Genomic DNA, 102,505 nt, shown 5'->3' on the forward strand with positions numbered 1-102,505 from the left:
CTCCGTTCTACATTTACCCCTTTAATGTAATTACATCTATTTTTTTCAATTTCTGTCAAGACCATGGTTACCACTACAAATTTCCTTATCTCAACAATTGATCTACTAACATTGATTGACGCAGTTTTTGCACTTTAATGCCAATAACTACAAAACAAATTAAAAAGAACCCATTAGATAGCGCTGCTTATCCACAAATACCTCAGAAGCGCCCGTACCTTACCTTGCTCTGTCCACCTTAATTTTAGGAGAACGTACTAGTTTGTATACAGTTTATTGGTGAATAATCTGAAAATTTTCAAGTGTACATTATTTTTTCGGGCACCTCAGAGATCTAGTATCTTTAATCAATGACCAAACAAAATGACAACTATCCAGATAAAGCCTGACTTTACTGCAAATTTCTTTGAAAAGAAATAATTGTTGTCACTTGATTCAAAATCAAATTAGTGGCTCCATTACGCACCACCCATACCGACATTTAATGAAGCAATGAGTGAAATAGATTTGCAATATTTGGTTCTACCGTAAAACTACAAAATTCATAGTTGCGTCAATGTACCATGCACTCATGGACGTATCCTTACGAAAATTGTTAATGACAAATAAAAGCCCTTTCTTTATAAATAATGACATTTATTATAATCTAAAGTAAATCCGATATAAGGATATCTTTCCGAACAGCATTGTTGAACCCTTCCTTATACTTATACCAAATAGGACTCTTCACAATCACGTCTGTACCACCTGGGAATAAAAACCATTCGATTTAACATTGTTCATTTAACCATTTTCTCCAACATACCTTCCTGCACGCTTAGCGTTGTCTCCTTTGTTGTTATTCTTCCGAAAAAGTCCTTCGACACCTAAACGAGGTAGATAAACAAAAGAAGAAACCAATTATTGACATTTATCCCCGAAAAATGGATATTTATTAACTTTCCTTCTCTCTCACTATAAATCAAATAATCTTCTATAAACTCAATCACATCAGGACTATTAATAATAACGAAAATAGGAGAAAAATTGGATGAACGAAAAGTAAGGATCAAGTATGCTTTGCCGGTGGTGGATGTTTTTTATAGTTGGACTATACACAATTTATCTGGTAATCCTCCATTATGGTCGAGTCATTTTTCAGAATCCCATAAGGGATTTTCTCAGATATTTGGTTAGATTGAAAGTGGTTTTACTTCAGCGCAGTCAAGATAAAAGCAAATCTCCATAGGCTTTCGCGTGCATAGCAAGGAATTACGTCGAAAGGTTGATGGTGTAGATGCTGAAGTTATACATGGAAGGAGGCTAAGCTTGTGACTGTCTAATTGATTTATTTGAAATTGGAGAACATTGGGCTGTTCATTTGTTCCAAATTTTGGATTAATTTCGCTACAGGAGGAGGATTGCATGACAATACGCTGATGTTGGACAAAATATGATGTTTGCATAATTTTGAAAATGAGATGTAACACTTTTTGTAACCGTGTGATATAAGCAGTAGGAAATGTTAAAAACTAACAGAATAAGGAATAGGGTAACAAGGACACGAGACTTTTAAAATGTATTTTTCTAAGATTTGGACTGAATCACAATGGAAGTGAAAGGATCCTTTGGAATAGAGAATCCGTTGACCATTACTCCACACAATTTAAGATTCATGCAATGGTAATAGCTAGCGAGTTCTGTGCTAAGTTCGATTGTTTCAAATGCTTGAAATAAGGGAAGAACGGAGGAGTCTCGAACATTTTAAAGCACGATTAAAAGAAAAACTTTTGGGAAAGTTGGCTTATTTGCGCTCCGACAATGTCCACAATGATAGCTGTAAAGAAATTCTAGGAAATGAGGGGCTTTCATAGAGAGCTACAATGCACATCATTAAGAGGACGTGAAAAGAAGAAATGAAAGACTACTACCAATTCAAAAGTTAATGTGTTATGTATACGAAAGAACAAGTGTGGATTTAAAAGTGCCGTTCTTTTTTGAATAATGCATCGCTGTTTGTTTTATACATTGACGCCCTATCCATCATTCCAAAGTCATCCTCCTATGGCTTATTTGTTTTAGTTCAGGGTTCTTGAAGACTTACTAATACCTAAAAAGCGAAATCGCAAATTTAATATATAGCCAAAAGGGAACGCTGAAAACGCACCCTAATAAACTAGCTCAACGGTAGCTTCATCCTAAGCTTCAATAAGAAAATAAAATTTAGATGTTGTTCGAGTTAAGAATCTAAGTAACAGCTCCAGTAGGGAATAAGAATTCACTCACAACATTCTCTGCTTGCCGTAAAAGTCAACCAAAAGGGATAGAAATCTGTGGGTTAGCAACTTGCAAATTTTGAACTTTTGTTATAATTGCGACGGAAACTTTATTCACGCTTCCCATAATAGCGCATTCACCAGTAGCGACATTTGCCTATTATACCAGAACAGGAACTGGTTTGCGCTTGCTCCCCGATAACGATATCGAGAACTCCCGAAATACTCATTTTCTCCAACCTGAGCATGAGTTCTAGCGTTACAGGCTAGACATTGTGAGTGGGAAGCTTTCCTCTTCATCTTGCGGCACTGTCCCATTGTACTCTGGAAAGTCTAGTGAAAGTAATCCAGCGAAAATTTCTGATGCAAAGGACGGGCAATTAATAGCGTCTAAGAGGGATTTATTAAAGGTGACATTGTGATCAGGATGTCAAGGTAGGCTTTGACAACGTCTTACTGTAACATGTGATGGGGAAACACGAATTAGGCGTCCGAAACGAAAGTGGTGGGAGATTTCTGCATTTCTGCAGTTCCTATTGCTTCATGACTGGTGGTACATTGTTCGAACACAGAGCTTGCCGTCAAGTGGGTTTCAACTGACGACAATGTACGAGCAATCAGATTGGCAACTTTGCGATCAGCAGGAGATTTAGCAGTTGTCTTCTGAATGTGCACATCATGAAAGGCGCTGACATCGGTCCCGAAAAGGATCATCTAAATATCGCTTGTGTATTGTGTTGATGCTTCTCACAGGGTTGGATATGCTCCAATGTCTCGGTAGGCCGGATAGTTCCATACCTCCAGAACATCTTCATCATCTTCAGAACAACTTCACGCAAATCATCGACAGAGTAGATTTTCTCCGTGTGGCAAGCGAAGAAAAAACTGTTGGAATATGGACATCAGTTCTGCCATCTTCTCACTGACTTTAAGGTCACTTATGTTAGCATAGCCGGGGTAAAACTGCAGACGGCCATGCGAGAATTCGTTTCTCGACCAAACTGATAAGACTAACTAGGATGATCCTGATCAATGTGCAAGACCAGATAAAAGCAGCAGGATTACTCTCGAGACCATTCAATATCAACAACGGTCTAAAACAAGGAGATGCCCTATCGTTTTATCAGTTCACCACCTTTTCATCGATTTCAAGGACGGCATGATAATATAATGATAATCCTTACCGCGCCAATTCAATTGTGTCAGGGTACTGTCACGCCACTAATGGATTACGATACACTGTGGGAAATAATGTGGTCAGCATTGCGCTCCGTCATCCGGATCAAGCATAGCCAGGGTAACACTTTACACTGTTTATGAGAGAACTCGGTATCCCGACAAAATTGACAAGATTGGCCAAGCTGACTTTGACCAATGTGCGAGACAAGATAAAAGTACCAGCGTCACTCTCGAGAGACCTTTCATCATCAAAAACGATCTAAGGGGACGCATCCTTTTTAACTTGGCTCTGGAAAAAGTGATTCGTGGTGCTGATGTAAGTGGGAGAGGCACCATCTTTTTCAAGTCCATTTAACTAGGAAAGGGAGCGACGGCGCCTAGGTGTAGTTGACGTGCTATACCCCACATAGAAGTTTATAGCAGCTATATAAGTTATAACGCGACTGAAACACCTGCAGGGAAAATGGGGTATGGAAGTTTTGGTAACGGTCACTTTCTAGGTCAGTCGTCTTCTGAGCGACTTAGAACCGTGGGCTGAGTTTCTTTATTACATGAAACTGCCACGAGAAGTCCATCGATCCGCACTCGAATTCCTCTCGATACTGACCTAGAACTTGATCTAAAATCCATACATTAGCCCACTATGGTCTATGCATACACCAAGTGAATTTTAACCCCGATGTTATGGAGCCCTTACCAAGCTTTCCGGATGGGAACTATTCAATGAAGTGCGTGATATTCTGAATTTAATGTGAATTTTCTACTATTTATTAATGAAGATAATATGATATATATAAATGAAACTACTTTTCTTTTATGAAAAAGTGATTTTGATTATATTATACAATCTAATATTGCCAAAGCAAATAAGACCTACACTCTAGTTAATATTTCAGCGAAATTTTATCAATTCTTTACTGTCTAAATTGATTTTTCTTTCACTCTATTCTCAACCAAGGGGGTCAAATGGTAGTATAGGTCCCAGGGCGAAACGTGGATTGGTACCCACGATTGAGCATGAAACCTGGGAAACGCCTGTTGGACCAACGCCAACAGCTCTACTACCAAATCCTATCTCCACCTCCACGTGGTAATCGCTGGCAGTTCTTTCTTCATGAAAAACTGCAGACGGAGAAGGATGAAGACGTGTCTCCCGCGCCTAAAAACGGGACAAAATGTACCAAATGGTCCTCCAAGTTGGGGGTTGGGTGGGGCTGACAACCCTACATGGAAAATCAATGTTACAAAGCTACAGAAGGAGCCTCAGGCCGGATGGACTTTGAAACGACGAACCCGGCATTTTCTCATGTGCTCCCTTTACAGACCGAATGCTGCTGAGCAGCTAGCCGATACCCTGCCTCAATATAAAACTGATGTAACAGCGTTGCAAGAGATGCGATGGACATGGGTGCTTTCCTGGAGAAGAGCCACTACACCACATATTATAGCGACTATCCAGTAAACCATGTGCTTGGAGTAGATTTCTTAATAATAATGATCGTTGGCACAACAATCCATATTGGATCAGGGCCTTGAGCACTTCATTCAAAACCGTAACGGTACACTACAAAACACTGTAGGAGGCAATGTGGTCAGCATTACGCTCGCCCGAGATTATTACCCTGATTTGACTCAGGTACTCATTCACAGCTGAGTCAACTGGTATCCGACGTCAAATCACAATACAAATCCCACTGCCGCCAGCGAGATTTGAACCACGACCTTCCATACGACAGCGTTGTGCTCTAACCACTCAGCTATCCAGACACAGGTAGGTTTCTTAGTCAGCCAAAAAATAAAACCTGCTGTTATCAGCTTTGGAAATATAAGCTAAAGGCTATGCACTCTGCGTTTGCGAGGCAAATTAAGAAATATAAGCCTCATTAACGTTCACGCCCCTACAGAGGAGACTGCAGAGTCGGAGAAGGATACCTTCTACGAGGCAGTTGAGTGGACCCTCGAAGCCTATCCTAGGTATGATATCAAAATCATACTTGGAAATTTCAACAGTCAAGTAGGGACGGGGCCCGTATTAAGGCGATACGTCGGCTCCCATTGCTTACGTAGGGATACCAATGATAACAGACTGCCGATTATTCAGTTAGCAGTATCGACGCCAATATAGACTTGGATCACTATTTCGTTGGCATAGTGCTCCGAGCTCGAATTACGATACCACCTACAATCTCCTCTGATAATCAGGTGAGAGTGAATACTGAAGTCATTTACAACACAGCCCTCCGCAACACCTATAAGTGGGAAACGTTATCATTGATACGGTCACAAACATACTGAGCCTAAGTCGCAAGAAAAGTCGGAACGACTGGTTTAACGATGAATGAAAGCTGGCAACGGAATTGCAGAATGCCGCATACTGAGCAATGTTGCATTCTCAAAAAACGCGAGCACGAGCAGAGACTTATCACGAACTCCGTCAAGCGGAGAAGCGACTTCATAGACGGAAAAGCAAGCCTGGGAGAACCATAAGTCTGTGAACAGGGAGCAATGGCACCAGTTGCGGAAGTTTTACCAACAAGTCAGCATGATGAAGCCTTGCACTTCGATGCTCATCCTGCCGAGACAAAGAGGGAGGGAGCGAGGGTTGAGTATTTTGGTGAATTACTCAACAACCAGAACAGGCGAGTTGGAGGTCCCGCCAACTGAAGCGATGGACAAATGCTCCCACCACCAAGCATAGAAGAAACAGTCCGTGCAATTCATCGACTTAAAAACCATAAGTCGCCAGGAGTCGATGGAATTACAGCCAAATTAGTTAAATATGGAGGCAATCAATTACATCAAGCGGTTCATCAACTGATGCTCAAAGTATGGGACAGCGAATCAATGCCTGACGATTGGCAACGAGGCATTATCTGTCCCTTATATAAAATAAGAGATATCACGCAGTGCAGCAATTATAGAGGTATCACGTTACCGAGAGCCATCTATAAGATATTCTCCGCTATCTTGTTAGGCCGGATAGCCACATACGCCCACAACATCATTGGCCCATACCAAAGAGGCTTCACTCCAGGTAAATCAGCAACAGATCAGATTTTCTCTCTGTGACAAGCGATGGAAAAACTGTTGAAATATGGCCATCAGCTGCACCATATTTTCATCGACTTTAAAGCCACCTATGATAGCACAGCCAGGGTAAAACTGTACAAGGCCATGAGGGAATTTGGTATCCCAACGAAATTAATAAGACTGACTAGGCTGACCCTGACCAATATGCGAGGCCTGGTATAAACAGCAGGATCACTCTCGAGACTATTCAACATCAATAATGGTCTAAGACAAGGAGATGCCCTATCATGCGTCGTTTTTAACCTGGCTCTGGAGAAAGTGATTTGCGATGTCGATGTAAATACGGAAAGACACGATCCACAAAGTGGCCTCTGCAACCCTCGGGGTCACCAAACCGGGTTAGCGGTACATCAACCGGGATACTTGGCTTTGGAATGATGATGTTTAAATGAACGCACACAGGATATCGAACACTTCTGTTGCGTTAATGACAAGAACGGTACTTTGCTTACTGATCGTCGAGCCGCGACGGATAGATGGCGAGAATACTTCGAGCAGATTTCAACTGAAGAATTTGCTCATCCTCCACTTCCACTATCATTGCCGACATTTGGAGCAGTTCCGCCAGTCAGCGCAACTGAAGTCGAGGAGGCAATAAAACAAATAAAATCTGGGAAAGCAACAGGACCTGACGACATCGCATCTGAACTCTGGAAAGCGAAGAGCTGGGACCCAACACTGTGGCTCAGTGAATTCTTTAATCGGGTTATTCAGGAAGGAAGAACACCATCTGACTGGCAAGAAAGTACCACTGTTCCAATATGGAAAAAGAAAGGTAGCCCAGCAGAATGTTCAAATTACCGTCCGATCCGGTTACTTTCCCATACCATGAAGATTTTTGAATGCATTCTTGACAACCGTATTCGCGAAATCGTTGAAATAACCGTGAATCAAGCCGGATTTGTCAAGAACTGCGGAACTACTGACGCAATACACGTTGCGCGGTTACTCATGGAAAAACACCGTGAGAAGCATTGCCCTCTTTACATTGCATTTCTGGATCTAGAGAAAGCGTTTGGCCATGTACCACACGAACTCATCTGGTATGCTTTACGACAACACTTCGTGCCAGAAGAATTCGTGCGTTGGGTTCAATTGCTCTACCATGATCCGAAAAATAAAGTTCGAAGTATGGCGGATGTATCAAAACCGCTTCATGTTTCTGTTGGTGTTCATCAAGGAAGCGCCCTCTCACCACTCCTTTTTGTTCTTGTTATGGACACCGTCACGCGGGATATCCAACGTCTAGCGCCCTATACACTGCTTTATGCAGATGATGTTTTCCTAGCATCTGATAGCAAAAATGATCTCCAGCAACTTGTTCAAAAATGGAATATTGCCGCATGCAACACGGTCTCAGATTGAATTTAAACAAAACTGAATTTTTGACGACCGATCCCCATGAAACAGGCGCAATCACTGTCAGCGGCAGTGATCTGCCCAGAACTGAGCGATTTAAATACCTCGAGTCAACGCTATCAGCCAATGGAGAACTGTGTTATGAAATTGCTTCACGCATTAACGCAACCTGGGTAAAGTGGCGTTCCACAACTGGAATTCTTTGTGATCGACGTATCAACGAACGTCTCAAATCTAAAATTTACCGCAATGTCGCCCGTCCAGTCGCTCTCTATGGTTCTGAGTGTTGGCCGACTATAAAAGACAATGAACGGCGTCTTGCGGTAATGGAGACGAAGATGCTACGTTGGACTAGTGGCGTCACACGTTTAGATCACATCCGATCGTGGAACGAGAGAGGCGTCTTCGATGGTATGGTCACGCAATTCGTGCAAACGAGAATTCACTTGCAAAGATTGGTCTGAACATCGAAGTCGATGGTAAACGACCAAAAGGCAGACCTAAGCAACGGTGGCTTGATACGCTGGATGGGGATTTGAAAGCCTCGAGATTGCACCCAGATCAGGCATTCGATAGAGCCAAATGGCGAAGCCGATCACGACGAGCCGACCCCGCTTGTGAACGGGACAAAGGCTGAAGAAGATGTAAATACGGAAGGCACCATCCTCTTCAAGTCCACCCACCTACTGGCCTACGTTGACGCTATTGGCAATCATCATCATCATGGCAAGAACAACCCGAGATGTACAGTCTACCTTCATCCAGGTCGAGCAGGCGGCGCGAGATCTTGGGCTGCACATTAATGAAGACAAGGCAAAGTACATGGTGGCAACGTCAGTACCAAAGCCGAAAGAACGAACAACATTGAATCGCACTAGTCAAACGGAACGAATGAAGATAGGAGACTACAACTTCGAAACCCTTGAAAATTTCACCTGTCTAGGGTCGACAATCACAACCGTTAACAGGTATGATGATGAAATCCGCGCACGGAACCTATTTCAGCTTACAAAAACTGTTTCGCTTGAAACGTCTCACCATAGGGTCAAAGCTCTTACTGTACAAGACTATGATCTTGCCAGTCCTTATGTATTCCTCGGAACTTGGGTTCTTAAAAAAAACTACGTACTCTTTGCCGCGTTCGAGAGAAGAATCCTCCGAAGAATTTTTGGCCCCCTACATGAGGATGGACGATTCCGTAGCCTCCAAAATGACGAAATCTATGAGCGATACCACGACCGTCTGGTTGTGGATAAAATCCAGCTCAACAAGTTGCGGTGGGCGGATCACTTAATCCGTATGGATGAGGATGATCCAGTCCGGAAAGTCTATAAGGGCAATATCTATGGTAGAAAAAGAATACGAGGCAGACCCTGAGATGAAGAGATGACATAGGTCAGGACGCCAGACAGCATTTAGGGATATCGAACTGGTGGACCTCGGCGCAAAACCAGGGTGTCTGGAGTTTCGTATTAAGGCAGGCCTAGACCAAGATACCAGTTGTTGCGCCGTTGATGATGATGAAGTTATATGTAGTACGAATGAAATTTTCGCCAGCCACCATCTTTTTTTGCGTATTTCGCATCCACATTTGTAGTCGTAAGACCTGGTGGTTAACTACAGCATTTTGGTTGATTTTACTGTGGAACAAGTTGTTCCTATTTAGGCACTTTGTCCTTCAAGGGAGGAGCGGTTTAACCCTTTTGAGCAACCTGGCGTCTGTATCTGGCATTTAATTATTCCTTCTTTGTTAGCATGCGACTTTTCCAGCTAAGTTTAGCATCGAGTGTCATACAAAGTATTTAACCTCATTCCGTTGGGCACATCTTGTCCATTGGCTAGATCCACTTTTTTGTTGAAATTTGATTTTCCATGCACTCCTCCGTTCTATAGTGTGATCAATGAACTTCATTGTTGTTTCCTCAGAATTCTTTCCAGTAGTGAGGGTAGCAGTGGCAACGGCAAACGTCGCTATTTCGTCTTCGTAACTGGAAGTCATATCAACGGTATAGAAAAGAAAAGAGTATGGGACCCAAAGCAGTGCCCTGCGATATGCGAACTGCATTTTTTTCTAATTTAGAGTATTTCACTCTAAATAGCCGCTCAAATATATAAGATTTTAGAATCTCGAAAAATTCTTTCGTGAAGTCCTTATGCAATTTATACAGCATACCCAAAAGGCACATTAGTGGTTCAATACCGTACCGGATAATCCTCTGTACGACATTTATATACAAGGTGGTGATACTAGGTGGAAAAGTGTCACATACTTGGTCGATTCCTATTCCACCGCATAACCAGATTTAGACAGGCTTTAGTTCTAACTAAATTCTTTGTAGTTTATGGTCTCTAGAGATGCTTCCGGAATCACCCATCTTCGTTTTCACATCGAAGGGAATGCTGGCTTCAAAGCGCATCTTAGTTGTTAGACGGAAATACCACTTGGAATAAGCCTTATTTGTTAATCAGCACTTCATTATAAACGCACGATACAACTAATGTTTAGACGGAAATACGAAAAGTGTGCTTGAGGATAACGAACGAAGAGTATTTGTTCAGCGTAGATAGAAAAGATTCAAAATGATTCCTTTAAAATTATGCAATAAAATGGTATATAACTATTATATACGGAGTGATTTCAAAAATTTCTTCATGGCCTGTTCGTGACTAGATCCATCTTATAAACATAGTTGCTTTTACCTCCTTTTCTTCTTTTCATAATAAATAAATCATTGCTGGTTTTGTTTTTGAGTGGTTATTTTTAGGCATCACGGAATTTAATTAGAGTTGAAGGCTTTTCCAAGAAACAGTTCCAAATCTCGTTTATGAGATATCTTTCCATGATTAGATTCATCCGAATTCAGAGGAAGCTAAATTCAAATTTCTCTACCGACAGTAGCATAAATTCCATCAAATACATAAACAATTCAATTCCAATTCAGCAAGGATGCTATGAAATTTATGTGTTAATTTCAATGCAGCATTTACCAGCAATAATTACACGAACTCGATTCCGAATGCGATACAAAGCGAAAATACAAAACTATAAATGGGGAATGAAATCCTCTCCGGATATCCTGGCCAATCTTATAATGTGAAAAACGTACATAAAACTTTTGCTTCTCTGCTCCACGAAATCACTTTACTGAATGTATTATTCGACTAAAAGGGGAAGTGGAAGATAATGGTCTTAAATTGTGCGGTACAAATAAATTGCTTTATGTTATCTTTCTCGTTCTTCCTTTCGCTCGTTATTGTACTTTCACCATTGATAAATTTCGCCATTCGGATGCAGAGGATTGTTGTTCGTGCTTGCGTTCAGGGAGTAATTTGGGAAACGACTCGCTCACTGGTTGGTCGATGGTAATACATTGTTAATGGCTTCCAAATGTGCAATTAGAAGAATTAATTTTTGGTACTTGAAATCTTTTTGAATCGACTCAATGATGAATAAATCTAGAAAGTTTCAAGATCTGTTTCCTTGCAATAATATATAGAGTAAGGAAGCCTTTCAAGGAAGCAATTTCAATTTAAAAATAGTAATTGACACCAAAGGTCAAACGGACAGTTGAAAGGTTCAGTCACAATACACTAGAGGTTGGAAAAGCAAAACTGCAGCTGAAAAAAATTGATTTTTTTTATAAACTTACAAAACATGAGAAACACACAATACCATTTGGTAGATTATATCAAATGAAACAGAAGAAAGAATTTCGGGCAGGGCGCCTCGTCATTGGTGGCATATTGTTCGCATTCATGATGACGAGCAGCTGAAGTGGTGGAAGGGAGATTCCACTACGGTTCTTAATCATATCACATTCGGCTCCTGTGGACGAAATCAAATAGAAGAGAAACCATCTTATCCTTCAACCATTAATGCATTCAAATGGGGTAAAGCGGCTAGAATTGACGCAAGGCTATTCATTGCTGCCCTTGCAGTTTCCGCAGATCTGATATTTACACTGACACGGAAATTCTAGGAATCCAAAGCTTTTATCAGAGTGCAAGAAGGAGAGAACGTTAAGATTCCGAAAAAGGACACCCGTCTTCAGCACGACAATTGGTGGGATATCTGCATGCTTCCTTTAGCAGGCAGGAATAATTCTACAACATATCAAGGAGATGTTCCTTGATATGAAGGGTTGATTGACAGGAGCAGGCTAGATCAATACCCTCAATCACCACTTCACTACTTTTCTTTGATCTTGAGGAGGCTTTCGAGGGCCTAAACAGAGAGTGTATCTAGAGTGCCCTACGCAAGAGGTGTATTCCGGAGAAATATCATATCAGAACGATATAAGATGACGTTAAATATAACGTGCTGCACCGACATAAAATTTAAAGGGAACTTAAAGCCCAAAGCGGAGTCCGCCGGAGAACGTAGCGGGCTTCGATGGGCTTTTCCAGCTTTTCTCAAACACCTCGACTGTGCTGTTAACTCTCTCACCGAGTCATGGACCTTCACCAAATGAGAGGCAAGTAGAGTCAGGCTGAAGAATGGAAATGCAGTTATCAACATCAAGGTCAAGTTGTTCTGTGCTGCTATGTAGAAATCACACGTTAAGGAAAGGAACAACTCAAGTCCTGGCTACGTCATGCAGTGGAATTCACTAACTCAAGGCGGCCAAGGAATGGGAAGTCCTAGAGGGAGATGGAGTGTGCTTCAGCGAATCGCGAACGAAGGGACGTAGGTACGGTACGTGTTTTGCCCCGTTAAGGAGTAAATGTTCACCATACCATACCGTCATTCCTTGTGTGCTATTAAAAAAAATACGTTCAGAGAATACATCGACACTAGGAATCATAGCAAAGATACAGGATGCATTTTTGGAAGATCGTTGATTAACTCAAAGAGATTTAGTAAAAGCCTTAGAGATCTCATTGTGGGCAATATTTTGGCTGAAGTTTTGGGTTTCAGAGTTCTGCCCAATGAGTGTCGCATTTATTAACAATGGAACAAAAAACATCCGAATGCAACGTCATCAGCAATATTTGGAAAATTTAAAAAGGCCAAGGGATTCTACGCTTTGTTTCATCACCGTAGATGATACTAAGGTCTAGCATCTTAAGGGGGTCACTCCGTGTGTCGGATTTGCGGAATCGATTTTTTTGGCATCAATTGTATCTAGATATAGTGTAGAATATATGGCCAAAGTGATTTCTTGATATTCGGAGTCGTTTGGAAATTATAGTGTTAAACACGTGATCAGTCACATGCCAGATTTATGTCGATCGCCGTAATAAAGCTCGTATTTATCGTTCCGAATGACATTCGAATGTCTTCGCTAAAAGGACAAGAATTGAAGCCAAGGCTGTACACCCAAGGTTTATGGACTAAATATAACAGATTAGTGGTCAGTTAAAGTTTTATGGCTAAAAATCGCATTCTACTTTTTAAATGCGTTTTTCTGGAAACTGCATGTTGAAAATCGGCTGCCACCATAGCTCAAAATCTATCCAGCGAAATTCTATGAAATTTCCCAACTTATTCAGAACATATTTATACGGTCCGCAAACTAGGATAATTGCGATTTATTCAGTAGTTTTTTTTATTCATTAAAGAAGCCGTGAAAAAACAGCAAAAATCACAAGAAAAAGTTTAACACGGCACCAAAAATTTAGCTCTTAACATTTTTTAATAATCCTAATTTGCGAACTGTAGTTAAGTCTGCACGTTGAAATGCAGTTTACTTTCTTCTTTAAGATAATCCTCACCTTTTTTGGAGATGGGTGTATAAGTTGCTCCGTATTTCAACAACGAACTATGCGATTGGGCTGGAAAATGACTATGAATACTCAAGATATTAATAAATCTATGGTGAAGAATTCGTATTTGTATCTTTATCCAGTTCTTCACAAAACATTTCTAAAGAAAGCGAAAAAAAACGGCCTTCACATGGGATGACCCCCTTAAATAATCTTAAATCAGAACAAAAGACCAAGGAGTTCCTGAACTCGGTACTTCGGGTCCGAAACGAGTTGGGGTTCAGAAAAAAAGGAAAATTTTGTTCATGGAGTTCCTTCAAACTCGAAAACTTCGGACCAACTGGATGTAAAAATTAGCAAAAAAAATATCTGATTTACAGAAGAAAGAAATTATTTTTCATTAAAGTCCCTATCCTATGAATTGTTTAAAAATTCAACAATCTTCGCCAAAATTTAGTACTCTCTGAATTCATGCTTGGAATTGAAGCATATTTTGATTCCAAATTTCGGATGGATAAGTTACAAGATTACTGGAATGATTATTAAAAGTCAGGAAGAATATATTGAACAAAAAAATGTATTTACAACCATAAGATAGTATTTTTTTATCGAGCGATAAAGCTATTGATAACCATTGCCGCTATGGGATATATTTCAAGATTCTTCCTTCCTTCTAGGCATATATCTTGAGCCCTCACTACCATCTGTTTCAACCGTTACCAGAAATGCTAGTTTCGAAAAGTGCTAACTGAAATTTTCTGCTGTATACATCAACCCTTGCAGAAAAAAATTATATCTTCGTTTGGCATATATGGAACCTCCTTCTCTTAAAGTCAACCAAATTCAGGATTTGCCTTACGAAATATGTTCAAAATGAAGAACAGTAAAACGTGATCATTGGCTCTCGCTTTTCGGCGCTTTTATATACAGTTTTCCGCGTAAGACCGGTTATCCTTACTCAATAGGCTTAATCCAAGACATCAAAGTATTCCCACGAAAGAAATTACGATAATTAAAATCCAAATGCCAATAGAAATAATCTGGTTGTCCCAAAAATTTGAGGAGTAAAGTTCCTTTAAACTCGCATTGGCTACGCATCGTAACAATGCGTAGTATACCATAATACTCTTATTTATTGTTTGGACTGTTGATCTATTTACTACTTTCAAATTTATTAATTGCTTGCGGTGATTTTCATTTTCAATAGGTTTACTTTGAGAAAGACTATCCAACGATTCCAGAGAAAGTGCTGATAATAAATATGAATAACTTCTACTTGATAATCTGTCAACGCGATTTCAACCGAGGACAACGTTTCCCCTTGGCAGTCGTCAATCCAAAAGCAGAAAATAGCAATCTAATGCAAGGACCTACACGAAATTATATCGCGAGAGGATGTTTGTGTTGTGATAAAGGGACAATTTAATCTTAGAAAAATTTAACAAAGTGTCATAAAGGCGCAAGAATTCTGGAGAAGACCATTTGATCAGAGATTGCATTGGAGATCCACAAAGAATGTTGTGCAGAAAGAAAGACAGCGTGGACGACCGGTACGCTGCACTTGGAGGCAGGTGTTCAGCATATAGAAGGGAGCTGAATCGCGTGGCTAAATGATTCATATACCACGGGGCAGTGGTCAAACTATTCGGGAGTGGAATGTAGACATGGCGAAAATCAGCCTGGCTGGCTGAACAAAACGTCGTGATATTAGCACACATATGACAAGTCATACAATACCTCATGGCATTTCCGGAAACCGGCTTTATAAGAGCAAAAAGCAGCGGTGTCCGTAGCTATAACTGCTACGCTCTTCCTGGTGCAACAATAGTACAGTCTCGGAAAATGTTAGACAGTCTCATATTGAATTTCATCGCTTGGGCCTTAGAGTGGGGAAGCCGAGCTACGGAAGCTAGGGCACATGAGAATAAAAACCTTGGCGCACGAGCGTACAATAGATTTTGTCACAACCCACGGCCTTATACATGTCAATATGTGGTTTATTAAACGGATGTCCCACCTTCCTACATTTTATAACGGGAACGGTATGACGCAAATCAACTTTATTCTCATAAGATGCCACTACTTTCTCACCGTCACAGACAGCAAAGACGTTTTCTACGAGACCATCACACGCCAACATCGGCCGCGAATTAAACCAAGATAAGAATACCTACGCAATCCTCGAGGTCACCTGCCCTGATAAGTGGTTCATCAACCGTAATATTTGACTTTGGAATAAAGGTGTCCAAATGAAGGTCCGTGAAAAGACACGACTCTGTCATAAGATCCTCGTCAATAAAACCAATTGGAAAATTTATAAGAAAGCGAACCGTGCAGCAAAGAAAGCGATCTCCAAAAATACCTACTACAGGTTGGGAAACCGGAAGCTGGATGCTTCAGGTATGAAAGGTTTTGTGTTTCTTTAAGTGAGGAACTTTGAGTATATGGAATCTTCGTACGAACACAGCTACAAATTCAATTGGGCTCTGTTTTTTAGCGAACCATTTACACAAATATTTTAATCTGGAAAGCACTGCAGCACAGCAGTATTATTAGCAAAAGTGAAGAAGTTAACCTACAACAGATGCAAACAAATCGAGAAACCGAAGCATTCGCCGATGTTGCAAAAGACATAAAACAAACGCGGAGATTCGCGCAGGCTAAATTTGGAAGTAAAAATAGAAAAGAAGACGACTCCACCGCGCGTGGAGCCGTAAATCTATGGACCAGAGTGTCGGGATCGAAAGGAAGGATCCGCGATGGATCACATTCTCGATCATTGTTTCTCCTGCCTCAGATGTTTAGTGAAGCGCGGTCTCTGAGGTTCTCATTCTTTCTTGACTTTCTCAGACCATTATTTGGGAGAATGTCCCTAGAAAGAGGAATCAAATTGTTCGAAGAACCTCCCCCAATTTCTGGAACTTAGCTAGCACAGAGCCGTACAAACACGTGTCGACGAAACACTTCAATGGAGCTTCAAGATTTCCAGGCGAACATACATGGTCAATTTCACCACCTTTTGTTTTTTTGGTTTTTGAGACAGCTCTCCCCTCTAGATCGTCGTTTAACTACGCAGTCACAAGTAGTCATTACAATAATAATGGCGTAATACGATAGATGATGATTCGTGAGTTTTTCGACCGAGAAACATGGCGAGCCCGACCCAGACGCGCCGAGCCTTCTGCCGAAAGGGTAAAGGATAAAGAGAAAGAAGAAAAGTTGCTTGAAGAGATTTGGGGCCGTTTAAAACGAGGCTCGTTTTCTATTTCTTTAATGAATTAACACAAGAAAATCCGTTCGTAACATAAAAGCTAAAGCAAATTTTTCGTTTTGTGATGCTAAGGTGGACTAATTCAATTAGCCAACAAAACCACGAATTTTCATTAACCCATTCAACACGGCAGCCATTTTGGTGGCTTCATTCTGGAACTGCATTTTTTTTCGGACTTTCTTATCCGACGGTAAATTTTTTACTACGGGACCGGCATTGTTAGGCCAAGTTAGTAGCAGTAAAAATAGTTAAAAAATCATTGATAATTAATTTAACATCAGAAAACGTGGACGCGCTGGCGCGCTCGCCGCCCAGGTTATTGTAAAATAACTTTTTATTTTTGTTTTTATAGACTAGTTAGAAATTTCTAGGATTTAAAAATATAAAAGCAGTAAGGCAAACATAAATGTATTTTCAAATCTAATACTATAAAGTATTAACACACATAAAATAAGAGGCAAAGATTTTACATTAATATAAATTACGAATTAATATTATAGAAAAAAGTAAAATAATAAACAGCCTATTAAAACTTACCACAAACGGAAATTTCTCTAAAAAATATTGTGCTGCACGGATTTCGAAACGGCCAACGGCACAAGATCACTCAAGAACTTCTCTAACCACTGGGATGAAACTGAAAGCTTTCGTCAAACCCTGTTCACTCTACAAACGTTTAAACGAAACTAAAGGAGGACGCGTTTGTGAGCGCTCCGTGGCTGAGAAAGGGAGGGGATCCGCACGAGCGCGCTCTCAGTGTCTCGAAATGGACTCCATGACGCGTCAGTGCGCTCGCCGTGTGGAATGGGTTAAAAAGCATACAAAGATGGCACTCTTTTACTAATATGTTCATTCAAATGCAAATAATCTCATTTAAAGTCAACTAGAGATCAATTACATGAGTCAGAAACTAAATTTCCTTCAATTTTCAAAATCTATTGAAAGTTTCCAACTCCGAAGTAAACACTATCGCCAAGAAAAAATCAATATATATCAATTTATATTCGTAAGTAAACTCCATGGACTTTTTAAATTACCTTTATATCGATATACACACAACTCACCACCCATTTTATTCTTTCTATTCTTCTCTCTTTCCATATTTTTCTATCTATTTTTGGTACGGACAAAGACTTTCACAATGTTCAACGATATTGGTCCGTTTCGTATGATGCGCACAAACTTTTTATTCTATCGCCATCAATTTCATTTATTTTCAATTTTCAACGTAATTTCTACTTTCAATTGAAATTCAAATGTATCGACGAACGCTAGTTGAAACTTTTCAAGGAAAACATGTATGTGTGCTTCAACAGCACCTAATTGAAAGGTTGTGTCTATCAAAAACTGAGTTACAAGTCTACATTCGTGGGGAAGGGGATGATTTGTGTTGTTAACGGAAATAAATAAGCGATATACTACCCCCTATGGATTATCCTCTATACAGCAGGAACGATAGTAAAGTAAGATTTGGAAGTACTTGCTTCAAATTTGAATAATTGAATTGAACACGTAGCATAAATAAAAGACTGATATAAACTCTTCTCTATTACTGTTACTGCAGCATTATTTTACAGTAACTACAGGTCCAACTGGTACCCATCAAGTTCACACCATACAGATATTAAGCACATGCGGAAATAAAGGAAGCAGGGATACTTACCGTTTCTTTCACATTAGCACCACGACGAATTTTCGGCTTAAGTGTTTGTAAGTGATTTGGAAGACCTTGAGGAGAAGTCTCCTCTTTCTTTTTCTTTTCCACGATTTTTTTCGAAGGTTCTGATTTTTTAGCCATTTCCGCTTTCGGTGCGGACCGTCTCATTATTTCAAGTTCTACTTCGCGAGCGATTAGTTGTCTTCCGAAGTAAGACAACGTTATGCCCAAGTAACCTATAAAGAAAAACATGAACAGATAAAATACAAAGATAATGGTTAAAACTAGGTATTTATTTACAACATATTTTGTCAAAAATCTTACCAGGAAATTGACATAGGGCATCCAAATCTGGCTCTAGTTGATATTGATATGTCCCATCCGCAACTTTTGTCTGTGTGAATACCAACCCCAAATCGGCCATCGCTTCTACAGTGTGTGTCAAGTCATAACGTTCTCTGAAATTAGAAACAAACATGGGAAAGTTGATCGAATAGCTGAACAACAGACTTACTTTGGCGTCAGGAGCTGCAAGGAGACAGATCGCAAGTTAGGCGATAACACTCTCTTCATTAAGGACACTGTATCTAATAAAATGGCGTGGCCACTCCCGATGCCCATGACACCTGGTGATATTCCTCGACGAAGTGCGTGGAAAATCATTCTCTGTGTTGTGGTTTTTTGATGAATCTGAAATCAAATGGATAATATACTCGCATTTTAGCTTGATTAAGTCAATATTAAATCGAAACGTACAGTTCATTTTCAATAACATTTCTTGTTAGTTTCTATTAACATTTTCTCTCTTATAATTAAATCTTGCATTCGCAAAAAGCATGCCATTTACTTTATTGTCTATCGACAGGTTTGGACAGTATATTATTCATTTTTCGAAAAACTTTCAGCTGCGGAACGCGTAGCGACTTCAATTTTTGTTTGAAACCAAGAGTACTAAGAAAAAAGTTAAAAATAAAAATTTTGCAGGGAAAAAAGCACCCTTAAAAATATGGTACCATCCCAAGTGTTGGTTCATATTCTATGTAATTTTTTAAAGAATTATACCTTTAAATTTCATAATGATCGATTCATTACTTTTTGAGCTAAAATGCCTGCAAATTTGAAACACGTCATTATGAGAAAAACGCATTTGAAAAAAAGTGCGAGTTCTTAGCAATCGGGTTGTACATAAACTCGGGCTCAATACCACTTAACCCGTAAGGGTGAGAAGGCCGGAAAGTATATAATGGCAATATCTATGATAGAAACTGAAGACGTGACAAGCCCTACTTCAGATGAGAGGCACTCTGAATCTGAATTTGATATCGAATTGGTGTAAAACCGCGACATTTGAAGTTATTACTAAAGCAAGGCTAGATCGTATATAAGTTGTTGCCCCGTTGATGATGATGATGAATATGGAATTACCAAGAAGTGTGTTAACCTCCCAACTTTCGGCAGATTTTTCATATCCCCTGACAAAATTTCGTCTCGTTTATCCTGTTTTCGTTCAATCAACTGCTGTCTACTTTTGGGTCTGACCTCCGTTAACAGACTCTCCTTCAACCTGGACCACATAATTTCTTTGGGGTTCGAGTCGGTAGAGTTGTCAGGCCAATCTGTCCGAACATTTGTGTGGTGCTTGTAATTCGCTTCATTAGTTGTATGGGGTCAAATTCTCTCCTCTTGGTCCGTAAATTGATGCGACACTATTAAGGCATTGTGCAGGCACTGGGAGATATTATCCCTATAATATTCTTCATTAATCAATGTTCTTTCCTTGACAAAGTGTAATCGGCTTTTTCGGCGGCTGTTTACTCGACTATCATGACTTACGTCGAATTTCGGGCACTGCTTTGTGAGAATAGTCGAGGTTCTGCTCTGTTCTTTAACATGCAGTTATATCAACAATCGTACATATACGACCGAAAATTTTATTATTAGCGAAGCGAAAGCTTTCGAGTGTCTCTCAGAACTTCAGGCTATAGCGGATGCTCTCTGCGAAAAATAGATGTTTCACATGTCTGTCGTCCCCGTTTGGTTAATCAATATACGGTTCGTTTCGATACTTATTGACCGAGTCCCGACGATGCGTTCAGCCGTTTCGTCGCTTTCCCCGTGCCTGTTCCTAGCTATTTGGATATTTGGGTTGGGTAGTTTCTGGGAACGGGTCTTTAAGGTAACTGGCCTTTTTCAGACCTCCGAACTAGGGATAGGTTAGAAAAGTACTAACCAAGACCTTTAATATGATATCCCACATGACTATATTCGGTGAAAAAAAATGTATACCACCTTTTGCATGAATGAGGATTCTCCTTAAATGTATACCACATTTTAAACAGGAAGAATAAGGAGCCGATGGAATTACAGCCGAATTGATTACTCTCAAGACCATTCGATATCAACAACGGTCTACGACAAGGGGATGCCCTAACATGCGCCCTCTTTAACCTGGCCCTCGAGAAAGTGATCCGTGATGCTGAGGTAAATCCAAGGGGTACGATCCTCTTTAAGTCCACCCACTAATGGCCTATGCTGACGATATCAACATCACGGGAGGAACAACCCGAGACGTACAAATTGCCTTCATCCAGATCGAGCAGGCGGCGATCGGCGCAAGGTCTTGGGCTGCACATCAATGAAGGCAAGACAAAATATAAGGTGGCAACGTCAGCATCGAAAACCAACCCACCAACAACATCAAACCAGACTAGTCACACCGGAAGAATAAAGATAGGAGAATACAACTTTGAGACCGTTGATAATTTCTCTTATCTAGGGTCGAAAATCACAACCGATAACAGCTACGATGATGAAATCCGCGCACGGTTGTTGTTAGCCAACAGAGCCTATTTCAGCTTACAAAAACTGTTCCGTTCGAAACGTCTCACTATAGGGTCAAAGCTCTTACTGTAGAAGACTATGATCTTGCCAGTCCTCATGCATTCCTCCGATACCTGGGTTCGTAGCAAGAAAAATTGCGAACTCTTGGCCGCGTTCGAGAGAAGAATCCTCTGAAAAATTTTTGGCACCCTACATGAGGATGGACGATTCCGTAACCTACATAACGACGAAATCTTTGACCGATACTTGAGCGTCAAGTAGTGGATAAGATCCGGCTCAATGGGTTACGGTGGGCGGGTCACTTAATCCGTATGGATGATGATAATCCAACCCGAAAAGTCTATAAGGGCAATATCTATGGTAGAAAAAGAAGACGAGGCAGACCCTGCCTGTGATGGCGCGGTGGCGTAGGTCAGGACGCCAGACAGCTTTTAGGGATATCAAATTGGTGGACCTCGGCGCAAAACCGGGATGTTTGCAGTTCCTTATTAAGGCAGGCCTAGACCGGATACCGGTTCTTGCGCCGTTGATGATGATGATGACTAAATTTGGTATCAATAGGAGTAACCGTTTCTGATATAGCGATGTAACGGGCAGAAACCGATTTTAATAAGGTTTTGTTTTACACAAAACGTTAAAAACGCTTTTTATCGCGCTTTGATATTGATTTCCTTTTGAGTTGGAGGTTTAGAATTCACTTAAAGTATTCTCTGTTTTAGGTTTAGGTTAGCAGCCTGATTCTTGTTGCTAATGAAGGTTTATTCATGCTTCTTATACGGAATGACCAATCGGTTACAATCTTTGGCTATCACATTAGAACACAAGTTGGTGTATGGAATGTGGGTACACTTCTCGACAATGGTAACAAAGACAGTCAGAATTTTGGATTTCTGCAACTTAAGAGGGTCATCCCGTGTGTCGGGTTGGAGAAATCGATTTTTTTTTGCATGAATTGTATCTATATATAGTGGAGAATATGTGGGCAAAGGGATTTTCCGATATTCCGAGTCCTTCAGAAATTACAGGGTTAAACAGGCAAGGAGTTTGCAGTCGCGGCTAGAGTACTCGATGAGAAAGAGCATCGAATCTTTTTTTTCCTGTTAGTTTTTTACCTGAGCCTTATAAATTCGAACACAGGTATAAATATAAAAAGATGGAAAACCAATCAATTGTCTAAACTTATTTGCTGTTTGGAATAAAAAGGATAATCCAGTCTAGAGTGAGCAGTGAAAGGCGTTCAAGTTATACTCAGTTACATTTTGTTGTAAGTATTGTGCTGTTTGTGTGTTCAGTGATTTTTTTAAATGGATCGTACGAACGAAGATCACTTTAACGTTCAACGTCATGCTCACACTAAAAAACGAGTATTTCATGGGAATCGATACTTATCAGAGAAGAAAAAGGACTTCGCATCAACATCAGCAAAGAAATTTTTACAAGCATGAACATGGATGTTCCAATTGTGACAAGTTTTGTATATTGTATATTGGATTTTGCTGGAGTTTTCTCCGGTATTTCTGCAAATTTCTGCAAATAATAAAATATACGTAGTAGTAAACAAGTCGGAATACCGGAAGCTCGCGCTTCGGGTATAAAGGTTTTGTGTTCATCTTATGTAAGAGACGCACATTTTTCTGTCCGTATATAGCTACAAATCCAACATAATCCTTCATATTTTTCCAAACTACGAGACATACGTACATATTAGAGCCATAGATATCACGCTCACCCTAAACAAACAAACTGCCTATTACCTACTGTACACATATATGCACGTATCTAAATTTATCGTACCCATATTTCCGATTTACGTCTTATATCTAACTGAATTAGGCACTACCCGCAAACTTCATTAGCACGCATATATTATATACCTACATACACACATGTCTGGTTGACAAATAACTAAAAAACTAAAACAAAATAATTGTCTGCGACCCAATTCATAAGAATTCATTTCGTTGTGGTATTAACGAATTGATATGTGATGATGACGTCATGCGGGTTGTAGAGTGCACGAAATTCACAAAAAATTGTAAAGTTTCACCCCCTATAACTTTGTTAATAATTGTTGGATTTTCTTCAAACTAGACCAAACTGTGCATTATATTCTTCATTACACGCGTGCCAAATTTTGTACTTCTGGGATGAACATAAGGGAGGGTGCCGGGTAAATTTCTAAAGTGTGGAAATATACTATTATTAACTTTATTTGTGCAGATATCGGAACCGGATATATTTTGAGGCCTAGATTTCGTAGAGATGCACCACTGTGATTTTTTCAGATTTTTCGGTTGGATAGGTTCTGAGAACGAGACCTGTTACACTTTTTGTGGGCCATATTTTGAACCCTCACGCCCCTACGTTTCATCTAATATCAAATATTGAACCAGATTCGAAAAGTACTAATTGAGACCTTTCATTTGATACCCTACATGGCTACATTGTGTGAAAAAAAAATTTGCACCCTCCATTCACATGTACGGGGAGCCCCCCTTAAACTTAACACAAGATGGCGCCGCTTACTGCATGTAAAGGGATCACCAGATTACATACTCTCACCAATTTTCGTGACAATCGGTCCAGCCGTTTCCGAATAAATCGGGTGTGACAGACAGACAGACGGACAGACGGACAGACAGACACCGTCTCGATTCTAATAAGGTTTTGTTTCACACAAAACCTTAAAAAGGAATGCGTAGCACATGTCGAGAAAAGAATGGGAACGCGGCTTAGAAATGCAAAGAAGAAGGCATTGGTGGAAAAGGGGCTGGAAAACTTACTGATAAGGACCTCACTACATTTTCTGGGCTGGCTATTCGTCGACACGCAAATTCGATAGAAGGAATGAAGCAAGAAATTTGGGAAACTTTCTTCCATAAATGTTCTACAGACGAAAATCCTCAGCATCAAAATTGTCCACCAGGCGAGGACAGTTGATGCAAATGGCGCAAAGCGGAAGCTAAAGGAGAACTGGATAGTTTTCACCACGAGAAGGCACCTTTGACTGAAGAAGTTCAAACAGTTATCAAACCAATCTACGAAGATTTGCACGAGATGATCTCTTGAACAGATGTTTATTAGCAGAGACCCAGAATAACAATGAGTCGTTAAATGCATTGTTCTGGACTTTCGCTGCTAAACACCTTCATTCTGGGGCCAAGGTCGTAGAAATAGCCACTTTTCTGGCTGTAATTACTTTCAATGAAGGATTCAAGGGCATTCTCAAAATCCTAGTGACAATGGGATGTCAAGTTGGTCACATATGACAAGTTTATGCCGACCGCCGTAATGAAGCGCGAATTTGGCGGTCCGAACGACGATCGAATGACCTCGCTAAAAGAACCACAATTGACACCAGACAGCAACATTCGGCCTTACAAGACTTTTTCGAAGAAACGGAGGGTGCTCTCTATGGACCAGGTATAGCAGATTAATGGTGAGCTAAAATTTTACTGTTGATAATCACATTTAAATTTTCAAATGCGTTTTTCTCGAAACTGCATCTTGAAAATCGGCTGCCACCATAGCTCAAAATCTATCCAACCAAATTCTTTGAAATTTTCACGACTTCTTTAGTACATATTTCTACGGTCCGCAAACTAGGATAATTGCAATCGGAAGGGTAGTTTTTTTTTTATTCATAAAAAAAGCAGTAAAAAAACACCAAAACCCAAAAAATTAAGTTTAAAAGCCCACCAAAAATTTACCTTTTAATATTTTCTAATTATCCTAGTTTGCGGGCCGCGGAATATTGTCCACATTAAAATGCCGTTTAGTTTTTTTTCCTCAGATGAACACAGCGCCCTCCAGCGTGGCAGCAGAAAAACACCTTTTTTTGGAGATGGGTGCATAAATTAACAAGTATTCCGAAAATTAGCTACGAAATCAAGCTGAAAAATTTATCACTTATACTAGAGATATCAATGAACATATGGTGAAAAAATCACGTTTCTATCTTTATCCAGTCCTTCAAAATAATTTTTCAAAAAGAGGCAAAAAAAACGGCCTTCACACGGGATGACCCCCTTAAGCTTTACAGCGTTACAAGCTGGACACTCTGGGATTAAATGAGGTTAGATGGTGGAACTTTGAAGAGCAAGCCTCCCCATGTTGCAGTACTGCGCTGTTGTACTCCGGAAAACTTAATAGAAGCTAGCGTGAATCGAGTATTGAATTAATGCTTACGGCAACCGCTAGATTCGGACAGGATACTGACTGTAAGATTTTGGCCCAGAATAGGATGGAAAACGACAAAAAGGCGGATACAACTCAACTCAATGTCAAACTGCTTTCAAATAGACGAAATAAATATTAGGAATATTTTCTACATCACGTTCAGATTGTGTGAAGCAAGACGGAATATCACGAAGAAAATCCATGTCCATCAGATTGATACCCTTCGTTTTATAAGGCTAAACATTATTTTTAATTGGCATTATTGTGATGATCACCGTTGAGAACTATGCGCCTGATGGGCGGTGTGGTGGATAAAGTTAAAATACTAAGTTAAATTTAATTTATTCATTTACTGAGATACTAAATTATCATAATGCTCATGATCTCTTCACGATTTATCAGCATTAAATGTACGGAAGGTCGCGGGTAAAAAAATTCGCTGGTGGCAGTGGGATTTGTATCGTGATTTGACGTCGGATGCCAGTTGACTCAGCTGTGAATGAGTACCTGAGTCAAATCAGGATAATAATCTCGGGCGAGCGCAATGCTGACCACATTGCCTCCTACAGTGTACTGTAGTGTACCGTAACGGTGTTGAATGAAGTGCTCTAACACACTTCAAGGCCTTGATCCAATATGAACTGCTGCGCCAAAGATTTTTATATTAAATGGAAAGGTCTATTCGTGCAACCACGTATTTACATGCATAGCCATTTAAAAAACATATGTACGGCTCAATAACTTTGTTATCTTTTTAAAATAATTAAGCAAAACCCATACTAATATTTAAGAAGAAACGTTAACGTTTCTTAACAGTAAATAAATATCTATACCGACAACATTATAGTGTTATGTATTTCTGTCCAAGTATAATGTAAGAATTATACTTACAAGATATTTTCAATAACTTTACGATGTTAGCATCGTCGCTGTTGTTTGTCCATTAGGAAGAGTTGATTTGAGTCAGGCCGGATGATCATATCAGGCATTCCAACTTTCAGTGATTATAACGTATTCGCAAAGTTCCGGAAAGCAACATAGCTCTGCCCTTACCACCGCCAAAAATCAACCCGGTATGACCTTCGGACAGCTTCCAATGCATTCAGGTTCATTACACTAGTCAAGGGTCCTTATTTGAGCAAAATCGTGGGGTTATTGTTATATGGTATAGACCTGGTTGTCCACGGATAATCTTACTGACAATGCAAATTTCTATTTCGAAAACGAATATATTATCTATCCACTCAGGTTTGTTAACCATTTAAATACAGAATGATTCCACTTAGCATTGCCCAATTAACATAGTCATATATGTGCATACTTGTGCAATATATCATATCCGTTTTCATCCCCTTGTTTGTCCCCAAATCCAACATTGATATTCTCCTAGGTTCATGGAAATCAAAACTAAAAAGTTGCTCCCAATGGGCTAGCATTCATTAAATCTTCCTTTTTCTAGCCATTCCGTCCTTCTCCATTGAGCCTATTATACATTTAGAAGAGTTTTCATGCAAATGTCTCGCAAAACCCTCAATTCCCCTCATATAATAACGTCGTATATTGAAATTATAAGCGGTGTAAATTATGTTTAAACTGTCTCAACAACCGGTAAAGAACTTTTCCTGAGCGTTTGCTCGTTTCTTTTATGAAATTTATTTAAGAGACTTGTATAAAAAGTTGGGGACATGCACTTAAAATCACCTGCTGTATGGTTTCACCGAGCTCATAGGGTTGCCAGTTTCACTGTTTTTAAGGACGAACGGGGCTGAATGATTCAAAACAAAAAGGATTCAAGAATACCAATCCTGTTTTCACCCTTCTCCTTGGTACTATTAGATATTTTGAATTGTGAGCAGCGAAAGGTAGATCCTTCGCATTTAGAGACGATCGGGAAATATATAGGCGCAAGAAGTGGAGTCCCAATCAAAATTGACAACTCCCTGTAGAATGCACCAATTCGCCCATAAAGGAGGGAGGATAAGATCATAAAACATAAAACACTATTAGCAGCATGTTTGTGTTGCCCGATATGAATTTGAATTAAACTTGTTTGGACTATATTGAGGTACTTCCTTGTTTCATTCATTCATTTTTCTCACACAGCACCCCGTCCGCTGCTCGAGTGCTACTGCACGCCACTATGGCCAGTGTTTTGTTAGAAGAAAAACGAATGAACTGGAAAGTCGATGAAAATAATGTTTTGCATGAAAGGTTAATTGAAATCGCTTTTGTACACTCTCATCTCATGATGGCTCTTTAAGATCCTGCGAGCATTATTCATATTCGTCCTTTGAGCATCCGCTTCCACGTTAAATGGGTTTGAAAAGGAAATTTTGTTATGGCTATGAATGAATGGGGTTGCCACGGCATTTTCCTCAGGTCTTCTCGTTTTCTATAGGCACTTTGTACGTTATTCATCCGGTATAACGTTATTCTTAATTAATAATTACCCAGCCTGGTTTAATTTGCAACATATCCTTTCATTTGTGTATGAAAAACGAAATGCTATGCATTTTCCCGTTAATGACAAATTGTTTTAAGTTTATTTGAACGAGGTTCATACGAATGAAAATGTAGTCTGGGGCAAGACTATATTATTCGAAAAAGAATTCCAAAAGGGAATTTCTATTTCTATTTATTTGGAAAAAACGACTTTCACCCTTTTTTTAATTTTTATATTTGAATATTTCATCTCGGTCTCGAATTTAGCAAAAAATACCGAAATAAGCGGTTTTCAGAAAGAGTGTACCGAGGTAGTGATAGATACGCTAAGTAACTCTATTTATTGAGATAGTGTTTCGAATTTACGAAATGTTTGCTAATTTTTAGATCCCCTATGGGCTGGCCCCTATGTTTTTCAATTTGGTCTTAGAATATGTAGCAAAAAAAAATTCAACAGTTTTTTATGTCCTTCTTAGTAGAAGAAAATACAATACAACATAACAATACAGCGGATTCTATAGTGCTGCGAATGAAGGACCTTAAAACAATTCTATGCCAAACATGAATAGGGACCCTAGCTAGAGAGCATACAATAATTTGTGACTGAATGATTAAAAGACACGTATAAACCTGATGAAATAGGGAGCGGTCTGGCAATAAAAAAGTATTTGCGGCACTTCCTATTATAAAATCAAAATGCATGGAAAGATTCACAATCAGCCCAGCAAATTTCTCAAAATACGACGGACCAATACGTAGAATTAAGGCGGGATCCCACTGTAATCCGAAGGTATACTTGTAACATATGGGCTCAGAAATCACAAAGCAAAAAAAAATCTTGGATGAAGTGCAGTGTTCTTGTTAAGTCAGATTTAATGTAGATGTGTTTGCAATGCTGTTATGTGTCATAACAGATATCCAGCATTTTTCCAAGCCGAGCCGAACCTGTGAACTTTGAAACAATTTTGGCGAAATGTAAAACGTTGCCCATTATTTTCTACCTCACTAAAATTCATCAAGAAAAGAGCAATAAACTTTATAAACTGATTAAAATCGGTTTACTATCTGACCGTCTATCTCTCAGATGCAGTTTCCATACAATTGAAAAGGAGGTGCAAACGTCCAAATATAGCCGTGTGGAATATCAAATGAAAGCTCTCGATTATTACTTTAAGAATCTCAGATCGTACCTGATACTGGTTATAAAACCGAAGAGTGGATGTTAAAATATGCAAGTTCGAATTGAGACGGGACTCATTGCCAGAAGCTACTCATTAAAAAAACCATGTTGGTGCTCAGTGTTGACTTTTTAGTACCAAAGGTACTAAATTTAGTACCTTTTAAAATTCATCGGTACTTTTTCTCGTTTTAGTGCTTTTTGAATTAAATCGTTACTTTCCAGTACTTTTCAAAGGGAAAAGAAAATTAATATTTGGGAATATCACGTTTTGGTGAATGGTATAATGACCGAAAAGTTGAACTGGTAACGTTACGCTGCCTGTCGTCATTTCTTGAAATAGGTCAGTTTTCGTAAAATCGTACAAAAAACACTGAATACTGGCCATCACATTATAAAAAGTATAGTCCACTAAGTTATACATGAAGTAGAACGACCCAATGCGGAAGCTGGCAGTTTGAAAACAACGCGACGTCATCCAAAATTCGCATAAAAGTTGGGTCAAACACGCCATCACGTTTGAAGATATGGCAACATGCTCGGATGAGCAAGGTCACATCTATACGCAGAATATTGTGAAGCTTCATAATCGCCTGCGCAGAAGAAAACCATTCAAAAAGGGTGTTATCAAAGTTTTCAGTTTTAGTTATTCAGTTTTGTGGTTCGGCAAAGGTAAAATCAGGATTTTGTAGGTAAGCCAATACGGAGCACAAAACTTACTACATACATGCAACCCTCAAGCATGGTAGCGGAAATCAGTTGAGGCTTATAAGCGACCAGAGCGAATATATAGTATTCATTCAATAAAACATAAAGAAGAAGTATACTCTGATGTGCTGTGTTTAAATTTTCACGCCACCTTAGGTATCTGGTGTCTTTCAACAGGACAACAACCGCAAGTACATTCCCATCTCGGTGCGAAAGTGTTTACTGCATAATGCCTTAAGGCAACTCTATATGACTCCCCAATCGGTAAACCTTAACCTGGTTGAACATCTGTAGCATCTGCTTGAATTCCAGGTTCTTACACGACACATCTTCTCCAAAAATAATTTCAAGAAAATACTCTAAGAAACTAGGAAATTTTTTCCGATATAATTTAATATCATTTCCAATTTGATGCATTGTTGTTCTACAATAGTAATTGCATACATAACATTAAAATTGAAGTTCGAATTTGGTTGGTTTTTAATTTAATTTGGTTGTTTTTTTATTTTCACTGTATCGTTTCATGTTTAGATGTACGCTCTTCAACCTCGTCTCACCTAGAACAATGTACCAACAATATTGGTAATCACATACAGGGGTATGACACAAAATACAACAGGAGAGGTGACAAATTTTTCTTTTTGCTTGACCGCAGGTACGCTCATATGAAAGTACCATTTAGTACCTTTTTGTCACAGTTTTTTATACCATATTTTCCGGCTTCCAACAACACTGCTGGTGCCTCTATGTCAAATATAATCTTCAAAATACATCTCTCAGATAAATAGAGTATAGTTGGAGTTATTCTACTATGCTAAATCCTACCTGATCTCTCTTGGTGACAGGCCCCGCGACAGGTCGACCAAGAAAATGCATAGAATGTCGTTACAAACATGATGATCGTATTAAGTTACAGGCCTCGGAGAAATGCTAGGGCGTCCACCTCAGTCGACGCGGCAGGTCGGGCCCCGGTCCTGTCGAGAAATGGGCAAGGGTTCTTGACGCATGGACGGCGTCAGGACGTAAGCAAGTTAGTCCGCACACAACGAACAAAACAAATACGTGTCTGCACGCTAAATGTTGGTACCCTAACTGGAAAGACCGAGGAACTCGCAAGAGCATTTCGGAAAAGGTGCATTGACATCTGCGCTATGCAAGAAACCCGATGGTCTCGTTCCAAAAGCTGCGACATTGAACGCGAACGCGGTAAAAATGGCTACAAACTTCTCTATTTTGGTAACCCACACACTCAATATGGTGTTGGCATTGCCATCTCAGAGGGTTTCCGTGATGCCATTAAAGAAGTCGAACGATTTGATGATCGGCTGATGAAGCTCACCATTATATCAGCTGATCGCACTATTCACTTCTTCACCGCGTATGCACCAGAGACAGGTCGACCTGATGCCGAGAAAGATGCCTTCTGGCAACTTCTCGATGAAAAGACTTGTCACGTACCTGCTGACGATTACATAATCATTGCCGGCGACCTTAATGGTCATGTGGGTGAAAAGGCAGACGGTAACAGGTGCCATGGGGGAAAGGGGTTCGGAGCGCGCAATGAAGGTGGCGAGCGTATAATCGATTTTGCGGACACCCATGACCTTGTACTTATGAATACATGGTTCATCAAACGATTGTCACATCTTCCCACATTTTATAGTGGGAACAATAAAACGCAAATCGACTATATTCTCATGAGACGCCAACATCTTACCACTATCACTGATTGCAAAGTCGTTCCCTATGAGACCATCGCACCTCAACATCGGCCGTTGATTGCTGTCCTGCGAATCAAGCCACCGATAAAACGGCGTGAGGAATGCACTGGCCCGCCGCGCATTAAATGGTGGCGATTTGGTGAAAAGAAAGAAGAAGCGGTCTCACTCATACAATTGCCAACCATTACGAATGTGGAAGAATCATGGAACCAAATGAAAGACACGATCCACAAAGCGGCCTCTGCAACCCTCGGGGTCACCAAGCCGGGTAAGCGGTACATCAACCGAGATACTTGGCTTTGGAATGATGATGTTGAAATGAAGGTCCGTGAAAAGAAACGCCTCTACCACAAATTTCTCGACGATAAAACGCCTGCTAATTGGCAAATTTATAAGAATGCCAACCGGGAAGCAAAGAAAGCGGTCGCTGTCACCCGAGCAAACCATTTCAAAAATCTTTACGATAAATTGGACACTCGGGATGGCGAGAGAGATCTGTATCGACTTTCTAAAAGCCGTGATGAACGCACACAGGATATCGAACACTTCTGTTGTGTTAATGACAAGAACGGTACTTTGCTTACCAACCGTCGAGCCGCAACGGATAGATGGCGAGAATACTTCGAGCAGATTTCAACTGAAGAATTTGCTCATCCTCCACTTCCACAATCATTGCCGACATTTAGAGCAGTTCCACCAGTCAGCGCAACTGAAGTCGAGGAGGCAATAAAACAAATGAAATCGGGAAAAGCAACAGGACCTGATGACATCGCATCTGAGCTCTGGATTTGTCAAGAACTACGGAACTACTGACGCAATACACGCTGCGCGGTTACTCATGGAGAAACACCGTGAGAAGCATCGCCCTCTTTACATTGCCTTTCTGGATCTAGAGAAAGCGTTTGACCGTGTACCACACGAACTCATCTGGTATGCTTTACGACAACACTTCGTGCCAGAAGAACTCGTGCGCTGGGTTCAATTGCTCTACCACGATTCGAAAAGTAAAGTTCGAAGTATGGCGGGTGTATCAAAACCGCTTCGTGTCTCTGTTGGAGTTCATCAAGGAAGTGCCCTCTCACCACTCTTCTTTGTCCTTGTTATGGACACCGTCACACGGGATATCCAACGTCCAGCGCCCTACACACTGCTTTATGCAGATGATGTTTTCCTAGCATCTGATAGCAAAAATGATCTCGAGCAACTTGTTCAAAAATGGAATGATCGCCTCATGCAACACGGTCTCAGATTGAATTTAAACAAAACTGAATTTTTGACGACCGATCCCCATGAAACAGGCACAATCACTATCAGCGGCAGTGATCTGCCCAGAACTGAGCGATTTAAATACCTCGGGTCAACGCTATCAGCCAATGGAGAGCTGCGTTATGAAATTGCTTCACGCATTAACGCAACCTGGATGAAGTGACGTTCCACAACTGGTGTCCTTTGTGATCGACGTATCAACGAACGTCTCAAATCTAAAATTTACCGCAATGTCGTCCGTCCAGTCGGTCTCTATGGTTCTGAGTGTTGGCCGACCATAAAAGACAATGAACGGCGTCTTGCGGTAATGGAGACGAAGATGCTACGTTGGACTAGTGGCATCACCCGAAATGAGGATATCCGCGATCGTTATGGGGTTGCACCGATCGTGGAAAAGTTGCGAGAGAGGCGTCTTCGATGGTATGGTCACGCAATTCGTGCAAACGAGAATTCACTTGCAAAGATTGGTCTGAACATCGAAGTCAATGGTAAACGACTAAAAGGCAGACCTAAGCAACGGTGGCGTATCAACGCTGGATGGGGATTTGAAAGCCTCGATATTGCACCCAGATCAGGCATCCAATAGAGCCAAATGGCGAAGCCGATCACGGCGAGCCGACCCCGCTTGTGAACGGGACAAAGGTTGAAGAAAAAGAAGAAGAAAATATCATACATCTCCCATTCTAACTTTATCATAGATCTTTCATCACATATTTGGTTATCCCTTACAGTCTTCGATTTTGAGTAACTGCTGTTCCAATTGTGACGAAATTTGGTGGGAACATGTAGCCTGTGAATCCCTTTCCACATAGCTAGAGGCGCCATTTTGAGTTGAGTTTAAGGGGGGACTTCCCCATACATGCGAAAAGGAAATGCAATATTTTTTCATCATCAATCATGTGAGGTATCAAGTGAAAGGACTCAATTAGCAGTTTTTGAAACTGGTCCATATTAGATCTCGTTCTCAGAATCTATCCATTCGAAAAAATTGATAAAAATTACAGTGATGTATCTAAACAAAATCTAATCCTCAAAATACATCCTATTCCGAAATCTGCACAAATAAAGTTATAAATAGCATATTTCCATATTTCAGACATTTAGCCATTTCAGACATTTAAACCCTCTTTAGATTATGCTAGAAGTACAAAATTTGACACAAGCATACAGGATAGCATAAGGCATAACTTTGGGAAGTTTGAAGGAAATCCAACTATTATTAACAAAGTTTTAGAAAGTGAAACTTTTACATTTTATGTGAGTTTAGTGCATTCCAAAAAGTTATCATAACATATCGATTCGTCAATATTACAGCAAAGTGAGCTCATATGAATGGGAGGTCTCAGGGAAGCATTTCTTTTCAGTTTTTTAATCATTTATATACCAATATCAGTTACTCGACTCAGCCATATATATGTATTTATATATATAAGCTAATGAAGCGTTGGGGTAGTGGCTAATTCATGCCATTTGTATATTAAACTAGCGATATACTATATACGTACTGTATATGACCATATGTATGCTTTTATGCACGAAGTAGTTTGGAAATATGCGTACGATTAATTTATATAGGTGCATGTATGGATATGTATAGTATTTGGTAATAGATAGTGTTTGTTTCTTTTGGATGAGCATAATATCAATGTCTGTAGTATGCACTCATATATTGTAGTTTAAAAAAAAATATGAAGCAATATTTTGGGTCTTCAGGTTTTGAATAGAAAAATGTGCGCAGACAGTTTCTCACATAAGATGAACACAAAACCTTTATACCCGAAGCACCAGCTTCGGTATTCCAAGTTGTTTGTATCCCTAACCTCATCACATTTGCTAATAATATTGAATTCCGAGTGTGAAGCGTATGAGGTTGACTATTATTAATACAGTGCTTTTCATCAAATTATTTGTGTGAATGGCTTTCTAAAAAATAGAAGGCAATGAAATTTTTAATTAAGTACACTCGGAACTATTTAAGTGTGTACTTCAGATACCGAAAAAAAAAAATACCTTTTTAGGTTTAATTAGGCTCTAAATTTAAACAAAACAGAATCTTTTTCCAAGATCAATGAAATATAAAAACAAGTCGGGATAGCGGAAGGTGGGCGCTCCGGATAAAAAAGTTTTGTGTTCAGATTATGTGAGGAACTCCCTATGCATGGTTTTCTATTCGTAAATAGCTAAAAATGCAAAATATTGCTTCATTAATTGCTAGACTCCAGATATACATATGTACATACATATCGAAGTCATAAATATTGTGCTATTCCTAAATAAACAAAAAGTTGCCAATCCAAATTGATCTAACGCATCTTTACGCATTTCCACTTTACTCCGTGCACAACAGCATGCAAATATGTACTTAAAGTAAATACCACTACTTACTAAAGTACATATTCTATTGGACACTACTTACAAACTTAATTAGCACATCCATACATTGTCTCACACAAAACCTTAAAAGCGACAAACTAAACGTAACTTCAAAATATTAGCGAAAACTAAGCGAGTTCCTTAAAATATTCTTACAACTACTTACATTTGACATTTAGAACACATTACCCTCTTTACAAATATATATGCAACATTTTGAACCTTGTAACCTTGTGATGCCCTCTTCTGCATTCAGATTTTTCCATGATGTCCACACTTAGATTTTCACTGCTGGAGAAGTTTCGACATGTTTCATGTGCTCTAAAAAGTTTTCTTTTCTGTTTTTGAAATCATCAAAACATTACCAAGCATTTGATATGTTTTTCGTGAACAAATCGTGTCAGCAAACTATGTGTATATCAATATTGATATATTGATTTCATTTAATTTTTTCAGGTTTTTCTTAATTAGAAGCTTTTTAAGAACTAACCATTTGCTTCAATTCTTGCCTCAAAAACATCTTACGCCCCTTTCACCAGAGCTACTTGCAATGTAAAAGCTATCTATATGGATCATTACACCGTCTTCCGAGCAACTAACATTCTCCGCTTTTTTTTTAGTAATAAGTTCATCGTGACATAATCCCCTTCTATCGAGGACATTATCACTCTGGAAATTGAACTTATCATCCATAAATACATGTACTGCATTACATTACAAAAACATTAAAAAAACATACATAACTGCTGTTGTGGGTCCATTTGGACTCGAAGTAATTTGTATTTCTGCTTCTAGCAAAGACTAACCGTCCTTCATTCGGCAAACGCCGCAGCGCATGACGTAATGAGATTGCTTAGATAAGCGCGCGACCTCAGGGCTCCAGTTAAGGCTTAATTTGAAATATATGTATATATGTCTCACTAGAAATATACAAGTCGAAAACCTGAAGTTCGACGCTTCAAGTATGAAATATTTTGTAGATTTTTTATAAAGAATTTTTGGGTACTAGATGATTCTATTTCTATGAAGCACCTGAAGTATATACATACGTACACTATCGGGCAAAATAAAGTGCAAATATATCCATTGCAAAATCAATACGTAATGTAAAGATGCTAACTTATCAATGCACACAATCTTTTTCTTTTTCTTCAGCCTTTGTCCCGTTCACAAGCGGGGTCGGCTCGTCTTAATCGATTTCGCCATTTGCCTCTATCAAAAGCCTGATCTGGATGCAATTACTGGGCTTTTAAATCCCCATCTAGCGTATCAAGCCACCGTTGTTTCGGCCTGCCTTTTGGTCATTTCCCATCGACTTTGATGTTCAGACCAATCTTGGCAAGTGAATTTCCGTTAGCGCGAATTGCGTGACCATAATCTTCGGTTCAATTACCGGAAGACGCCATTCATTGTCTTTGTCGGCCAACACTCAGAACCATAGAGAGCGACAGGACGGACGACACAATGTCATCTTTTAGTAATAACAAGGTGATTCCCTTCAAACAAAATTGGTATAGAAATTTAAAATTGTCCACGTTTGCATCCGGTCAAAATAAAGTGAAAAAACTCGTTTATTAAGGAGTTATATCTGCTTAGAGGGTTACAGGATATAGAGGGGTTTAGAGGTTTAGAGGATATTTTTAAGATTTTCCTGTGAGCATATTTAACTATAACCTACAAGTAATATACCAATCGATTAAGCGATTTTTCACAAAATGGCGATTGTAGGACTGTACAAACAAAGAAGTCCTCCGCGGCGAGCAGCAAAACTCCCTTGGATCACCAATCGTATTATCGTACTCTCGATAATTGGTAATCCCGATGTTTTGTGGGAAATTGTCAGTCCCTTGACCATACGAATTATCGGGATTCTACTGTATCATGTATTACAGCTTAAATTACTTCAAAATTTTATGATTTTAGGATAAACTTGAGAGGTTTCTAAAAGAATATAGTAATGATAAATATAGTAGTGATAAATATACATGTGATATTATATACTACTTTTATTAACTTTATTTAACCAGATATCGGATGGAGTGTATTTTGGAGTCTAGGCATCATGTTTCTTTTCAGATTTTCGGTTAGTTTAGTTTTTGAGAACTGGTCCGTGAAAGAAATTATCAATTTAAATCCCGTAGACGCCTTTCTTACATCGAATGTCAGACCTGAGGCCTCCAGTTTGGTGTGAGCCTTCTAAGAGATTAAAAGCCAAGAACATTACGCCCACAGCTAAACACGGTGGCGACTCTCTAATGGTATGGGGATGCTTCTTTGCCGTAGGAGCCGGACAGCTGGTGAAAGTTAATTCCAAAATGACAGAAGAGCATTATATAAATACACTATAACAGAATCTCGCGAAAAGTGTCGATTACATATGCTTGAGTGATTATATCTTCTAACAAGATAACGATAAGTAAAGTAGCAAAACAGTCTTTATCCAAAATATCATTGAAGAATTAGATTGCGCGATTGGGCATCTGTGAATAATATTCCATTCGAAGAGACTAATGGAGATGATAAAAAATAAGGGAACACATATAAGATATTCAATATTACATTGTTTGGTAATTATTAAAATTTTTCTTTTCTGCACTTTGTTTATATACTGTTTTGAAATAAAGAAAAGATTTTATTTCCATTTTTAAAAAAATATGCTTGTGTCCTCGTGTTTTCCTGGTGAAAAGATTTCTTACTTTGCTTCGTACCTGTATCTTAGGCTGGTCATTTTAATGTGATACTGAGACTCTATGTAGATATAATGCTTAGGGATCATCAGCACTTGCGGTCAGCCGCCAAGACGTCTAGTCGCGCGGCCAACCGCTTCTTGATTTGAATATGCAACCGCGCATGCTTATTACATATTAGACCACAACAAAATTTCAAACGCGGCGGTTGAATAAATAGCGGTGGCTCGCCCTACGGGCATTCAACCTTAAAAAAATTTTAGCTGATATTCAACAATAGCAATTTGGAATTTGGAGAATGATTTGAATTTCAAAAATAAAATTCATTCCCACAATATTTGCTTGTTGAAGGTGCATGTTTATTCAATATCATTTAAATTTCATTTACTATATATTTGCTATGAATATGCCATGATATTCAATTTTTGCAAATCAACACAACCCAGTGTTTCGTGAGATTGGTTCATTTAGAATTTTTACATAAAGTGAACAAATATCTTGGAAAGTCAAAGAGTGGAACTTGTTAAATAGTGTTTAAGAAACATTATTAAAGGAACATGTTGGGGTAAAGGTTGAATATTGAACGCCATCTCCACAGGGGGTGGAAAGTTTATAAAGGGGGAAGGAAGATCTATGCACTCTTCAAACCCAATGAAAACTCGTGGCGATCACCACCCTTTAAAAAGAGATGGCCCCTCAAATTGGTTTTTTATATCATCATGGTATCGTTGGGTCTGCCAATTGATGGTAAAGAAGATATGTAGGAGAATAGAGGAAACCGCCTGCTTAAAACTCCATGCACGTAACATTTTGCGCCATCATATGTCGCTCTGATAATAGTCATTAATTTCTCCAAAATGCTCCTCCTGCGAAGAGCACGTCAAATGCACTTCCTGTTCATGCTGTCGAAAGCTTTCACAAAATCGATGTAGTGTCGATCAAACTTTCGAAGTGTTTTTTGATGCATTCCAGGATTATTCTGGCTATTATCTTTGCGAATGCAGGGAACACGCAGATACCCGTCCAGTTGTCGCACTCAAGACAGGTGTCTTTCTTTATAATATTAACGACCATCTTGCTTTTCTACTCCTCCTTAAGCGGCAGTAAATTCGCAGGAAATGAAAAATTTTGACTTGCTATAACTTCCTTAGTAATAGTAGGATTTGCATCGAGCCATTATTATGCCCTACCCTTTATGCCCATGCCAAATAACGTACTTCTAGAATGAATTTAATATATCGTTATTAGTTTTAGTTTAGCAGAATGTATTTTGAGGCCTAGATTCTATATAGATGCGTTACTTTGCTTTTTCCAGTTGGATAATAGTAATCGTTGGCGCAACAATCTAATTGTATCATGGCTTTGAAGTACGTTCATTTCTTCATTCAAAACCGTAACGGTACACTACAGGATTATAGTACCCTATAGGACGCAATGTGATCAGCATTGCGCTCGCCCGAGATTATTACCTTGATTTGACTCAGGTACTCATTCACAGCTGAGTCGACCTTTATCCGATGTCAAATCACGATACAAATCCCACTGCCACTAGTGAGATTTGAACCGCAACCTTCCGTACGATAGCCTTGTACTCTAACCACCCAGCTATCCGGAATTTTCAGTTGGATAGGTTCTGAAAATGAGACCTGTTACACTTCCTGGTGGATACATTTATTTATTCTCTTATCTTACAGCTAATATAGGAGGTTGACCTAGATCTGATTATATTCTAATAGGACAACGTTGTACAAACTTCTATCACATGTACGAGGAACACCCTCAAAATTAAGGCAAAACCAAGTTTTCGCTAAATTTCGACAATAGGCTCATCCAATTAAAAATAAATTGGATGGTATACGCAGACAGACAAACAGCCGGCCAAACATACAATGAACCGATTTTAACCAGGTTTTGTATTACATAAATTCTTAATAAAGCGTTATAGAATAAACTAAGTTATCCTAGCCGTTATCTGTTGTCTCTCATCGAGATTTCGTTCGTATTAAAAAAGGAAGATCAGCTGTTTGCTGGCTTCGAAAAGCAACGGAATCTTTTCTCGTCATAGCCAACAAGGTTTTGGAGAAGCCCAGCCGACCGACGATCTACAATCTGGACGATTTGCTAATTTCTTTTGTATTTCAAAATAGCCACTCATCCGGAATAATGATGACAAGAACCGCCCATGGATACACCGTAAGCAATACAAAAGTTTGAAAAAATCCACACCGCGAGAACATTGTTTCCTAATCGGCTAACGAAACGATTCAACTGAAATATGATACCGCCCATAAAAATGCGACGAATGTCTTAATGAAACTCACTGACAAGAGTTTCCATCAAACCTTATAAAGATCACCAACAAGTAAATGATACTTTCAGGAGGACTCTCCCTGCCTCCCTCATTGTTTTCCGAGTTTTTTATATGAAACTGATACGCAAGTGTACGACATAATTTTGCAATTGAAACCAGCGTAATTTAATGAAACGACCTACACATCTAACAAAATCAATAAATTCTTGCATGTCCTCCATACGTAATAGAGGAAATATCACTATTCAAAAGGCAAAACAGTATTGGAATTAAAACATGGGGTCGATTCTCAGTATTGATGGAACCTGTCGTGAGCGTGACGTTTTTATTCGTAGGTATTTCGGCACCTCTTAAAGTGAAAACTCAAATTCGCAGGTTGTTAAATCATGCAGCCTGCTTTTCTCATGTTTTAGCAGCTCTTGAAATAGAGGCTCAGATCCGTTCTATTTCGAGTGGCGAGTCTTGATCTTTAGATATTTCAGCAACTCTACTGGTTAGCAGGTTCTGTACATGTCTGGTTGATCTTCCAGTGTTCAATTATTTGGGTTGCATTTTTAATAATTTTCAGCATTTCAGTCCCATCATTGGAAGGGGTGAAAACTTTATGGTGGGGGTAGTGCTAACACACCAAACATGCTGATATTAGAATGTAAGGGGAGGTGACGGCTGCAATTTTTCAACGGGTTTTCGGAGAGTAGACCTTCCCAATCATACTCTTCTTTCCGCCTGGAGGGATGTGGTTCAAAGTTAAACCCTACCGTGTTGACATGAAAATATTCCCAATTTGGGGCGCCATACATTTTTAAGTGAGAGAATGGGGTTGAAAATTCAACCTTTACTCCAAATTACATGGAACGGACAGGGCAAACAACCAATAACCACAAAAGGCTGTTGGTAGATATAAATATATATCCTATTCACTGCTTTATGTGGTCGCAGTTTCTTCTTTTTTATTGGAATTTTTGCCCTCATTTTATTTTCATTGAGGCCTCATTTTAGTTTCGTTAAATTAGCTTCAAAGCTGTGCAAGTGATAAGCCTACAGCAACGAGACAATCATGAAGACGAACATCAATAATGACCGAAATTCAAACCCGGGGCAACAAGATCAATAGTTTGATATTCAACCAACTCAAGCATTGCACCGTCAAGCTTTATAGATTTTCAAATGATTTCTGAATATGATTTGAATTAGGAGGTAATTAGTTAGCCGAAATTTTAAGTGATAGATTTGCCTTTTTATCGGCTAGAAGTATTTGGTAATGTATACAAACACGTATTTCGGTGACCAACTGTCCCCTTCTTCAGTGCCTTATCCTCTGAAAAATTTCTTTATAATTTGGGTTTTTTACACCGAAGAAAGGGACAGTTGGTCCCCAAAATACGAATTTGTATACATACTTTTAGCCGATGACATATGGTTTCGGAACATTGTACTCATGGCTTTGACATCCCAAAACGTTGAAGTTCTTCAATATGTTCTAGTTGAAAATAAATTTGTATATTGTTGAACTAAACAAATAAGGAATGCTGACGCAGAGTGAATCGACATTATAAACTTAGCCGTGTTATTGACATAACATGCTGGTCCTAAGCCCAGATAAAGGAAGAGGGTTTAAGGCAACATACGTTGTACTATCTTTAGTAAAACAAAAATAAATTGCCGAAACAGAAAAAAAGATAAAGTATAGTGGGGGTTTCTCTACTATGCTAAATCCTACCTGACCTCTCTTGGTGACAGGTCCCGCGATAGGCGGAACAAAAAAAGGCATTCAATGTCGTTAGAAGCAAAAGTGATGGCGTTGAGTAAAAGAGTTCGGAGAATGGCGTTCACCACAATCAACACGGCATCACGGCGGGGGAGAAATGCATTTACTATAAGTTTCTCGTCAATAAAACACTGACCAGTTGGCAAATTTGCAAGTATATTAACCGCAAAGCAAAGAAAATCTGTATCAACTTATTCAAAGCTGACACCAATGCACACAGAATATAAAGCACAACTGTTGCATTAATAACAAGAATGGTCCACCGCTCTCACACCACTCCTCTTTGTTCTTGTTATGGACATTCGTCATTTGGGGCATCCAACGTACAGCGCCCTATACACTGCTCTATGCAGATGATGTCTTCCTCACAGCAAAGCTGATCTCCAGCAACTTATTCAAACGCGGAATGACTGCCTCATGAAATACGATCTGAGATTTTTGATAACGAACCATAAACCGACCAATGAAATAGGCACTACCACTGTCAATGGCAGCGACCTGTCCTAAACTGACCGATTTAAATATCGCATCAATGCTGTTAACCAATGATGGATTGCATTATAAATTACTTTACACATCTGCGCCACTTGGATAAAGTGGTGTTCATTGTGATCGACGCATCAATGAATGTCTCAAATCCAGAATTTACCGCAGTGTTGTTCGCTCTGTCGCCGTCTATGGTTCTGAGTGTTGGCCCCGACTCCCAGTAATAAAGACAAAGATGTTGCGTTTGTCCAGTAACGTAACACCCCACACACAGAAATAAGTATAGCCTCGATCCATGCCAGGTTGCTCTGACCATAGAAGTCGATGGAAACCGTCCAAAAGGTCAGTGGAAACAACGTTGACTTGATAAGCTAGATGGTGATTTGAGAGCCTTTCGACTTCATCAAATCAGACACATGACCGAACAAAATAGCACAACCGATCAAGTCGAGCCGGCCCCGCTTCTGAATCAATAAAGACTAAAGAAGATCTGACAGCCATTATATCTATAGATGATACCGTAAGAGAACATGCGGAAATCAAGCAAATTGGAAAAAATTCATTATCATTTCACGTGAAATACCTAATAAGAAGTGATTGTCATAATTCACAGTTCAAACGCGTGGTTGTTGGACATTGAAATTACTAAATAGACTAAGGTGAATTCACAGCTGCTTCGCACTAATAAATTAGGTTCAATTGTCAAGAATAGAAAAAGTCTATTACTGTGCGCCTATAGATTATATTGTAGCCTATAACTCAATCACGTTTAAATTTTCCATACTCCCTAATCTATTATAATAAAAGTTTAATAAAAATAGACACTCACCTCGAATCCCTTATTAGGAAAATGTATTTTCGGCCAAGCCAAACTAGCGAAGAGCAAGTGCCAAGCAACAAAACCAAACTGTAAGTACATGTACGTTGTATAATCTTGGTGTTGATTGATAGTTCGATGAATCTGATCTGAGAAGCAGAACCATTTCGTCGCCTGGACGATGCCACTTAAGTTAGGGTCGGGCATTTTCTGGCCCAGGTAATTTTCAAATACACCCTGCATTAGCCTATTGAATTGAATTATATTTATATTTTCCCTTTACTACCATTTTAGGATTCGATAATCTCTTTACCTTTCATAATCTCCTCCACTGTGAACTGCCTCTAGAACTGTTTGCACCCTCACTCCAGCCGACATATCAGTCATGGTTATAACTTGTGAACTCTTATCATTGATTTTCATTTCCGTTATTTGTTTTTTCGGTCGCTGAATCTATTAAGGTGATGATGAAATGCAGTTAGAGAGATAAAAGAAAAATAAAAAAATATAAAACAAACCTGAAATATTGCTGACCACACATCGAAGAGACCTCTATGTCGATCCTTTTGTCCCAGATTACTATTCAGGACATCTTGCAAAGTCAGACGTTTTTTTGACGCACTAAAGAATTGCATCATCGACAGACAGGATCGAACATCATTTCCAGACTTTTCAGCTAACGCTAATAACGACGCCATATCAGTTTTGAAACGTTCACAGTTTGCAATTTCGTATAATCTATAACGGGATTAGAAGCCAGTCAATCTCAATAACTACTAGATAAACATGGTACACACGACTTATATTGTAACAAACCTTTCTGCTAAGCGTGAAGATTCCAGAGGGGGGAAATTCACGACGAAAGCTATTTGACGAAGTTGTCGCAAGGCAGGCACGTATAAATCGTTGCAAATGCAAATAATTGGTCTCCTAAGAATTTGTTTTTTAGTTTTTGTTCCCTTCTTTCCTTTCTGGATCACATTGTCGGAACAAAACTTAATGAGAAATTCAATAGATTGCAGCGGTGCTCCGTCTATCTCATCTGTAGACAATGTTTAAAACAAAATTCGATTATACTCCTTAACATGGGGAGTTCACAACGATACCTACCCAGCACTATACAATTCGGACGTTTATCTTGATTCAACACGGATGTCATCTGAGTTCCACTCTCCAGAGCAAGCCGGAAAGCTTCTGGACTTCGATCGTCTGAAGCATTTATTTCGCGGACATTGTAGCCAGCATGTCGAGCAATCGTATGAGCTAGTGTAGTCTTCCCAAGACCAGGTGGGCCACATAGCAAAGCAATTTTTTGAATCGGCCGTCCGAGTTCATCAATGTCGGTATTTAACATATTTTTCGACCGTTTCTTCCAACCACCAGTTGATTCAAACCTGCCGGTCTTCTTGTTGAATGTGTTCAATTTACTCTGATCTGCTTTAATGGTGTTGAACTCTCTAATATCAGAAAATGAAAAACAGAAAAGGAAATTATGTTGTTTGGAGAATCATTTGTTTCAGTTAAATGCGCCCTACTTAATCTTGACAATTAGTTTTTTTTGTTGTATAAATACAAATGTGAAGAAAGTATTTGTATCGTTAGATTGTGTTTTTGAAGTGCGTTAATTGAAAAAAATGGCAAAAACACGTAAAATGAGTGATATCGACCAAGGAGAAATAATTACCTTATTTCATAAAAAATATAGCACATATAGTCAGTTCTCTGTAGTTTATTTTTAAAAAAAACTCCGGGCCACTGGGTGTACTGCCCGGAAACAGGGTTCTGGAAGGCCGAGAAAGACTACATCAGCCGACGAGAGACTGATGCCGAGATTCTGCAGGATCGGTTCAAAAGTTCATTGGGCATTAAAAAAGAACTCAAGGATTCCATTGGGACAGAAATTGACGAATCAATGGTTCGTCGGAGGCTCAGAGAGGGCGGATCTCATGACCGTCGTCCTGCAAAGAACACTTTTTTAAATGGAAGAATGCGGAAGCAACGCTATTTATGGGCAAAGGACCACGAAAATCGACCCTGAAACAGTGGCAAACTGTGATATTTTCCGATGAATTCCAATTTAATATTTTTGGGTCGGATGGGATCCGTGGTGTATGGAGAAGATCAGGCGAGCGATTCAATGGGGAGTGTATTCAGACCACAGTACACCAGCCGGTGAGCAGGATGATCTGGGGCTGCTTTTCGTTTTATGGTGTGAAAGGACTTTCATTAATTGATGGAACAGTCAATGGTGCAGCCTATAAACGAATCTTGGAGGAGCATCTGATACCTTGCATTGAAGAGCAATATCAGCACTTAAGTGGGGTCATCTTTCAGGGCGATTCTGCGACCTTTCCCAGTCCCATATTGTAAGTAATATTCTTATTTTTTCCAGCTGTTTTATAAGAAATATTGAAGGTTTTCCAATTATTTAACCTTTCTGCTTAGGAGGTGCGCAAGTTTCCGTCCGGAAACTCAGTAAAGCAGCTGACTTGGCCCGGGAACAGCACGGATTTAGACGCTATAGAAAACTTGTGGGCACTAATGGAGAAAAAGGTAGCTGTACAGACACCGAAAACCCAACATGAGCTTGATTTAATCCTCTTAAGGACGTGGAATGATGAAGTTGACATGCATATTCTGCAGAATCTTATTTCATCAATACCAGCGAGGATTAGAACCATAATTAAGGAAAAAGAACGTGGAACGAAATACTAATTAAACATTTATGAGTTTATTGTTTAGTTATTAAGTAAACCAAAATAAATTATTGTGATACGACAAGTTTTGTGATTGATATGAAACAGAAACCAAATTTATCTATTTTTCGTAAAGTAGACTAATTTTGAATAAAAGTCCCTCCTGAAAAATTTTACATAGTTTTTTTTTCTCCAACAACTATTTTTAGAGCAAAATATCAATACACAAAAACCCTCAATACACAAAAACCCTCATATTTACTTTTTTTATCAGCTCAATTTTTTTTCTCAAAAATCAGATTTTCTCACTGATCGGAATTCGTTTGCCGAGTACTGTATAAACATGCTGTAAAATAATAAATTCCTCTAGATCAACACAATCTCCGTTGAAAGAACGAAGAAAAAACACAGTAGTTGATATGGCTGCAGAAAATTAGAATGAAAAGTCCCCCAAGATACCAAGGCCAAATCAATCTTCTAGACGACCAACAAAGTGAACCATGCACAAATAAGAAATCGCAATGTCCAAGTTTAACGATTTGATAATAGTTATCGTAACAACATAAGCACTACTGGTTTGACATGGAATTCCGCAATCACAAAAGGGTATAGTACAGTAGCCTTTGCGATGATGTCGTACAGGCTTAATTACAAGGTGCAAAATTTGGTTATACAATAAACTACTAAAATGACCAAGTTTAGAACTCTGCCCAGGATGGCAACTAGAACTTCGAACTTCACTCACCATAAATAAATTTGATGATTTCTTCATACTTTTGAACCTGCTCTATCAGAAAACAAAATTAATCAGCAATTAATCAGTTTAAAGAAAGAATGATGGGTTAGCATGGCAAGGAACATAAAATGAAACACAAACGAAACTAGCAGAGAAAACAATTCACAAGAAGATGCAGTACACTCAACTAAATGCACTTCAGATAAGATTGCCATTCATTTGCAGGAGGCAATTGTGACTGGGCTAGCTGCTAAGAGCAATCTGTCGCTAGACAGAAATGTTTGTATTGTAGAATGTTTGGTAAAAACAGCGTTACTATTATATTTCTGCAACGATCAAAGGGTAGAATAGGTCCCAGAGCGAAGCGTGGATTGGCACACACGATGGGAACCTGGGAAACGCTTGCTGAACCAATATCAAAAGCTCTACTACGGAACCGTATCTCCAGCTCCACGTGGTGATCGCTGAGAGCTCTTTCTTAATGCAGATGGAGAAGTAAGAAGGTGAGTATTCCGCGCCTAAAAACGGGATAAAGTGTACTGACTGGACAAGCCTACACAGAAAACCAAAGTTACGGATCCACGAAAGGTATCTCGGATTGGATTAACTACACAACGACAAACTCGGCCAAGCGCATTTTCCCATGGAACGTGCGCGTCCTGTAAAAGAAAAGTAGGGGCAGGCAAACTTTGGAATATAAGCCTACCAGAAGGCAGTAGAACAAACCCTTTAAGTCTGTCCCAGGCATGATATCAAAATCATACTTGGAGATTTTAACAGTCAAGTAGGGATGGAGCCCATATTTAGGCGATACGTTGGTTCCCATAATTCTATGATAGTAAGGATACCAATGATAACGCACTGCGGATTATTCAATTAGCAGTATCGCACGAAATTGTTGTACATGGGTCTCTGCAGACGAGACTACTTTTAACCAAATCTACCACATACTAATCGAATGTCGCCACTTGTCAGCCTTGATGGATGTCAGAATATAGAGGGGCGAATATAGACTCGGATCACTTTTCGTTTTCATGGTACTCCGGGCTCTAATAACAACACCGCCTAGTATACCTTCTGACAATAACGTGAGGGTGAACACTGAAACCATCCATAGCAGAGTTCTCCGTAACCCCTATAAGGGGGAAATGGAGACCAATAACCGCAGCTGACAGATGTCTCGGAGATGAAGCATCAACAAAGGATCTGAAAAACTTTATCATTAGTATGGCCATAAACATATTCAGCCCCAGTCGTAAAACAAGTCGGGAAACCGGAAGCTGGGCGCTTCAGGTATGAAAGGTTTTGTTTGCTTCTTCTGTGAGTATATTTGAGTGTAGAACTATCCCATTAGTACGTAGTCCGTTATGTATATGCATTTAGCATGTCAGAATTAGTACTTTGGGTTGTAAATTTACACTAAAAGACGACTTTGAACTGACTGACTTGACGTGTCTACCAATTGATATTATTAATAAAAATAATTTAAAATTGAAATTAAATTAACTTTTATCAAGAATATAAAAAGATATTTATATTACTTAATTAATAATATATAATTTAAAACTTAATTGAAACTAATTTACTTTTAATTTGTTATCTAAGTTACTTTTTCCTTAAAAAGTTTTGAGAAAAAAATCGTTTTTTTGGCTTGGCGGGAATGAGCGACGAGCCGCCGGCGGGTGGCGGACCAGACCGGCCCCCACCATAAGGCCTAGGGGCACTCGGATCGGTCGTGGAGTCCGCAACGAGGAGGATCCAGACTTGAAAATAGCCAATCTGGAAAGAAGAAATGACGAGCTGGCGAAGACACTCGAAGATCTCAAAAATCAAATGACAATATTGATAAAAAAAATGGAAAGCTTACGGAACAGCTAATGGCTGGGGAGGCGGACCCGTCGTCTCCAAAGGTAGCCAGAAAAAAAGTAAAGCTTTCATCGACTACTTTTGCAGTCATGGAGGAACCGGGCTGCCTTGAGGGCGAATAAGTTTTCGGCAGCGAATCTGTCCGTATGGAGGACATAGAGAACAGTAAAGCAGACGATACGAGAATCGATGTTGAGAGTTAAGGTTTATGAATTGGGTGGTAGAGATTTAGCCACTCTACTTAATGGGAGGCTCCTCACTTCACCTACACTCCAAAGGAAGAGAAGATGCAAATCTTCCTTCTGAAAGGCTTGGATGCGGAGGAAGAGCCCGATGAAGTGCTCAAAATGCTCCGGGAGACGGGAACTGAGGTCAAGTTCCTCTCAGTGTCACGGTTTAGTACGAGGAGATCCGTTTTGGAAAAACGATTCCTGCCGCACTTCCTCGTGCAGATAAGCCCGGAGAGCCGGGGAAGCGATCTGATCGGCATCAGGTCGCTTAATTACCAGGCCATTCGTTTTGAGCGCCTGCTAAGGGGCGAAATAGTCCAGTGTCGAAGATGCTAGCGCTATGGTCACTCGGCAGTGAACTGTCAAATGACGTTACGATGTGTAAAGTGCGGGAAAGACCATATCGCAGCCGAATGTTTGCTGACTGAAGCAGATGGCAAGGAAAAAACTTTCTGTGTCAACTGCGGAAGTGGAGGGCATCCGGCTTCGTACCGTGGATGTCCTGCATACCGCAATGTTAAGGTCACAAGGCAGCAGGCACCGAGATCGGCCCAAAGAACGAAGGTGTCAGCGGCGTTGAACGGTACCGTCCCTTCGGCACCAATCGTCTCGGGGATTCCATTTGCAGAAGTAGTTCGACAAGGGGGAGCTAAGAAGCTCCAACAAGAGGCAAGTGGCGGGATGAACACCATCCTCAATAAAATACTAACCATGTGTGAAAACATGCAGCATACGCTACACGTAGACAATACAAAAATAAATAGCATAACAGAATATTTACACAAACAGCATGCCCGCTGCTAGGTCTGCAGTCACAGCGGTACCACTGGATGGTCTCCGGATCATCGCGATTAATGTGAATTCCATCGTAGGAACCCAGCGAAGAGCGGAGCTCCTTTATTTCGCTGCCAGACAACAGCCTGACATAGTCTTGATTTCAGAAACCCACCTCAATCCGAGGCATTCGATAACATTCAAGGATTTTGAATTCGTAAGGAACGATAGACGAAATTGTGATGGGGGAGGTGGTACCGGAATACTTGTGGGTAGTCATTATCGTTTCAGGCATATTAATAGGCCTGAATTTGAAACCTTTGAGTGTATCGAAGTCTCATGTATTCTGTTTTCACTGCCTAGAGGAGGGAATTTATACATTCTGTCAGTTTATGCAGTGGGAAACAACCGAGCCAAGTTCAAGGAGGAATTCCATTCTCTGTTCACGATACTCGAACTGAATAGGCTGCATAATTATTATATTATAGCTGGCGACTTGAATGCTAAGCATACCTCGTCGTTAAACGCCACAGACAATCCCAGAGGGGTATTCCTCAAATCTTGGATAGAGCAATACCAGATAGAGTATAAATGCGAATTATATGGGTCAGAGAATCCAACCTGGCCCAGGGCAAATTCCTATCTGGATTTGTGCATTGCTAACGCGCGCTTGAACTTTAATTTTAGGAATCCTCAACGGAAACTACAGACTCTTGCTTACGATAGCGACGATAACGCTATACTTATTGAAGTTCTGTTTGATGGACGAAGAGTTCGCCTTCTGCCGATGGACAGTGGCGTCTACAGGCTGAACTTTAAACAAACAGATTGGAAGAAATTCCAAGAGAGGTTTATTCGGGGATATCGAGAGGAATGCCCACCTCTTGATGGGGAAAACGATGGTACAATTGCACCAGGTGACAGGAACTTGAGCAACGAGGAAATACTTCAGTATCTTCTCAAGCTGGAGAACTTGATGCTGGAAACAATTGAACAACTGCAGCCATAAAACGGTTGAAAAAAATGAAAAGCCTTCTGCTCACTCGCGTCAACAAAATCTATCGGAGATATGGGGACTATCATCATCCCATATTGGTTGAGTTCAAATCACTTCTAAAGATCGCGCGGGATCTTATCCGTCAACATTACGTAAATGAAGTGAACTTCCAATGGCGGGAGAAGTTAAAGGGTATTTCACCAAGCGATCCAGATTCCATGTTTACTAAGATAAATACGTTATTCCGGAAGAAGTCACGAATAACTGTGCCGAGAATTAAAGTCGGTGGCAGCGAGATACAACACCTTATTGACTCAGGTATAGACACGAATAGTGTAACTGCTGATGCGCAAGGCAATTACATCGTGATGGATGATGCTCTGAAACTCGAACTTATAGGGGAGCACTTTGAATTAGTGCATCGGCCCAGAACGGACTTAGAGCCAACGCGACTTTCGGAAATTGTAGAACGTGATGTACACAATTTCAAATATAGCCTGAACGGCACCACAGTTCTCCAATGCTCTGCATTGCAGGCTGATCTCATACCGAATGATAATCTGCTTGATTACTTTGTCTCATGTGTAGAGTTAACTTCCATATTCAGAAGAGTAAACAATAAGAGATCAGCCGGTATGGATGGCATTCCCAACGTGGTCCTCAGGCATTTACCAGACATTGCCATTCGTAATTATTGCATTTTGTTCGATAATTTATTGAACAATTCCTTCTTTCTAGGACAATGGAAGAAAGCCCGAGTATTCCCGAGCTACCGCCCAATCAGTTTGCTGCCTAACATCAGCAAGGTTTTTGAGGTTTTGGTATTGAAAGCCTTGAACGGGCATATCAAGAAGAAGGAATTATTGCCGAACGCGCAATTCGGATTTCGATCTGAACATTCGACAATACACAATACATGCAATAACGAAGGTAACGTCTGATATTTGCTGGCGGATTAACAATGGTGAGTGCGTAGGCGCTTGCCTTATAGACATGGAGAAAGCCTTTGATACCGTCTGGTTGGATGGACTGATTTTCAGGCTCCTGAAGAATGAGTTTCCCAGCCATCTCGTAGCGATGATGTGTAGTATGCTCTATGGCAAGTGCTTTGTCATTACGGACGGAAATCTCACTACTAATAGGGAATTTCATGTTCTAAATGGATTACAGCAAGGGACAGTTACTGTGCCTACACTTTTTGCGGTATTTGCCGGCGAATTACTCAACTCTTTCGATTTTAATAAATCTCCTAAAAGGTCGTTGGTTGCCTTTGCTGACGATCTGATAGCCTACACGGCACACAAGAAGGTAACTGAGGTTGAACTTCAGAAGATGTTCAATGATATTAAGTTCTTCACGAAGAGTTGGCGGATGAAAATCAATGCGCAAAAGTGTGAAACGATTCTGTTTCGAAATTCCTTGGCGTATGCCAGTAGGAACTTGAAAAGGAATTGGAGAGATTTCCACATTGTCGCGAACGAGGATAGTTCTGAACGCATTCCTCATAAGAAGTGCGTTAGATACCTGGGTGTGCGTCTTGTCGAGCGTCTCCAATTTAACGAGCACGTTAAAGTCGCGCTAGAGAGCGCTCGCAAGGCATTCATGTCTCCTCGAAGACTCTTTTATGCTCCACATCTTAGCCGGAAGGTTAAGATTATTTGGAAATGGAGAAAATAAAGATCTTTGAAAGGAAATCTCTGCGTGCTTGCACGGGGCTTAATAGGACTGCTTCGTCAAACTATGAGCACTAGGTAATCTCCTGATTGCGTGTTCTGCAATAGAGTGGCGGACGACGTTGAAAACATCTTTTTCTATTGTGTAATATGGGATGACGTTCGTCAACAACTTTATGCAGACACAGGGGAGTTCTCTTCAGACAACATTGTCAGAGAGATGCTGAAAAGCGCTGGCGGATGGAGTCGTGTTTCGCATTATGGTCGGACTCTTCTTATTGCGAACATTATTGAGCTCGACCGGAGAAGGGGCCGGAGGTTCTCTGAACTAACAACTCTCTTCCTCCTCTCGTTGGTGAAAGGAATTTCCTGTCTTGAAGGCTCCCTATGCCGGGCGAGCGGGAGGCTAGCCCGAAGTAGTGTATCACACGGTGCCAGGCTAGTTCTATGATGTCAGGAAGGTGTTTAGTTGCCAGTCCGATGGCGTACTGTTGCAGGAATTCAACACCATGGGGCACGAGGGAAGTATTCTGAAACGAGTGCTGAAAAGCAGAACCGATGATAGTCGACCAAGAGGGAAGCCAAAACAAATTGGGAGGACTCAGTGGATGCAGATCAATTCTAAGATTTTCTAACTGGAGAACCAGTGAGAATTGAACCGCGACCTTCTGTACGACAGCCTTGTGCTCTAATCACTCAGCTATCCGAACACTATATTCTGAATGCCCACCTAAATTGAGTAAACAAAAAAGTGCAGCAACCCAAGAATAATGGCTTCGAAAATTGGTAAGGATATCAAGGATAGTTTTCAGAATATTGTTTGCAAAGAAAATGTCTACAAAATTTTAAAGAAAGGTGATGGTCATATCCGAGTAGAACGAAGAAAGCCCTTTATATCACATGTTAACAGAAAAACAAGTCGCAAAACCAGAAGCTATATGCTTCAGGTATAAACGGTTTCTTGTTTCCCTATGTGAAAAGCGATGAGTGGATGACAGTTCTGTGTGCACATAGTGAAAAATTTCATTGCCCTCTATTTTTTTAGAAAGCCATTTAAATAAATCATTTAATTGAAAGCACTGTATTGATAATAGTCAACCTCATACGCTCCACACTCGGAGTCTTGAATTTGCAAAGAAGCGGCTATTTTGATGTATTATAACTTTGTTAGTAATTGTGGGATTTCCACCAAACTTGGCAAGGTCATTCCCTATGTTATACCCTATATTATTACAAAATTTCGTGGTGCTAGCATGAACTTAAGGGGGGTTTTGCAGCCAATTACTAAAAATTATAGTAACATACTATTATTAACTTTATTTGTACAGATATCAGTATTGAAAGTATTTATGAGCCCAGGTACCATATAGTGGCAGCCTCCTGATTTTTTTTTCAGATTTTTCGGTTTGGGAAATTAAATTCGTTGTAAAAAGATGAAACTCACGGTATGCGTGAGCGTTCATAGTTCCCAGCTTTCTACCAAATTTAGTGTCAATCGCTGTAACCGTCTCCGAGAAAAAAGCGTGTGACGAACAGACAGACAGTAAACCGATTTTAATAAGGTTTTGTGTTTACACTAGATTCTCTAGATTCTTCATTAATGGAATTTTAATACTTCACTCGAGTGTCAATTATGACTTCAGCATCTTATTTGTATGGCTTAGGATGCGGGAAATCCGCCCGAGTTGATAAATTTGAACTGCTATAACTCTGACACTAATAGCCGTAAACTTGGCATGCATATGCACGATATGATATGCACAATATAGCTTCTATGCCAGTGCAAAATTTAGTATACCTAGGATGAACTTAAGAGGGGTTTATCGGTCAATTTCTAAAAGTTGGTAATATACTATTAGTAAGTTTATTTGAACAGATATTGAAATGGCACATATTTTGAAGCCTGGATTACATCTAAGCGCACCACCCTGATTTTTTTCGGAATTTTAATTTGGGTAGTTTCCGAAAATGAGTCCTATCTCACTTTAAGTGTGTACATTTTGACTCCTTGCTCACGTAATTTACAACTGATGTCCGTCTTTCCGAAGCAACTAATATTAGCTTCGGAAAGTACTAACCGAGACCTATCATTTGATACCCTACACGACTATATCCGGTGACAAAAAATTTAATTACCCGCTTTGCATGTATGGGGAGCCACCGTTTAAACTAAATTTTTGTCACTCGCTGTATGCGTGGGAGCCATAGTTCCCATCTGTCCACCAAATTTCGTTCGGATCGGTTTAGCCGTTTTGGAGAAAAGTGCGTGTGACAGTCAGACGGTGAATCGATTTTAAGAAAGTTTTGTTTTACACAAAACCTTAAAAGCAAATTGACTTTGCTAAACAGCACATAAACAAGCTCAGGTAATATTAACTGAATCAACAATGAACAAAAAAGTATATTTGGATAAACTTAAAACCAATTTGAAGCAAAATTATGCAAAATGGGTTCATATTCCAGCAGGACAACGACCCAAAACGCACTGTGAAGATTGTTAGGCTTTGACTATTGTATATTGTCCCGCTCAGCTTCATACACCCCAAGAATCTCTGCATCTGAATCATATTCAACATCTTTGGGACTTACTAGAAGGTAGGATTCGAAATCACAATATTTTATCCAAAGAAATGCTTAAGGATATAATACATCAGATGAAGACTGAATTCCATTTCATGATTACAATATAAATTTATGCATTCAAAAACTAGCTTCCTTTGACTTCTTTTTCTTTATGAAATTGGAATGGGGAGGGGGGACTCCCCATATTTGTTATACACAAAACCTTAAAAAGCATATCTTTCACAATTGTACCCGCATATTCAAAAGCAATCAAGTACATATTCGGTACTTCTTAGCTGACGTCTTAAGCAGATAACGGCTACAGTCCAACTCTGTAGTGCCTGCCGGCGCAAATCAATTCCCACCTAACCTCCTCTTAGTGATACCGACCTATTCAACTGGTCAAAAAGAATGTTCTACCAACAAAATTAGGCACCCTACACTATCCTCGACACACCTAAGCGACTCGAATCCTTATTCTTTACGGTTATTCCTCCACACTATCTCCTTCAAGTTTATCGAACTCGTAGCACATTTGGAGTGGAGATTTTTCAGAACTTCCCCTCTAGTGCCCCTGATAGCATCTACCATCACGTTCAGGGCTTGATTTAAACCAACGGTTAAGTTAACTGCAAGAAAACTATTCTAAATAGGCAAGCATTGAACTTTTACCGGACAATAAAGATAAAGAGCTTTTCAGTCAAGATCGCAGATGCGTTCTGCACATCTTCACTTGGAAGTAATGGTTTCCGCTTATGCGATAATGTGATGGCGTTGGTGCACGGTTGCATTTGTTATAGAAACTTTCCAGCCAGGTGCCAAAGCACGAAAGCGGTGATCCGAATAATATCACAATTTATCAATTTCCACTCGGCTGGTTTGGACATATACGGTATTGAAATACGACAAATAATACATAAAGAGATGCACAGAACACACTGCCATCTTGACTCGACCTCAAAGCGGATGTCCTGCTTTAACTTTCCATTGTGTCCACACTCACCTTCCAAACACAACCTTGTCCCACATCTTAAGCCAGTAGAGCAAGCTGCGGTTCGTACTTTCATCCGACAACAGTTCAATGTATTTTTTCGGTTGGTATTTTTCAACCCAGAGATCGTGGCCTACAGCGATGTCGTCCCTAGTTACCTCCAACGGGGCGTTCACCGCAGGCCGAGTAATCTGTGGTGCCGTCATGCGCTTCACTACCTACAGAAGGCAACCCAATTACTGTTTCTGTGGAAGATAGTTCTGGCAGGTCCAGCTTACCAATTCGCGAGCTTCATTCCAAACCGACACCTTAGATTCACCCAACAAGCCACCGAAGCCTTTGTTGAACGTATCCACTTCGTTGATTTCCTTGGTTTCGTGTTCTTCTGAGTGTCGCCTCACGTAGACCCGGTCCATTCCATTGTGCGATAGAGCGATAAAGGGCCATCTAATCCGTATAGAACAAATTAAGGAATATTTTGTAAAGTTTTAATGAATGGAAGGGTTTACTTCGGAACATTGCTCGATAAGTTCTGCATATTGAACGAATGGATCTTATTCAAGCGATCGACTGCATCCACCTTGAGCGGGTTGTGTATCTCCCTCGCCCTCCTCCTAGCCTCAACGATCTTTTCAATCAGTTCCAGGTCCCTTTCCTCTTCACTTTTCTTCTTTTTCGCTTCGTTGCATTCCAGCTCCAGCTCCTTCTCAATGTCGCGGATGTCCCCGAATAAGTCCTCGAGCCGTCGTTTGCGACTGATTCCTATATTCTGTATTTCTGTAAGCGGGTCCAGAGGTGCCATTTCGAAGCTATCTGACTTGGGGAGAGGCGTCGAGGAAATTCGCTTAGCCGCGGCAGGTGTCCCGAAGAGTCTTCGGTTCACAGGAGCTCCGCCTCCTGCTGCCTCGTGTGGGATTTGAGATAAATGGGGGCTGGACAAAGTGCTTTGAGTCAGTGACTTCGAGGAGCATGGCTGGGGCTCCGTTCTTGTGATGTTATCATAATGATTCACTGAAATGTAGTGATTTTTCACACAATCGTATGCCAAGCAAATGCTTCCCAGGAATACTCACATTCGTCCATCATTTCAAGCTCCTCATTATACATGAGCTCGAACTCCTCCTCCTCCGTCGGGTAGTGGCTCATTTTGACTGTTTCCTGATCCTACTTATGAACATAACACACTGCGCTTTTAGGGGAAATAAACACTGGACACAAGAGCACAATTTGTTTACATCACTTCGTGTCAAAATACGCGCGCAAATTGAAGGAGTTTTGAGACGTCAATTCAATCCAATCGACACTGCTGTGGTTTAAAACTATACTAAGTGCCGGATCTACTCGATTCTTAATATATCACGAAGAGATGGCAGCACCACCCCGAAGAAAGAATCTATCAGTGATTTCAGATTCATTTATTGAGCAATAACGAAATACATAAATAAAAGTAACTTATTGCACACTCTAATGACAAAGCGTCTCTGTAGTTCAATTCGACGATAATTATGGAAGTTATCCAGTGAAACCGGCAATGCAACGCCAATGGGAGAAGGTTGCTGTCACTACAAATACGTCTTATCATAAACTTAAACCTTTTCTCTTTATATACAAAAAAACGAAAGCGTAGCCCTCGGAAGAGGCGTTCTCTTGGGCCCTATCAGAGAGCTACCTTTTACTTTATTTTATTGTAGATTGACGAAGGTCTGTACACTGTACACTGTATTTTATAATTGATGATTATTTGCCGTTATTTATTTAATTAGTAGTGACGTAATTCGTGCTGATATTATAACTTAACGTATCGTGCAGAGAGAAGGGGTCAAGCCGTGAACTGCAGAATAGACTGACGCTGGATACCGCTGCCTAGAAGCCAATTTATCTCTGCCTGATATGTCCCTCACCAGGAGTGAAGTCTCTCGTCTACCAAGACTTTTACAGGGTGGTGACTGCCACACCCTGTACGAGGTGACCCTACCGTTAACAAAACGCTACGGACCCAAACTGATGAGTCAAAAAGTTCACCCCCCAAATCCAGGGTGTCATGCGAACCGTGCCCATTGGATACTTTGCAGTCGGGGGTAACTGACTCTATTCGAACCGAGCCTCACTAAGTAACTTGACATTGACGTGCTACGGGGGGCTATGGAACGTTGGACTTCCTAACCCCATTCTCGTTGGAATGAAATAAGCAAAAAAATTAATATCATAAAGAAGGCAAATAAAAAAACAAGCGGAACCCCGTACCACACACCAACTGGCCACCAGGCGCAGGTACATCTCCGTAATACTGAGAGCCATGTGGCAACACCCAAAAAGGGGTCAAGCAGTGGAGCCAAGGTCAACAGTGGTCTACTGCGAAGTCCACAACCAACAAAGGTCACCGCTCAAAAAACAGGGACCAGCAAAAGTACTTCTAAGATTCTGATCTCAGACAGGAAGAAAACAGGCCTCAATGGCGCAGGTGCTAAATGGTGTTTGTGAAAGAAGGCCTGAAACTAGAAGAGGCCCTTAAGAAAGCTCGGGGCAGACCAAAGCCTTCAACATCAGGGCCCAAAAAGCGGGGATCAGCGGAGATTAGCCCACAAGACACACTAACCCAAATCCGAACTTCAGGGGGGGAGAAATTCCTAGTAGGTTAGGAGTGAAGGCAGGAGCCAGGAAGCCCACCATTAGTTATGCTAGTGCGGTGAAGGGCATTGGACTAGCTAGACTACCGAAAGCATTCCCGGAGCAAATACTTACTCTTGAGGAGCAAGAAATTATCGATCGCAGATGTGCAATAGATGAAGTGTGAAGCTCCCGAGCACTGGCAAACGCTTTCGACTGCGTCTTATACTGGTGAACTGCGCTACGGAGGACACTGCGGACATGCATAGGATCGTAGTCCCTTAATTGCCTGGCTCGAGAGAAGCAGAATTGTCGATCGTGCAGGGGATGGTTTAGCAGAGTCACACATGGTGACGGTATATCTTCCTAAAGTCGTAACGCTAGAGACGGAAGATCTTATTGCTCAAAGTCGCATATAAAGAGTCTTCAAAAGCAAGGTGGAGGGCAAATTCAAACTTCTCACGATTAGGGTAGATGACCGATCCCTGAAGGCAATCAAACGACAAAACTGTCTTACCAACTGTAGATTTGGTAACATACCAGTGCATGTGCACAAGGAAAAGCCGAGGAGCGATACTTCAGGGGGACATCGGGTATAAAACCGAGGTCACCGAAGGAAGTCGACCTGGTACCCAGTGAGGTGGAGAGGCTGGACGACCTATCCTATCTGGATCTTCTAGGGCTCAAGGTAGATAGCGATATGCTGGAAACGCCGTGTCGGAGGAGGAGGATGACATTCCGATAGTGGAGAAGAGTTCCAAACAATAATGGAACCAATGAGTCAGATAGCCCAGGTAAACCTCCACCATGCAAGAGCTGCATCTGTAGTGATTGCGAGGACAATCTCCAAGGACAACATTGGAATAGTTCTAGCTCAAGAGCCCTGAGCATATGGGGGGCATGCTAGAGGGTAGCCAAATAAAAGTACCGGCAGGTACAAATTCTATTGTCGTGAGCACTACTGAAGGTTATCCACAGGGTGAGGTGTTATCACCGCTTATATGGAGTATGGTAGTTGATGAGCTCCTAGGAGAGTCAACAAATACTGGAATACAGGTTCAGGGTTACGGTGACGACATTGTTCTAATCTGGTGGGGCAAAATGTAGGAATACCCTATGTGACAGAATCCGAACTGGATTACGAATCATTAGTAACTGGTGCAGGAAACCGGGCATGCGCATAAATGCTGTCAAGGCCAATATAGGGCCATTCACTAAAAAGCGTAAGCATGATCAACTGGGAGCCATTGGGGTACATGATGAGAAACATAGGTGGAATATTTGAGAATTACACTAGACGAAAAATTATTCTGGATGATGCATATGTCGGAAAGCTACAAGAGCTGTAATGGCTTGCAGGTTCATAGTAGGAAAAAATGGGGATGCACACTGCAATAGTAAGGCTAATGATTATCTATCTGTCATCTGAGCAGAACGAACTGAACTCAGTCGTGACTATCAGTTGGCCAATGGGGACATGTCCAATGACATCCCTGGTTCTTCTGAATGTCTGGGAGTACCAGTGGGGCAACAAGCTGCCTAAATCAAAGGAAAGTTGATATTCTTTTTTGGCGGTATCCCGAACTACTGATACCAAGGAATAGCATGACAACGTGTATCCATTTCGATAACTAATTTGAAATACGTTAGAGTAACAGGGCAAACTGGGAGAGCGTGGCAGTGACCTACCGCTTCAACTAGCAACTGACTACTTGGTACACTGACGGATCGCTCACAGCAGAGAAAGCGGGCGCTGAGGTCATTTGTCCAAAGAAAACGAATTTTGAATCAATGGGTAAGCAAACTAGTACGTATATTCCAGGAGGAAATATACGCCATAAACATATGTGCCTTCTTCAACCTCCAAAGAACTTAAGGGGCCAATGTTTCTCTAACCAACAGTTGAGCGGCGATCAAGGTACTTTGATCAACCAGGTGAATTCTAAACTTGTACGGGAATGCCTTGAGAGACTGAACTACGTACAATAAGGTCTGTTGGGTTAAAAGACAATGACTATTTATATACATCCTGTACATGTATGTATGTTGAATAATATTGGCCTCAGTATTGAGCCTTGAGGGACTCAAGCTCGTACCGGATAATCCGCAGATCTCTGCTCGGATATCCAAACATGGAGTATTCTATCGGAAAGAAAGTTGTTTAGTATTCGAAAGATGGATAGAAGGCAATTGGTTTTGATTAGTTTGCACAGAGCACCCTATATCCAAATGGAATCAAAACTTGTTGTCTAACTGACTGAGGCTGAGGAAGCAGGTAATAGTGTAGTTGCCTACATTGAGGTGATTAATTCCATGATCCTGAAGTGGTGACCTATTCAGTAGAGCGATTAGAATGGGGTTAGTTTAACCTCGCTTCGGTAAAAAAGCGAGGTCACTCCTTATTTTATCTGCTGATGAAACCTCTGAGAGATGAGTGAGAAAGGATCCTTCCATTCCCAAGCTTTTCTCGTTACCATTGTGTTGTTCCACGTAAGCTCGTGAGGAAAATGAGGGGTTTGATTGACTTTAGGAGGGTTTTGTAAGAAGCATTTGATACAGCATGTTCGTGTCTAACATACAAGAAAGATGAGTTAAGTTTCGGTACATGGACAGTAATCTCTTCATTTAAGTGTATACATAGTTTATCAAGTGGTTCGATCTAGGTCCAATTGCAATAAATCTTAATTGAGAAGTTTGAAATACCGATTGGTATGTGTCTGAAGTATAATTGGTAAGCCTTTATGCAAATTAAGTGAAGGACAAGGCCATGGTGGTCCGAAAGAGCAGTAACAATTGAGGAATCAATTGGGCTAGGTGACAGGTTAGCCTAAATTATAAAGCAGTCAAGAAAAGAGGATCCAATGGTGAACAGAAGAAACTGGCGCATTTACAATATCAGCTTCTTGGTATGCTCCCGACTGAATCAATCCGAAACCAAACCGTTAGTATTGTTGAGAGAATCTCGTTGCGAAACATGTTAAGCGCTAAGGACACCCCCTAAAATGAAGGCATCGCAGCGCAATGACAATTGATAAGATTATCGGATTAATATAACGCCCTAGTCTTGACTTGAGCATTATAGTGATTCAGTAAGGATTCGTAGGTATCTGCCTCCACGTAGAGGCATGTTGGGACTAATAAAGAGACTATAGTGCTCGATTTCATCTGCCGGAGTGCGGTGAGCAATTAGATCAGTAAAGTTCTGCCTCTGCCTGAATTAACGTGATAAACTTTAAAGTAAGAAAGTGTCAATGTAGTGTGAATCGCTTATCTGGAGTTGAAAGTGATTAATTCCATTTTATTTGCTGAGGGGGGCTTGCCAGTATGCACGGGATTTTTCCTCGACCGGAAGTATGGAATAAACATTCCAAAAGAGGTGATCTTGATCATCAACAAAACGAAGGGGGTTTTACATAGGGCGTATGCTCCAAGGCTTATATAAGCGATCACACATTAGCCGACGTGGTGGGGACCCTGCTACGAGCACTCAGGCCTCTATTAGCCCTATTGTACCATCCCCGTAAATCGTCTATTCAAGGATTTCCTGCCTAAGACGCTCGCAGGCTTTTGGGAACCTGAGAACATTCTCAAAAGGCAGAGAGTGTGCAGATTCTTCATTGAAGAAAACCTTACCGAGGTGTCTTCGTCCCAGAGCTGAGTAGCTGCATATGACATGCAGGGTCGTCTCTTCCTTCTGCTCACATTGGCTGCATATAGCCGAAACCATCATCCCAGTCTTTTCCTTATGGTAGTTTAAGGATCAGTGTCCCGGTAAAAGCTCTGCTAGGGGTTTCATGTCCTACTTCTTAAGGAACAGTAAAAATCCTGCTCTACCGGTCTTGGGTTCTTTCGCAAGGATTTTCGCCTGCTGGCAAGAGATCAAATTTCTCCACTCAGCTTCGCGAATCCTTTCAATTTCAGCCTTCAGAGTAGACTTGATAGTGGATGGCCGGATGCCAAAAGCTAGTTTTGGCCCCATCATTGTAGGTCTAGACCTTTGGCCTAGACCAGTCTATCAGCCTCCTCATTACCAGCGATGTCTCGTTCAGTCGGCTAAGCTTCAGCAGCACTTGATGACAACTCCACACCAACTGGTTTGATATCTCGTTGCTGTTTAATGGTGATAATGCTGCCTGACTCTCGGAACCGATTCGAATCGTGCGACCCATCCATTTTTGTCGTAAACATTTTTTCTGAAATGGCATATATCTTCGCCTAAAATATGGTCGTCAATTTTTCGAGAAGTCAATCCAATTCAATCCATGACCCGTAGATAAAGATTATTAAGTCTGTAATCCGAAATGTCTCATGGTCATTTTCTAGCTATTTTTCTCTTTTGGTGATTACGACAGCGTATGTTTTCTGAAAGTCGAATCAGGACACCATATGGTCGGCCGGCCTCAAAGCTATCGGATGTTTGCCGAAGAATTTGCAAATGGATGCATGACCGTATGATTGGCCGCCTTTCCACGTTCCAATGGTATCGAGTCTATATCCGTCGTTGGTTGGTTAGCGTTTAACCTCTAAGTGAATGGGGGTACATTTAGGATAGCTTTGAGTGTCGCAGTCGGCCTAGTACGGATTACTACAGAAATACTTAGGCAAATGAGCCTATGAAATTGTGTTAGCAAGTTTTTGCGGTTTGCAAAGTTCAGTACTGTTTGATACTCTCCACTCTCCGACAAGAGCCGAAATGTTAGGGGATGCCACCGTGATGTCGGTGATCGTTCGCCTGTACACGTCGAAAAAAGTGGGTTGAGGATCTGCTGATCGGTTCCTACCAAATACTTTAATAGTCTCGATCCGTTTGCATTGATGTTGGAACTTCTCCAGCATATACGGTGGTCGTTGGCCCTTGGCCTCTTGGCTTTAGGTGTCACCTCTTGTTCTCTAGAGGACTGGTAAAAAGGGATAGTTGAACCCACCCGACATTCCTCAATTTCACTTCAACTTCCGAAGAAGTAAAATACGTTGCAAAAATTCCACGAAGTATCAGCTTGGACTTACGCTTCTCCTTAGGGATGAGAAGGCTTCACTTGGAGGCTTTCACCAGCTGAGTAGTTAGACAGTTAAGGCTGACTTTCATTCTGCGCATTCAGCTAAATTAGTAATTTCAAAGACTCCGTGTCTGTTAGTGCTTTTGAATATGTCACTTAGTGCGCGATATAAGATGCCGTAAATAAAATTTGGTGCTAGGAAGTGCAGAATCTATGAGTTGATAAAATATATTCAATCAAAACGGCCTTCGATATCGAAAAAATAGATACAATAAATACAATAAATTGTGAATACTCTTTGAAAGAAGCTAAAATTTTAACAAACCCTTTTCATAGAACAATATTAAGCAATATATCTGGAAAGATTCCTGAGGGATACTCTTCAAATAAAATTAATAAATGACAGTACTTTTCCCTATTTTCGAAATCAAATAAAAGGGATCAAATTTGCGCTGAACCCGAAATTGTTCACTAATTAAGGGGGTCATCCCCTGTGTCGGATCCGCGGAAATCGCATTCTACTGCATGTTGAAAATCCGCTGCCACCGTAGCTCAAAATCTATCCAATGAAATTCTTTGAAATTTTCAGGACTTATTCAGAACATATTTCTACGGTCAACAAACTAGGATAATTGCGATTCATTCAGTGGTTTTTTTATTCATTAAAGAAGCCTTGAAAAAACACCAAAATTCACAAAAAAAAGTTTAATACGGCACCAAAAATTTAGCTTTTAATATTTTTTAATAATCCTAGTTTGCGGACTGTAGTTAAGTCTGTACATTAAAATTCCGTTTACCTTTTTTCTTTACGATGATCACAGCGTCCTCTAGCGTGGCAGCAGAAAAACAACCTCTTTTGGAGTTGGGTGTATAAATTGCTCTGTGTTTCAATAACGAACTATGCGATCGGGCTGAAAAAAAAACGGCCTTCACACGGAATGACCCCCTTAAATCTGATTGCATCCCCATCTAGTTTGTATCTATGCGATGGCGAACTAATTTATTTTTAAAGTTTTTTATCCTTCCTATCTACTTTATCAATTTCGTTGTTTTGACATATAATTTTCTTGGAAACGGTGGAACATATTGAGACGATACTGGATGGACTAAACTATCAAATGCCACCCATGCATGTTAACGAATTTTTTGAAGATACGCAAAAAAGAAATTTCGATATTCCACACGAAAGAAAGTTCAATATTATAAAATAATTCATTAATTTTTTGTTGTAAATATAAGATTTCTAAGGGATTTTTGAAACCATTTTTGAAATTAGAGTTTCAAAGACGCACCGAATGTTCACTGGATGTGTTCAATGGAAATGTTGGCGTTTGGTACACAGTCACTACTCAAAAAGGCCTTTATTTACATTTTGTTTAGTACAGAAATAAAAGCAAATCAAATGGAAGTTTTACACTTTACAGGCTACTTCACACGCTTCTCTGGTCATGAAATTATTATTATTCCCACCGCAACCACCATAAATGAATTTCATGCATTCGTTGATGTCGGATTTATAGTGATATCTTTCCATGTATGCGAAACAACGTCCAGCTTGTGCGGGTTGACTACACATATCTGAAAGAAAAAGTTATTAAAAATAACATGCGATCAACATCTACATATAACAATAAATTCCTTTTAATTCATATTTTTAGGTGGATTAAAAATGAACACGAGTTGCTTTCGAGGAAGGATCCTCCGGTAAATTTTTGGCTTCCTACAGGAAGATGGATGACTCCGTAACCTATGTAACGACGAATTTCATGAATGATACTACCACCAGCTCAATAGATTATAGTGCTCGGGTCACCGAATTCATATAGGTGAGGACGAGGAAGGGTGAATGCAAAGCAAACGGGGAAACTTAGAGTTTACATGACACTGAATGGAGCCTCAAAGTCCTTCCAGTCTAATAAGGTCTGCAGCAGGGTTTCTTCTTCTGCTTCAAAGAGGAATGTTGTATTGATTAGATTACTTAGGTAATGGAAGCTCCATCTATAATTCATGACCAAAAATAATGTGGAGTGATAGTAGATGTTCATTTTTGGAGTGCTGGTTGGCAGGTACGCTCTCCACCGCCATATTTTTTTTCAGATTTTTCAGATGGGTAGTTTCTGAAAATGACTGCCTCACATTATGCTTCTACTTCTTAACCCATCACATACCCTACAACCGATGCCAAATCTATCGATCGGTTTTGTAAAGAGCTAATCATAACCCTTAATTTGACATTCCACACACCTTCTTTTTGCTTCTATGGAGACGTCCCTTAAATTGTACATCAAATTATCTGGATTACACAGTCTGCATATGTTTACACAATTTCATTTCAATCGGTTTAGGTGTTTCGCGAAAAGTGCAGGTAGCAGAGAGGTAAGAGGTCGGACAGACAGATACCTCTGTAGTAACTTGGTTTTAATAAGGTTTTTTTCTACACAAAACCTTACCAAGTCGAGAAACCGGAAGCTGGACGCTTTAGGCATGAAAGGTTTTGTGAACTTCTTTTATAAAGACACACATGACATTCAAAGTCTTGTATTTGCAAAGAAGTGACAAATTTGACCTATTATAGCTTTGTTAGTAATAGTGCGATTTCCATGAAACTTGGTAGGATCATGCTCTATATTATAGCCTGCATTGTTACTAAATTACTAAAAATTATAGTAATATGCTATTACTAACTTTATTTGTTCAGATATCAGTATTTCGGAGCCTATACCACCATATAGTTGCAGCCTCTTGATTTTTTTCAGATTTTTCGGTTGGGTAGTTTCTGAGAATGGGTCCGTTAAAGAAATGATGACGTTCAGCCTCCCGAACTCCCTACCTTTCTAATAAATGTCGAAACTAAGACCAAACATTTGATACCTCACATGACTATATTTAATGAAAAAATATAACACCCTACGTTTGCATGTATGGGAACCCCACCTTAAAGTTGACGTAGAAATATGTAACTCACTGTATGCGTGAGCGTTCACACTTTTCGCCTTTCCGCTAAACTTTAGTTAGTTAGTTTAGTTAGCTGGGGGGAGCCGCAGCTCCGAGCACTCAGGCCATTGTTAGGCCCATTGTACTATCCCCGTAAGTTGCCTATTCAATGGCTTCCCGCCTACGGTGGTCGCAGGCTTTAGCGAATCTTAGAACATTCTCTAGAGGCAGAGAGTGTGCAGATTCTTCATTGAAGAAAACCTTGCCAAGGTGTCTTCGTCTGAGATCTAAGGATGCCGGGTAGCTGCATAAAAAGTGCAGGGCCGTCTCCTCCACCTCCTCACATTGGCTGCACATAACCGAAACCACTACCCCAATCTTTTCCATATGGTAGTTTAAGGGGCAGTGTCCCGTCAAAAGCCCTACTAGTGTTTTCATGTCCCACTTCTTAAGAGACAACAAAAATGCCGCTCTAGTGACCCTAGGCTCCTTCACAAGGATTTTCGCTTGCCGGCAAGAGTCCAAATTCCTCCACTCGGTTGCGTGAATCTTTGCAATTTCACCCTTCAGAGTAGACTTGACAGTAGATGGTCGGATTCCAAGAGCTGGTTCTGGTCCCACCATTGTGGATCCAGGCCCTCAGCGAGCCAGTCTGTCAGCCTCTTCATTAGGAAATCCCCCAAACTTAGTGTGAATCGCTACAACCGTCTCAGAGAAAAATGCGTGTGACAGACAGAAAGACAGTAAGCCGACTTTTACACAAAACCTTAAAAAAGTATAGAAGCCTTCTGCATTCATAGATTGGGCTGCAGAACAGGCGACATTTCTAAAACTTAAAGGAGAATGGAAAACGAATAGGATTCAGAGAGAGAGTAACTCCTCATCGGAAGAGGAGATGAGCATACGAAGCCATATATGGCTTCACAAATTCTTTATCTTTTTTTATCTAAAATCTTCGCTGCAAATGATCCAAATCGCATTCACAAGATAAAACGCATCTTAATCGTTAAGATTTCATCCTTTTGGTTTATTATGTGTCTTCGTGTCAAGGCATAACATGTTTTTCCCGGGTTAGTATAAGACGTGATACAAGTGGTTTTTAAATATCCTTCGTATGTTTTTTCTCACAAATCATAATTCATGCAGTAGATGATTAAGGAAGATTCGGACGAACATAGCTCTAAATCAAAACTAGGAACAGACCATAATGGCTAATGAAAGCTTTAATGCCTAAAAATGAGATGGAAATTTACAATGTGAAATCTATTTGCTGCTTAAAGCGAGGAACAAGCAAATCGCAGTGTCACAATTACCAACTATTTGGACACCCATTTCTTAATTGGTGCGCCGAAGCAAGGTGAGTGAAATTTCAAGGACCATATTACTACACCAAATGCGAAAAGAAAAAAGCAGAAATGGCTACCTGCACTAACTGCAGGGGAGAGATCCCAGGAAGCTACGTTAGGTGTACACAAAACCCCAAAAATCTCAAAAGATAATTGGAATACACTCCCACCGATGATCTATAATAAATCTAATAATTCTAAAAATAAAATAACCGCTTAAAATGTTCCGACAAAAATTCTAAAAATAAAATAACCGCTTAAAATGTTCCGACAAAAACTCCCTCCACCACACCAAAACCTAAACCCGTACAAATGGATCAAGTTATGATCAACATGCAATCTTAAATACAAATTTCGACAGAGTCAATGATGGCCAAAATGATTCAAAAGTTATTCAATTCGCAGATTTCTCTAATTCAAACAATCCTCATGGAAAATTTCAAATTAAACATCCTTTTTGAGATCATTATATGAACTTAGAGAACAGACAACTGAAAAAATTTTACAACCGACCTACGGTTAATTTTCCACGAAAATAAACTGACGGATTATACGCATTTCTGAATAGGAACGGAGTAATTCTCCACGCACCAGAAGAGCCAACACAATATGGTGGCAGCTCAACTGGTGTAGGACGATATCACTCACTGCATGCCTGGTTGTTCACAGTTCCCACCGTCTCACTAAATTTCGTGTCAATCGGTATAGCCATTTCTGAGAAAAGTGCGTGTGACAGAGAGACAGGCAGATAGACGGACAGACGGATAGATAGACAGACAGACCCTGTGAGGAGTGGTCAGATCTCCCATCAGGCACGACCCCAGCTATCGGATTGGGGCATACCTATTGATGTGTAAATATGTGTTCATGCACTTTTCTTTTCTGACTGTGCATGGGCTAGTGTTTGCTCATCCCCAGATGCGCGGACCAAAATGGCTATGGGAAGGATACTCAGAACATAAAACCACTATGGAAGACGTGAGAAGGAGAAAACTTATGGTGCAGGGGCTCGGAACCCCAGTACCGGCGGCTTTTGGGGCTCCCGGTTGTCGATATCCCTCGACCGCAGTGCCTCGGTGGTGGACAACTTGGCCACCGTGGCATCAAATGCTATAAGTGTTTTAGATTTGGAAAAGGAATTGTTCAAGCGAAGTACCACTCTACCAAGAACAGCAGCAACAACATCGAAGAAGATGAATTGAAAGCAGATCGCAGGACGCCAAAAACAGCAACAACACAGACCGCACATATTCAAGAGGAGCAGCAGCAGGAGGTACTCTAGGACCAGGAAAAGGACCTATTCAGAAGAAGTTCGTCGACTTTGAGATCTCCTCCAGTGCCAAACATCAAACAAGTCGGGAGACCGGAAGCTGAGCGCTGCAGGTATGAAAGGTTTTGTTTGCTTCTCCCATGAATATATTTGAGTGTAGAACCATCCCAATTGTACGTAGCCCGTTATGTACATGCATTTAGCATGTCTGACTATTCACTTTAGTGTGATATTGATATTTAGTTGCAGTAAATTTACACGGTCAAGCCAACTTTGAGCTACTGTAACTTTGTTACTAATAGTATGATTTTGATCGAACTTGGGAATAATATTCTTCATATTATATTTTATATTACTACCAAGTTTTATAGCTTTGAGATAAACCTAAGGGGAGTTTTACTCAATTTCCCCAAAAATATGGTAATATACAATTATTAACTTAATTTGAACAGATATCGATATGGAGAGTATTTAGAGACCTGGGCACCATATAGATGCAGCTTCATGAATTTTTTTGAGATTTTTTGGTTTGGTAGTTTCTGAGAATGGGTCCGTTAAAGAAATCGTCACTTTCCACCCCTCCCATTCCCCGCCTTTCTAACAGATGTCAAAACTGAGCCCGGCTTCGAAAAGTACTACTATACTTTGATTTGATACCCAACATGACTGTATTCGGTGAAAAAACATTATACACCTCCCTTTTGTATGTATGGGGACACACCATCTCAACGTAGGACGAAATCACTCACTGCATGCCTGGTTGTTCACAGTTCCACCACCAAATTTCGTGTCAATCGGTATAGCCATTTCTGAGAAAAGTGTGTGTGACAGAAAGATAGATAGATAGACAGGCAGACAGACAGACAGACAGTCTGTGTCGTAAGTGCGGAGAGCAAGGCCATTTTGCGAAGGATTGCAACGGAAAGCCCAAATGCATGTTCTGTGTCGAAATGAAAAATAGCGACAGCGCCCACATTGCAGGAAGCAGTAATTGCCCAGTATTCAGAAAGGCGTTCATAAATAAGCACAAATGAAGTTTATGCAACTAAATCTGAACCACTGTCGAGCGGCCCAAGACCTGCTCTCCCAGAGCGTGTTTGAAAATAATGTCGACGTAGCTATTGTATGCGAACAATATGAAAATCTTCATAGCGGAGTATGGGTAGCTGACAAAAACAGCAAAGCCGCGATATGGAGCTGCGGAAGTCGTGCTATAGAAGATGTAAAAAAACATCCAGAGAACGGATTTACACGTGCCAAAATAGGAGGTATATACATCTATAGTTGTTACGCAGCCCCGAGCCTCACGCTGGAGGAATTCACTTTGTTGCTTGAGAAACTATCTTTTGATGCCAGGCGCTATAATCCCAAAATAATTGCCGGTGATTTCAATTCATGGGCAGAAGAATGGGGAAGCAGAAAAACAAATGCAAGGGGGCAAATACTGCTAGAGGCATTCTCGCGTCTAAATGTCGTACTTGCGAACTCTGGGGGAGCCAACACATACCGGAGGGGAGAATTACAATCGGTAGTAGACCTCACTTTCGTCAGTGACACCCTTATCAAAGACTTGCAGTGGCATGTTAGCGAAGAGTACACACACAGCGATCATCAGGCTATTGTCTTCCAAACCTCGCGTAGGAATTACATGAAGCCACAAAAAAGAATAACGATGAGCTGGGTAACTAACAAATTCGATGAAGAAATGTTCAAGGAGGTACTTCTAGATGACACATTAGTATCGGGAAGCGCACAAGAAAAAGCTTTACAGGCCGCGGAAAAATTGCAGCGGGCATGCGATGCCTCTATGCCACGGCGTAGCGCTTTCCGAAGACGAAATCCCAATTTCTGGTGGAATTCAGAAATTGAGGAATGTCGGAAAAACTGCCTCAGAGCTAGGAGATGCTCCCAGCGCAGAAGAAATCAACCTGAATTCGTTGAGCTGCACATGCAATACAAGAACGCGAGGAAAAAATTGCAAGTAGCTATCACGAAGAGCAAATCCGAACATTTCAAGCGGATGTGTACCGAAGCTGATTCTGATCCATGGGGTGGCGCCTACAGGTCTGTAATGTCATCACTGAAAGGCAAGCGCTCCCCACCGATTACCTGTCCAAAATTACTACAAAACATAGTGGACACTCTCTTCCCAGAGGACGTGAACTACACAAATTTGCCTAAAGTGCATGTAAACCCCGATGAAATCCCTGAAGTGGTAGAAGAGGAAATTTTTGATGCAGCAAGTAAATTCGCTGAAAATAAGACCCCAGGGCCAGATGGAATCCCGAATATCGCCCTGAAAGTGGCAGCCAGGTCAGCACCAGGTATGTTTGGTAAAGTTTTTACGGCATGCCTCAGAGAAGGAGAATTCCCCGAGCAATGGAAGCTGCAAAAGTTGATACTTATTCCGAAGCCAGGTAAACCATTGGGAGACCCCTCCTCATATCGACCGATATGTTTGGTCAATACCATTGGTAAACTATTTGAACGAGTATTATACAACAGACTGCTCGCTGTTGCGGAAAAGGAAGGAGGCCTATCCGACAAGCAATTCGGGTTTCGTAAGGGGAGATCAACCATCGATGCAATCAGCATGGTGACTGGCCTGGCTCGCGCTGCAATACAAGATGACAAATGCTGCGCAGTGGTGACCCTCGATGTAAAAAATGCTTTCAACACTGCAAAGTGGACGAAAATCGTAGAAGCTCTAACCAAACTAAAGGTTCCAAAGTACATTGTACGCATCGTTGTTGCATTTCTTCTTGGAAGAAGATTATATTGCGACTCGGACGATGGAGAGAAATTATTCCCAATGACGTGCGGCGTACCACAGGGGTCTGTCTTAGGTCCCTTACTGTGGTTAATTATGTACAACGGAGTGCTGACGCTACGCCTTCCTAACGGCGTGACAACTATTGGTTTTGCGGACGATATCGGGGTAACAATAGTGGCAAAACGCTTAGACGAGATCGAAATCTATGCAAATGAAGCGATATGGGAGATCAATTCCTGGTTGAAAAAGTCCGGTCTATCACTTGCTGAACATAAAACGGAACTAGTGCTAATCAGCAAAAGGAGGAAAGACACGACCGTAAAAATTAAAGTTGGTGGAAAAACAATTTACTCCCAAGAGTCGCTTAAATATTTGGGAGTAATGATTGACAAAAGACTCAACTTTAAAAAACACATTGAGTACGCTGCAACTAAAGCATCTTCCATCGCTGTAACGATCTCGAGGATACTACCGAACATTGGTGGACCAAGACAAAGTCGACGTCGTCTTATTTCAAGGGTAGTTAGTTCCGTGCTACTCTACGCAGCTCCAGTTTGGGCAACCGTTCTGGAAAACAAATCAAACTGCGGAAAACTAGGAATGGCGTATCGACTAAGTGCACTCCGGGTATGCAGTGCTTATCGAACGACATCAGGAGAAGCGGCATATGTACTAGCAGGGATGCTCCCCATAGACATCTTGGCGAAGGAAAGTCGGCGACTCTACGACAAAACGTATGCAGCTGGAGAGTCTAGCGCATTTCGACGGCAGCTGGCACGGTGGGAATCTATCGAACGGTGGCAACAGCGATGGGACGAGTCCCAAAATGCTCGTTGGACATACCGCATCATTCCGGATATTCGGAGATGGTTTGAACGAAACCATGGGGAATTAAGCCACGAGCTAACACAATTCTTGAGTGGACATGGAGGTTATCGTGCTTATTTACATCGATTTGGTCACGACGAATCACCATGCTGCCCAAGATGTGGTAACGTGGCTGAGAATGCGGAGCATGTCATATTTGATTGCCCCAGGTTCACCGCGCACCGAACAAGAATGGAAGCGGTCGCAGACAGGCGTTTAACACCCGAAAACATTGTGGAGTTTATGCTGGAGTCAACGGATGCCTGGAACCAGGTTGTAAGGGAACTACAAGCTATTCACCAACAGCTTAGGCAGGAAGAACTACGACGAAAACAAGGAAGGGAGAGAACCATAATGAGCCGCAGCTAAAAGCTGATCCAGCCCCGCGATGCAATACTTGATAGGAGTTCCGTGGGGAGAGTGGAATGAGAAGGAGGTGGTTTTAGTGAGTAGAAGTCTCACATAACTGCGTGGCAGGAGCCAGCAGTAGGTTTTGAACCTTTCCACCTTCCAACGCCAAAAAAAAAAAAAAAAGACAGACAGACAGAAGACCAAACTTCTGGTGGAATGGTGAACTGGCCGGCCTTCGGTCAGCTCTGCTCAGAAGTGGACGTAAGCTCGTGGGGCATTGCTTATAGAATCGTGATGGGACGATTCAGAGGTCGTTCATCTCCGCAGATCACGTGTCCTACCCTCTTGTTGAAAATCATCCAGGTGTTATTCCTCCGGCAAGAGGAGGGCATCGACACATTCCAACCACCTCTGAATGTGACGGAAATTCCACCAGTCAACAGAGATTGGCTGCTGGAGAACTGCGGTAGAATAGGAGACAATAAAGCGCCGGGCCTGGACGGAGTACCGAATAAGGCACGTAAGCTTGATGTAAAATCCTGACCGGACATGTTCGCTGAGTTGTTCGAAGCGTGCATTTCCAGCGGCATGGAAGCGGCAGAAGTTGCTACTTCTGCCTAAGCCTAGGAAACAGGTGAACCATTCTTATACAGACCCATATGTCTTTAGCACACTGCGGGGAAAATGTTAGAGCGGATAATCTATAACAGATTACTCTCGGTTGTTGAGAGCCAAGGCAAGGTTATTTGACTGAAAGGAGGCTCTGCTATGACACCGATGACGGATCCGAGGAATACGTTGTTTTCGCGGGTGTCCTGCAGGGCTCCGTATTGGGCCCACTACTGTGGAACGCCATGTGCAATGATATACTTAATCTGCCCCTTCCGCGTTGTGGGTTACGCTGACGACATAACACTGGTTGTTGTCGTAAAACGTCTCGAAGATGCTGAGTTATACTCAAGCGAGGCAATCAGTGTTGTTAAAATTTGGCTAGAGAGCTCTGGTCTGACACTTGCGGAGGAAAAAAACAGAAGCGATCCTCATCACTAAGCGCCGGAAGAGAAATTACCCCTGCATTAGAATCGGAAATCATGGTGATAGACAGGAAGCTCAGCTATAAGCAACATGTGCAGTATATTTGCGACAAGTCTTCTACTGCTAGTATGGCCCTGGCAAGGATAATGCCGAACGTGGAAGGGCCACGGCATACCTCTAGGGTGGTGACCTCAATCATGCTCTATGCGACCTCAGGAGGGAGGGGTTGCGAATGTCAGTTAACACTAACAAACTGAGTGCAGTCTTCAGGAGGACAGCATTGAGGGTATGCTCTGCCTTCAAGACTGTCTGACTGTCTCAGACGATGCAGCATTCGTTATCTCTGGAACGATACTGATTGACATCTTGGCAGATGAGATGGCGAACATATACAATGCGAAGCCAGAGGGAGAGATCCATAAATAGATAGCAATAACGGTGAGAACGCTCAAGAAAGGGTCGGTGGACTCCCAAGCTCATTCCTGCCATCAAGGAGTGGTTGGAGAGACGACACGGTGAGATTAATTATAATCTCACCCAGTTTCTTACGGGGCACGGAGGATATCGCCAACACCTGCACAGGTTTAACTTGGAGACTTCACCCGCCTGTCCTAATTGCGATGGAGTCCCAGAAGATCTGGAGCATGTATTCTTTTGCTGTCCGAGATTTGTGGAAGAAAGGGGGAATCTAGAGGAGACTCTAGGAGGGGTGCTGGTACAAAAAAATCTGATGCCAAACATGATAGTACAACAAGAGAATTGGGATGCGGTCAACCCTATGATCGCATCTATCCAAAATAAATTGCGAAAGGCCGAAGAGAGGATACCCGCCGCGTATAGAAGAAAGGTGACTAAGCTAGAGTGAGCTGACTCCGCCCCGTGATGTTATACCTTATGGTGGTTCCGCGGGGCATCGTGGCAGGTGGGGATGGTTTTAGTGGGTAAAAATCCTACACATTGGTGTGCCCAAATCAGCGTCTTCTGAGGATTTACAAAAAAAAAAAAGACAGACAGACATTAAACCGATTTTAATAAGGTTTTGTTACCCTTAAAAAGGGCTGGGGGTTGATTCTTCATTAATGGAATTTTAATATTCCCTTAATTATTACGTCAGCATTTTACTTGTATAGCTTTAGAAGCAATTCGCGTGAAATTGCTAAGTTTGAACTACTATAACTTTGGCTTTAATGGCCAGATTTCTATGAAATTTGGCCTGTGTTTTGTTTTATTCAAAACCTTAAAAACTAAATATGATAAAAGATTATCAGGGTATAAACTTGTGATCCGACCATCGTTACTCTTCGGAACGTTGAAAGCACATGGTAAACCTCTCAAATCATAGCTATTCGAAAAATTCCTGGTAAATGCGAAACACAGATATTAGAAATTATTTAAAACAAGTCGGGAAACCGGAAGCTAGACGCTTCAGGTATGAAAGGTTTTGTGTATTTCTTTTATAAAGAGATTTGGGTGTACATTTGTCCCACTAGCATGTAGCACGTAAAATATGCATATATTATGTGAAAATATCTACTTTCAAGTGATATTGACATTCATAGTCTTGAATTTGCAGAGGAGCGACAGATTTCACCTAGTATAACTTTGTTAGTAATAGTGCGATTTTCACCAAATTTGGTAGGATCATGACCTATACTATAGCCTACATTGCTGCAAAATTTTGTAATTCTAGGGTAAACTTAAGGGGGGTTTTCCTGTCAACTACTAGAAATTAGAGTAATATACTATTATTAACTTTATTTGAACAGATATCGATATGAAGGGTATTTCGGAGCCTAGGCACCATATAGTGGCAGCCCCTTGATTTTTTCTAGATTTTTCGGTTTGGTAGTTCCTGAGAATGGGTTCGTTAAAAAAATGACCACTTCCAACCCCCCGCACTCCCCACCTTTTCAACAAAAGTCAAAACTAAGACCGGCTTCGAAAAGTACTAACCGAGGCGTTTAATTTGATACCCCACATGACTATATTTGATGAAAAAAAATTTACACCTTCCTTTTGCATGTATGGGGATCCCCCCTTAAGTTCATCGTAAAAGGATGTAGCTCACTATATGCGTGAGCGTTCACAGTTCCCACCTTTCTACCAAATTTGGTGTCAATCGCTATAACCGTCTCCGAGAAAAATGCGTGTGACGGACAGACAGACAGACAGACAGACAGACAGACAGACAGACAGACAGACGGACAGACAGACAGACAGTAAACCGATTTTAATAAGGTTTTGTTTTACAAACAAAACCTTAAAAACGAAATATATTCGAGCCTGAGGACACTTACACAATCAATTGAAAACCACCGCTACAGATAAAAAATAGTTAACGATGTCCACATAGAAGGGAAGCAAAGGTGTTTAATATCGGCTTCAGTACAAATCATAGTGGACTTGGTCGAAGAGGTGAGGCAGCGACTGACGGGTAGTCGAAAGTCATCTATTTTGGTACAAATTGTGGTACTAGCTTAGAACAGCGTGAACCAGAAAGAGTAGAAGAAAGTTTCTTTCCAACTGGCCCCAGCTCAGGGCTCCTTCGCATCCTTACATGAGAATGTACTTCTTCGAAAGTTTTGCGAGCAACGCAAGAACATTGCTGGAACCGATAGCAGAGCCACCCATTGTGTCTCATAAATAAATAAATGGGCGTTGCCTGTATGTTTCACCATGCATAAATAGCAAATATAATATAGTAAAACATTCCCTAAACATTTCCGATTGACATAAAAATTGGAGTGGGGAGTGGTACCCCCTCTCTGGGGCGGAACATTTTATATTCGAAATAACTGCAAGAAATGCAATATTTATAGGTATCCAACTAAAATACTTTCTCAGAGTGAAATTATGCGGTGTTGCCAACGATTAATTAATTGAAGTAATAAAAACTTGTTGTTTCTTTTTCGTTGGTGTGGGTATTTATTCTTGCAAATACCGATATTTCGGGAACCACTTGTTCCCTTCATCAGTGCAAACAAGTGCAAATAAATAAATACCCACACCAACGAAAAAGAAACAACAAGTTTTCATTACTTCAATTAAAATACTTTAGCCTCGAGACAAATATCTTTCAATTATTTTCATTAAAAGAGATAACATACTCTCATACTGTTCTTAATCGTAGCCCGTCTCTCCGAATTTTCCTTAAAAACCTCCTTTTACACGTATTAAATGGTTTCTAGAGCTTTCAACTAAATTTTAACTTTTTTAGACGTAACATAATTTATAATGGTAATTTGAAATATAGGACACCAAATATTTCTTTCTTGTTGAACTATGGAAGTAAAATCTGGGCTATTTTGCGAGCTATCGAAAATAATGAATGGATGTTCCCAGCAGAGAACAGAGAGGTTCATTGCCGCATTGTATTACTTTCATACGATCCGCCGATAAATTTGAACCAAAGAACACACTTGAACTTCACAATATTCAAAACATACCTCGATTGATGCTTCCCGAAAATGCTGTCGCGATTATACTTATCAACAATAATATCAGCAGAAATACTTTCATTTTCATATGGAACTTCGTTTACCTTGGGTATCTATTCAAGAGCTAACTACAACTGGAACTAAACACTCTTCTCTGGTAGCAGATCTTATAAATAGTTGAAGATTTGAACATAGAGATTTGCATTCAAATAATTAGAGATAAACTCTGAACTCTGAACAAAATATTGAAATCTCAGTACAACAGATTCTTGACACTGATAGTAACACATTTGTATTGAACAACTACTATCTGGTGACACTGAACCATTTGAATAAAGATAAACAAACTATCTAATACTAAACCAGAGTTCAGATATCGCAAATAAAAACAAATTTATCTCATCGTAATGAAGCAATGGAGATTAAAGGTTATAATAGTGTACGCTACGCTGAGCCGAAGTGAGTAACACCATTTATATATACTCATGCATATTATGTATTGATACCCTCAGTTGCTTGTTAGCACCTAACACTGGACTTATACCTCCCAATGGTAGCCGTGGATAACCCCTAAACAACTGTCGTGTGGTGAAGAGACGTGAGTGGCATCCCAGTTTCCACTCTAATACAGAGGCTGCTGGAACTGGTAGGAGGCATAAATTGCATCCATCCATCCATATAAAGTTGAAATTTACCGCTTAGTACTGCATGCAATCATTAGCCGTTGCCTGAAATGCCCTTCAGTTCCACGCGACTTTTGGAGACGTCCGCACTCCTCCCCAACTGTGCTGCACTAAATGCCCTTGGGGTAACTCACTCGTCAGGTCATCTTGGGAGAGTGAATTCCACTGCATAAAATAGCTCACAATGAAATTGGCGCTCCTTCTCAATGTATGACCTATCAACTGTTATTCCCGTGTTCGAATCACAGTGCATAGGAGCGGGAGACTAGTGCGCTGACCAAGTTCTTCGTTTGAAATTGTGCCAGACCAGCATACTTCGGCTAGGTGCTACTCCCATATAGCAATATAGAAAGAACACTAGTGTAGAACAATCTCTACTTGATATTGGTGCTGAAATAACTGGATTTCCAGACTTTAGACAGGACAGCGAAAGCTGATGTAACTCTTAACTGTTAATATGTCGGGCGACATCCAGTTCGGTACCACCGTCGGCAGGAACCACGCTTCCTGGATATATAAATTGATCAACGCTTTCGATGCTCTGGCCATTTATACAAATAGGGAGAGCGCGATCACCCGTCAAACTGAGAACCTTGGTTTTGTTGGTGTTTATCTTCAGTCAAACTCTACTTGCCTCTCTTTCCAAATCCAGAGCGATTTGGCTAAGGTCCAGACCCGGTGAGAGAGCAAACAGATGTCATGAGCATAGTCGAGGTGTCTGAGGAAAGATGTCATTGTCCATTGAATTCCTCCACAACTTCTGAACAAGGCAGCATGAAGAACGTCACCCATAACAAGAAGAAATAATATCAACGACAGGATGCAAACCTGGTTGATTCCGCTTTGGACTGCAAATAGTCCAGTCATTAAAGCTTTCAACTTTTGAATTCTTTCAGTCAAGACCGACTGACATGAAATTTGTGGTGTAGGTAGAGGGTGGCATAAGAAAAAATTGTGATTTATCCACACTTTTTTCCAAAACTACGCACTTTCTTTACACCAAATTTTTAGAATTTAGAATTGCGAGAGCTTAAATGCAGTAGATTCCCAAGGGATTTGGCTTAATTTCAATTTATATGATTAAAGTAGGCTTTGATTTTATTGATTTTTATATCAAAAATTTAGTTAAATACATTTTTTTGATCGTCATCATCATCATCAACATCACCGACGCAACAACCGGTATCCGGTCTAGGCATGCCTTAATAAGGAACTCCAGACATCCCGGTTTCGCGACGAGGTCCACCAATTCGATATCCCTAAAAGCTGTCTGGCGTCCTGATCTACATCGCTCCATCTTAAGCAAAGTCTGTCTCCTCTTTTTTTTCTACCATAGATATTGCCCTTATCGACTTTCCGAGCTGGATCATTCTCATCCATACGGATTAAGTGACCCGCCCACCGTAACCTATTGAACCGGATTTTATCCACAACCTGACGGTCACGGTATCGCTCATAGATTTCGCCGTTATGTAGGCTACAGAATCGTCCATCCTCATGTAGGGGGGCAAAAATTCTCCGGAGGATTCTTCTCTCGAACGCGGCCAAGTGTTTGCAATTCTTCTTGCTAAGAACCCAAGTTTCCGAGGAATACATGAGGACTGGTAAGATCATTGACGTTTCGAGTGGAAAAATTTTTGTAAGCTAAAATAGGTTCTGTTGGCTGCCAACAACCGTACTCGAATTTCATCATCGTAGATGTTATCGGTTGTGATTTTTAACCCTAGATAGGAGAAATTATGAACGGTCTCAAAGTTGCAGTTTCCCAACCATTATTTTTCCCGTCGTTTGACCAGTGCGGTTTGATGTTGTTGTTGGTTGGTTTTTGGTGCTGACGTTGCCACCATATATTTTGTCTTACCTTCATTGATGTGCAGCCCAAGATCTCGCGACGCTTGCTCGATCTGGATGAAGGCAGTTTGTACGTGTCGGGTGGTTCTTCCCATGATGTCGATATCGCATAGGCCAGTAGTTGGGTGGACTTAAAGAGAATCGTACCTCTTGCATTTACCTCAGCATCACGGATTACTTTCTCGAGGGCCAGGTTGAAGAGGACGCATGATAGGGCATCCCCTTGTCGTAGACCGTTGTTGATGTTGAATGGTCTCGAGAGTAATCCTGCTGATTTTATCTGGCCTCGCACATTGGTCAGGGTCAACCAGATAGGTAACAACACTTAGTGTGTATTTGTTACACATTTGTTTCTTTTAGTACTTCCGTACTGCGATATAGAAACAAGACTATTGTAATATCGAAACAAGACTGAGGTTCCTTCTCGGTCACCTCGTATTTATATTTCCTTAAAATTATTTACATAATATACATATGATCCTTATCTTCTATGAAACTATCTAATACATAATACATATTAACATGTGGTTCTTATCTACGTAAAATCCTTCTTATCTACGTAAAATCCAATCCTTTTATTAGGGCCATTCGCAAATGCATCTTCGTTTATTATTCAACAACAGGATATGTTGTGAAAGAAAACATTTGACCTGAGTCGGGTATGACGAGATAAGGAAAATGATAAAGACCGAAATATTTATAACGGTCATACGGAGGAAAGAAGATGTGCAGATGCATCTTCGTTTATTATTATTTAGAACCAGGATTTATGCGTCGTTAAAAGATGCCGCCGGTGCGGACCGTTCCATAACTCAGCCTAGTCAGTATTATCAATTTTGTCGGGATTCCGAATTTTCTCATGGCAGTGTTTAGTTTTACCCTGGCTATTAAAGTTGATGAAAAGATGGTGCAACTGATGTCCATATTCTGCTGCTGATTTGTCTGGAATGCAGCCTCTTTGGTGTGGACCAATTATGGGCGCTGAACCACTTGATGTAATTTGTCGCCTCCATATTTAACCAATTCGGCTGTAATTCCAACGGCTCCTGGTGACTTATGATTTGAAAGGTGATGAATTACACGGACCGTTTCTTCTATACTTGTCCGTCGTCTTCAGTTGGTAGGACCTGCAACTCGCCGATGTTCTGGTTGTTCAGTAGTTCATCAAAGTAATTAACCCATCGCTCTAATATGTCCATTCTGTCGGAAATCCGATTTCCATCTTTGTCTCGGCAGGATGAAGATCGTGGTTTGTAAAGCTTCATCCTGCTGACTTGTTGGTACAACTTCCGCGCCTGGTGCGGTTGCTACCTGTACTTTTCGAGTTCACAGACCGGTTGCTTCTCCCAGGCTTCCTTCTTCCGTCTGTGAAGTTGCTTCTCCGCTCGCCGGAATTCGTGTTAAGTCTCTGCGCGTGCCCGCGTTCTGTGAGAAGGCAACATTACTCGGTTGCTGCATCGTCAAACCAGCCGCTCCAACTCTTTTCGCGGCTGGGGCCAAGTATATTTGTGGCCGTATTTATGATTGTAATTGTGGAGATCATTTGTTGATGCTTCATCTCCAGGACCTCTGTTGTCGGCTTCAGTGTTGACTCTCACCTGATTGTCAGAGGGGATTCTGGATGCTGTTGTTATTCGAGCTCGGAGCACCATACCAAGGAGATAGTGATCCGAGTCTATATTGGCCCTCTTATATATGTTCTGAAATTCATCGCACTAACTTCTATAAAGCCCCTAAAAGCTACTTGTTTTCTGTTATTTGACCTTGAAAATGTTAGTTTCTTTTAGAAATTACGAATCTATGTTGGACTAACTATAACTCTGTCCATATTGCACCCGCAAAAAATGAAAAGAGTCTTTCTTTGTGGTTATTTATTATGCTTTGTTTCTGCTTAATATCTTTTCGCATGAAATGCATGGTTTTCGAGTTATTTGACAAAAAGCCGTTGAAAAACATGCATTTTTCCATGAAAAATAAGTTGAAAACTACTACTTGTACGAATAATTTTTACTAAACATTTTTTGCCTAGAATTGACTATTGAACCGATTTCAGTGGTTATTTCGAAAAAAATTCCATACCCACCCGGGGCCAGACGCATATCAGCACATTATAACTGTTGTCTCTTATGCCACCCTCTACCTCTACCCGTAATTTCATGACAATCGGTCTTGACTGAAAACATTCAGAGGTCGCACGGAATTTTTAGCTTTAATAACTGGACTAAAAATACTTTGAGATTTTATTTCGGTGGAACACGTGACATTTTGCGTTGCTCGTATGTCGCTCTGATAATATCTATTAATTTCTCCGGGATGTCCCCTGCATAGAGCACTCCAGATATACTCCCTCTTCACGCTGTCGAAAGCTTTCGCAAAATCAATGAAGAGCAGTTGCAAGGAGGGTCTTAATTCCGGGCGTTTCCAAAATGATCCGTAGGGTGTTGATGTAGTCACACAGGAGGATCCCGAGCCTGCTCTCTGTCGACCAAGCTTTCGATATGTCCTTTGGTGCGTCCTGGGATTATTTTAGCTATTATCTTTGCGACAAAAGGGAGCGCGTAGATACCTTTGCAAGTGTCACACTCAAAATGAGTCCCCATCTTTGGGAGCTTGGCAATCACCCCCTTCTTCCACTCTCCTGGAAAGGTCTCGGATTCCCAAGATTTCCGTACGTGGAAACAGTACAATAACTGCAGATCGAGCGATAAATTATTTTGTGGTGTTACCGTCATGCCTAGCTTTACTCCGTGTGATTACATTGATGACCGAAATGATTTTTCTTCCGCTTGCAAGAATAGTTCGTATCCGCTGTTATGGTGATTAGCCACTTCATCCACAAGAGGAGGAGTTTCACCGGATGTGGTACGGTCAAGAAGCGGTGAAGCATTCTTTCCACCTCTTCAGTTGCTCGTCATCGTGGATGAGAATTTCACTGTTGACCAGCGCAGTAGCAAATTTTCTCTTATCACGACGCACACTACAAATGATGAACGTCTTGGGATTCCGCTCGGTATTGGAGTGCGAGCGCGTCACACCCTCCATCCGTCGCAGCGGTCAGTCGAACCTTTAACCCCTTTCGTTCATCAATCCGCTTCCACGATTCCGCAGTCAGCCAGATCTTATGACACTCTTTTGGGACGTGGCTGACGACCAGTGTAGCAACCGAGAAAAGAGATTTTGGATGGCAGCCCAATGCTCATCGATATTCTTAGGCAGGATACTCAGTATATGCCGTTCGATCAGCAAGATAGGCCTCCCGCTGCCGAACGATAGCTGAGTCGTACAAGCGGGCTTTGCAGCTCCCCAACCCTGCGTGAAGTGGCGGATGCAACACGCAAGCGAACGTAATCCCTTTTAAGGCCGATGTCAGTGCCTTTTTTGTTACGCACATATAGAACACAACTCTTAATTCTTCTGCTCTTCTGCTCGTGAAGTGGTCGATCTGATTACTCGTACGGCGTCGAATAGTTCAAACCCAACTGACCTTATGGCGGGCTCTGTGCTCGAAAAATGTGCTACCAATGACGAGGCGGTGGAAGTTGCAGAAATCCAAGAATCTTCCATCATTATCGTTACGATCGCCAACACTGTGTTTACCCATCACATGTCCGAGCAAGGTGTTATCAGATCTCACTTTGGCATTCAGATCACCCATCACTATCACAATGTCAATTTTAGGAAACCTCCCCTGAACTGCGTTTAATTGCTCGTAGAAAGCGCCCTTTTTCACTATATCGGAAGTCTCCGTTGGTGCGTAGCATTGTAAAATTGTGATGCAATTAGAAGTCTGTCAGAAACTGACTATCACCTCAACAGAGCGCGCCTTGCTGTAGCCGTTAGAAGCAACTTCATACCGGATTCCCGTCTGGCTTTCCAGAATACAAAAGCACATTGCCGCGAGAGGGACAGGAGTACATGCCGGGGTCTGGCCACCTTACTTCTTTTCGACCCACAATGCCCAGTTTATATCGCTGGAATTTCCGCTCAAGTTGCAGAAAACGAGCATTCTGAGGACTCTCCTTAGCGTTGTCGAGGACCCCTTTCAATCACTTTTTAGGAAAAGCAGGGAAAGCTATTGGTGTGTTTTTAAGTGCTAACTCACCGGGCCGGATGAATATTCTGCAGAATCTCTTGCAGATAGTTCTTAAGATATTCCTTCAAGTGACACATGAATGAATGAAATGAATAAAAGTAACATTGAATTCTAACGCAGTCATATATTACCAATTAATAGTTCAAACAAACTCAATTTAGTTGGACGATTGCGGTCCACTTTTTAGGAATATTTTCTTTTGGGGTTCTTAGAAAAGCTTTCAGCGGTTGTTTTTTACGGAATTATTTGTACAGCAAGGCAGCAAACAATATCTCACTGTCCTTCTTGACATTTCATTCTCGAAATTAATTTTGACATTTTAAGATTTTAATGAGCCGTTGTCGGTCTACTGAAGTTTCTTGACACGGGTTGTGACGTCACACAGAATGGCGCGGGCTTTTCAGTGCGCTTGAATTTGGTTGGAATTAAAAATAATTTAAAAAATACATTTGTTTTTTCAAAAACGGTCTTTGAGAGTTTTGCTAGATTTCACCATGGAAATGATTTCTGTCATAAGTAAAATGTAAAGCGGGCAGGGCAGTCCGTTGTTATTTCGATCAAAATAATCGCACAAGAATAAATAGCTGCCCGTGAAAATTCACTATATTCAAATAATTTTAGTGTATTATCCGTGTATAATAATAATGAATAATAATAATTGTAAATGAAGGCAAGACAAAATATATGGTGGCAACGTCAGCACCGAAGACGAATCAACCAACAACATCAAACCGCACTGGTCAAACACGAAGAAGAATAAGGATAGGAGGATACAACTTTGAGACCGTTGACAATTTCTTCTATCTAGGGTCGAAAATCACAACCGATAACAGCTACGATGATGAAATCCGTGCACGGTTGTTGTCAGCCAACAGAGCCTATTTCAGCTTACAAAGACGGTTCCGCTCGAAACGTCTCACCATAGGGTCAAAGCTCTTACTGTACAAGACAATGATCTTGCCAGTCCTCATGTATTCCTCGGAAACTTGGGTTCTTAGCAAGAAAAATTGCGAATCCTCCGAAGAATTTTTGGCCCCCTACATGAGGATGGACGATTCCGTAGCCTACACAACGACGAAATCTATGAGCGATACCATGACCGTCCGGTTGGGGATAAAATCCGGCTCAATAGGTTACGGTGGGCGGGTCACTTAATCCGTATGGATGAGGATGATCCCACCCGGAAAGTCTATAAATAATAATAATAATCGTTGGCACAACAATCCATATTGGATCAGGGCCTTGAAGTGTGTTAGAGCACTGCATTCAAGACCGTTACGGTACACTACAGTAACCTGTAGGAGGCAATGTGGTCAGCATTGCGCTCGCCCGAGATTATTACCCTGATTTGACTCAGGTACTCATTCACAGCTGAGTCGACTGGTATCCGACGTCAAATCACGATACAAATCCCACTGCCGCCAGCGAGATTTGAACCGCGACCTTCCGTACGACAGCCTTGTGCTCTAACCAGTCAGCTATCCGGACTACGAAAGTCTATAAAGGCAATATCTATGGTAGAAAAAGAAGACGAGGCAGACCCTTCTTAAGATGGAGCGATGGCGTAGGTCAGGAAGCCAGACAGTTTTTAGGCCTAGACCGGATACCGGTTGTTGCGCCGTTGATGATGATGATGATGAATAATTGTACCTAAATCCCTCATGGCTTCCCTTGATGTCCTGGGACTTTGGCACAGTCTGGTTCAAGCCATGCAGAAGTACACCATTCTGCATACGTGCTCGATGTTGCGGGGAGTTCTCGACGGATTCTCCCATCAACCTACTACCGGCCACCACCACCAGCGCCCCTTTAGTTTTTAAGTAGGTAGGATCGTCCGAGCCTAAGTGCTTGGCACTTAGTGCTAGTATTAGGTAAAATCCGGCATCTGCCGAGATTGTGATAATCCTTAATCAACAGAAATTTGTTTTGCGGGGGCATTGATATCTCGATGCTCCACTTTTCTACTCTGCCTCCTTTTTAGGGAAATCACCCATGAATTTATCCTTGGTTGAAATTTCCGCGCAGAGAAGAAAGGAAATAAAAGAAACAAACACTTCGTACTCAATGTCGTCCTCCACGGTTATTTCAAACCTTGAACTCCCTCAAACCCGAAGGACATCACTTGATAATGTTCGTCGTTATTTCCCGTATTCGTCACTTCCCTTGGGTTGTTGTATTCTCCGATGAAGGAATATTCGTTGCTTCAAAAGAAATTACTTTGCTAAAATTTTGTTATTATCTGTATTTTTAACAAGTGAAAATTGACAGGATAACCAGGTTTGTTACCCCAATGTTCTCCGATAAGAAATTTCCTCTTAATCGGATAGCTTGCATTGACTTGTACTCAATAAGAGCAACATTACCTTCGATGACGTTCTGCTTCCAATATATTAGAGAATTAGTACTATGTAAACATTGAAATTTTTAAATGGAGATGGATTTTATAGTTTAGAGGAAAGGTACCAATTGTTATCTTTTTTTTTAAATAAATAAATCAATAAATTTTTGACACCAGTGAATGTTTGAATGGAAATTAGGAAAATGAAAGGAGTAAATTGGAAAAGCTAAGGGACACTAAAACGTGAGAAAATGAAGGAGCATTGCACATTCTTTCGTCAGATTGTTCCTGGACTAGGGTTAAACAACACAATTTTTGGAAAGGAAAACACAATTTTTGCATTTGGGAAGTGATTGCTCCTACACAACTTATTCTATTTTCATAAAGGAGATTTTTTTATTTAGAGTGAAGTCCGAATTGTGATTCAACATTTCTTCTAATGCTTTAGCTATCGTAGGTTTTAGTTATTATGATTTTAGTCTTACAAATCCTCCGTTTTTCTTGGAGATTAAAATGCCTGGATTAAGAAATCGAAAAAATACTGTATATTTTTGCGTGGAATTGTATGAGGAATCGTCTGGCGTACAGATTGTCCTGTAATTTTGAACGCTCTTTATACGAGAAGGATGTAAATGCGAATTATCAAAGTGTGGGTTTTTTGAACTTTAATCTTTCAGGCAGTTCTTTCTCTTCCACCAAGCCTTCCGACACTATTTGTCCTGCGTTTGTATGGCTTCACTCTATATGTACGCGAAAATTCTGGCGTGCAAGATTTATTTTTTTCTGGCCAAAATTTGACAGGCTTGGCAGTAGGCCGACAACAATTAAACCATTTCCGGGTAAAATTTTTCGTGCAACGGGTCATGTAAATTTTCATGTAGCCAGCTCTCCCTCTATTAAAGCTGACCGTGCAAAACGTGGTGGGCAAAGAAAAACAGACTGAAAGCTAGACAAGGCCTTGAAGATACTTATTCCAAAAGTCTACAAAATACATGTCCATATCTCTGCATTAAGTTTACCATATACCTTAAAATACAATTCAATCGGGGTATCTTTTTTATTTTATTTTTATTTTCTTATTTATTTAAAGAAATGAAAAATTGAAAATAGCATTCTCAAGGCTACCTTTCAGAGGGGGGATTAACAAACGCAGTCGAAATGTAAAATAGGAACAGTTATAGAGTCAAATGACCTAAATTGTAGGGCAATGTGGAAACGGCATAAATGAGAGAGAATGTTGGGTCCGGAGGGAGAGTCCACACGTGGAAATTCTCTTCAAAGAAGATTGTTGCTTAAAATCGTTATTGTGTAGTGTGGGCCTAAGAGTAAGGCAGTCGCGAGTGCGGAATGAAAACTAAATCACAACACATTATTCAAGGACGTTCTTATCAGAGGAGTTGAAAAGTGATAAACAAGGCTGGACTCAGGAAGAGGAACGCAAGATAAAATCTGCCATTTTGGAAGAACGACTGACGATGTCGACGAAATGAAAATTGAAGTGTCTTGAAAGAAGGCTAGAAACGGTAAAACCTGTCTATTCAGAGAGTAAGGAAAGGATGAAAATGATGTTGGGGAGAATTTGAGCAAAACACACATCTAGTGGCACTTGCTTATATTTAGTATCAGCTTATTCACTGGACACTAACGCACCAAATTTCGATTAAATTGGAGAAAAAGACAGTTTGATGGAGACAAGACAGCGGTAAACAATTAAATTTACCTGTTGAAAGTAAGCACGGCATAGTGAGGGAAAAGGGATGGTTATTAATAAAAATAGAAATAATAGGGGCTAACAGAGAAGTAACGAAATGAGTGACCAATAGTGAAACACTAGAAAATTAAAATGGGGAGATATTAAGTGCAGACGCATTGAAGAGGAATATGCTTAGGTTCACAGAATCAAAGGCTTTAAAGATATCGACATAAATTATATCTACCTGCGGCATGAGTTACGACGTTTGGCAACAAGGAATCAGTGGAACGCTGTGTTGCTCCTTCGTTATGAGGGGATCAAGTTGAGCTATTTGCCATTCCTTTCTGTACCTCTCGAGGAATTTGGAGCAAGAGGAGAGGAGTGAGATAGGCTAGTACTTCGGGCTTTGTAAGAATGGAGATGAAAATCATACCAAGATGCTGCTCCACCAGGCAAAATATTGAAATTAGCTACCTTATTAAACTTCATCTGAATTTTCATTATTAAGGAGTTCAGCATTCGTCAATTTTTCGCGATTTTTAGCGCCCCACGCCCTAAATGAGGATTCTTAAGACTTTGTGTAAAGCAAAGCCCAATTAAAATTGATTCATTATCTGTTCCTCTGACCGTTGGTCTGTCTCGTTTTTTAATGGAAGGATCTTAACATAGTCATTGCCGCGCCAGGTAGCAGCAGTGTGTTGGTTTCACATCAACTAAAACCACCCCACTTTTTCCTTCTTCTTCCACCGTAGAGCATTACTTCGGGGGGAGGACTGCGCTTTAAGCAGCCAAGGCTTTCTCTTCTTCCAAGTTGCACCTGTATCTTGTATCACGCTCAAATTTACATCCAACATTTAGCATTTCCTCGACAATGTTTTGCGAGCTCATGCTGATTTTCTGAAAATCTTCCAGGTTCCCTCTCTCTAAGAAAAAGTAACTCCCGCCTTGCCGACTTTCGGTATGTAGGCTTTTCATGCAGATTTATTCTCCTTCTCTCGTGCAGACAGCGTGTCTCGCTTGCCAGAATATCCCCCAATGACACACATTGCCTCGTTAGAGATTGTCCTGAAGACGTTGCACACCTAAAATCCTTCTAAACGGTAGGTCAAGTTTTTCCTCCTCTGATTGCTTTCAGACGACTTTAAAGTGATTATATGGCCAGCAACACGAATACAAACTGTATTCCTTTTCCTACGGTTGGTTATCATGACCGCCTCCCTCTTTTGTTTCGCAGAGTCAAGCTCAACCATCTTCAGTCAGATATTTATTCGCTGATGGTTTCTGTAGCGTACACTTCCTCATCTTCAGGTTATTTTGTTACAATACTGATGTCTAGATCATTTTCGATCCACACACCCCGCGGTTCGGCTACTGTGACACTTAGATCCCCCATCCGTGTCATACCAAAGTGTCTTTTTCGAAAGGTAATTTGGCTTGGTTAAATAACCAGGGGCACCTGTATTAGCTAAAAAGCTTTTCATCCACTCCCAGCTGGTTGAATTGATCGCATTTTTGACGTCCAATGTTACTACGGCATCCATTAGATGACTTCGCAAGCCAGCTTCAAACCCACGTCTACAATGTCGATCGTTGAATGAGCATGTCGAAAACCATCCCTATATTCTATGATAGAGAGAAGCCTATTACTTTTTCGGGCATTTTTTGCTACTGTGAAGGCGAATCGGGCGGTATGGTGATGGATGTCTCAGTGTTTATTGCAGTTGGGGAGCGAAACAAATTCTTGCTTCTTCCACGGATTGGACAACACTTCTTGTACGCTCTTAAACCGGTCGAGTCTGGTCTTAATAGAGAGTTTAAGGTCTGTTTTGGGAACGGCATCCAAACCAGAAGCATTATTATCACTGATTCTCCTGAAAATCTCGGCAAGTTATTCCTCAGTTACCGCAGGTAAGTCGAAGACGTCCGAAACTTGTTTATATTTTTATGCTCCCGTTTATGTGGGAGGAAGAACGCCTTCATAATATCGAGAAGAAGGCGCGGGGAGGTCATTTGTGATGTCCGTCGTTTTCATTTTTTTGTTTCATAACAATTCTATACGCTGAGTTCCTAGAAGCATTCTCATTTGCTGGTGCATATAGCCTGCTTAAGTCTACCTAAAAGGTTCGCGTATACTTCTAATTTTTCGTTAGAGTGTGATTTTTCTCTAGATCGTTGGTAGATCTTTCTCGTTCGAAAGCATGCAGCCTGCAACTCAGTAATTTCTCCGTTTCTTATAGTTTGTACGCACACAATAAGTGGAACGAAAAAATCGGGGAGTCGCGAGCTGCATGCTTTCGAGGAAGAAGGATCTGCTAACGATTCGCCGCTTCGCATGGTAGCATCACACGCTCTCGCTACACGTGTCATCATTTGTATTACGCCTTCTGAAGCCAAACCATCGAGATTGTGGCCTGGTAGTCGATATGAGTATAGTACTTACTGACAAACTAGACCATTCTCTTCGCCAATCAGCAAATCATATATGTCAAATCGACTATTGGGTCCGTCTCTTGAAAAGTGACTACGGTTTCAGTGTTTATAAATACCAAGTCAAGCTTCGAGTAAAATGCGGTCCCTGGTGTTCGCAGTTCGACTGCCTCAATCCTCAGCACACGCATTGAAATCACCCGCTAAGATACTGGTATATCTAGCATTTCCTAGTCGCGCTTTTTGGAGCTTAGCAACTGTATATATAAATACCCGACATTTTTGCCCTGACGAGTACAACTTCCGGAATTTTCATCTCTTCCCTCACCCACATTGCCGCCTTGCCGATTTCATCTGCAGCCTAGGCACCACCCTTATTTTTGTGGTAGAGCTCGCTGATAGGAGCCGCTGCGACTCCCTTCTCATATAAGTTCTGTGGTCTTAGGCTGCCTTGGTTGAGGCAGCTTGATGTTGGTTTGTATCAACCTCATTTCTTCATTGCACCTAAGGTTGTCTGTTTGTCTTTCACACGCACTTTTCTTTTTCTATCGATTGACATGAAATTTAGTGGGGAAGTTGGAACTGTCAACGACCATGTATGCAGTGCAATTACATCGTTCTACGTTGAATTTGCCAAAAGGGTTACCTGAAAAGTCTATATTTGTAGGCATAACTTGCTAATCTTAGGACCCAATTATTTTTTTAAAAATGTGGTATACCTTAGTGGTGAAATTCTTTCCACTCGCGAATACGGTAAATATCCATTTATAGAATGCGCTAAAGGGGCCCCTTACTGCCTTCAAGTGAAACGACACGAACATTCTGAGTTATATTTGGCCGCATCTGTTTAAAGTAAGAAATTTGTCGTAATGTTAGCTTGGGATTAAATGACAACCAATGTATGTAATGGTGAATTAATGAAGAATGTCAAACGTCTGCAGGACGCCTTCAATATAAAAGAAATCTATATGTTATCTAAAGAAATTTATTTCACAGGTACGATAATAAATTGGATTTAGCTTTTACTCTTATTTTAAAGCCAATGAGTTATGAAAAAGCTTCACACTTTACATGCTTCTTCACACGATTCTTTTGTGAGGAAATTGTTGCTATTTCCACCACAACCACTGTAGATGAACTGGATGCATTCATTCGTGTCTGATTTATATCGAAATCTAGACTTATAAGCCATGCAACTGCCAGATTGTTCCGGTTGATTGCATATTTCTGTAAAAATTATTAAGTTTCAATTAATTAAAAGATCAGAATACAACGTTTTTCTGGAATATGAAATTTGACATGAGCGTAAAGGATAATGCCAGGCACTAACGGAAAATTTGATGTAAATACTACTACTATTACTACTAACAAAGTCATAGTAACTCAAAGTTTTCAGCCCCAGAAATCACATATGCATCATATATTTTATTTGTTTAGTGCTATATATCAGAACCATAATAAAGTCAATATTCTGAGATATTATACTAAGAGCCCATATATGTACAAGTACTGGGGCCACATGGCAACATTTTTTATTTTATCATACTTATGTTTTATTATAGTTTTAGTGCTACACGTAAAAATACACCACCCGCTTCGCGCATCCATGCATAGTCCAGCTCTAAGATCGAGCGTTTTTAGAGTTTTATCTAAATTTGGAGGGGCTAATCCCGTCGCTGAAATCACGACTGGGATTACTTTGATCTTTTGCAGTCTCCAAGTCTGCCAAGGGCCCGTAGTTTCGATTTTTTTCCTGCTGCTTTTCAACAGTATTCCGCTTCAATAGTACGGCTACATCGATTGGGATGGGGGTGTCTATTGTGATTAACGTTATGGTCGGTGGCAATAGTGTGATCCCATAGAAGTTTCACCTCATTATTCTCCAAGATTCTCTACGGAGTGTACTTATATAATAGTAAGCATAACATGCCGCTAAGTTATACTTCAAAGCAGGATTTCGATAGAGAATCTTGAAGATGGAGTTACAACGGCTGCTGTACTCAGTACTGCTCAACATCCTGCACGCACATGTTATGTGCTCCTCTTCACAGTTGCATAGCCTAAAACTGGGGCTGGTGATTGAGGAATCGTGAAGAATGAACCGTTTTTAATTTTTGTTGAGTGCGAGCATCCTGGGTTGAGGTGAGAATCTCATAGAATAATACACCATTGGTCAACTATTGTTGGAGGCTTCAATGTCAATGCTTGACAATGAAAAGATCTCTATATGACTTTCGTGAAGGATTCAAAGCCAAACAGAAGCACAGCAGGCTTAAAGTGTTGCCTTGTAAGATTCTACGGCTGATTGGTATTTCTCCTGATGTGTGTAGCTACAGCGATAGTTGACTTGTAGTAACTACGAATGTGATATGGAGTCAAAGGTTGACTTATAATCGATGTAGGCGGTCCAGATATTTGGTTTTTGGTACGCCGCTTGCTTTACAGCTACCATGCCGATCGTAAGCCGTTCTTTACAGAGAACTGAAGTGAAAATCTTGTAAATGGTAGGAAGATAAGTAATTGGTCGACATTTTTAAGCAGGGCGGCAATGATCTGATTAAAATGATTTGCCAATACTCTGTCAGTGTTCTTAAACCGCTTTAGCCGGAAGTTATGAAACTTATCAACTCCAGGCACTATGCAATTACCTGCCTTTTCAAGAACTACTTCAACGTCGACTTCAGTTAAATCAGACATGATCGTTTCGGGGAGGCCCTCACATAAACGTCTAAGATGTGAGAGCTCCGCTATTTCTAAATTGCAACTGTTGTGTTGGCTCCAAACATTTCTCCAGAAGTTTTCTGCCTAATTCAGATCGAAGTTACCTTCCCGACCTGAGTTGCTGAAACTTTTATAAAATACCCATTGGTTCTGCGGATACGATTGAAGCATACCGCGAGTTTCATCATCAGCACTTAGATGATTTCTGCGATTGGCATATCATTGGAGAGATGGTAGTTTCCAATTATATCCGCAACACATCTGTGCACTACTGGCTATGGATTTCTAAGCTGTGCATACATGACGCGATCAATCTCTTTTCTTCACTCAAAACGTCTTTTGTTGGGTCGAAATGAACGGTAAAGTCCTGCACACGTCTCCGTTATTTGCCTGACGATGTTGATTGGGGAGACTATCACGCGGTTGTGATTGACGATGTTCTGCTCCGTGTCATGGAGTCGATGTCTGTACCCTGCTGGATTCCGTTCCAAATTCGTTGGTTTGGTTGGTCTTCTATCCCTGGTGGTTGACGACATAACCGCCAAAACATCCAACAATTCCAATCAACTAAACGAATTTATCATCCGGTACAGACATCAACACCATGACACGTTCATAACCCGATTTCCGTTAAAAGAAAAATAATCGAGTTGCCCAATTTCGCCAGTGTATGCCAGGCGGAAGTACTGGCAATTTTGGAAGTCTGTCGATGGCTGGAGCGTGATTCGAGCCTCAAGCGTAACATAGCTATTCTGACCGACAGCCAAGTGGCTGTCAAGGCCTTGTTCTCAACGACGACATCTTCCCGGCTGGTGGGGCAGTGCAGAGACGCGCTTAACCGTCACTCTCCTCTGGGTTCCCGGGCAAAGGAACATAGAGGGGAATGAGCGGGCTGACGGATTGGCCAAGCAAGGCTCTACTCTTGGCAGTCCTCGGCGAATACAGTCGGTGTTCTGCTGGCGGCTGTCGGGGGCCGAGTCTACTCGCACTACCTAGCAGCCGCGGGCTTGAAATGGCGAAAGCTTACAAACTGTGCCAAGTCAAGGAGAATTTGGCCCGCTTATAACATAGCCCGATCACGAGAGCTCCTGTGCCAGACGCGCGCAAATGCATTCAAGATTACGGCGGTCTGCACGGGGCACTGGCCCATAGGGGACCATGCCGCTAGGCTCGGTATACCCTACAAATCGCATTGCCGAAGCTGCGGAGAGGGAAGGGAAACCCTGATGCACTTTCCCTGCGATTGCTCAGCTCTGGCTAGAGTCAGACTGCGGACACTGGGTAAACCATTCTTTGGGGACCTCAGAGAGATTTCTAGCTACAGTGTGAGAGCGCTGCTTCCCTTCGCGAATGCGACGGGTTGGCTCTGGAGATCCGAGCCGGCTGGTCTCTGCCTCCGTGCTCCCATAACAACAGTCACGGTCTTAGGAGTTTGTGGCATCAAAACGGCACACCAAAGCGCTAATTGGGCTCCTCGGAGCGGCCACTGATACCTGCCTACCCCATGTCCAATTGCTCAACAAGTTCTCCACGAGTACTCCCTTTGTAAGGCATTCCATGAATCCAGTAGTCAAGAAAAGCTCAGCAACTAGGGAGCTGAAAACTAAAAACTAGCGTTCGGTCATTGGTTCTGATGTAGTTCTCCAGGACCTTCTCCGCTGTTTTCAGTATAAGTACCAATGTCGGGGATAAATATTTCACACCAATGTCAGGGACATATATTTAAGTCCTGAGTGGAATAGTTTGCTGCTAGTATTAACTAAATTAATCTATAAAGGGACATTTGGAAAGATTGATTGATAAGGAACAGGATAGTTTCTGATCACACATAGATTCACTTTTGCTCAACAAAGCAAATTCCAATATTCCCAAACAAAATAATCATTTCATTTTAACAATTCCATTTGTTTATCAACACAAATTCAAAAATATTTATTTTTGTGTAATGTTGTAATTTTGCTCCCCATACCCAATTGAACCGAAAATAACGCAAGCTGTATCAGTATTCCATGAAAAAACAAGTCGGGAAACCGGAAGCTAGATGCTTCAGGTATGAAAGGTTTTGTATATTTCTTTTATAAAGAGATTTGAGTGTGCATTTGTCTATTAGTATGTAGCACGTAATATATGCAAATATTATGTGAAAATATCCACTTTAACGTGATATTCACATTCATAGCCTTGAATTTGCACAGAAGAGACAGTTTGACCCAATATAACTTTGTTAATAATACTACGATTTTCACCAAATGACAGGATCATGCTCTGTGCTGTAGCCTACATTGTTGCAAAATGCATTCTATGGTGAGCTTATGCGGGATTTTCCTGTCAATTACTAATAATTATAGTAATGTACTATTAGTAAATTTATTTGAATAGGTATCGGTATGGAGGGTACTTCGGAGTCTAGGCACTATATAGTGAAAGCTCCCTGGTTTTTTGTCAGATTTTTCGGTTGGGTAGTTTCTGAGAATGGGTTCGTTAAAGAAATGATCACTTTCAACCCCCCGCATTCCCCATCTTTCCAACAAATGTCAAAACAAAGATCGGCTTCGAAAATTACAAACCTTTAATTTGATACCCAACATAACTATATTTGATGAAAAAAAAAATGTACACCCCCCTTTTGCATGTATGGGGACCCCCCTTAAATTCGACGCAAAAGGATGTAACTCACTACATGCGTGAGCGTTCACAGTTCCCACATTTCAACCAAATTTGGTGTCAGTCATTACAACCGTCTCCGAAAGAAATGCATGTGACGGACAGATAGACAGAAAGACAGTAAACTGATTTTAATAACGTTTTGTGTTTACATAAAACCCTAAAAACAGAATGCAGTCTGAATAATAAGCAATTGGAACTTTTTCCATTGCTTATCTCTCTGAGTTGCTTATGTTTGCAAATTGCTATTTGATTTAATTGTAATTATTATTCAGATTAGATTTTAAGTTGAATCTCCCTCTCCTCATTCTCTCGGCCGTGACTAAAGCGCCACGGGCCAATTTAAGCTATTAATGAAGTTATTGGTCGTAGTTTAGTTTCCGTTCTGGGTACTCCCTCATAGTAGAATAGTATACAGAATTTCAATCCCCATTTAATCTACTTTTTATTGATTTTCATCAAGTTTGATTCCCGTTTTGAAGAAATCCCTGTTTCTCTTACCTGAAACAAGAGCAATGTCCAAGATAAGTTGAAAAGACGTTCTTTGTCAACACAACAAAGGTACATATAATTTGAGCGAGTTTAAAAGGAAAAGTCGGTGTTCGGTACCACAGTCTGAGACTTAGTGTCAGTAATTAGAAACATTTAAAGGAACAAAAGGACACTCAAGATGGGCGTTTTTGAAGTCGGTGGGAGTGAGTGGTTTTGTCGTGCATGGACAGTCAATATCCCCATTTTCGTCGTTGAGAGAGTATTACTTATCACTTAGAAGTATATGCTTTATCTACGACCTTGCATTTTAAAGCTACAAGTTATTTATCATCACAAGCCAAGTCAAAGCCACCCCTGAGAATAGGGAATCATAACACTTAGAGATTCACAATAGTCGGCACTGGGTCACCACTACCCCTTCTACTAAGAAGAGAGGTGGTATTTAGTGGCTTTTTAATGTGATATCACATCGGCACAGACATTTCAGAACATTACTCATTATAAGAATAACATCATTATTACTTTTGCAATGTGGTGATATTAATCGATGTTGCGATGTCTGGTGATGTTTGGTCCGCGTTCGGTGACGGTAATGCGATATCACACTTGAAGGTAGTATCACTTTTGGGATGTTATATACATCACCTACCTACCTCTACTCAAAACGATATCAACGATAAAGTTATGGTTCCTTCCCAAATTGTAAGAAGGCTTATCTAACCATTTACGGTAATTTGGTTATAGAGGTGCTCCAAGTAGAGGAGTCGTTGCTACGACCACCTGTATTAACAAAGGAGAAGAAGCAGACAAATCCAAGGAAGAAGAAATGAAGGTAGGTGCTTCAATATGTACAGATTTTTATTTATATTTGACATTTGCGACTGTATTATTATTTCTTTAGAGGAGGCTCATCCACACTGAAAAAGTCGAAACATTTTTTTGGTAACTTAAAATGCTGAGAGCATCGATACATTATGCAACCTGCAATTGCCGATGGGGAAAAAATATCACTATTTTTTAAGGTCCTTAAATTTATTATTGGGTTTTTTTTTTGAATTTGAATTGTTTGAATAATTTATTTTTTATTTTTCGTTTGTTGAGATTCATATCTTCTCAATTAAAAGGAGAGACAACATTTTGACCTCGCTGGTGTCTGCGTTCTACTTTATAATATTGCAAACAAAACTCAGCGTAATAAATTCACTTAAATTTCACAATTCATAAAAACTTGCCTCGATTAACGTTTCCCGAAAGTGCTGTAACGATTATACTTATCAACACTAGTATCAGTAGAAATGCTTTCATTTTGACTTAAATTTGCGTATCTACGTTGCATCTATTCAAGTGATCACTTCACTTGAAACTAAAGAGAAAAGTTGAATTTATAAAGTATGTAGCATCGGCATCTACAAATGTGTATGTATAATTGCCTTAAATATATATTGTATTTGCTGATACTTTGAAATTAAAAAAAAATAATCATTTCATGGTGGGAGTTTTTATACTGGAAGGTGAAAAAATTGTTAAAAGGTCACGAACTTTGATTGCTGGAGAGCTGAATTATCACTTGTTGATTTCTAAGCTTCAAACATATTTATATGTGACTAAAATGTTGCATATTTTAGACAAACATACTCTCAGAAAATCTCGTTGATACTTAGAATATCAAGAAGAATAACGAACTGCAGAGATGTAATTTTAATTGGGGGCCAATGCGGTACATCCAAGGACGGTTTTACAAACACAATAAATACAGTTCGGAGTTCTACTTACTGCCCATTGTTATTAAAAACTCATTTATGTAGTTTCATTTTATACTTGACTAGTGTATGGCGCTCCTTTCGACCCAATTTTTTGTAGGATTTCCACATTCTTTACCGATATATGCTCTATATCAGCAACCAAGTTCTCAAGCAAGTTTTTGGGTGGCACCCTGAGATATTAGGTTGATGCAAATGAAATGGCCGTTTTTGTACTAAAATTTGATATGACTGTAAAGCTTACACGAATTTATTCATTTAATCAAAATAGATGCCAGTCGATTCAAAACTCTCCCAACGAGATTCAAGACTATTTATGCCAGTTTCGTAGAAGTCCAACTGTCGGGTGTTGATAAATTCGTCGAAGGCAATTTTGACAGCCTCTTCGTTCCTAAATTGTTCTACCGCCAAAAAATGATCCGGAGGTCCGGTGAATATGGTGGATGAGGCAGAGTCTCATACTGCAAATCGTTCAACTTTTGAACCGTTGTTCGGGAAACATGAGGTCGTGCATTGTCGTGAAGGAGTATCACACCATCTCTGTTGACCAATCTGGGCCGTTGAATACTCAATTTTTGGTGCATTTCCTCGAGTTGAGCACAGTATTTCTGTGCATTTATCGTTTCTATAGGTGCCAAAAAAGAATAGTGAATAACTCCAGCTGTAGACTTCCAAACAGTCACCATTGCCTTCTTCGGATGGAGGCCCGGTTTCGGCATATGCTTCGGTGGCTCATCAGCATCTAGCCATTGTGCTGATTGGCGACGGTTGTCGTATAATATCCACTTTTCATCACATGTCACTATTCTGTGCCAAAAGGGATCGGTTCTGTTCCGGGTGAGTAGAGAACTGCAAATTTCCAAGCGCCATGTTTTGTTTCGTAAGGACATGCGGAACCCATTTGTCGAGCTTTTTCACCTTTCCAAGTTATTGCAAGTGCCGGGGAACTGTCGAATAGTGTACGCCCAGTTTCTTTGCAATGTCCCTCACAGACTGACGTGCGTCCGATTCGACTAGCAAACGCAGCTCGTCGTTGTCAATCGATGGTCCTGGATGTCCACGTGGCTCACTTTGAAGGTTTACGTCGCCTGGCCGGAATTTTTCGAACCACCGCCGTGCGGTTCGTTCGTTTACCGTATCAGCTCCAAATGGGCTGTTAATGTTTTTGGTCGCCTCCGCCGCTTTATGACCGAGTTTGAACTCATACAGAAAAAGTATACGTTATTGGCTCTTTTCCAAACTTTTTTTCCTTTCTATTCCCTCTTATCCCAACGATGGTCAAAACTGAAATGACTCCTTGATTAAATGTAGGAGCATTTATACTTCAATATTCAACACCAACAGCGCCAACGCGTGATGGTTTGATACACCAAAATCGCAACTAACTTCGCTCGATTGCCAAAACGGCCATTTCATATGCAACAACCTAATAAATAGCTCGCGGCGACCCATGTCTGTTAGTGGGTCGTTATAGTGATGCTATTAATTGACACTCTTTGCCCCTTTTTATGTATGAGACAGATAATGCCTTGAGGCCAATCGTCAGACATTCATTCGTTGTCGCACACTTTGAGCATCAGTTGATTAACTACTTGGTGCAATTGGTCACCACCATATTCAATCAATTAGGTTACTGTGGTTACTGCGGCATCCATTTCCCTCTTATAGGTGTTACGGAGGACTCTGTTGTGAATGGTTTCAGTATTCACTCTCACCTGATTGTCAGAGGGGATTGTAGGTGGTATTGTAATTCGAGTTCCGAGCACTACGCCAACGAGATATTGATCCTATATACATTCATCAAGGCTGAGAGGTGGTGGCGTACAATCAGCACATAATCATTTCGGTTGAACACTTGGGCACTCTGTTCTGGGAAGAACCAGAGGCAGCCTATTCTCTTCAATAGCACATCCCTGTAAGTTACTTAAAAAAACAATTATTGACATTGCAATATATCCCAGCGTCAGGTAATCTGGGAAAAATAGCTTCGGTGGAGGGTGGCACAGGGCTACGGGGAAAAAATTAGACGCAGCCTATTTTCTTTAAAAGTGGGCATTCCAGGTTTTGTTTTGAAAAAGTTTCGTCCAGAAAGGCTGCCTGAAAGGTGGAGCAATTGAAGTACAAACTTCCGGGTGTAAGTTGCCAATTTTGAGATCCAATCATCATCATCATCATCAACGGCGTAACAACCGGTATCCGGTCTAGGCCTGCCTTAATAAGGAACTCCAGACACCTCAGTTTTGCGCCGAGGCCACCAATTCGATATCCCTAAAAGCTGTCGTCCTAACCTACGCCATCGCTCCATCTTAAGCAGGGTCTCCCTCGTCTTCTTTTTCTACCATAGATATTGCCCTTATAAACTTTCTGAGTGGGATCATCCTCATCCATACGGATTAAGTGACCCGCCCATCGTAACCTATTGAGCCGGATTTTATCCACAACCGGACGGTCATAGATTTCGTCATTGTGTAGGCTACAGAATCGTCAATCCTCATGTAGGGGGGCAAAAATTCTTCGGAGGATTCTTCTCTCGAACGCGGCCAAGAGTTCGCAATTTTTCTTGCTAAGAACCCAAGTTTCCGAGGAATACATGAGGACTGGTAAGATCATCGTCTTGTACAGTAAGAGCTTTGACCCTATGGTGAGACGTTTCGAGCGGAATAGTTTTTGTAAGATGAAATAGGCTCTGTTGGTTGATAACAACCGTGCGCGGATTTCATCATCGTAGCTGTTATCGGTTGTGATTTTCGACCCTAGATAGGAGAAATTGTCAACGGTCTCAAAGTTGTATTCTCCTATTCTTATTCTTCCTGTTTGACCAGTGCGGTTTGATGTTGTTGGTTGGTTTGTTTTCGGTGCTGACGTTACCACCATATATTTTGTCTTGCCTTCATTCATGTGCAGCCCAAGATCTCGCGCCGATTGCCGTTGTTCCATCTGGATGAAGGCAGTTTGTACGTCTCGGGCAGTTCTCCCCATGATGTCGATATTGTCAGCATAGGCCAGTAGTTGGGTGGACTTAAAGAGGATCGCACCTCTTGCATTTGCATCAGCATCACGGATCACTTTCTCGAGGGCCAGGTTAAAGAGGACGCATGATGGGGCATCAACTTGTCGTATACCGTTGTTGATGTCGAATGGTCTTGAGAGTGATCCTGCTGCTTTTATCTGGCCTCGCACATTGGTCAGGGTCAGCTTAGTCAGTCTTATTAGTTTCGTCGGAATACCGAATTCTCTCATGGCCGTGTACAGTTTTACCCTGGCTACGCTACCATTGGCGGCTTTAAAGTCGATGAATAGATTGTACAACTATTGTCCATATTCCAACAGTTTTTCCATCGTTTGCCGCAGACAGAAAATCTAATCTGTTGCTGATTTGCCTGGAGTGAAGCCTCTTTGGTATGGGCCAAGGATGTTCTGAGCGTATCCGGCTATCCGGCCTAGCAAGATAGTGGAGAATATCTTATAGATGGTACTCAGCAACGTGATACCTCTATAATTGCTGCACTGTGTGATATCTCCCTTTTTATGTATGAAACAGATAATGCCTCGTTGCCAATCGTCAGGCATTGATTCGCTGTCCCATAACTTGAGCACAAGTTGATGACCCACTTGGGGTAACTGTTCGCCTCCATATTTAACCAATTCGGCTGTAATTCCATCGGCTCCTGCCGACTTATGATTTTTAAGCCGATGAATTGCACGGACTGTTTCTCCTATACTTGGTGGTGGCAGTATTTGTCCGTCGTCTTCAGTTGGCGGACCTCCAACTCGCCGATGTTCTGGTTGTTCAGTAGCTCATCAAAGTACTCAACCCATCGCTCCAATATGCCCATTCTGTCGGAAATCAGATTCCCCTCTTTGTCTCGGCAGGATGAGCATCGGGGTGTATAAGGCTTCATCCTGTTGACTTGTTGGTAAAATTTCCGCGCCTGGTGCGGTTGCTCCCTTTACTTTTCTAGTTCACAAACTTGTTGGTTCTCCCAGGCTTCCTTTTTCCGTCTGTGAAGTCACTTCTCCGCTCGACGGAGTTCGTGATAAGTCTCTACGCATGTTCGCGTTCTTTGAGAATGCAATATTACTCTGTACGCAGCATTCTTCCGTTCCATTGCTAGCTTACATTCATCGTCAAACCAGCCGTTCCGACTCTTTTTGCGGCTGGGGCCAAGTATGTTTGTGGCCGTATCCATGATAACGTTCTTCAGGTGATTGTGAAGTTCATTTGTTGATGCTTCATCTCCAGGTCCTCTGTTGACTGCGGTTATTGCGGCATCCATTTCCCTGTTATTGGTGACGTGGAGGACTGTGTTGTGGATGGCTTCAGTGTTAATTCTCACCTGATTGTCAG

The 102,505-nt window shown here is 40.8% G+C and overlaps 3 protein-coding genes across 3 annotated transcripts; all 3 read right to left on the bottom strand.

Moving 5' to 3' along the window:
• Positions 1-619: 619 nt before the first annotated feature.
• Positions 620-57,004, bottom strand: LOC119647029 (chromosome transmission fidelity protein 18 homolog). The gene is made up of 14 exons (XM_038047771.1): positions 56,892-57,004; positions 56,328-56,829; positions 56,097-56,265; positions 55,831-56,036; positions 44,404-44,750; positions 44,110-44,335; positions 43,812-44,031; positions 43,607-43,746; positions 43,306-43,540; positions 19,032-19,207; positions 18,842-18,975; positions 18,524-18,753; positions 806-866; positions 620-747 (listed from the first exon to the last, which is right to left on the bottom strand). Exons 1-14 carry the CDS (start codon positions 56,962-56,964, stop codon positions 647-649), a joined length of 2,820 nt encoding a protein of 939 aa, XP_037903699.1. The 5' UTR covers positions 56,965-57,004; the 3' UTR covers positions 620-646.
• Positions 57,005-64,764: 7,760 nt separating this feature from the next.
• Positions 64,765-77,593, bottom strand: LOC119646877 (PI-stichotoxin-She2a-like). Its single transcript, XM_038047503.1, has 2 exons — positions 77,445-77,593; positions 64,765-65,000 (listed from the first exon to the last, which is right to left on the bottom strand). The coding sequence occupies exons 1-2, from the start codon at positions 77,521-77,523 to the stop codon at positions 64,834-64,836; spliced, it is 246 nt and encodes an 81-aa protein (XP_037903431.1). The 5' UTR covers positions 77,524-77,593; the 3' UTR covers positions 64,765-64,833.
• Positions 77,594-91,485: 13,892 nt separating this feature from the next.
• Positions 91,486-97,780, bottom strand: LOC119646878 (PI-stichotoxin-She2a-like). Its single transcript, XM_038047504.1, has 2 exons — positions 97,630-97,780; positions 91,486-91,747 (listed from the first exon to the last, which is right to left on the bottom strand). The coding sequence occupies exons 1-2, from the start codon at positions 97,700-97,702 to the stop codon at positions 91,581-91,583; spliced, it is 240 nt and encodes a 79-aa protein (XP_037903432.1). The 5' UTR covers positions 97,703-97,780; the 3' UTR covers positions 91,486-91,580.
• Positions 97,781-102,505: the final 4,725 nt, after the last annotated feature.

Source organism: Hermetia illucens, chromosome 1 (genome assembly GCF_905115235.1).
Source record: "Hermetia illucens chromosome 1, iHerIll2.2.curated.20191125, whole genome shotgun sequence".
Classification (NCBI taxonomy): Eukaryota; Metazoa; Arthropoda; class Insecta; order Diptera; family Stratiomyidae; genus Hermetia; species Hermetia illucens.

Bases quoted from the DNA above. Each gene is read 5' to 3' on its own strand.
- LOC119647029 (XM_038047771.1), bottom strand. From the start codon at position 56,964: ATGAGCCACTACCCGACGGAGGAGGAGGAGTTCGAGCTCATGTATAAT. The intron at 44,751-55,830 runs GTGAGTGTGGAC...TTCTGATATTAG, and splicing joins GACAAGGTTGTGTTTGGAAG to AGAGTTCAACACCATTAAAG. The intron at 748-805 runs GTATGTTGGAGA...TTTTATTCCCAG, and splicing joins AACGCTAAGCGTGCAGGAAG to GTGGTACAGACGTGATTGTG.
- LOC119646877 (XM_038047503.1), bottom strand. From the start codon at position 77,523: ATGAAAATGAAAGTATTTCTGCTGATATTATTGTTGATAAGTATAATC. The intron at 65,001-77,444 runs GTATGTTTTGAA...TTTTTCTTTCAG, and splicing joins TTCGGGAAGCATCAATCGAG to ATATGTGTAGTCAACCCGCA.
- LOC119646878 (XM_038047504.1), bottom strand. From the start codon at position 97,702: ATGAAAGCATTTCTACTGATACTAGTGTTGATAAGTATAATCGTTACA. The intron at 91,748-97,629 runs GCAAGTTTTTAT...TAATTTTTACAG, and splicing joins TTCGGGAAACGTTAATCGAG to AAATATGCAATCAACCGGAA.